Below are 144,179 nucleotides of genomic sequence, written 5' to 3'. Positions count from 1 at the left end.
CAGCCCCACGGTGCGGAGGTTCAGGGTTCAAGTCCAGCTGCCGCAGTCTCCCCGTGTGGAGTTTGCATGCTCTCCCCGTGCTTGCGTGGGTTTCCTCCAGGCACTCCGGTTTCCTCCCACATTCCAAAAACATGCAGGTCAGGTTGATTGGCCGGTCCAAATTGTCCCTAGGTGTTAATGAGCGAGTGGTTGCATGTCGTTGTGCTCCCTGGGACTGGCTGGCAACCAGTTTAGGGTATCCCCTGCCCACTGCCCAAAGATAGCTGGAATGAGCTCCAGCACTCCCGCGACCCTACTGAGAATAAACGATGCAGATAATGGATGGATGGATTTCCGGGTTTTTTTCTGCCGCCACTGTGAAAATGCCACAGTCTTATCCTATATACAATGGACGTCAAACGTGTATCCATCCACATATAGTGTAAGTCTACGCCACTGTAATAGCTTACCGGTAATGGGTCATTGCGATTTTCTCGGAAAACTGGCATGAAAAATCATGATTGGTGTCAATACATGATCCATTCTTCCATTAACCAAGCACAACTTCTTAATATACGGGACTCAGCAATGGAGCACTTTGGAAGCAATAACAAGCATGGTACTTTGTTGATTTAGGCGAGTGACATGAATGAAATCCTCCTTCATTTAATGTCAAAAGTTAAATGCAGAAACAACGTCAATTTGCATGATGGCGTCGCTCTTTTGTGCATGTATTTGAGGTTATTCGTTTATCTCTCTGCAAAATTCGACTTCTGATCCTCGACTGTTCACTGCATGTAAAGGCAGTCACTGATGATGTCATTCTAGCAATGGAGGCTGCATGAGTAGAAAAAAGGTGAAATGAAAATGGGTGCGTGATTAAACTGCCTGGTCACTCTCAAGTGAAAGGCCACAGCGCTCCACACGGACGTGGCCCTAATGAAAATATGACGCCAATGCATGATGAATGACATGCAGGGGCGCAAAGAGCTTTCATTGACTTCTGACACTTTTTGTAAGTAGGAGTTTGCAATCAAAAGATTCCTGTATTTGGGTAATGGATTTGTACCTGAAAAGCCATGATTTGGTGAAGCAGCATTTGGTTAATTCAGTCTATATTTTGTTTTTTATTTTACTGGCCAATCAACGATCGAGTAGTACTACAGTATGTGAAATATTAAAATTTCACATACAAAAACAACAAAAAATGTCTCTTGCTTTGCTATCACTCAGACAATTAACATGAGCGAACATTTTTCATGTTCCCGTTTCTATTTTAATTCTGATGGTGTAATAACAGTCCATAGTCTGTACAGCCCTTTGAGACTCCTTGTTATTAAGGGTGTCACAAATAAAATTGACTTGACTTGACATGAATGGATAAATAAAATAAAATATATTTACATGTAGGGCAGCACGGCGGCACAGTGGTTAGCGCTTGTGCGGCACAGTTCTAAGGTCTTGGCAACCTCCTGTGTGGGTTCAAATCCAGCTACCGGACTTCCTGTGCGGAGTTTGTATGTTCTCCCCGTGCTTGCGTGGGTTTCCTCGGGGCACTCCGGTTTCCTCCCACATTCCAAAGACATGCATTTCAGGTGGATTGGCCTGTCCAAATTGTCTCTAGGTGTGAATGAGCGAACGAGTTGTCTGTCCCTGTGTGCTCTGCGATTGGCTGGCAACCAGTTCAGGGTGTCCCCTGCCCACTGCCCGATGATTGCTGGGATGGGTTTGAGCACCCCCGCTACCCCACTGAGGATAAGCGGTGCAGCTAATGAGATGAGATGAGATATTTACATGTCTTAGATAAATACATTAGAATGGATACACACTGCTAAAACAAAACAAACACAAACTAAACTTTCTAATAATCAGTATAAAACAGGTCAATGCAAAAATAAGCCATTCCCCCGAAAGAGGACACTCAAAGTTATTTAAAAGAAATAAGTAAAAACTTAAATACAATAAGTTAATTACTGTTAATTTACCATGAAAAATAAAATCAAAATAAAAATCATACTCTACGAGCGGAAAATTGTTTCTTTTTTAGGTATCACTCTTTATTGAACTATATTTAAAAAACGATACATTAAACAGACAAATAAAAATGTTGAAAATTAAAAAAACATACATATTTTTTCCTTTTTCAAAAAGAAAATGTTAAATAAATGCTCAAGAGATTTACAGATAAATGTTTGAATAAAAATCTTAATCTAATCTAATCTAAGCAAAATTAAGGAGGATAATTGACTAAACAAAATATATTTAATTACTTTAGAAAATTGTTCTAACTGTGTTTAAAATACCTTCTTTATTTCCGCCACTTCTTCCCCGACAATCATGTCTTTTTTTTAGTGTAAAAATTGTTTAAATTGTAAAAAACTTGCTAGTATGTTCTAGAAATATTAAGTACATGTATCTGTCGGAAAAAAGTGCTGACTTAGCAAATAACTCAAAAAAATTAACAGTACTGTGTGTTTTTTTGTTTTTCCATAAACAGGTGTATGTCCATTCAAGTTAGGTCAAGTCAAGTCATGTTTATTTGTATAGCCCTTGATCACACCGAGTCTCAAAGTGCTGCACAGACCATTGATTATTGCAAACAACACTATTATGACACCATCCCCTGATCTAAAACCTAAATAAGGGCAAGGAAAAACTCAAAACTTCAACAGGAGGTAAATGAAGAAACCTTGAGAGAGGACCGCACATGAGGTTATCCCCCTTCCAGGATGACCAGGCTGCAAAAGATGTTGTAAGAACAAATAATACACAGAAATTGTCAACATGAAATATAGGTCATCCATAAACTACAGAATATAAGTGTGTTTTAAGCCTAGATTTTAACAGTTCCACTGAGGTTGCAGATCGAATTTCAGAGGGCAGAGCATTCCACAGCACCGAGGGCCCGAATGGAGAACTCTATCGAAGCTGGGGATTTCTTCTTGGCTCTTGGGATCACTAGTAGACCAGCATTTTTAGAGAGAAGGCTCCGGACCGGAACATAGTGGGGAATTAAATCTGAAAGATAGAGAATCATCTAGTGGTCAAATATGACTCAATGCACCTTCTAGGCCAGGCCGCAAACTGTCATACTGAGGGCGGCAATCAGTCCCCGGGTAGCGAGGTTGAGACCCTTGATTTAGCGCATCCTATTGGTAAAAAGAACTTAATTAGTTAAAAAAGACAATATTGATTTAAATGATAAGCAAAAAGGTTGAACTATCATATAAACGTGAATTTGTAAAAAAAACTCTTCGGTCAAAAAATTAATATTTATTTTACAAAACATGAGGCTTAGTCATTATTTCATTTGTAGCCTAGCCTATTATGCAAGCAATTATATTGATTCTTTTTTCGTCCAAATGCTTATTCAAAAGTCCAATCGGGTCTTAAGTGCCGTCTATTCAGTTTTCGGGTCCAGATGCCGAGACTTGGTATCAGTCATGCTCCCGCGAGCGTGGGAAGGGACTTGATAATGACGCTGATGAAGGAAGTTGCCGTTATTATGCGGCTAGACAGTCCAGCTGCACTCAGGTCCATTCACAAACAGGTTAGGAATGAGCCGAGGGGTCAAGGTCAGGGGTGCGATGGTGCATTCGGGGGTACTTCTAGCTAATGTGTGTTTGCATCCCCCCCAGCTGTCCGACCGTCTGCGAGCCGCCTCCGTGTTTGCCCGTTTTATAATCTGCTCTATTGCTTCGCTCCACGGGCAACTTGGCGCAAAACGAGATAACTGTGGGATCGGGGTGGTAGGCGGCTGTGATTTGGGGGTCCCCTCCGCCCCCTGGCTCGTCTTCAGGAGTCAGTCCTTCCCACCCCTATTGGTCAAATAACCCCCCCTTTGCAGCCCCATGGAGTGAAACCCAGTCAGACACTTTGACAGCACCCCCAACCCCCTCGGCGACGCACCCGCCTGTCTCAGTCTGCTGCCTCCTGTAATTTAACATGTCAGGTTTGGGTTCATCCTGATGTAGGTAGCGAGGCACCTTTGTAGTGAGTATTCCATACAAAATATCACTGGTTTTGTTTTTATTACAAAAATCTTGGGCACATTTTGACATTGAATACCTCTGAAACTATTAACTCGTTTGCTGCCATTGACGGCTCTTGACGTCTTTGGGATTGACTCATTCACTAACATTGACAGATATCCTTCGAAATGAAATGAAATGATCTGCATTTATATAGCGCTTTTCAAGTCAATGACTTCCCAAAGCGCTTCACATTGTGCTTCACATTTCCCAATAGCGGCCGTGATCTGTGCAGCCATGTAAGGCGCTAACCTGCTTATTGGGGGTATTGGGGATTCAGTGTCTTACCCAAGGACACTTCGGCATGTAACACGGACAAGCCGGGATTCGAACTGGGATCCCTTAATCCTAAAACGATCGCTCTACCTCCTGAGCTACTGCCGCCCCTGAATTTGATGATATGGTAAATTCAGAACGCTCACAATTAAAGGTTTTACATGGAATGTTCAAAGATCTTCAATGTGAGCCCCATTGGTCACACGACACACATGAAGCCGATCGTCAAATTCCATGCACCCCAGCTTTGCATTGTCAATGGTTGAAACAACTCCTGCTATTTGTGCCTTCACTTCATTCACATGTTTGGAAAAGAAAGCACATGGACCAATCTTTTCACAAATCCCAACTAAAACAAATCATATGGTGTGAGATCTGGGTGGCCAGGACATGAAATTGGGATCATTCTGCCAAGAACGTCCAATCCATCTGTCTGGCAGTGTTGTGTTCAGAAACAGTCTAACCCTGAGGTTCCAGTGTGGTGGTGACTAGTTCTGTTGGACAATGAAGTCACCAGACTTTTTATCACTCAATTTAACCATTAACCGGTTTTCAGCATGTCTAGGTACGTCTCACCATTGACTATTGCTCTTTCAAAGCACGGTCTGTAGACAGCTTTCTTGGACATAGCACAAAACACCGTCACCTTTGGAGAATCTCGCTAATGCTCAAGATATGCGGGTTCTCAGTACCCCATTAGAGAGTGTTATGCTTGTTAACTTTGCCATTGACGTGGTTAGTCGCCTCATTGCTAACTAGCTTGTTCAGTTGTGAAATCCGTCATATGCCATATTTTGTTGCTTGTAAGCATGGTTGGGTAGGGTTACTTTAACTTGATAACTTTCAATTACTTTTGGATTACTCCAATCCCAGATATGCTACTAAAAGACAAAATAAACTAAATATGAATAAAATTATGTGTCACGGAAGACCAGAACAGAGCAGGAGACCCCAGAGCGTTCGTACAATTCTTTATTTGGGGGAATTGTAAGGGTTAGCGGGAAACACGGTGACCGTCGAACGTCAGCAGCAACGTCGTGGCGTAGCGTGGGACGGAAGCAGGTCGAGTTTACCAGGAATGAAGAGAAGATCGTAGCGTCGGACGGAAGCAGGTAGGCAGGCAGACAGAATCAGGTAAACAAGGCACAGGTAATCGGGAGAGTCTTACGGGGTACAGAAGGACAGGATTAATCCTCCGACCCCCATGTCTCGGTGTAGAATGCTTAAATAGGGAACATAACCCAATCAGAAGGCACATTCCAGCGCGCCAGATGATTGCCCCAGGTGGCTCCACTTGGGTAATCATGACAGAACCCCCCCCTCAAGGGACGGCTCCAGAAGTCCCTCAGAAAAAATAAAAATAAAAATAAATTTAACCCAAGACACGTCACAGGGAAACACAGGCAGAATCAGACAGGACAGGCAGAATCAGAAGAGTCCAGACTCAGGGGGGGTCAGATTCAGAAGAGTCCAGACTCAGGGGGGGTCAGATTCAGAAGAGTCCAGACTCTGGGGAGCGGAAAGGGAACAGACAAGACAGGAGAGGAAAGACGGGACAAAATCAGTACAGGCAGATTCAGGGCAGGCATGGGAGTCGAGCAGGCAGACTCAGGGCAGGCATGGGAGTCGAGCAGGCAGACTCAGGGCAGGCATGGGAGTCGAGCAGGCAGACTCAGGGCAGGCATGGGAGTCGAGCAGGCAGGCATGGGAGTCGAACAGGCAGACTCAGGGCAGGCATGGGAGTCGAGCAGGCAGGCATGGGAGTCGAACAGGCAGGCATGGGAGTCGAACAGGCAGGCATGGGAGTCGAACAGGCAGGCTTGGGAGTCGAACAGGCAGGCTTGGGAGTCGAACAGGCAGGCTTGGGAGTCGAACAGGCAGGCTTGGGAGTCGAACAGGCAGGCTTGGGAGTCGAACAGGCAGGCTTGGGAGTCGAACAGGCAGGCTTGGGAGTCGAACAGGCAGGCATGGGAGTCGAACAGGCAGGCATGGGAGTCGAACAGGCAGGCATGGGAGTCGAACAGGCAGGCATGGGAGTCGAACAGGCAGGCATGGGAGTCGAACAGGCAGGCATGGGAGTCATTGCGCAGTCATACGGCCGGAGGTGCCTCAGCCAATTTCGCCATGTCGGAAAGGACTTGCCGAACTGCGCATTCTGAAGGGGAATTGCGCTGCTGATTCAGGCTTTGATAGTGGTCAGGGGGCAAATGTACGAACGCGGGGTCCATTCTGGTCGGAGGATTCTGTCACGGAAGACCAGAACAGAGCAGGAGACCCAAGAGCGTTCGTACAATTCTTTATTTGGGGGAATTGTAAGGGTTAGCGGGAAACACGGTGACCGTCGAACATCAGCAGCAACGTCGTGGCGTAGCGTGGGACGGAAGCAGGTCGAGTTTACCAGGAATGAAGAGAAGATCGTAGCGTCGGACGGAAGCAGGTAGGCAGGCAGACAGAATCAGGTAAACAAGGCACAGGTAATCGGGAGAGTCTTACGGGGTACAGAAGGACAGGATTAATCCTCCGACCCCCATGTCTCGGTGTAGAATGCTTAAATAGGGAACATAACCCAATCAGAAGGCACATTCCAGCGCGCCAGATGATTGCCCCAGGTGGCTCCACTTGGGTAATCATGACATTATGACTCACAAAACATGGTAAGCTTTCTCTCCTGGCTTTGATCTCTTTGATCTCCGGCAAAACTAACATAAAATGCGACAGAAACAAAATGAAAATAAATCCAAACAGCTTGCCAACATCATTTTTGCCGTTCCATGTATTCCGTTACTCCCCAAGCCTGCACAAAATTGAGTAGTTTTATTCATATTTAGTTTCTTTTGTCTTTTATTAGCATATTTGGTATTGGAGTAATCCAAAAGAAATTGAAAGTAATCAAGTTAAAGTAACCCTACCTAACCCTGCTTGTAAGGTGTCACGTGCAGTTGCCTTCTCAAAACACGCCAAACAGTTGTTTAAGAACATTCAAAGTCCTCACTGGCTCTTCGATTTATGGGGGCTTCGGTGGAAAGAGGTGTCCAATCACATCTACTGAAATTGAGGGGCATCCCGTTCTTATAGTTGAAGCTAAGCTGGGCTGGAGTAGGCCCCTTTTCAGCCCTGGAGTTTTACACTCAAAACTGGCTCACTGAGCTATTGAGGAGGAATTTGACTGACTGGAAGAGCAGCGAGATCTTATGATGCATTTTTATTGGGGAAAAATCAGGAATATGTTGATAAGTTAACAGAAACACTTTACCATTTCAATTCAAAGGAAAATTATATTAAGATTCTGATATAGATGAAAACCCACTTTTCTATGTAGAGTATTGGTCATTCGAAATCAAAATTGCATTTGCCTTCCCAACAGATTGTTAGGCTTTACACTAAACTCTTGTGAATTAGCTTCACTGCACACATTTTAAGTAGACTCCAAACTCCTAAGGAAAGCACTGGTTTCTGCAACTCTGCTGATGACAATGTCATTGTCTATAGACAAGAGAAATTCATTTTCAGTGTACATCAGCATGAAGACAGTGAGCCTCTTTTTCACACATTTTAAACCAGAGAAGATCCACCTCCATGCAACCTGAGTACAGCAAAGGTTCAACAGGAACTTATATCTCAGCCCAATGACATGGTAGGCCTCTGTGAGGAAGTTATATTGGGAGAGGACCTGCTTTTTTTTATTTTTTCCAAAAGCTTTTTTCTTGTCTTTTTTTTTCCATTTTGCCTCTTTCCTTTTTCTGCTTTTCTGTGCCTTTTCTCATTTACTTTATATCATTATAATTGTCTTATTTTCTTTTTAGCTTTATTAGTCCCCAAATAGTAATTTTGTAAATGTTCTGCATTTATATAGCGCTTTTCAAGTCAATGAAGACCTCCCAAAGCGCTTTACAATGTGCTTCACACCTATCCATTCAGACACACTCACACACCAATAGCAGCCATGCAAGGCAACTGCCTGCTTATCGGGGGCATTAGGGATTCAGTGTCTTGCCCATGGACACTTCGACCTATAATACAGAGGAGCCGGGAATTGAACCTTCGACCTTGTGATCCCAGATAGAAAAATTATCTGACGAGACTTTGGGGAGCTGAAACAGTCAGCTCTTTTTAGTGAGCCGAGCCGAAAAGGCCGCTTCTTGATAAAGAGACAGGTTTCCCATCATTGTGAGTTTATTTGAGTGTGAGGAGCTACACACTCAGAGACATTTAACTGCTAAAATCGCCAGACACGTAGCACAACACACCACCGGCGACACACCGCTGACAGGCAAAAAGTGCTAAAATAGTAAATGGTAAATGGTCTGCATTTATATAGCGCTTTTCAAGTCAATAAAGACCTCCCAAAGCGCTTTACAATGTGCTTCACACTTACCCATTCACACACACACTCACACACCAATAGCGGCCATGTAAGGCTCTGACCTGCTTCCTGGGGGCATTAGAGATTCAGTGTCTTGCCCAAGGACACGTCGACATATAACACGGAGGACCCGGGAATCGAACCCGCGAACTCTTGATATGAATGATAACAGTCCCTCTTTCAACGAGTTTCTTTTTTTCCTGGCTTTTTCGTCTCCACCTTGCACCTTTCTGCCCTCCATTGTACCTGCCGCGCTGTTCTGTGTTTTTACACGCACACACTTACTTCCTTCCTTTCTTCCTTTTTTCTTTCTTTCTTTCTGTCTTTCTTTTCTTTTTCTTTCCCTTCTTTCTTTCTTTCTTTCTTTTTTCTTTCTTTGTTTATTTTTTTCTATCTTTCCAAAGAAAATACAGGCAATGTGAAATTGGATGTCTTATCTATCTACCTTTGCTCTTTTCTCTCCCTCTCTCTCTCTGTATCTCTCTCTCTCTCTCTCTTTCTCTCTCCATCCGTCTGTCCATTCAACAGTCAGCCAGTCAGTCCTTCTGTCTGTCTGTCTCTCTGTCTCCTTTAACCACAAAATGAAAAGGAAAATATATTTAGTTTGAGATTAGGTTACCTGATTATAAATAATTTTAATTTAGCTTTTTATGTATCCCTCTCTCTCTCTCTCTCTCTCTCTGTTTCTAGCTTTCTGTACCTCAAGTACAACTTCCTTGCAAAGACCTCGGCCATGTGCCCCGTACAACTACAGTATATTCTTCTGTTTCCTGACTTGTTATTCCTCCAAACTGACATTTACCTTTATCACATCAAAACATCACGTTGTTGTTCCCCCCCCCCCCGTCCAAGTTGTTATTTTTCCCTTTGGAGTGTCGCACAGCGGTCATGCCCTTCATTTTCCACCTCCATATGTCTTTGTCTTTTTCACACAACGCCACACCTAAACGCTTTACCGGACGTGTTACGTTGCGGATGGGAAATGTCCGACTGCATCAGGTGCATTCCAACTCATTGTGGGATTCGGTGGGTGGGGCGACATCGGACACCGATTTTACCCGATTTTTGCATCTTCAGCAGATTATTAAAACCCTTCACAGTGCCTTGTACAGTAATCCCTCACTTTATGGTGGTTTACTCTTCGCGGTTTTATTACTTTGTAGATTTTCATCAAGCGCTGTGTTCTGCATTCTAATTGGCAAACTATTGCCACGCCCCTTCTCTGCCTGTGTCTGCCTTTATGTTGATAACGTCGTGGTCTAAGCTTTACACATCCGTAAAACAGCTTGATGGACCTACATTACAGATGCACAAATTGTTTTCTATTTCAATTTCCTCTAAAAGCCAATATGTCTACAAAATAAGTGACAAAATCACCAAAATGCAGAAGAAGATGCTTTCTATCGCCACGCTAAAGAAAGGTAAAAGTAGTTTACCACAGCGTCCACATGATGGCAACAAAACATCATCTGAAGTCAAGTGATTAGTTTTGAAACGTTCAGAATTAATCTTGAAGTATTTTTTTAAATACTACCCACCAACCAAAGTGGCAAAAATACAGTGATAATATATCGCCACACTAACGACATAAGTGCATATTTCACTTTTTGGGGCCAAATTGAGATTTTGGCCTGAATCAGGTTAGAATTAGAATTAATGTTGTCTTTATTGTCATTGATATCAATGTTTTAAGTGCTTAGAACCCCTGGCCTGATTTATTTTAATAATATTATAATGAAGAATAATGCTTGTAACAATAGTGCAATGAAAATAAGTGCAATAACATTTAGCAGTAGCAATTGGGAAAAAAAAAAAACAACGTAACATACAAAAACAAAGGAGTGGCTCCATAAGAAGCATATCATGGTTCTACCATGCCCCAGCCAGTCCCCAGAGCTGAACCCAATCGAAAATCTTTGGAGGGAGCGACACCCCAGAAACCTGTCTGATCTAGACAAGATCTGTGTGGAAGAGTGGACCAAGATCCCTCCTGCAGTGTGTGCAAATCTTGTGAAAAACTACAGGGAACGTTTGACCTACGTAATAGCAAACAAAGGCTACTGTACCAAATATTAACATTTGCTTTCTCAGGTGTTCAAATAGTGATTTGCAGCTGTATCACACAAACGAATTGTTAAAAAATCATGCATTGTGATTTGTGGATTTTTCTTTTTAGTTTATCACTCTCACAGTGGACGTGGGCCTATATATATATATATCTGTTCCTATAGAAATCGCCTAAGTCAATCAACCATACATATTTCATGTAACCAGTTAATCGTGCTATATAGTAACAATATTCTTGTTAAAGTTATAATCTGATAGTACAGAAGTTATTTGTTAAAAATAACTTTTTAAAGCAAGTACTTTTACTTGTTGTTTGGAATGTTTTTTTCACAGTACATTTTTGTTGGTCACATGATGGCGACATAATATCATTTGAAGTAAAATGGATGGTGTCCTTAATCCTTACAGTAGGGTATTCAAGGAGCCGGATTATATTTAAAATTATAATTTGACTGTACACAAAATATTTATATTAAAAAGAAAGGAATATAAAGTACAGTACTTTCATTCATTAAACAAATGCTTGCGTCCACAAATTGGGTCAGTTCTTTGGTTTCAATGTATAACAAAGTACTTCACAGTTCAAGGATCACTTAACAGCCAAAGTGGTTGTGGCACCACTTCCTGTGGTGTGTCTTGGGCAAGAACAGCCTGACGGCACCCATTCCCCTCCAGGCCGAATTGAGTATTTAATAAAAGTTTCTACTTAGAGGGACTTTTTGGGAACAAAACCCTTGCGAAAAACGAGGGAATACTGTACCTCGATATGACATCAGCCTGAATAGCTTTTTGAGACCCCCCATGGATCTTCAGTGTCTCCCTCCCTCATTGAAAGCACCCTACTAGACGCTTTCCACTCTGCATAAATTACAGGCGGCTAACCAGCCTCTCTTGACACCCTGACTCTCCTCCAATCCTTCTTGTTCAGCCTATTTCCTCTCCTGGCAATTTGGCACCGAAATCGTCATTTACATTCCCCGTTTCGTCCCGTTTCTCTCCTTTTGCAGACAGATATTGTTTACATCTGTCTCGCTAACCAGCGCCCAAGCCGCAGTAGACCTCACAGATGTCGTAATAATGCGGGGGGATTACGGGGTTTAACACTTGGGCTTATTTAGAGGATACCCACACTCCCCCGCCCCCCAACTCCCTCCTCTGGTAGTGTGCTCCTCCTGTGTTTGACCTCTTATTTATCTCTGAGTTTTTGGTCCAAAATCATCCTCCGAGTAGAACTTCTTTCATCGGTTTGCTTTGAGGCAGGGGTCTCAAACTCAATTGAGTTGGGGGCCAGCTGAAGCGAGAATCCGGGTGAGGTTGGACCAAAAACAGCACTGATAAAAACATTACACTGCAGTGTTTCATATTTGTCCACTAGATGTCAGTGTAATGTGTAGTGCAACCAAATATGGGTCCAACTACAGCGAGTGAAAGTGAGCAGGAAGCACATTTTTTCTCTTCATATTTTTACCCAGCATTTTTAAAGAAAGAAAAAAGAAGGGGAAAAGGGAATAAAAATAGGTATGAAAAAAAAGAAACAAGGAAAATGAGAATAAAATAAAAGAAGGGGAAAAGAAAGCCAAGAAGGAAAACGAAGAAAGAAAAAAGGAAAAGAAAAGAATCAAAGACAAAAAAGATAAAAACGGGAAAAAATGCAGTTTCTCTTGTTTTCTTTTTCTCTTCTATTTTTCATTTTTCTTTTCCTTTTTCTCTCAAGTTTTACATTTTTTGTTATTTCTTTTCTTCTTGACTTTTTTTTTCTTTTCCTTTTTTTTCTTTTCTTTTTCTCTTCATTTCAAAAGTTAAAAGGTAACTTTTTGGTAATTTTGATTCTCCATATTCCATCTCCTTCCGTTGGGCTTTTAGCACTCGTTTTCCATGTCGACACCATGATGGGACATTAAATAAAACACATTGTGCGTAATATTCAGTTTTTATGATCAGTGTCTTGAAATACAGGTTGAGTTTTCTGAAATTCTTCTTAAAATTAGCATATACAGTACTTTATACATGTACATACCCTTGTCCACCCCAACCACCTTTTTATAATTACAACCTAGTAATAACATAGTAATAACATAGTAACAACATAGTAACAACATAGTAACAACATAGTAACAACATAGTAACAACATAGTAACAACATAGTAACAACATAGTAACAACATAGTAACAACATAGTAACAACATAGTAACAACATAGTAACAACATAGTAACAACATAGTAATAACATAGTAATAACATAGTAATAACATAGTAATAACATAGTAATAACATAGTAATAACATAGTAATAACATAGTAATAACATAGTAATAACATAGTATTAACATAGTAATAACGTGACAATTCGGCAGCCCTTCTCATTTGTGATTAAAATAAAAAGGAAAGTGTAACTGAAAATGATCATTGATCAAACGCGTTCCTAGCATGTTTAGCGAAAGCATATTTAGCTTCGGCTTCTCCTCTAAATCACAACGAGTACGTCCTCAAAGACTCGGAATCGTACCGCCCAACGTGTGTGTGTTTATGTGGCAAGGGTTAGGGGGGGCGGCGTGGGATCAATGTATTTGTGTCTGGTACCCTAATCCCGAAGGTGATATTAGTCTGGGAGGGGGGCCGAGACGACGCCCCCTTCCTCGCGCTGGTGTGTGCGTGTTTGGATGCCGCGAGCGTTAGCGTTAGCCGCTAAAGCCAGACAGACTCCGTTTTGACCCCTGACCCTTCGTTGGGCGGGTCACGCGCACACATTGATGCCGACAGCTAATAGACATAAACACACACGCACACACTTACATGTGTCAAAGGTACCCCCCCTTCTGAACCCCCGCTTGTGTTTGTTTGTTGCATTCCTCTTTTGCTCATCATGAGCATCACCGATTTCAACTTGTTTTTTTTTTCCTCCGCAGATGCTGCTCGTTGCCATGACCACATCAAGCGGCAACCGAGGACGAAAACATGAATGTACAATATTGTCGGGGAACCCCAAAAATGCAATATTAATGTCATCATTTTTTCCATCAGATGATTTCAGATTTAGTTTGTGTGTATATTATATATATATATATATATATATATATATATATATACATATATATATATATATATATATATATATATATAATATTTTTTTTCTTTGTATCTATGTATTTCTTAAGCTTTTTTTCTTCTTCTTTCTTCTCTCTCTCCCTCTCTCTCTCTCTCTCTCTGTCTTTCTATTTTAATTTGTGTTTATATATATATATATATATATATATATATATATATACGGTATATTGTGTAAGACCATAATAAATTGAATGTTTTTATCATATAATATATTTATACTATTATTTCTGATTAAATTATGCATTGTCAATTTGTATTTAAAGGTTGATTACATAATAAATATGTATTTTAATATATTTTTGTTGTTATATTTTGTTTCATGTTTTTCATGAAATGGAAAGAAAATCAAGAAAAAATATTTCTACTTATGTTTGTATTGGATAAAGAAAATGTATTATTTTATAATTCTGTTATTGTTTTCTTCAGAAATGCAAAATGTTTTCATAATATTCGAAAAAACAACTGGAATATATATATATATATATATATATATATATACAGTCAATATATATTTAATATATAATATAATATCTCATCTCATCTCATTATCCGTACCGCTTATCCTCAGTAGGGTTGCGGGGGGGGGGCTGGAGCCCATCCCAGCAATCATCGGGCAGTGGGCAGGGGACACCCTGAACTGGTTGCCAGCCAATCGCAGGGCACACAGGGACAGACAACTCATTTGCTCATTCACACCTAGGGACAATTTGGACCGGCCAATTCACCTGAAATGCATGTCTTTGGAATGTGGGAGGAAACCGGAGTGCCCGGAGGAAACCCACGCAGGCACGGGGAGAACATACAAACTCCGCACAGAAAGTCTGGAGCTGGATTTGAACCCACGACAGGTTCCCATGACATGAACTGTGCCGCACAAGCGCTAACCACTGCGCCGCCGTGCTGCCTATAATATAATATATTAAATACCGTATTTTCCGCACTATAAGGCGCACCGGGTTATAGGACGCACCCCGAAAAAATAGTTTTTGGTCCTATTTTTGACATAGATAAGACGCACCGGATTGTAAGGCGCTACAATGAGAACGTGGACAAAACAGTCAGATAGTTCAGTCAAACTTATTACCCCCTGAACATTCCCAAAGCTTGCAAAGACGCAAATACGTGTCAAGAACACGTGCGGATGCGGTGTCCGTACGATGTCACTCAAATGCATCGTTCCATTATTCGGTTAAAGTCTTGGGATTCAAGAAATGCCAACCATTCTTTCGTATATATTTTCTTTTTCGCTCGCAACTTTATTGTGCATATGACGATAAACACTTGGAATTGAGTTTAATTTAAAAATAGACACTCAATTCCATCCGTTATCTGCACCGCTTATCACAGAAACATCGAGTTCGGTCTGAAACAAGATACAGAGACAATATAAAACCTGAAGTAACTCACCGAAGTCGTTGTGTTGATAATAATGTGCAGCCAATGTCCTCTTATATCCGTGAGGGTAGTAAATCCAGGAGAATAAAATATTTTCAAATACAGAATAGAAAAAAAATGCTTCCTCTATGCCGTCAGCCACGTGCCATAAACATTCATCTTTTTCGGCCAATTGCAGGCTTTGTGTCGCCGTTTAAGCCAATGGCTGCCTGTAAATGATAAAAAGGATCCGCCTCTTGACCTCCGAATAACTCTAACCAATAGTGATCGACTCAACTGATGATTGACACATCTTTTTCGGCCAATTGCAGGCTTTGTGTCGCCGTTCAAACCAATGGCAGCCTGTAAATGAGAAAAAGGATCCGCCCCTTGACCTCCGAATAACTTTAGCCAATAGCGATCGATTCAAATGATGATTGACACATTGGTTAGCCAATGAAACGCCGGTAAATAAATCCCAGCATACACCGCGTACTACTTGGTGTTCGGGGGAAAATCTAGTCGGCGGCTGCAAGTTAGTTGGAAAACTTAATGTTGATCCATAAATAAGGCGCACTGTGTTATAAGGCGCATGGTCAGCTTTTGAAAAAAATAAAGGCTTTTAGGTGCGCCTTATAGCGCGGAAAATACGGTATATTATATTTCATATATAATATAATATATTAAATATATTATATTTCATATATATTTATATATATATATATATATATATATATATATATATATATATATGGGGCAGCATGGCGGCGCAGTGGTTAGCGCTTGTGCGGCACAGTTCATGTCATGGGAACCTGTCGTGGGTTCAAATCCAGCTCCAGACTTCCTGTGCGGAGTTTGTATGTTCTCCCCGTGCTTGCGTGGGTTTCCTCCGGGCACTCCGGTTTCCTCCCACACTCCAAAAACATGCATTTCAGGTGAATTGGCCGGTCCAATTTGTCCCTAGGTGTGAATGAGCGAATGAGTTGTCTGTCCCTGTGTGCCCTGCGATTGGCTGGCAACCAGTTCAGGGTGTCCCCTGCCCACTGCCTGGAGATGGCTGGGATGGGCTCCAGCCCCCCCGCGACCCTAATGAGGATAAGCGGTACGGCTAATGAGATGAGATATATATATATATATATATATATATATATATATATATATATATAAAGTATTATTTTAGCAATAGATAAAAATGTATATTTTTATGTTCTTTATTTAATGCAATATTTTTAATTTTTTTACATCATATGACACATATGTAGTTTGTCATAAATGTCATAAAGTATATATTTCTGCAATAAAATCCAATTATTTTTATGTGTGTCTTTAATATTTTTTAACAATTACAGTAACGTGTGTCCAAAAGTAGTGTCGAAGAGCTAATCAGTCAATAAATACTTCTGGGATTTTCTATTTCAAAATCACGAAATTTACAATTTACATCATGACGATTCGTCAGTTTCCTTATGTTGAGGATTTTGAGTTTCACACAATGCTTTATTAAGGGATCGGGGAAGTCAGGGCGAGAGGAAAAAGACAGCGATCTGGTGCTCGCTGGCCAGTAGGAGCGGGAAGACCTCGTGAACGAAGCGTGGTCGGAGATTGGAAAAAGTCGGGCAGCCGGGACTGAAGAACGGAGCGTGGTCAGAGATCGGAACAAGTTGGGTTGCTGGAACGAGCAGGAAGTCAGGGATCGATACAGAAAATGGAATCAGGCAGGATCTGGGTAGCCGGGACAGGAGAACGGAGCTTTGATTTAGCTTTTCTTCTTCTTTTCTTTTCTATTTTTTATCTTATTTTTTTCTTTTTCCTTTTGTTTCTATTGTTTACAGCCCTTCGAGACTTATCGTGGTTAAGAGCTTTACAAATAAACATGACTTGACTTGACTAAGAAACATGGGATGTGTAGTCTAATTATTAATTGTAGTTTCAGCTCGCTTTTAAGGAAGTTCCATTTATATTTTTATCTTAATGCTAACTTTCAATAGCTTTGTCGACCTGACAAAGAAAATTATTCATGAATACATTTAACTGTACGGTTAGTATAGTACATGCCAGCTAGCTAGCAAGCTACCTTTTCAGCTAAGCAGATTTTTTTTTTACAGTACAAAGAGGTTTATTAAAATGGACCTAATCAAGAAAAAAAGTCCTTTCAAGTTACATACAGGCAAAAATACTTCTTACATTTGCAGCTAGGAATCATGGGACATGTAGTCCTTCTACAAACTGTGGTTTCCACTCTCTCTTCAAAAGAAAGTGCGCATTATTTGAGCATAAAATGTTGCTATATTGTGTCGTGCAACCGGAAATGAATGCTAAAGAGCACAAGGAAGAAAAAAAACTCCGGAGAATCAAGGGGACTGTGACTGGCAGGCAACCAGTTCAGGGTATCCCCTGCCCACTGCCTGATGATAACTGGGATGGGCTCCAGCACCCAAGCGATCCTACTGAGGATAAGCAGTGCAGATGGATGGATGGATGGATGGATAACAAAAAAGACAGTGATACTGGGAAGGAAAACAGAAGGTACGGTAAATGCTTACAAAAATTGTTCATGTATTGCATCTTATCCTGATGTTTTGTCTCGTAGTGCCGTTTTACATTATATTCCTTAATTACGGCCACATTAGCTCATAGGTTTACCGGCAATGTCAGCCTCCTATTAGTTTTGAAAGGCTCAGTTTTTAGAATCAACTTTTCTCTCGGCTATTGTGAGGGTTTACCATCCGTGCGATCCACAGCAACAGTCACCCTGCTTTTTTCCGTTTAGCCTTCCGTTACATCGTGATTGATCTAAGTTTGTCCCTGGCCGTAACATCTACACTCCCTGACACTTAAGACTCACTATTAATGCACTTGTCGGTCTTGTTTTTCAAATGGCCGACGTACTGATGGTCAGAAGATAGTTTTAAAAGTGGCTGCGCTCGTCAGGCTACAGCTAACTCGATTCATGCGGAAATTTTTCCGAGAAGTCTTGCAGCGGCAAGGCAGCTGAAGCGCTGCAGTATTGGATCTGTAGTTTGATAAGGATGATAAGACCTGCCGAGCCATTATAGTAGATGTATATAAAATTATTTCACGGGCTGGATAAAATTATATGCCGGGCTGGATGTGAGTTTAACATGTGTCTGAAATTCATGACAAAAAGTTACCGAACACCAGGGCAGACCACTCTGAAAAGTTGCCTGCCCAGCCATAAAGTTGCCTGCCCCATTTTCCACAACTTGAAACACAATAAAACGACTAATCGCAAAAAAATTAAAAAAAAACATTGTTGCTGAGTATCAAGGATTGATAATCAGAATATATAACAGAACAACTCTTTAAATTTAAGTTTATTATAAATCTTCTTATAACATTCATTGCATGTATATGTCTTACATCTGCTATCAGTATGTACCTGTATTTACTCATCTTCATTCATGCAATGTTTGCGTTGCGTCGTCTGCTACAAGCCACGTGAACTCCTCTTTCCACAATGCTTATAATGTACGTTTATGTTTTGTAGCATCATAAATTTTGTTAGCTTCTTTTGAATCTTTCTTCTGGGGCTGAGGTTTTTGCTTGATTCCTAACTACTTCTTAATTCTTCTTGTGTTCTCTGTGCATCTACTTTGGAAAATGATATGCAAATGCACGACCTCAGAACGCTCAGGAAAGTCCGGAAGCACAAAGTTCTTCGGTGCAGGTTTCTGATTGGCTGCCGAGTATGCAAATTGCCAAACTAACCGAAATTCCGAAATTTCCAAACCGAACGAAGATTTTGAAATCGGAATAAAGCACACGATTGATTTGAAAAAATGAAAACGAAAGTTTTTTTTTTTTTTTCTTGAAAAAGTTGTCGGCCACCCGGGCAGAGAAGTTGTGTAAGTCTTATGCCCTACGTAAATGATGCACGCGCCGGGCGTCCTGGCATACGTTATTTCAGGCACCATATCATATGAGAGACCTTCAAGTACCGTCCTCCTCTTGATCGGCACACACTTCGAAACCAGTCGGAGTGGGGCAGACCACTTTACTCGTGCAACCACAATAGAGTGTGTGTGTGTGTGTGTCTGTGCAATAGTAAGTGAAAGCAAGTAAGAGATGAGCCTATTCTGCGTGTCCAGTCACCAGTGCGGTATCGACCACAGCGGGCCACCCGGGGTGCTCCAGCCAGCCGTGAGATGGCCTCATATACATGCTCACTGGCCGTGCTGGATTCCCTCACACTCCTAGGAAAGTAACCCAATGACCCTCTTGAATACAAACGTACACCAAAAATACACACTCGGCAGCCATCAGGACGTTTTGGCTGTCCGGCGAGGCGAAGCCGAGGTCATCTGAGAGGTGGGAAAGCGTTTTAAATGGTGGGAATGATAGCGTAACACTTGTAGATGGAGTTACGGACCACGTCGACTTTTGTTTGTGTCCGATTTTTGTCAGGGGTTAGGGTTATGGGATGGGAAATCTTTTTTTTTTTTTTGTAACGATAAGAATATACAGTGGCTTGCAAAACTATTTGGCCCCCTTGAACTTTGTGACCTTTTGCCACATTTCCGACTTCAAACATCAAGATATAATTAATTTCTTGTGAAGCATCAACAATAACATACTTTATTGGATATTTTAAACTTTAAACGAAAAAGTGGGTGTGTAAAATTATTCAGTTCCTTACTTTCAGTGCAGCAAACTCTGTCCAGAAGTTCAATAATGATCTCTGAATGATTCAATATTGTTCTAAATGACTAATGATGATAAATGGAATCCACCTGTGTGTAATCAAGTCTCTGTATAAATGCACTGTGATAGTCTCAGTGGTCTGTTTAAAGTGCAGAGAGCATCATGAAGAACGAGGAGCACACCAGGCAGGTCCGAGATACTGTTGTGGAAAAGTTTAAAGCTGGATTAGGATACAAAAAGATTTCCCAAGCTTTAAACATCCCATGGAGCACTGTGCAAGCAATAATATTGAAACGGAAGGAGTATCAGACCACTGCAAATCTACCAAGATCGGGCCGTCGCCCTAAACTTTCAGCTCATACAAAGAGAAAACTGATCAGAGATGCAGCCAAGAGGCCCATGATCACTCTGGATGAACTGCAGAGGTCTACAGCCGAGGTGGGAGAATCTGTCCAATCAGTCGTAGACGGCACAAATCTGGCCTTTATGGAAGAGTGGCAAGAAGGAAGCCATTTCAAAAAGATATCCATCAAAGGTGTCATTTTAAGTTTGCCACAAGCCACCTGGGAGACACGCCAAACATGTGGAAGAAGATACTTTTTCGTTTTTTATTTGTTAAAAAGTTTAAAATATCCAATAAAGTGTTCCACTTCATGATTGTGTCCCACTTATTGTTGATGCTTCACAAGAAATTAAAGTTTTTTTTAAGGTCATAAAGTTCAAGGGGGAAAATAGTTTTGCAAGCCACTGTATATATTTTTGGGCTACAGGGTGGAAAAAGACCACCATATTTTGGAGAAGCGTGCTATTTTGAAGCAAGGTCCTTAATGTCACAGATCAGACGGACAAGGACCACAATTGCGTCACGTTAAAAAGTTTATTTGTCAGAGGGACCAAAACAGAACAGGAAACCCCAGAGCGTTCGTTACAGTTCTTTATTTAGGAAAACGTACAGGGCTAGCGGGAGATTGCGATGGCCGTCGGACGTCAGCAGCGGCGCCGGGAAAGTAGCTTCGGAACACGTAGCCAATCGGAGAGCGGAAGTCTAGCAGGTCAAGTTTACCGGGACTGGAGAGAAGATCGTAGCGTGGACGGAAGCAGGTCGGATCGGAGGCAGGCAGAATCAGGTAAACTGATCAAGACGGAACAAGTAATCAGGAGAGTCATACAGGGAACAAACGTAATCCTCAGACGAAGAGGTCTCGGTGTAGCGTGCTTAAAAAGGGAACATAAACCAATCAGAGGACGTCCACGTGATAGCTCCAGGTGACTCTAGTTAGCAATCACAATATTATTTAGGGAAGGGGGAAACGGGAGAGAGGGTCTTGGAGTGAAGAGAAATCTTGAAGTGGAGATTTGGGACGACCTTTAAGGAAGATGGCTTGAAAGATGGAACAAAGAACCAAATCACACATCCGCTTTTGTATTTGCTAATGTTTCAAAATATGTACCTTGACTCCGTGAATGGTTTGCAGTGCTTGGGGATCAGCGTCCTGGCCTCGTAGCTCGCTTTTGAAGCATACTCATTTGACTCGCGCTGTTCGTTTTTTTTTATTTCTCCCTTACCGAAAAAAATGCCAAGAAAGCGAAATCAACTGTTGCTGTAGGTTAAATTTCCTTTATCGGATCCACCAGCAGCATTCAGTCATTCAGACAGTCAGGTAGGTTATAAAACTACGATACAAAAAAACACGATTTACTTTCCTTTCCTTTCGAGTAGCAAATAAACAATAAAGCAATTAAATCATGTATATTTTAAAGCAACATTCACGATCCTAACTTCCCACAAACCAACTACAATACCCATAAATCACTGCATCGCGGACGGATGGTCATGTGACCGTGCTGAGTCTAAACATTTGTAAACTCAACTAGTTCAGCGAACACAAAGACAGCGATATTAAACAGCTCAAAACAACAAAAAACAACGCGTGCTCACAGTAATAATAACAAGAGTCAAACTTTTCACGACCAGAACGGAATCAGGACCAAAATGCGAAGCTTTAACCACAAGTTTATTTAATAGAAAGATGAAGGGCAGGGCCGCAATCCGGTGCTCGCTGGACGTGGGAAGGAAGTTGTCCTCGCAATCGGATCTAGCTCCAAATACGGAAGTGGATCTTCTATAGCAGGAGATGGGGGGTGTCAGGGATAGAAAAACAGATGGATAGCCGGGACAGGAGAGCAAAAACGTGGTCGGGATAAAAACATGTCGTAAGCCGGGACAGGAGAGCAGACATGGTCGAGATCAAAAACAGGTCGTAGCCAGAGACAAACGGGGAGATCAGGAACGGACAGGTGGAAAAACGGGTGAAAAAAAACGGGACAGGCGGGAGTCAGGGTCAAAATGCTTGCCTTGTAACAACAGAGGTTCGCTGACGGACTGACAACCGGAGAGTAACAGGACTGGGCTTAAAAAAGGACATGGAACCGATCAGGTAGCCCGCAGCGGCTGACGCCAAATGAGTAGGCACAGGTGATCTAAATCAGTAATCATGACACAACTGGACCAAAATGAAGGAGGACTTACTAACGCACGATAAAGTTTTAAGTTCTCTTGACTTGAGCTCCAATGTACATTAATGTGCGCGCTCCCGTTTTATATTCTCGAAGCGCAGTTGTTTCGTATTCCAGTGGAAAAAAAAGACTCCAGTTTCCACTTGTCCTGGAAGCGGCGACCCTCACATTCAACTTTCCTTGTTTTTGTTTACGGTTGTCATGTTATCTGGTGAAATTGTGTCATTTTTTTGAACAAATTTGTTTTACACATTACTGATAGGCTTAGTATGATTCATTTTATAACACAGGCCGTGGGCTGGTCAATATTAGATCATGGGCCGTATGTGACTCGCGGCTGGACTTTGGACAAGCCTGGTTTAGTCTAAACTTGACTCTAACGAGGACAAGCCCGACAAAAACCGAATGGATGATATTCTTTGGACGGAGTCGAAAACCTAGCAACCGACAGACTATTGTCCAACTGCAGGGTATAAAAAAGAACCGAGTATTCAAAGAACATGCCCAAGTAAAGCTAGCCCGATGGATCCCCCCTTCCGCTTCCCCTTCCTCTTCCCCTTTCCCCTAAACTTGGCCGCCCTCCGCAGAAGGTTCACAGGACCCCAAGCTATTCTCATGCAAAATACTCTGTGTCCTTCCATCTCCATTTTTTTTTTTATGGAAACACAAATACATGTTTATTAATGACCACCGCCGTGAATCTACTATCTTTGTCTGTTTGCCAGTCACGTTGTCATGGTAACCGCCTATAAATGGCAGTCGCCGTGTAAAAAAAGTCTACCTGATGAATACATGCCAACTTCCCGTAATCTTGTCGGTGAAAAAACAATTTTGCGAGGCACGTTCCCTCCGATTTCGGATCCTGTCTTTGCTTTCATGGTAAATTAGCCACGCTACTTCCTTGGTATCTTTTCTTGGTGGCGGAGCTTGTTGTTGCTGTTATTCTCATAGAAATTGTAAAAATTCCAATTTACCGATATTTGATCAGCAACATTATTTTCCTTATGATAGAAATTAATAGCAATATAATATTCCTGTAAATTTACAGTACAAGTGGTATCTGTACTTAATTAATATCACTATCTGGGAATCTTGTCAGTCGTCCTTGTCATGAGTTCGGATTTGACTCAGCTTTGCCCGCTCATTTGGCGGCACCCGCCGCGGGTTCTGATTGGCTCCCTGTCACTATTTTAACTCAGTCCCGTCAATCCCCTTTTGTCAGTCCGTCTGCGAACCTCAGTTAACACTAGGTAAGGCTTTTTCGACCCTGACTCCCATCTGTTTTTTGCTGCCGTCTGTCCCCCGGCTTCGACCCGTTTTTTATCCTGACCACGTCTACTCTCCCGTCCCGGCTTTCGATCTTTTTTTGTCCCTGACCACGTCTACTCTCCTTTCCTGGCTTACGACCCCGACCACGTTTTTGCTCTCCTGTCCCGGCAACTGACCCGTTTTCCGTTCCTGACACCGCCATCGCTCGCCACAGAAGATCTACTTTCGTGTTTGGATCTCAAACTGAGTACGAGAGCGACTTGCCTCCCGCGCCTAGTGAACGCCGGATCGTGGGCGCAGCCCTTCCTCTTTCCTTTAATAAAACTTATGAGAAACGTAACGCATTTGCTTCCTGTCTCCGTTCTGGTCTTGACAGTCCTACTGGTATCAGTGTAAGAAGATATTACCTTGTATTATAACCAAAGACAATACATACTTTGTATATCCTTGTTAAAACTGTTCACTCCTACCAAATTCTTATATCAAAATTACAAGTGGTATCAATACTCAATCCTACTGGTATCAGTGTAAAAAAAATATAACCTTGTATTATAACCAAAAACAATACATACTTTGCGTATCCTTGTTAGAACTGTTCACTCCTGACGAATTCTTGTATCGAAATTACACGTGTACTTAGATAGTATCACTATTGGTAAATCTTTGTGAGTACTCATACTGGTATCAGTGTAAAAAATATCATATTATAACAAAAAATAATACATACTTTGTGTATTCGTGTTAGGACCGTTCATTCCTGCCGAAATTACAAGTGGTATTAGTACTTAATTAGTATCTCTATTGGTGAATCTTTGTGAGTACTCCTACTGGTATCAGTGTAAAAAAATATTATATTGTAACGAAAAACAATACATACTTTGTGTATCCTTGTTAGAACTGTTCAATCCTGCCGAAATCTTGTATCGAAATTACAAGTGTACTTAAATAGTATCACTATTGGTGAATCTTTGTGAGTACTTGTACTGTTATGAGTGTAAGAAAATGTTATCTTATAACCAAAAACAATACATACTTTGAATGAATGAATGAATGAAAACTTTATTCAAACATTAAAATAAAAAAACAGAACAAAAACAATAAATCAACAACAAAATAATGTTACATAATATGTTCGAAAAGGGGTTTTAAGAAGCAAATGCTTATATCCCCTACCCCTTCATCTTCCCTATTAAATACACCGATGATACAACAACAATAGTAATAATATTAAGAATAACAGTTATGATATAGCAATAGCAACAATAACACAAAGTTAACTATAGTTCTAGATGCACTATTCCCAATCTCTCGTATCACTCATACCCCATTTTTTCTTCATCTCTGTGTTCTGCCAGTAATGTTTTTTTGTATTTAAATTTTGAATAGTTGGACATTGTTTGATCTTGTCTTGTAAATTGTTCCAAAGTTTGACTCCACACACAGACACACACATACGTTTCCTGGTGGTTCTCACCTTTGGGATTATGAATTTACTACAGCCGCTTAAGTTACAATTTCCCTCTTTCCGAAAGAATAATTTATAGATGTTTTCTGGCACTATGTTTTTGTTGACCTTAAATAGCAGTTGTGCAGTTATTTTTTATTATTAAATCATCCAATTTTAATAATTTGCACAGCAGAATAAAATATTAGTATGATCTCGATATCCTACCCTGTGTATGGTTCTAATTGCACGTTTTTGGATGATAAAAAGGGGCTGTAGTGAACTTTTGTAATTATTGCCCCAGATCTCTGCACAATATGTTAAGTATGGCAGAACTAGAGAACAAAATAATAAATACAATGCATTATAGTTTAAAATGAATTTGGCTTCATACTTTGTGTATTCTTTTTTCTAAGAATGTCTGCAATACGCACCGATAACGATATTAATTATCATTACCATGGCCACTTTTACTCAAAGTTATCAGATTAAAACAAACCCAACCTAAAAAATTACAAATATTACTTCATGTGTGTCGTAGCCACCAGATCACACTCAGTCATTGTAGTCACTCCTGGCAGAGGATAAAGAATATGAGCATTGTTTCACTCATTTTTTAGAAGAAGAATCTGTCATGCTGTTGCCATCCGGTTTCGGAGCCTCCAGCCTACGTAATAAACGTGATTAATGCGGCAGTGAAGGCGGCGGTGCTGATGTATTGGATGAGAGTGTAAATATTAAAGTATGAGCGCGTGCACGTGCCAAGCGACTCTGGACGGTGTCCAGTCGCAGTCACATTGATGGGCGACTCAGGACTGGAGCCACTCTGCACCAGACAGCTTCCATAAATTCAGCAGGCGTTCAAACACCTTGAGAGGCGTTTTATACAACATAAACTGTCCTGTAAAGGCCTTCCCTGTAAACAACCCTTTATAGTTGGAGAAGAAATATCAAATTAGAGGTTAAAAACCCTACTTTGAAAGCCTAACTCTGTTTTTTAATCCTACTTTAAAAATCCAGCCACTAATTTAGAACTCTTTGTATTGCAACTCTTAACTCAAATATATTTCAAAACCCTACCCAAAACACAAACCCTACTTCAAAACCTTCAACCGAAACATTACCTCTTGTTAAAAACTCATGTATAGAGTTGAAACCCTACCGTGAAAACTGAGTCCCTTCTTTAAAACCCAACTTTAAACTGAACTACCTTAAAACCGTAATCTTAAAATAAACCCCAAAATTCAGGACACTAACCCATATTTTAAACTCTAGCTGAAGTTTTTGAGTTGGAAATACTTAACTTTAGTTTAAAACCTGAATTGTAATTTAAAGACCCTCCCTTGCTCTTGTTTAAAAACCTGAATTTTGAAAACCAGATGTAATTTACAACCTTGATCAAGTTTAAACCCCCTTCATTATTAACAATACAATTTTAAACCTTATTCCTGGCCCCAGTTTGATATTTTAATAAAATCCTTAAATGTAAAACACTCATGTGAAACCTTTTAAACTCAAACTCTAGTTTAAAACCTTAAACCGAGACCCTAATTAAAAACCCTCCCATGGAAGTCTATTTTCAAACCCAATGTTAAATCCCTAAACATTTCTCAGAACATACATTAACTTCTTGGCCTTAATATAAAACCTAAACTGTAATTTAAAAACCCTACTTTGACACCTATCAAAACTTGATTTAAAATACTAACTTTTACTGGCTAGTTTAAAGCCTTCCTTTTAAAACACTAGTTTCAAAGTACAATTTAGAACCTTAACTAATTTCGAAACCCTACTTGTTACTCCTAACCCCAGGTTAATATGTTGCAAAAACACTTACCGCTAAAAACCCTATTTAAACTGTTTAAAGCATAACTTTGGTTAAAACGCAATTAATACAAAATAGAGTTAAATTAAAACCGACATAGTTTGAAGCCTTATTTAGAAACACTAGTTTCAAAGTACAATTTGAAACCTTAACTAGTTCGAAACCCTATTCTTCAACCTGACACCAGTTTGAAATGTTACTAAAACCCTTGCCTCTAAAAACCTTGTTGAAACTCTTTAAAGTGTAACTTTGGTTAAATCCCTACTTTTACCCAATACACTCAATTTAGATTACGGCATAGGTGAAAGCGTTATTTTGAATCACCCAGTTTCGAATTACAATTTGAAACCTTAACTAGTTCAAAACCCTATTTGTCAAGCCTGACCCCAGTTTGAAATGTTACTAAAATCCTCTTGAAATATTGTTGAAACTTTTTGGGTGTAACTTTGGTTAAAACCCTACTTATAGAAAATAGAGGTAAATTAAAACCAAACATAGTTTAAAGCCTAATTTAGAGACATTAGTTTCAAAGTACATTTTGAAACCTTAGATAGTTCGAAACCCTATTTGTCAATCCAGACCCCAGTTTGATATGTTACTAAAACCGTTACCCCTAAAAACCTTATTTAAACTCTTAACTCTGGTTAAAGCCCAACTCATACAGAATGGAGTACAACCTGGCATAGTTTAAAGACTCATTTGGAACACTAGTTTTAAAGTATAATTTGAAACCTTAACTAGTTCGAATTCCTGACCCCCCATTTTACAATTGTTTGTAAAATCCTTGCCTCTTAAACTCTCATTGAAACTGTTTAAACGCCAACTCAGATTAGAACCCTTAACCTGAGACTCAATTAAAATCCAACCTTGAAACATAACCGATTTACCCGTTTACTATTTATTTGAACCACTAATTCTACTTCAAAACCCAACTCCAAAACCGTAGCTGTAGATTAAAACCATCCCCTGTGTTAAAAACCCTACCCGGAAACCTGAAGTGACACATTCCGACAGTTCGACCTCTTACCCTTCACTCTAAAAACCGTGACTCAACATCCAAACTCAAAGCTCAACATATACGTGCTAAAGTGCTAAGGGGACGTTTTCTGGCTGTACTATCGCTTCGACCTGTTAATTTTACAAGATCTAGCCCATATGTCCACTTATCGCTTGGCAGCGTCGTTCTAAGCTATGGGGTCACTGCATTACCGAGCCACTTCCATTAGAGGGAGCAGGCACTCAATCAAAATGGCCACGACGCAAAGAATAAAAAGGTGAAGGAATCGAACCGGGTGTCTTTACTCGAGCTGTGCTAGTTTTCAAACTCATCAGGACGTGGGGAGCAAAAATTTTGTCTTTATAATATGAGTCCGAATGGTTGTGGGTCATAGAGCATCAACCGCATTGAGGCGCGAAAGCATTGCTTGGCCTAAGCGAGTGGAATATCTTTCTGGGAAAGACTGCTCACTCATCAAAACCAAAGGTTTTGAGACATACTTTTGACATTTTTCACATCAAAGGTAATATACCTGACTGACTGTGGAAGATGGCGTTGTTATTTAATGTCGTTATGGCCTGGGGAAGTGGAATATCTTTCTGGGAAAGCTACTGAGTCAGCAAAATAAAAAATGATGAGTCAGCTATGTTTGGGCAGTTTTTACATCTGTGGTAACCTACTTGACTGCCTGTAGAATATGCTGTTGATAGTGAATGCCGTTCTGGCCTGGAAGAGGGAATGTCATTTCTGGAGAAAACTGCTAAGTCAGCCAAGCCAAAAATACTTTTACCTTAAGAGTGACCCACCTGATTGCTTGTGAAAGATTGTGATCCTGGCCAAACCCGTTCTGGCCGGGAAGAGTTGAATGGATTTCTGGGAAAGCTACTGAGTCAGCAAAATAAAAAATGATGAGTCAGCTATTTTTGGGCAGTTTTTACATCCGTGGTAACCTAATGACTGCCTGTAAAATATGCTGTTGATAGTGAATGCCGTTCTGGCCTGGAAGAGGGAATGTCATTTCTGGAGAAAACTGCTAAGTCAGCCAAACCAAAAATACTTTTACCTTAAGAGTGACCCACCTGATTGCTTGTGAAAGATTGTGATCCTGGCCAAACCCGTTCTGGCCGGGAAGAGTTGAATGGATTTCTGGGAAAGCTACTGAGTCAGCAAAATAAAAAATGATGAGTCAGCTATTTTTGGGCAGTTTTTACATCCGTGGTAACCTACTTGACTGCCTGTAGAATATGCTGTTGATAGTGAATGCCGTTCTGGCCTGGAAGAGGGAATGTCATTTCTGGAGAAAACTGCTAAGTCAGCCAAACCAAAAATGCTTTTACCTCAAGAGTGACCCACCTGATTGCTTGTGAAAGATTGTGATCCTGGCCAAACCCGTTCTGGCCGGGAGGAGTTGAATGGATTTCTGGGAAAGCTGCTGTGTCAGCAAAACAAAAAATGTGAAGTCAGCTTTTTTGGCAGTTTTCACATTTGGGGTAACCTACTTGACTGTCTGAAAAAGATGGGGTTGATAGTCTGTGTTATGCTGGTTTGGGAGGGTGGAATGTTTTTTCTGGGGGGAAGATGCAGAGTCAGCAAAACCAAAAGAGATGAGTCAGCTTTTTTCACTTTTCACATCCAGGGTAATCTACTTGACTGCTTGTAAAAGATGATTTCCATATGAAATGCAGTTCTGGCTTTGGAGAGTGAAATGTCTAGGGAAAAATGCCAAGTCAACAAAATCAAAGGTTTTGAGTCATCTTTTTGGGGGCATTTTTCACATCTAGGGTAATATATCTGGCTAGCCGTTAAAGATGGTGTTTGTATTCAATGTCGTTCTGGCCCGGGAGAGTTGAATGTCTTTCTGGGAAAAAAATGCTGTGTCAACAGAACCATAAGTGCTGAGTCACCTATTTGGGCATTTTTCACATCTAGGGTAACATACCTGCCTGTGAAAAATGGTGGTCATATCTAAACTCCTTCCTTCTTTTTTGGGCACACACACACACAAACAGACAAAAGTACAAATTGATATTTATACTTTGGTTAGAAATGAAAACATTATATCCACCCTTGATTTGCTCAAAGGTGGTATTAATTCTGTCTGTGCAATAAAAAAATCCTTAATTAGTTTAGCAGAGTAGCTGGCTCGTCTTGGATTATTAAAATGTGTCACTGATGTGTTGTTACTTCCGCATAGGTTTTCCAGCATATTAGTTTTATTTTTTAACTATACCAGTATCTCTTTGATACGTTCATTATTCATTTAGTTGTTTAAGTGCACATATGTTCATTCACGTATTTGAATAAAGTATTTACATGCTGTATTCACAAGATGTTTAAATGTATCCTTTCATAGCAGTACTTTCCCAGCAATAGTCTTCCGATTAGTCAGCCCTTATCTTATCATACAACCTTCAAAATGCAGCTGATCTTGAAGAAGAGTTCCCTTCTTTGGCTGTTTAAATTTCATGTTGCATCTTGCCAATCCACACCCTTTTTCTATAAAAACTGTAGTCAGCCATTTTTCGATAACTTTTGTGGGAGAACACTCTCGTGATGAACCCGCCCACAGTATATTCTGTTTTATTTCATTTTGAAACTTTGGAATAAAAGTCCTCGACTGAACTGCTTATAATACTTGTGTCAATTACTCGATCCAAATCACAGAAGTTGAACACCTGGCGAGATACGGATTGTCTACGCCAACACTAGCTAGCTTGTATAACACGATACATATAATGAAAGTAAATTGACTCATTCTTATTCATTTTTATCTTGTCCACGGATTTTTTTTTCTTTTTGTGTGGACCGGTACCAATACGACCCACGGCCTGGTACAGGCACGCCCCCCGGTGATTACTGACCACTGCTATAACGATTTGGTAATGATCGGAAAGCCAAGCAGCTTGTCCGAGCAGCGTACATTCATAGCCAGACTGTCCAAATGCGAAGTGAACTATGACACTGTGTGCATCCTAATCACCTCCTGCCCTTCTTTTATTCTCTCGTTTTTCCCTCGTTTAGTGTAAAACCCCCATTGTCCACTTTGCGGGGGCGAAAGGCTCCAAAGTGAATTATTCATGCTACATTTGAATACATGCAAATGACGGGGAGCCCCTTTCATCTCCTTGGCAGCGGTCCAGGTTACCCATGGCAACCGCATCTCTGCATCCCTCCGCCTCCGTCTCCACCCTCGCTCAATCACTCGGCCTGTGACCACCATACAGCAAGCGCCCTGTGCAGTATTGGGCGGGTTACTGAAGAAAGGACGTAGTTATAGTTACTAGTTACTTTATCTAAAATTAATTCCCTTCCTTGCAGATTACTCACACCCAGTAGTAGCATGTTACCCTAAAACAGGGGTCTCCAACCCTTTTCAAGCTGAGAACAACTATTTGCTACTAATTAGCGTAAAGGGCAGCCAGTTTGATATGTATTTCTAATATAGCAGCTAAGCTAGACGGCTTGCCAAATAGCTAAAAGGAAGCTAGATAGCTAGCTAAAAGAGTAAAGAGCCATCTAAATAGCCAGGTAAAAAGCTTAAAAAAGGCCAGACAGCTAGCTAGAAATGAGGCCAAATTTATTCTTAAAACTGGCAAAAAGTAAAATGTTAGCTAGATAGCATGCAACAAAATGAAAAAGTGTAAACCTATTGTGCATGAGGTATATCAGCTTTCATTAAAAATGGATATTTTCAATACAAATTACAAGTTCAAACTAATGTCGGTAACTTTTAGCGAAAGAACAAAGTTCAGCCTGATGTCAAGAAACTATGGGACCAAGGTGCAAGCGAAAAACTGAAGTTGTGGTTTCCTGTTGACCTATACAACACCTAAATACGAACAAACTGAAACTTTGAGGAATTGGCTGATAACACAAAAATGTGCGAACGGTGGCAAGCAGGAAACTGTTCCGGTTTCCTGTTGACCTATACAACGCCTCAAAAAAGGTATAAAATATTGCTTCAAAATGTCATAGATTGTCTCAGGAATATATTCTGCCAATAAAAAATCTGTGTGAATTTCCCTACAGGGATGAATAAAGTATCTATCTATCTATCTATCTATCTATCCATCTATCTTTTCGAGAACCAGTTCATCTCTAGCCTCTTAATTTACCAATATTCTCCTCACCTGTAATTCAACAAACACGCGAAAGACGAGATAAGAATCCACGATCCTTCTTCAAAAGCTAGCTAAACAGCTTGCTGAATAGCTAAACATAAAGGTAGATAGCTAGCTACAAAGCTATCTCATTATCACATTATTTTCATGGTGCCAGAAACACTGATTTACATAGTGCATTCTGATACTGTATCTCTACTTTTTCACCTGTGCGTCAATGACCTCTCGCTTTAATATTTCTACATACGTAAAAGAGTATTTTGTTGAAAGGCTTTCAGTCTTCTGTTTCTGTCTTTCGCAACGTTATTGACGCAAAGGTGAAGACATGGAGAAACCCTTTAACTTATCAGAATGCACTATGCAAATCAGTGTTTCTGGCACAGTGATTAAAAATAGTGTGATAAAGCTCTAATGTTTTTTAGTACATCATCTGAACCGCTGGTGGTGTAGTGTTAAGTGTTGGCGCCCTCACCACTACAAGTTCGAATCCCGTTAGATACAATGTATTACAATTTCGGCCAGCTCAAATACGGAACTTTACCATAAAACCTTGTGTACTAACGCACACCTATAATTACTGTATGAATTTCCAATCGTAGACACCATATTCTTCGGTATTTAAGACGCACCGGGTTAAAGGCCCAATTTTAAATTTCTGTCTTATTTGTACAGTCCAGAAAATACGATAACTATCTCGCTACATTACATAGTGTATTGCAAAAATTATTTGCAATTAAAAAGACCAAAATGTAGCACTTTTTTACCGTAAATTCTATGCTCACGTTTTCTGCATTGATTTCCCGTTGGTGTTTGTTTCTATATAAGCCACGCCCCCATCCACATGCGCTGCCTACCATTCACTACTGGTGACATACAACCAAATACGCACATAAATACTTAACCCTTGATTTCAGTGTTTTATTTTATAGTTGTAAATGTGGCTTGGAGGTGAGTATATACATGAGGGAAAATATCTGTATGAGGTGAAATTTATGGTCCCCGTACCATAACTGTATTTTGTTGTACTTTTTAGGTACATACCATATAATCATGCTCACCCATCGGCAATGGCAGATTTTATTATTAACGCATTACAGTATTCGTTACCAATAAAAGCAATCGCGTTTCAGGAATATGTTTCTTTGGCTTAGATGTGAGCATATACTAGAGGGAGAATATCTTTACGATGTGAAATTTATAGTCCTGTACTCTGTGTTTTAGAAGGCCCCACCGTAACTGTATTTTGTCGTACTTTTTATGTACATACCGTATAAACGTGCCTATCCATTGGCAATGGCAGATTCAGGGTTGTATGTGACAATGTGAGTGATGCAGAATTATACAGCAGTCATAAAAACATCACAGTTTATTACTTGCATTTAATGAGTAACGCAGTAACTCTCTATGTTTTAACGACAGCAGAATTACTCAATTTTATCAATAACGCGTTACTCTATTCGTTACTGATAAAGCAATTGCGCTCCAGGAACATTCCTTTGGCTTAGATGTGAGTATATACTGTAGGTAGAATGTATGCATGAGGGGAAATTCACGTTCCCGTACTCTGTGTTTTTGAAGGCACAACCATAGCTGTATTTTGTTGTACTTTTTAAGTACATACTGTATAGACATGCCCATCCATTGGCAATGGCAGATTCAGGGTTTTATGTGATAATGTGAGTAAATACGGTAGGGAGAATATCTGAATATCATTATGGAGAAATGATGCGTCCAGGTAATCTGTGCTTGAAACGGTAGTACCATAACTGTATTTAGTTGTACTTTGGAGGTAGTAATAAAAATTCACCCTTTTCGTGTTGTATTCGGCAACTGCTTGCGGATTGAGTGTCGTGTAGTACGTTAAAGACAAGAAGGAACCGTAGTATATCACGATGGTTGAGTTACAAAATTGTATTTACGCTACTCGTTACTCCCAACACCGTCCCCGTGCTATTGTCTCGCTCGTCGCAACAGCGGATCCCTGTCGGTTGGCAGGACATCCAATAATTCACAGTCAAGGTCACAGGGATGAGGGATGGAGGACGGACGGATGCTGCTCGTCATCCATCCATCCTTGCCCACGATTGCTCAGCGTCCCTGGGAAATTAAAGTCATTAGGATTTTCATTTTAATGTTCTGGATGGATGGACTGATGGATGACTTCTTCGAAAGGAAGTTGAATGTTTGGGTTTAGTGGATGTGGGGTCAAGTTTAGGCCATTAGGTGATGAATATAGCCTAAAATCACCCAAAACACTAGTTATTTTGCTGCCACCTACAGGAGAAAAAGTCTCGTATTATTTTTAGTTATATATTTTATTGAATTGAATTGTCAAGTCATGTTTATTTGTGACGCCCTTAATCACAGGGAGTCTCAAAGGGCAGCACAGACTATTGCAAACTACAGACTATTATGACACCATCCCCTGATCTAAACCCAACATGATGGCAAGGAAAAACTCAAAAACCTCAACATGAGGTAAATGAATTGTCTCTGTCATTGACATTAAGGTGGTGAAACATCGTATGCAACGAGGTTAGAAATGACACTCGGTGTAGAACACGTAATAAGGACTTAAAGAGAAAAAGAAGACAAATTAGGATAAATAGGCAGAATATCCATGGAGTCGTCTTATTTAAGCAACTACAGGAGGTGAGTCCTCGCTTTACTACGGGGTTGTGCATTACAACGGGTTTGTGATTCGCATTTATACGTAGATAAGATCATGGACATCGAAAACAATTATATTCCAATGGAAAAACTTTTAAATAATACTACAATATTTTTATAAATATTAAAGTGCTTCACAAGGTGACGAGACAATTCTTCAAGTTACGACGTTTTTAGTGATTAAGACTCGTACATAGATGAGATCATTGGTATTAAAAAAATAATGATTATTTGCGTGGAAAACATGCTAATATCGCTTTAAATCAATACTAGAGTGCTTCATGAGTCCCTGCTTTATGATAGAGTCGATATTAAGATTTGTACGTAGAAGAGATCGTTGATGTAACAAATCATAACTATTTGCGTGGAAAATCTGAAAGTAATGCTATAAAAATGATTCATAACAAATATTTTGTATACATATATATCTGTATACATATATATTATACATATACAATACTAGGAATACATGGGTATTGGGGCAGCACTGCGGCGCAGTGGTTAGCGCATGTGTGGCACTGTTCCAAGCTACTGTGCGGAGTTTGTATGTTCTCCTCGTGCTTGCGTGGGTTTCCTCCGGGCACGCCGGTTTCCTCCCACATTCCAAAGACATGCATTTTCAGGTGGATTGGCCGGTCCAAATTGTCCCTAGGTGTGAATGAACAAGCACGTTATCTGTCCCTGTGTGCCCTGCGATCGGCTGGCAACCAGTTCAGGGTGTCCCCTGCCCACTGCCCGATGATTGCTGGGATGGGCTCCAGCACCCCCGCGACCCTACTGAGGATAAGCGGTCCAGATAATGAGATGAAATTAAGTATTGTGGCAACCGCTGTTTGTAACTTTTGTACTGTCGTAGTTTGAGCCGTCGTAAAACGAGGTTACCTTTACAGTATATCATATTTCTTAATACGTGTTACTACTACTGTGATTATTCAATACTAGTCAAATGGCTAAGCAATCTTTGTATTTTATTTATTATATGTTTTTAAATTATTGCGGTAACGTTCTCGCTTTACGGCGGGTTTGCGATTAGTATTTGTACGTAGATAATTCAGATGGAAAAAACGATATTTTTGCGTGGAAAACATGAAGTGCCTTATGGGGAGGTATTGTGGCACACGGCGTTCATAACTTTGGAGTCCAAAGTTTGGACTGTCGTAAAACGAGGTCCAAAGTTATGAACGCCTTGAAATCATGATTAATAATACGTGTAGCAATAGATTTGCGTTGTGGCGATTCAGTAATAGTAAAAAAGACATTCAGGATAACACAATCTTTATATTCTATTTTATATCCTTTTCAGACCGTGTACGGTACATTAATATTGACACAGGGCGCCCTCGAGTGGACAGATGAGGAACGACAACAACATCCCTAACGGGAGAACTGTACAATATAGAAATTAAATGAAATGTCATAGCCATCTTTATAATTCATCAATAGATTTCTATTTTTTTCTAATGATTGAATGTCGAGCCTCAATTTTCACATCTGAAACACAAATAACGTAAATAATGAGGCATTGGTGTTTTTTTTTTTTTTTTTTCTTCTAAAAAAATATTTCGCCCTAGCGCAAAGCACGATCTCAATCCCCGTGATTTGTACTGAAATCAAAATTAACCAAGGCAAAATTTTGTGATGATAAAATTGTGCAAACACCAAAAACACGTTAGTTGTCAGGACCGGCCCAAGCCTTCATGGGGCCCTAAGGAAAAACTTGATTTGGGGCCCCTTATTAATTGATCATTTGAATACCTACTCGAACTCCTTCCATGTTCTACTCCAGGGGTAGGCAACTATTTGGAGTCGGGGGCCGCATGTCACATGTTATAATTGATAAGTTTCATCCAATTGGTTTTGAAACAAATAGCAGAAATAATAGATTAGGTCCCTGTTTTAAGCGCTTCATTTGTTATTTAGTTTTAAAGTATTACTGTAGTACTGAAAGTCGGATTTTTATCGAAGTTCTGTCGTTTTTTTGTGGTGTTAGTGCAGTTTTATTTTTCTACTTTTGAAGTCATTTTCATGTAGTATTTCCACAGTAGTATAATTTAATATTTCTGTTGTACTTTTGTTGTATTTCAAAAGTCGATTTTTGTTGTAAATCTGTAGTCGATTCTTAGTATTTTTGTATTTTATGATGATAGTATTTTTGTACTATTACTGTAGTATTATTTTTTGAGTGTTTTTGTACTATTTCTATGGTATATTGCAGTATTTCCATATACGAATATTTGTTGTAAATCTGTAGTATTTCTGTAGAATTTTTGGAGTACAGTGTTAAGGCAGTTTTATTTTTGAAGTCATTTTTATGTAGTATTTACATAGTAGTATTTTTTTAGTATTTCTGTAGTACTTTTGTTGTATTTCGAAAGTAGATTTTTGTTGTAAATCTGTAGTCGATTCTTAGTATTTTTGTATTATTACAGTAGTTTTATGGTGATAGTATTTTTGTACTATTACTGTAGTATTATTTTTTTCGAATTTTTGTACTATTACCGTAGTATTATTTTTGGAGTGGTTTTGTACTATTTCTATGGTATATTGCAGTATTTCCATATACGAATATTTGTTGTAAATCTGTAGTATTTCTGTAGTATTTTTGTAGTAGAGTGTTAAAGTAGTTTTATTTTTTTCTACTATTTTTGAAGTCATTTTCATGTAGTATTTCCATAGTAGTATATTTTTTAGTATTTCTGTGGTAGTTTTGTTGTATTTCGAAAGTAGATTTTTGTTGTAAATCTGTAGTCAATTCTTAGTATTTTTGTATTATTACAGTAGTTTTATGATAGTATTTTTGTACGATTACTGTAGTATTATTTTTGGAATAATTTTGTACTATATCTATGGTATATTGCAGTATTTCCATATAAATCTATAGTATTTCTGTAGTATTTTTGTAGTCCAGTGTTACTGTAGTTTTATTTTTGTAGTATTTTTGTGATATTTCCATAAGAAAGTTTTTGTAGTATCGCTATAGGCGTAATTTGCAGTATTTCTTTTGGAAACCTCTTGTAGTAGTATTTTTGTAGTAATATTTCTTGAGTAGTTTTTTTTTATATCATTGTATTATGTATTGGTATTTTTTAGTATTTTAGTAGAAGTATAATTAATGTATTTTCAAAGCAGTATTTTTGTAGTGTTTCCATTTTGTATTTTTGTCATATTTCTTAGTATTTTTGTAATTTTACTGGATTTTTCTTTTTGTAGTATTTTTGGAAAAAATAATTCTGTAGTACCGGTAGTATTTTGTAATATAGAATTACTGTAGTAGTATTTTTGTAGTAATTCTGTACTATTTATTTTTTTTTTTCAGAATGAAAGCAAAATGATATACGAGGTTCCTGTTTTTAAGCACTATATTTCATATTTAGTTTTGTAGTTTTTGTTTTTGAGTATTTTTCTTGTATTTCTTTCTGTAGAAGTATATCTGATATATTTCCAAAGCAGTATTTTAGTAGTATTTTTGTAGTACTTTCATAGTGGTATTTTTGTCATATTTCTTTAGTATTTTTGTAATATTACTGGAGTTTTCTTTTTGTAGTATTGTTGGAGAGAATTATCATATAGTATTTTTTTGCAATGTAGTATTACTGTAGTAGCATTTTTGTAGTAATTCTATACTATTTTTTATTTTCAGAATGAAAGCAAAATAATTTATGAAGTCCCTGTTTTAAAGCACTATATTTGATGACAATGTTGGTACCAAAGAAGTGAACCACTCTTGGGGGCCCCCTAGCGGTTGCGGGGCACTAAGCAACCGCTTAGCTCGCTTATGCCTTGGTGTTATGCTGAGAAATGCATCCCTGCCGAGATTTGCATCCCCTCGCTACTATAACCACTTTTACCTCGTTTTATCTCACTTTTATATCACTTTTCGGGAATGAAATGGCGAACATATAACAAAAAACACTTCGTCTTGCATTTGTTGGGAATGTAATACAACTTAAACCATTCCGTCTTTGTATTTGTTGTGAATGTAATCGAGCGGTAATGCACACGCAGCACACCGTATATAAATCACTTTTGAGAACTGTTATGCACTCTACCGTAAAGCTTATTATGCTGAAATAAGTTTTATGGTAGAGTGCATAACAGTTTCAATACGAGCGATTTGAATAGAAAAAGGCAAAATAAACATGTTACCTGCTCAAAAGTGATTTGTATACGGTGTGCATTGCCGTTCGATTACTTTCACAACAAATACAAAGACGGAATGGTTTAAGTTGTATTACATTCCCAACAAATGCAAGACCAATTGGTTTTTGTTATATGTTCGCCATTACATTCCCGAAAAGTGATATAAAAGTGAGATAAAACGAGGTAAAAGTGGTTGTAGTAGCGAGGGGATGCAAATCTCGGCAGGGATGCATTTCTCGGCATAACACCGGCTCTGACTGTCGTGTTCTACAGAGGTGATGATTTCAAAAGTCATTTTTGGAGCTCCAACCGAAGCCCATCTGATGCGCTTTGAGGAGCAACGCGTGCGTCACGTCGAAAGTGGTGAAGCTGACGGCGACGGCGACGGGTCCCTTCAACCAGTTCATGCTCAGTCCTTTATAAAGTCCCCGTGCGATCCCCTCGTGGACCACAATGTGGCGCACGGTGGCCCACACGCCGTTGCAGGCGGCGCCCGTCACGCCCGCCGTCTGCATGCGCCGGCGCACGACGTCCAGCGGGTACGACGCCGATTGCCCGATCAGCCCGGCGCAAGCGCCGAAGGCCAGGCGTTCCAACGTGGAAGGCTGAGCGCGCTTTGTTTTTTCTAGGGGAGGGAAGAAAAAACGTTACCGGGGATGCTTAAACCAGCACATGCCAAGGCCCGTCTTAAGTTTGCATATGTCACATACAACACTCAATCTGCCCTTGCCGTTGGGCATGATTATACAGTATGTTCATAAAAAGTACATCAAAATACAGTTATGGTGGTGCCTTCGAAAACACAGAGTACGGGAACGTGAATTTCACCTCAGGCAGATATTCTCCCTACAGTGTATACTCACATCTAAGCCAAGGAACGTTCCTGGAGCGAAATTTGCTTTCTCCGTAACGAATATTATAACGCATTATTGATAAAATTGAGTAACTCTACTGTCGTTACAACATACAGTTACTGTGTTACTCATTAAATGCAAGTAATAAACTGTGATGTTTTTATGACTGCCGTATAATATTGCATCACTCACATTGTTACATACAACCTTCAATCTGCCATGGATAGGCATGCTTATACGGTACGTACATAAAAAGTTCAACAAAATACAGTTATCGTGGTGCCTTCAAAAACAGAGTACATGAATGTGAATTTCACCTCAGGCAGATATTCTCCCTACAGTATATACTCACATCTAAGCCAAAGGAACGTTCCTGAAGCGCAATTGCTTTCCCGGTAACGAATACTGTAACGCGTTATTGATGAAATTAATTATAATTAATAGGAACACAAAACATTCATGTTCTGCACATATCATAGTTAGGGCAGACAAGCGGGAGCTTGATGCTGGAGGCATTCAAGCAGCAGGTCCAAAGATATTTGTATGAGGGACGAAACACACCACAAAACAATATGTCAGTTCTCACCATGAGCACCCATGAGAATTATTATTATAATACTCTTATTATATGCATATGCAAATATATATATTCATTAGGTGTTTTTTACATAAAAATACACAAGAGATTCATGACATTTAACTGTTAAACACAATTATTGAGGAAGTTTGGGGGGGGTGGAATTACAGTAAATAAGCATATGCTTCTTCCTATTGCTTTTCGGACATATACGTTAACATGTTTTTTTGACTCGTTTTGTTTTTATCATACGGGCAGCACGGCAGCGCAGTGGTTAGCGCGTGTGCGGCACAGTTCTGAAGTCATGTGATCGAACCTTCCTGTGTGGAGTTTGCTTGTTCTCCCGTGCTTGCGTGGGTTTCCTCCGGGCACTCCGGTTTCCTCCCACATTCCAAAAACATGCATGTTAGGTTAATTGGCTGGTCCAAATTGTCCCTAGGTGCGAATGAGCGAGTGAGTTGTCTCTTGAGTGCACTGCGACTGGCTGGCAACCAGTTCACTGCCCGAAGATAGCTGGAATGGGCTCCAGCACCCCCGCGGTCCCTACTGAGGATAAGCGGTGCAGTTAATGGATGGATGGATGGATGGATGTTTTTATCATGTTCGAAATAAAGTTAATTCATTCATTCATTTTATTCTTTCACATGTGTCAAACTCTTAGCCCGCCACATCGTTTTATTGGGCTTGCAAGACGATGCTGAGAGAATCACAAGAGAAAAAAAGTCTACATTGGGTCACACAATGACTTGCAGTTTTAAATATGTCCAATTGTTGTTGTTTAAGCACTTCATTTGTCATTTAGTTTTGAATTATTACTGTAGTTTTTTAAAAAAAAATTTAGTTATTTTGAAGTTTGATTTTTATTGAAGTTCTGTAGTTTTTTGTAGCTTTAGTCTTGTACTATTTTTGTAGTAATTCTGAAGTAATTTATCAATCCAGGCGCCACTGGCAAAGCACTCACTGTAGGTTAATCAACCAGAGAACATTGAGGAAACCCCATCCCATTGTCTTTATTATTTATTTTGAAAAAACTATTTTGTTGTAAGATATGTTACATCAATTCGTTCATTTATCTTAATTTAGTAAACAAATAAATATTCCTAAAAGAAAGAAATGTAACTTTATTTTGTTCGTTTTACTGGATAAATGATTTCAAAATACAGTGGAACCTCGGTTTTCGAACGCCTCTCAGTTCGAACAAATCGGAGTCCGACCAAAAATTTTGAGAAATTCTTGCTTCGCTGTTCGGTCAAAAAATCGGAGTTCGAACGCCAGTAATGCGTGAGTGCGTACGCTAGGATGCGATACTGAGCGGCGTACGTGTGTAGATCGCTCTTTTCGTGACCAACTGTTATCGCGTGCGGACGTGCTTCAGTTTGCTTTCGCTTTTAATATAGGTGTACGGAGTGTTTTAGCCCTTAATTATGCCTCCGAAGAAAGTCAGTGCAAGCAGCAAAGTTGCTACAGGTGAAAAAAGAAAAGTAGTGCGTACAACTATTGCATTTAAGAAAGAAATGATAGCAAAATATGAAGGAGGTGTGTGAGTGTCTGATCTTGCTAGGGAATACCCCACCGTCCACCTGCGCCTTCTGCTGACCACCACAAAGGTAAGAAATCCTATTCATAATTCTTTTCTTTATCCTTTTTTTTATTTTTACACGTTCATGTTAGCGTAGTCTTTCGTACGGAAGAGTACGATAACGCGAACGTATGATTAGCCTGGGTTAGCATTGTATTTACGTTGAACATTCAGGTAAACATTCAGGGTGTTGGAACGGAGCCCCCTTTTCAATGAACCGCTCACCACTTATTGTGGAGACCCGGGTGCTAAATGACTTGTAAACGACCTGATTTTTTTATTTTTACACGTTCATGTTGGCGTAATCTTTCGTACGGAAGATTACGATAACGCAAACGTACGATTAGCCTGGGTTAGCTTTATGTTTACGTTGAACATTCAGGTAAACATTCAGAGTGTTGGAACGGAGCTGAACATTGAGGGTGTTGGAACAGAGCCCCCTTTCCAATGAACCGCTCACCACTTGTTGTGGAGACCCGGGTGCTAAATGACTTGTAAACGAACTGATTTTTTTTATTTTTACACGTTCATGTTAGCATAATCTTTCGTACCGAAGATTACGATAACGCGGACGTACGATTAGCCTGGGTTAGCTTTATGTTTCCGTTAAACATTCAAGGTAAACATTCAGGGTGTTGGAACGAATTAAAACGAATTACATTATTTTTAATGGGAAAAATGATTTCGGTGATGGAACAAATCGGTTTTCGAACAGGGTTCTGGAACGGATTATGGTCGAGAACAGAGGTTCCACTGTAAAGTCAAATAAATAAACTCATATTAAAAATAAGTCAAAGTTTTGTGTTATTTCTGCGTTTACCTGCGTGAAGTTTCTTGAGGGTCTCATAGGTGAAGAAAGTGATGCCGGCGTAGGGAATGACGCCCACAATGGTGGGGGTGAATCCTCTGTAGAGGGTCTTGACCCCTTCTTCTTGGGAAATGCGCACAAAAACGTGTATGATGTTGCTGTACCTGTCCCAGTAAAATCACATAGAAAGTCACACTAAATGCAAGATTTTAGACCCTTACAATGTTTTGAGAATGTCCTTTTTACTCTGAGTTTAGTTTTTATTCCGTGTATCAAAATATAACTACAATTGTTTGTTATCTTTTGGAGAATATTGCCAGAGTCCGGCCTAATCTTTCTCAGGAAAACATGGAGGTGATGGTGTATGCTTTTATCTCCTCTTGTTTTGTTTATTGTAATTCCTTACTCTCCGGTATCCCCAAAAGCCTGCCGCTTTTCATTCCATTTCTGCCCCTTCTCTCTTTCCTCAGAGTTTAGAAAAACAATACCTAAAATGAACAAATGATCCAGCATTTGATAGGAGAGACAATTTTGTATTATTACAGTAGTTGATTATAGAACTTTTGTAGTATTGATTGATTGATTGATTATTGCTCCAGCGAAGGTCGGGGGGTCCCGTCCCTGTGCGTTGAGCCGACCAGATGAACCAGGTTTTTCCAATGCTGGCGGTCTTGTGCCAGTTGTTCTGCATCCTCTACAGCAACTCCGTGTTGTTGGAGGTCGCCCGCAACGACGTCGAGCCATCGAGTGCGGGGTTTCCCTCGTGGTCGTCTCCAGCCTGCGGCCTTTGGGTCAAACTGGAGAATGGCTCGTGTCGGATGGTCTGGTGGTAGACGAAGGACATGGCCAAACCAGTGGGTGCGGCGTTGTGCGACCAAGGAAGATGCTCGGGGCTGGCACGTGCGGGCTCTGAGCTCTTTATTGGAGACTCGCTGGGCCCACCTGATGTTCTCGATAGTTCTGAGAGCCCTGCAATCAAAACCGTCGATTCTTGTGGCCAGGGTGTCGTTCAGGGGCCATGTTTCTGAGCCATAAAGCAGAATAGAGAGTACGGCGAGGTTGTAAATGCGGAGCTTTGTCCTGCGTGCGATGGTCTGGTGCCGCCAGAGTGGTTTCCAGAGAGACTGCGGAGCAGATGCTGCCAGGGCTCTTCTGCGGAGAATCTCTGGTTTTAGGTCCCCATTGTCTGTCACCATGGACCCCAGATACACAAAGCTCTTGACAGGCTCTACGATGTCGCTACCAATTTGGATGGGAGGTGGATCTGGTCCATCACCGACATACATGAACTTGGTTTTCGTCCAACTCACTTGGAGGCCAAGCCGCGCTGCCTCTTCGCTGTAAATGCCCAGAGCGTCTCTCAGCTGGCTGTAGGAAGTGCTGAGCATGATGGTGTCGTCAGCATACTCCAGGTCAGTCAGGTGGTAGTTGCCGAAAGACACTCCGGGGATGCGCTCACTAACCTTGAACATCAGATGGTCGATGATGCAATTAAAAAGGTCGGGAGCAGCCACACAGCCTTGGCGAACGCCGCTGGAGATAGTAAACCAGTCGGAGTCAATGCCGTTGATACGGACACAGCTCTCTGCGTTGCTGTAGAGCAGCTTGATCTTGGGTGGTGCTCCGAGAGCTTAGAGGATGTTCCACAGTGAAGAGTGGCAGACGGTGTCAAAGGCGGCCTTCAGATCAATGAATCCGATATATAGATGGCGATCTTTACGGAATTCACGGGTCTTCTCTATCAGCAAACGGACGGCAGAGATGTGGTCCGTTGTGGAGCGGTTGGGCATAAAGCCAGCCTGCTGGGGACGGCGGCAGCTTCTGATTGCTGGAAGGGCACGGCTGAGCAAGATCCTGGTAAAGACCTTGCCCGGGATGGAGAGTAAGGTTATACCTCTGTGGTTTCCACAGACAAGCCAGTCACCCTTGCATTTCCAGAAGGGCATGATGACTCCTCTGGTCCAGTCTGTGGGCAGCTGCTCCGATTCCCACACCTGGTTGAATAGGCAGGTTAGCCACTCCACCATGCCATCACCGCCGGCCTTGAGCATCTCGCCGGTAATGGCACAGATGCCGGGGGCTTTCTTGGTGTTCAGCTTCTTCAGAGCAGCTCTCACTTCCTCGGGTGTTACAGGGTCTGTGCAGCAGGTGTTGCTAGGAGGTGCTGTGTTTGCAGCCACTTGGAGGGTGGGATCAGCTGGGATGGTGCTGTGCTGCAAGAGGAGGCTAAAGTGCTCCTTCCAGCGCGTGAGGCAGTTGGCTTCTGTCATGATGAGGTTGCCGTCTGAGTCTTTTACCAGGGCTGTCTTTATGTGTGGGCCGCTACGGGCTTGGCGTAGTAGACTGAATACGCGGCTCATGTTGTTGTTGTTGGCCGCGGACTCAAGCTGTTGGGCTTCTGCCTGCCAAAACCTCTCCCTATCTTCAGCAATGGCCACATTGCGCAGGCGGTTCAGTCTCCGATACTCCGTGAGGTCGCCTCGGAGCCGGGCCTCACGCCGCTGGTCTATGATGTTTAGTGTCCTCTCTGATATCCAGGGCTTTCTCGGGGAGGATCGCGGGCGTCCGAGGACATTGTGAGCAGACTGGAGGACACTTTCCTTGAAGGCCGCCCAGTCTGTCAGCTTGTCAGGAGCCAGGGCATCGAGAGTGCGGCGGATGGAGCAACTGAAGTCTCTGGCGATGTTGGGGTCGCTGAGTCGGGAGGAGTCGGGGCGAGGCAGAGTCTTGTGCTGGTTGGCTCGGAGCTTTAGCTTGAGCTGGGCCACCAGCAGACGATGGTCTGTGTTGCCAAGCTGTGCTCCTCTGAACACCCGGCAGTTGGTTACGAACGACTTCCAGCATCGTAATATCAGGATGTGGTCCAATGCCTTCCTGGTTCTGCCATCTGGGCTGTACCACGTCCAGTGATGGATGCATTTCCGGGGAAACCAGGTGTCAGCAACACAAAGGTTGTTTTGGTGGCAGAGGAGGAGGAGGCGGTTGCCATTGTCGTTTGTTGTGCTGTCAACGAAGGTGGTGCCAACAGGTGAGCCGGGGGACCGATCATTGCTGGATAGAGTGGCGTTAGCATCAGTGAGGATGATGGTGACGTCGTGTGGTGGGGCTTGGTCGACAGCCTGGCGGAGTTGGTCAAAGAACGCGTCCTTCGCATCCTCATCAGCGACATCGGTGGGGGCGTAGGCGACGATCACTGTCATCTTGCCGTGATGGTGGAGGAAGCGAGCAGACAGTAGTCTGTTGCTTATTGGTGTCCAGCTGATGAAGGACCTCCGGAGGGCTTTTGGAATGGCAAAAGCCACACCGTAAAGGCCGGTCCGACTCTCGGGGCCACTCCAGATGTAGAAATGGTTGCCAGCTGTTGTTTCACCATTGCCTTGCCATCGTACTTCACAGAGCCCTGCCAGGGTGATGTTATAGCGACAGAGCTCTCGGGACAGCAGGGTGGCAGCTCCGGGGCGAAGGAGTGTCTGGACATTCCAGGTGGCGACACGGGTCCTACGACGAAGATCGATCCGTACTCGTTGGTCGGGGGCAGGCTGGGGTCCGTTACCATGTTGGTCAGTCCGGCTTCTTTCTCTGGTCAGTTTCATAACAAAGGGGGTTTCTCCTGGGTGAGTTGTTAGCCCTCCGCAGGATAGTCGGTTGGTGGGGCTGCCACCTCACAGCGTACCGACACGCTGGGGTCTTTGTTTGTCTGGAACCTACCCCGGAGACCGGCCCGCCATGGGTGACCCTACCAGGAGCAAGCTCCCGACGGTATCGCTCTCCAGGGTCACTGAAACACGCAAGCCCCCTCGCCGCATCAAGGCCAGACCCATCCGAGGGGGGTTTGTAGTATTACTGTAGTATTTATTTTTAGTATTTTTCTACTATCTCTATTGTATAATGCAGTATTTCCATAAAATAATGTTTGTGGTAAATCTGCAGTATTTCTGTAGTAATTTTTTAGTCCAGTGTTACTGTAGTTTTATTTTTGTAGTATTTTTGTGATATTTTCATAAGAGAATTTTTGTAGTATCACTATAGGCGTAATTTGCAGTATTTTTTGTAAACCCCTTGTAGTAGTATTTTTGTAGTAATATTTCTCTAGAAGTTTATAATATAGTATTATGTATTGGTGATTTTTTTAGTATTTCAGTAGAAATATAATTGATGTATTTCCATAGCAGTATTTTAGTAGTATTTTTGAAGAATTTTTGTGGTATTTTTGGACTAAATAATTTTGTAGTATCGCTATAGGCGTAATTTGCAGTACTTTTTTGTAAACTTCTTGTACTAGTATTTTTGTAGTAATATTTCTATAGTAGTTTTTTATATTATCGTATTAGGTATTTATAGTTTTTGTATTTTAGTAAAAGTATAATTAATGTATTTCCAAAGCAGTGTTTTAGTGGTATTTTTGTAGATTTTTGGTAGTATTTCCATGTAGTATTTTTGTCATATTTCTTTAGTATTTTTGTAATATTACTGGAGTTTTCTTTTTGTAGTATTTTTGGGGTAAATAGTTCTGTGGTAGTATTATGTAATACAGAATTACTGTAGTAGTGTTTTGTAGTAATTCTATACTATTTGTTTACTTTCAGAATGAGAGCAAAATAATATGTGAGGTCTTCGTTTTCAAGCACTATCTTTGATATTTAGTTCTGTATCTTTTGTGTAGTATTTTTGTTGTATTTCTGTAGAAGTATAATTGATGTATTCCGAAAAGCAGTATTTTCGTGGTATTTTTGTAGATTTTTGTATTACTTCCACAGTAGTATTTCTGTCATTTTTATCTAGTATTTTTGTAATAGTACTGTAGTTGTCTTTTTGTAGTATTTTTGGAGTAAAAAATTCTGAAGTAGTACTTTGTAATATAGAATTACTGTAGTAGTATTTTTGTAGTAATTCTGTACTATTTATTTTGATTTTCAGAATAAAAGCAAAATAATATATGAGGTCACTGTTTTTAAGCACTATATTTGATATTTAGTTTTGTAGTTTTTGTGTAATATTTTTGTTGTATTTCATCCAATTTCATCAATTTTAAGATTTTTCCCCCTTGTTTTGCTATATTATTTATTGTTTTTTTTTGATAAACCCCCAAAAAAAATCTTCCTTAAAATGAGAATATCTTATCCATCAGGGGCGCGGTGGTTAGTGCGTATGCGGCACAGTTCTGAGGTCATGAGATAGAACCTCCTGTGTGGAGTTTGCATGTTCTCCCCGTGCATGCAAGTCAGGTTAAGTGTAAATAAGCGAGTGAGTTGTCTAAGTGTGAATAAGCAAGTGAGTTGTCTGTCTCTATGTGTCCTGGGACTGTCTGGCAACCAGTTCAGAGTGTCCCCTGCAAACTGTCCGATGATAGCTGGGATGGGCTCCAGCACCCCTCAACCCTACTGAGGATAAGCGGTGCAGATAATGGATGGATGGATGGATCTTATCCATCACGATTTTGCCCATTTAAAAAAAAGATTTCTACCAAGTTCGGGATTTTGTTTTTGAAATAAGTAAAACAATCCAGCATTCGGTAGGTAAACCAATTTTGCTCATTTTAAGTATGTATTTCCTAATTTTAAGACATTTTTCTTGTTTCTCAAATAAAACAAAGAAAATTTTGCTGATTTTGAGGACTTTACCAAGTTAAGAAATAAATCTTAAAATGAGCAAATGTTTTATTATTTATTCTTTAAAATAAATATAATGCGATTTAAATCAGAATTCTTACATTTCTTTGGCTGTCACCGCCATGCGGGCCCGAACCATGTCCAGCGGGTACGTTAGCATAGCGGCGGTGGTCCCTGCTAAGGAGCCTGCTAGGAATCTCGGGAAAGGCGGAAGAGCTCTGAAACAGTCGAAAAAAATTAAAGATTACTGTCATTTCTCAACTATAAGGCGCACTGGATTATAAGGCGCACCTACCAAAAATAGTATTTTGTCGTATATTTCATTATATAAGGAACACAGAACTACAGTACCATCGTATATTTTCATGTAAATTCATTGCGCGTCATATACGCTCATCAGTCGAAAGAGTTCTGTGACCAAAACCGCAAAACATTGTGCGGTTAGAGTGCTGAAACCTAACCACTAGGCTAGAGAAACAAATGACATATGAAAAGGCATTACAATTTTCTTATTATCACATTATTTTTAGTCACAGTACCAGAACTCAATGTTGAAATGGAGAAAACAGAGTTGTCCTTAAAGATATACATAAACAAAAAAAGCATGTGGAGGCAAACAATTCGATGACGATTTGGGATTTGCGTTTGTTTATATTTTTTGGGACATCTTTCCATTTTTCTCCTTTTTAACATTAATTTCTGGCACCATTAGTAGAAATAGTGTGATCATGAGATAAATATGAATGCCTGTGTCCCGACGGATCACCACCTTATCGTGGTGGGGCACTTTGCGCGTCTCCATGACCCGTAGAGCTATGTCGGCGGGAGCCTCGTACTCCTGGTAGGGTTACCCAAACCGAACAGGTCGAAGGGTAGAGTCCAGACTAAGAGTGATCCCAAAAGCTGGTGGCGGCACGCTTTGAGGCGGTTTCCTATAGACCTGGATCCCATTAGCCGCCTGCAGTTGTAGAAAGATGCCGGTCGTCTAGGGTCTCCCTTGCCACTGGAGCCATCTTCTTTACAATCAAGATAGTGGCGTTGGGGAAAGCGCACCCCTTACGCCACTTTAAAAACCGTCATTGCGCAGGTATCCTCTTTCACCTGAGTCTCCGACCACAATCCAGGATCGGACTGTTCAAACATCAGCAGACTCACAAATAAAAGAAGATGGTCATCATCGAATCGATGGACAACCCCAACGATGAATGCCTTTTCGTATGTCATCTGTATCCCAAGTGGTCTAGTAGTTGGGTTTTAGAGCCGCGACCCGGGTTCGATTCCCGTTGCATGAAATGTTTTGCGATCTTGTTCAGCAATGTTGTTTGAATGATAGATTATTCCACAAATGTAGTAGTTCAGAGACCGCTCGCTACTTTGCGTTTCTGTTATTCCAGGTTCACTCCTTAGCGGATTCAGAAATGGAATCAATTTTGTCTTTATTGTCATTGATATTGTACCGTGCATTGTGTTCTGTTAGGCAGCACACCGCGGAGACTGATTCGGGAGGGTCCTCTGTGTTGGGTGGGAGTGACCATCTGTCTGAGCGACTGTGATAGGCTGGTGTATGTATCAGTCAAACGGTAGAACCAAGAATGCTAGCTTTGAGCGGCTAGTTACATTAAAAAGAAATTATTAATTAAATCCAACTCTGACAAAAGTAAGAGGAGCACAACGGAATTGTGATCACCAGCAGGTGCTTCGTTGATTATTATCGGGTTCCAGGAGCGACTCGAGCGGTGTCCGGGAGAAGGCAAGAGCGGTGTTGCTGGTCTGGACAACTGCTACCAGCTAGTCTTACAACTCTTCGAAGCCACCGCTGTGGTCCCTGTATATCGCCAACGCCAGGTCCATTAGCCATAAAACGGATGACCTGGATTACCAAATCGTGGGAAACATCTATATTTGGTAGAGTCTTATTTTAATCATTGTGGCGAGGAGACCCGATCTTAGTCCATAGCTAGCCGGCCACTCTCTAAATTGCTTTCTTACACTGAAAGGCGAAGCCCTCCAATTTTGTTTTACATTTGTATCATAAAGACAATTTATTTAACTGCAATTACACAATTTGTGTTATTATTTGTAGATGTCTATGTGTGTTATTTTGTCATATAATTTAAGTCGGTAATACTCGAGGCAAGTTTAACCCTTTGGCGGCTTTTGTAAAGGTGCGATGCAAATACCGTAAATTCCGGACTATAAGCCGCTACTTTTTTCCCCAAATGTTCAACTCTGCGGCTCATTCAGTGATGCGGCCAATTTATGTAATTTTTCTAACAGCCGCCAGCGGCGCTCGAGTACAAAAGGTACGATTTAGACCGGTGGAATATATGCGCCGAGGAAGACTGCAACAACATACCCTCATCATGCAAATTGCAAAAAGAAAGGCACATGACGCAGCTTTCAAGCTAAATGCAATCGAGCAGTCCGATAAAGAAGGAAACAGAGCTACTGCATGTAAATTTTCCTTTGCGAGCGTGTTGCTAGCGTGTTTTTGATTAAGGGAGCGTGGGACGACGTCTATATGACAATGTCTCTTTCCCCTACTGGGCAAGACGACTTTGAAGACGTCGTTATAAGGAGGAAGATGAGGACGGTGTACCGTGGTCATTACAAGTACGGTAAGTTTCCTTAACAGACCTGTTTTCTGTTTTGCGAGCGTGTTCCTAGTAGCGTTTTGCTACCGTTCACAGGCAAGGTTTGGGATGAAAGTTGTATTATTATAAAAGCTTTGAAAACTCTCTCGGTGTACCATCTTTCTTTGTAAATATGTGTGACCATGTATAATATGTATTTGCAACTGTATATTTTTGTAATGTATTTATTTTAGAAACTTATTCTGATATGTTTTGCACGAGCAAATGAGAAAGAAGGGGCGGGGCAAATGCGGGCTGACGGGAAGTGGTGTAAAGGTGAGACGTGTTTGTGGACGCGGCCGACAATAGTGGATCTATATTTTTCCCACCCTTACCTTTGGAAATATACACTATTTTCCTTGGATTACTTTCAACGGGCACCCGGACTGTGCAGGTCTGCATCACACTTTAAGTACCGGTATCATTTTCCGTTCCTTTTGCCGGCTGTGATTTTTGGACTGTGTCAGGTATGGGTTAATTATGTGTTTGTGTTGCATTTTTTCAATGTGGGCGCATGCGGCTAATATACAGGTGCCACACCCGAAATGTGGTGGGTGCGGCTTATAATCAGGTGCGCTCTATAGTCCGGAATTTACGGTACGTTGATTTTCACTTTTCGAAATCAAATTTATTTTTATAGCCGTTAATCACAAAATGTCTCAAAGGGCTACAATGACACCATTCCCTGATCTTAAGGAAAAACTGAAAAACTCAGCAAGAGGAAACTAAGAAACCTTGAGAAGGGGCCTCACAAGTGGCCTCACGGGTGGTTCTGGTCCTTATTAACCGCAAAAAACTAGTGATTTCCGTACCACCGTAAAACTTAGTGTAGTCATGTACACAAATGAAAACTGCATGCATTTACAATTTTATCCACCAGTGTTTTGCAGTACGTAAGACATACCGGGCGCACTTCACTTTCAATTTTTGCACCAGAAATTGGGGTTTTTGGGTGCGCCTTACAGTCCCGGAAATACAATAAATGTGATAAATGTCATTTTTGTTTGACTTACTTTCCCTGGAAACCGTAGTGGCCCCCCAGTACTCTTTTGTACTGTTCATGAGAGCAGAACTGGATGGCGGCATAGGGCATGACCCTCACCATGGTGGCCGAGTTGCCCCGCCACAGGCTGAGCAGCCCATCTTTTACGTACGAGCAGTAGATGACCCTGAACGCCTCCTGAATGCATTCAAAGACAGAAGAAAAACAAGATTTCTACTCGAGTTTTGTTGTCCTTAAATTTTGTAGGTTTTTTTTGTCCACAAAAATAACTATTTGCAATTTCTGAATTTTTTTATTTTATATATATATATTTTTTTTTAATACAAAAATCTAAAAAAGTTTTTTTTTTTAAATTATTTTAAAATTATAGTTGTGATCAGAATTTTTGTTATTAGTGCCATTATTTGTATTAATATTTTCATTATTAACAAAAATCAATATATATTTTTTGGTTAGAAATGTTTTGTTTTGTTTGATTTAACTTCAATCTAAAAATACTAAAAAATTGTGTGTATATTTTATTTATATTTCTATGCATTACTTCATTTAGTTCTACTTTTTAAGTATGAATGAATGAAAGTTAATTAGGATCAACACAAAAGTGCGCTAATCAATGTTTAAAAAAAGTTAGGGTTTTTTTTCTATATTTTTTTCCTCCCAAACAAATATTTTCCTTTTATTTTTTCAACAATTTTCTTGTAGCAGTTTTATATTTTTGTCTGTTTTGGGGGGGATTTGGTTGTTTTTATTTGAATTAATTTTACTAAAAAATTAAATACATAAATAAATACTAATAAAAAATACTGCGTTAATTGTTATTATATTTTTTTGTGTTTTTTTATTTTTTTTTAGTTAGAAAAAATATTTTGTTCTGGATCCTGCTTTTTCCTTTTTTGTTTTTTTTCATCCATACAAAACTCATACTTTTTGTTTGAACATTTTTGTCGAATTTAAAATGAGAATGATGTTTTATTTTTATTTTATTGTGAATTTTTTTTCTATATTTTTGGGAGGAAGGGGTCACAAAAGGACACTAGGGACAAGTGACAGGCTGGATGTGACCCACGGGCCGTAGTTTGCCTAGGTTAGCCACTAGAGGTCGTTACAGTACCAACATCGTCACTCCGCTCGTTGCAAGGCAATTGTATTATAAAATCATGGAATTACAGAATCAGATTTTTTCTTAAAGTACTCTAAAAGTTAATAAATAAATATGAAATTGACCATATTACATTGTCGAGGTATTTTTCAAAAAAAAAGTGAAACTCACCTTAGCCGAAAATCTGTTTGAGGACACTAAGGAATGGAAAAACAACAACATGATTAGAACAAGCGACTCTTTCACGTAGGCTAAATATCTACGGAGCGGATTAACCGTGAGTTAACAGTTACATCAGACTCTTAACCTTCTGTGCCGAGCACAGAACGTCCAATGAGTGACTTATGGTGTAAAATGTTTTGTTTTCCTCTGCTGACCTTGAAATATGATTTTGGTACGATCCAAGGGCGCGATGACGGTTTTGGCGACGGCTCCGGCAAATGCTCCGCAAAATAGGGAATCCAGTGCTGTCCAGGTGGATCTCAAGTCCTGTTTCAGAATATTTGGGTAGTCACTTTACCCGCCATTAATTATTTGAATGCTGCAAAAAGTCCCGTGTGTAGTAATACATAGTATTAAAGATGGTAGTACAAAATTATATTCCTGAGTCAAAGTATTATTTTTGTATTTCTTTACATTACTCTGGTTTCCTCACTCTGGTTTCCTCCCACATTCCAAAAACATGCAGTCCATGTTAATTGGCCGGTCCAAAAATTGTCCCTAGGTGTGAATGAGTGAGTGAGTTGTCTGTCTCTGTGTGCCCTGTGATTGGCTGGCTAACAGTTCAGGGCGTCCCCTGCCCACTGCCCGATAATAGGATAAGCGGTGCAGATAATGGATGGATGTCTTATATATATATATATATATATAAACTCAAGTTTATTGGTTGGGTTCGGCCAGGTTGAGTTGATCTGGATTTTTCAGGCCCGATCTTACCTTTACATGGACAGGACACAAATTTTTTTAACTAAACTTTTTAAGAACACTTCAAACTACACACCCCGCCTTTACTGTATTGTGTTCTGTTTTTCTGATCAATTCTATTGTTGTTATAACAATCAACAATTATAACAAATAATACAAAGTTATCCACAGGACGAGTTTACAAATTAACAAAATACTATTATAGCCTGATTTCTTAACTCCTCTTTGACATACTGTCACAATCATATCACCGAAAACGTTCCCAACGTGCTCGTTTCGTTAAAGTTTGATAACACTATCAGTCTTTTAGGTCAAGGCAATCTTCAAAGATTAGACCAAGACAAGAAGGATCTTTTAGCTTGTTAATCTTTACCGTTTTTATACCCAATGCATTCCGAAGGGATTCAGGCAAATATGCTATTACGGGAGTTTTGTTTATATGAATTTAGAAAATGATGCAATAAAACTGTTTATGTTGAAATATAGAGCTTGAAACTATCTTTAGTGCCTAGCACGTGCCATTTGGACAGCGGATCACACTCAACAGCCACCATTTAGTGATAAGAGTGTAGTCACGGGTGGAAAAAAATACAATTTCACAATGCTAAATAAGGCCAGAAACTAACTCTATTGTGGACAGTGGATGTTAATCTATGCTGCGTTCAAGGGATGTAAGAAATCGAGATTCTGACATCACTTTTGAGTGTTTTCGGGTGTTTTTTTTAAGTAACAGTGTATAATAATTCACGACTAGTGGTCATTGTAGCTTAAAGTTAGCTAAAACGTGTGCATTCGAAGACTGTGAAAGCCGGAAAGACACCACATAGCAAAATTCAGAATCTAACATCCATGTTTTCTTGCGTTAGCAAGGTTTAATATAAGCTAGGGTTGGGACATGAAAACTGATGTTAATTCCCATGAGTGACAACAAAAGCTGGATACACCCAAAGTGGATGAAAATAGCTGGAGTTGGTCAGAGCTGGTGTAAGTGGCTAACTTTAGCGGCTAGCAGAAGAAGGTAAGCCAGTAAAAGATTGCCAGATCAAACGAATACATTTCCCTGAATCACTGTAGTCAGCCACATTCGGTGACATGAGCTGATATGGAAGGCCTGTGACACTGAAGGACAAAGCAGGATCAGCTAAACATAACAATAGCGGCTTGCCATAATCTGGCTAGAGAAGGGAACTGGAGAAAAAAACCTTAAAGATCACAGAACTTATTTACATTTTCTTTCATGACCAGCTGTGAAGGACAAGTGACACTGAAAGACGAAGCAGGAGCAGTTAACAATACCTATAGCGGCCAGTGGTGGGGCAAAGCTTGCAGCCAAGTGGCTAACATGGTGGCTAGAGAAGGAAACAGTGGGAAAAATAGACCAAATGACCAAATGCGGGAGGTAAGTGACACTGATAGACAAAGCAGGAGCAGCTAACCATAACTATAGCGGCCAGTGGTGAGGCATCGCTTGCAGCCAAGTGGCTACCATGATAGGCTAGAAAAGGAAACAGTGGTAAACAAATGAGCAGATGCAACTGTATCTTCTGTTGGAGGAATCTGCCACACTAAATTGTGGAAATTTGGAGGCCTGCCTCACTGAGATAAAAGAGTGGATGTCACTCAATTTCTTTCGTCTTAACTCTGAAAAGACCGAAATTTTAGTTATTGGTCCATCTAAATGCCTTATGACTTATTCTCAAAAACTGCTGTGAATATTGACAAATGTCACATCACACAGAGTGACTCAGTAAAAAAGGTAGGTGTCATATTTGACCCCGATCTGTCCTTTCAAACACAGGTGAAGAAAATTACTAGAACCGCTTTCTTCCATCTTCGTAACGTTGCTAAAATTCGTCCTATACTGTCTCAGTCGGATGCGGAGATTATAATTCACGCGTTTGTTACCTCCCGTCTCGATTACTGTAATGCACTACTCTCCGGTCTCCCGAAGACCAGAATCAAGAGTCTTCAGCTGGTACAAAATGCCGCAGCGAGGCTTTTAACTAGGACAAAAAAGTGCGATCACATCACCTCGATTTTGGCTAACCTGCATTGGCTCCCTGTTGGCCTAAGATGTGATTTCAAGGTTCTCTTAGTATTGTACAAAATCATACATGGACTTGCTCCCTCATATCTTTCAGATCTGATTTCCCCCTATGTTCCGGTCGGAAGCCTTCGTTGTGAGAGCGCCGGTCTTCTGGTGATCCCAAGAGCCAAGAAGTGTTCCGCTGGTTCGAGAGCGTTCTCCATCCGGGCACCAGTGCTGTGGAATGCTCTTCCCCCTGAGATCCGATCTGCAACTTCAGTGGAAATGTTTAAATCTAAGCTGCTCGCTACAACGGATCAGGTGTAATCGACATTTCGTTCTGTGTACATTGTTACACAGAATGACAATACAAGGAAATTATTATTATTATTATTATTAAAACTCACTTCTACTCTATAGCATATGAATATGGAAAATATCTCTGTATTATTTGGGATTGCAACATCCTTTGTTGTCTGGTAATCCTGGAAGAGCGATACCACATACATGTGCGGTCCCTTCTCAAGGTTTCTTCATTTTCCTCATGTTGAAGTTTTTTGAGTTTTTCCTTTCCCTCATGTTGGTTTTGGAGCAGGGGATGGTGTAATAATAGTCTGAAAAATAGTCTGTGTAATAACCTGCGAAGCCCTTTGAGACTCTTTGTGATTAAGAGCTATACAAATAAAAATGACTTGACTTGACATGCCCAAATCACGGAACTCGGCTGTTTTCTTGCGTAGACAAATATGGGAGGTGCTGTAAGTGACACTGAAGGACGATTCAGGAGCAGCTAACAATAACTATAGCGGCCAGTGGTGGGGCATAGCTTGCAGCCAAGTGGCTAACATGAGTGACTGGAAAGGGAAACAATGGGGATAAAAATGACCAGATGCCTGAATCACAGAACTCAGCGATGTTCGCTTGCATGACCAAATGTGGGATGTAAGTGACACTGAAGGCCGAAGCAGGAGCAGCTAACAATAGCAAGCAGCTATAGCCTGCAGCCAAGTGGCTGGAGAAGGAAACTGAAAAAAAGAGTTGAAGGTGCCTGGATCACAGAACTCATCGACATTTGCCTGTGCTAAAAGTAAGCCTGGGACTAGCTACCATCGCAAAATGGTCATTTGGGCTTCCGTAGCAGTAAAATGGCAGCCAAAGGCGATCATTCATCTAAAGCTGTCTCAATTTGTGTAGTATAATTACAAATTTCTAAACATAGAAGTACTTTAAAAATATAGTACATGTGTTTGTGCTTATTTAAATCAATAGTCAAGTCAAGTCAAGTTTATTTGTATAACCCTTAAAAATAAAGTATTTATACACCCCTAGGGGTCGCTATATAATATACACCGGGCCTTTAAATAAAGAAATACACATTTACTCATTTTGTTTCGTAGTACATTCCTCTAAGGAGGTTGCCAGTGACATATGTTTAAATCCAGAGAATTCTAAATTCCCACTGACTTTGAATGCAGCGTTTGCCTCAGGTTAAAATCGTTTTTTTTTCCTTTTTTCAATTTCCAAATTGTCACTTTAATCAATTTTTTTTTACTTTATCCATTGTTTGTAAAACTTCTTAATAAATTGATTTTAATGTGTTAAATGAGGCCAAAGCTAAGCTAAGCCTCAATCTGTTTAAATAAAGTTGCCACGTATCAATGATTTGCTTTCTAATATGCTAATTAGCTAATATGCTAGGTATTTTTTCGTTTTGCTTGTGTTTACCCAGGTCAAAGCTAATCCAAGCCTCAAGCTATTTAAATAATGAGTTTCCATGTGTCAATAAAATGTTAGCTAATATCTAGCGAGTTACTGTGCAAGTATTTATTCTATTTACCAAGGTCAAAGCTAATCTAACCCTCAAGGTATTTAAAAAATGTGTCAATAATATGTTCGCTAATATGCTAGGTACCTAATTTGCTAAGCAATTGTTCTTATTCACCTTACTCACTATATTTATTCGTGTATAATGAACTTATTTTTCAAAAAGAACAAAATGTTTTGCGGCACTTCAACTTACGAACGATCGTCCGGAACGTATCTCATTCGTAAGTAGGGCAGCGTCTGTATCCTCGTTTGCAGTATGTTGTGACATTTTTACAAAAGAACTCTGCTTGCACCTTGTTTTGAAACCAATTTATATGGGCAGTGGGCAGGGGACACCCTAAACTGGTTGCCAGCCAATCGCAGGGCACACGGGGACAGACAACTCACTCGCTCATTCACACCTAGGGACAATTTGGACCGGCCAATTCACCTGAAATGCATATTTTTGGAATGTGGGAGGAAACCGGAGTGCCCGGAGGAAACCCACGCAAGCACGGGGAGAACATACAAACTCTGCACAGGAAGTCTGGAGCTGGATTTGAACCCACGCAGGAGGTTCCCAAGACATGAACTGTGCCGCACATGCACTAACCACTGTTCCGCCGTGCTGCCCTATATATATATATATATATATATATGTATATATATATTTTTTTTTTTAAGTTTTGTTTTTTTTTTTGCGATTATGGCTCTTTTGGGTAAAAAAGGATCCCAACCCATGCTAGATAATTGTTTATTTTATTTTCATTACTCAGCATTTTACTGTACATCAACAAAGACAATTCAAATGTTACTTCCAGGTTGCGCAATAATAGTTGTACTGTGTTGACTAACTCATCCCATATGTAGTGCCTCTAAGGGGAAAGGAAAAAAAGTGTCTTGAAATATAAGTTGGGCTCCGAAGCTGACCTACTTTTCTTCCAGCTGGGACCTTCCTTCTATTTACAGCCGCAAATGCCAGCAGAGGCACCACCATTTCCTAGAATGTACGCTAGTGGCAGGCCCACAAAAACAACATTAAGTACAGGGAACATACTGTACTATACCACGAGACATTTACAGGGTTTTTTCAGGGGGGGAACTATGTTCAACATGTATTTGTGGATTAAATGGGGTTGGTACAAATATAAAATTTTTAAATCAGGCATGTCTAAAGTCCGGCCGGGTGAATTTTTACTGGCCCGTGGCCTCTGTCGTAAAGTTAATATGTGGCATGCAAGTAGTGTTGACTGCAGTAGAAAATACAATTGTACAGAAAAAGAAACACCATTTGACCAGATGATGGCAGTAGCCCTTTGGCCCTTGGCTTTCTGTAAGTGGCTGTAAACCAAAAAGGAAAGTTGACTGTGATAATATAGTCTTCAAATGGAAATTGGAGTGTGTTCTTTTCACCGAAATCCGAAACAACTGCGTCTACTTAATTTGCCAAGAAACTGTGGCTTATTTCAAAGAATATCAAGAGGCACTGCCAGGCAAAATATGCTTTATACAAAAAGCTAACTGGAAACAAATGCTGTGAAAACGTGAAACATCTGGAAGCTGTTTACACGGCACAGTAGCGCTTTTTCATCAGACCCTGCGAGTCAAAGGAAAATTCTACAAAGGCGAGCTACGAGGTTGCGGCGCTGATCGCCAAGCAACCTTTCATGGAGGGCGAATTTATTCAAGACCGTTCAAAGAATGCCAGGCTCAATAGTCAGTCCTTTTAGCTTAGGAAATCTGGCCCAGGTTCTGAAGGGTTTGGACATCCCTGCTTTAAAGTATTTGTCATACTGATGGTAACAATAAGTCACGCCTCTAATTTGTTCTCTAATTCAGAGCTACCAATGACGGAAAATCCATCATTTATCTGCATTGCTTATCCTCAGTAGGGTCGCGGGGGTGCCGGAGCCCATCCCAGCTAACTTCGGGCAGTGGACACCCTGAACTGGTTGCCAGCCGGTCGCAGGGCACACAGGAACAGACAGTTCGCTCGCTCATCCACACTTAGGGCCAATTTGGACCGGCCGATTCACCTAATATAGATGTCTTTGGAATGTCGGAGGAAACCCACGCAAGCACGGGGAGAACATGCCAACTCCACACAGAAGTTTCGATCTCATGACCTCAGAACTGTGCCGAACACGCGCTAACCACTGCGCCGCCGTGCTGCCCTAACTGAAAATCATATTTGGATAGAGAGAAATTTGAGATTTGGAAAAAAAATTACTAGTATTTAAAAACACTGTTTTAAGGTTGAAAGTGTTTATTTGACAATGCTGTTGCATAAAAAACTTAAATATTGACTCCTTTACATAGCATTATTTGTTTTAAGATGCACCAATAAATGAACTATTTTGGCACGCTTTGTGTAGCCTTTGTATTTTAACTAAGAGCACAATCTAGAGGAGTAAAAATGAGCATTGCTTGATTGTTTTGTTTTTTTTTTCAAATGTGAATTTCGTAATTTGCCATTAACCCAGTGGTTGTCAAATAGTGGGGTCACTTGGTCTTCCAAGGGAGGATGTGACAAAAAATAATTGAGAAGCACTGTTTTGGCATGGTAAATTATGGTAGCTCTATAAAAAATGTATACACTTTTTAAATACAATAAATAATTACATATATTTCATCCATCCATCCATTATCTGCACCGCTTATCCTCAGTAGGGTCGCGGGGGTGCTGGAGCCCATCCCAGCTATCTTCGGGCAGTGGGCAGGGGACACCATGAACTGGTTGCCAGCCAATCGCAGGGCACACAGGGACAGACAACTCACTTGCTCATTCACACCTAGGGACAATTTGGACCGGCCAATTCACCTGAAATGCATGTTTTTGGAATGTGGAAGGAACCCGGAGTGCCCGGAGGAAACCCACGCAAGCACGGGGAGAACATACAAACTCCGTACAGGAATTCCGGTAGCTGGATTTGAACCCATGACCTCAGAACTGCACCGCCGTGCTGCCCGCATATATTTCAATATTAGTAAATAGTTTCTATTCAATAAATATTTAAAAAATATATAATTTCTAAAAAACAAAAAAGTAATTGACAACAAAAAAAACTGACGTAAAACCAACTCTTTTTTTGCTGAAATTGGTTGGTTTCTCAGGGAAATGTCTTGTTTTATTTTCCGCCGTATGGCTGCTTAGTGTTGTGTAAAATAAAAGCACATTTCTGGACCTAAAAGTATTCAAAATATGCAAATGTATGTGATATTTGATGCATTTTTACTTTGGTTATTTAAATCCATACTGATTTTTGCAGAGATATATTTTTTGTACCACTAGGAGGCGCTAAACATAAAACACTCTCCCTTTGAACCAGGGTTGCCAAACTCATTTTATCTCTGAGATTTTTCAGAGCCTGGCTTTGGCGACATCCAGTGGACATATTTAAAACTGCAAGTCAATGTTTTTCATTCATTTTCTCTTGTGCTTCTTTAAATATTAATTTGCGGTCCACATAAAAAGCCATGAGTTTGACTAACATGCTTTAAAGTGCTACTTATTCAAAGATATTCGTTTTTTATTATGAATTAAAATGTTTCCCGAACAACATCTGGGATACCTAACCAAAACAGAGTTGGTAACAACGCCGTTGTAAATGACGCTGTTACGTCACTGTGTTATTATTTTCAGTAACACGGTAGTCTAACGATTTATTTTTTTACGCCGTTACAACACCTTTACCGTTACGGACAGTTGAAAACTGTGAGTTACTAAAATAAATTGACACGAGGCGTTATGCTTTACTTTCATGTCACTCACAAGTAAACCATTAGGAGACACACCGCGCATGCTCAATAACAGTGGAGCATTGTGAGTAATGTAGTTCTTATGTGATTAAGGATATACAGTGGGACCTCGCTACTTCGCGGTTCCACGTTTGCGGGTTCAGAGCTTCGAGGGTCTAAGAAATAATAATAATAAAATAAAATAAAAAAAAAATTTAAATTATATATATATATATATATATATATATATATATATATATATATATATATATATATTTTTTTTTTTTTTTAAGCATTTTTGAAGGGGCGTCGCTACTTTGCGGATTTTCACTTTTCGTGTGTGGTTTTGGTCCCCATTAACCGCGATAACCAAGGGATTACTGTAACATTACATAGAACGAGGGATTGGATAGTCACTTAATATTGTCTTACTGTTGACTTTTATTGTGAAGAAAATACTTTAGGAGCAGTTTCCCATACCTACTTCACAAGTGTTTTAGGTTGTGGGAGTTTGATTTCATTATTTTACACTGCAGTGTTAAAATGCACTTTATATTGTGGAAATGTTTATTTTTGTTGTGGATAAAATACTTGAAGTACAGTACCATATGTCTACTAGAGCAGTTGTCTCGTAGTGTGGGAGTTAGATTTAATTTAGTTAACTCACTTTATATTGTTTAATGTTTATATTTCTTGCACTTCAAGAGTAGGGTGAATCTGTTACTGGTGAGGTGCAATACATAAGACAAGGTTCTATATGTCCGTTCTCTATTCTACTGACCCGCATACTTCTCAAAAAACGTCAAATTCCTTGACATACAAGAACTTTTTTTAAGTAACGGAAAAGGTAACTTTCCCTGATAACGAGTTACTTTAACTTTAGAGTAATTCAGGTACTAACTCAGTTACTTTTTAGAAGAAGTAGTACGTAACTGTAACTCATTATTATTTTTTAAAGTAAAGTGCCCAACACTAACCCAGCAAAGGAATGCAGTGCACAGTACACAAAAATGCAATTATAATCCCATGGATCAAACAAGTGTTACACAACACACAATTCCTAAATAAAACACCTTTGCTTGGCTTGCCGGAGGAAGGTTCAGAACCGAAGTTTGGGCCACTGGAAGGCTCCTTTGGTGCTCGTGCATTTGGTGGGCCATGGGGGCACTCACTAGTAGCGCTGACCCTCACGAGCAACCATGATTTGGAACAAATGGAATGGATCCCTGCAACAAAAGAAAATAAGAGTCAATTTGCAAGGTTTTCTTCCCCTTTATTATCTATCCCCCTTTTTAAGAATTGCCAGTGTGCGTGCACATCGAAAATAGGACGCAGAGTGTGACGTAAACAAGGGGACGTAATATGTACAAATATTTAATTAATATGAATGATAGTATGCCATTCTGGGTATAAATCTGATGTATCAAATTAAGAAAACCTATCAATCACGTCGAGATCAAAAACGCATTATTTACCTTAAGAAGCTTACGACGTTTTAAGTCAAAAATTCCTGCACGGACGCGTTGTTTTTCTTTCGGAACACGAGCAGCTTGAGTCCAAAATCCTCCTCGTGTCGTTTATACTCCGTATTTAAGGAACAAAAAGACAGGTGTCAAAGGTCTATTTTTGAGATGATTGACGCTAGGACATGAATCTGCGCAGAGATTCTGCTGCTGCCCACCAGATTATTTCGCTTTGACTGACACTGCATGCGTCCTTAAAAGTGGGACGACGCTGCACACTGTTTGGACTACAACGCCCACAAGGGAAGTGGGCCGGGAGTCAAGTCTCGCGATGTTTTCAGGGATCATGGGTTGCCAGTTTCTCCAGTTGACACTTAATTGTTCGATGTTTTTACGATTGAAATAGTACAAGAAAACAATTCAAAACGTATATTAGATGTCGGATTTTGATGTATTTAAGTTTTAATTGTTTTGATTTATTGTATTTAAATTTTGTTTTTTGCATTTTAATCATCTGTTCAATACGGATGTACATCCATCCATCCATTATCTGCACCGCTTATCCTCAGTAGGGTCGCTGGGACGGATGTGCAGTATTTAATTAATTATCTGTCTTCATTCATTCATTCATTCATTCTGATATAAAAAGGCTGAAAATTCAATTCAAATTAAATTTTCAATTGAATATTTACAGGAAATAGTCCGGATTACATTTTTTCATTTACATTTTGTGTGTGTTTAACCTTGGTAATTTTTTTACATATTTTATCTTTTTGATGTATTTTTGAGAAAAAACTTGGAAAAACACTTTAAGAAGGGCATAAAATGAAATATATGTGTAGTCATTTCGAGTGTTCGGAATTAAAATTCTATTCGGAAATGACAAAGTTATAACACCACAAAAACATGGACATTCCATGGACAAAATACCCCGAGTATAAATAAAGTTTTTTATCACCTCAAGGGTGAAAATACAAATGTTTTGTTTGTTGCAGACAGATATCTCCTTATTGAGACTTTTGAATGTAATTATTTAAAGAAGGTAGACACAGTTGTAGTTTTAAGACATTGTCAATTTAAAATGTATAGTCGAGAATGAGTTTAACTAAAAGCATTTAGTATTTGTCTAGACTTCAATTCAGTTATTGTGATTTTCTTTTTATCTGATGAGATGATCAATGATGTTGATTTTGTGTGTGTGTGTTTCTATGGTTGTTATTTTACTCATTATTAAAATACTTTCAATTAGTAGTGTTTTGAGGCTCATTTCAATAGCTGAGGAAACTTTGTATTTAAGCACGTTTATTATTATTATTATTATCATCTCCATCATCATCATCATCATCATTATCATTAATTTTATTATTATTATTATTATTATTATTATTGTTGTTGTTGTTATTGTTATTGTTATTGTTATTATTTTTAGTAGTAGTAGTAGTAGTAGTAGTAGTAGTAGTAGTAGTAGTGGTAGTAATAATAATAGTAGTAGTAGCAGTAGTAGTAGTAGTAGTAGTAGTAGTAGTAGTAGTAGTAGTAGTAGTAGTGGTAATAGTAGTATTAGTAGTAGTCGTAGTATTAGTAATGGTAATAGGTTGAAACAAAATGAGTTTCTGTTAAAAACAACAGTAGTGGTGGTAGTAGTAGTAGTAGTAGTAGTAGTAGAAGTAGTAGTAGGTAAATATGATTTCCACTTGGGTTCCGCTCCTTCGGAAAGTGTGAATGTATGCGTGCATGTGTGACTTATTCTAATTATTTTCATGTAGTAGTAGTAGTAATAGTGGTAGTGGTAGTAGTAGTAGTAGTAATGGTAGTGATAGTGGTGGTAGTAGTAGTAGTAGTAGTAGTAGTAGTAGTAGTAGTAGTAGTAGTGTTGGTAGTAGTAGTAGTAGTAGTTGTAGTAATAGTAGTAGTAATAGAAGTGTCAGTAGTAGTAGTAGTAGTAGTAATAGTAGTGTCTATGGTAGTAGTAGTAGTAGTTGTAGTAATAGTAGTAGTAATAGTAGTTTCGGTGGTGGTAGTAGTAGTAGTAGTAGTAGTAGTAGTAGTAATAGTAGTAGTAGTAGTAGTAGTAGTAGTAGTAGTAGTAGTAGTAGTAGTAGTAGTAGTAGTAGTTGTAGTATATTCAAAACGTATTTGAAAAAAAAAGACCACCAAGTATTTTTGATACCAGGTGTCAATATCAGAACTCATACAATCCTAATTTTTAAGGAATAGAAAATTGCCAGTCATTACATGCTGTGTTCATGAAAGACAATATGTTGGGTTTTAGAAATATTTTTTGAAAATTTTGAGTCTTTTTTTTTAAGTCAAGTCACGTCAAGTTTATTTATATAGCCCTTAATCATAAAGAGTCTCAAAGGGCTGCACAGATCACAGATTATTGCAAACCACAGACGATTATTACACCATCCCCTGATATAAAACCTACATGAGGGCAAGGAAAAACTCAAAAACCTCAACATGAGGAAAATGGAAAAAAAAAAACTTGAGAAGCGACTGCACATGAGGTAATCCCCCTTCCAGGATGACCAGGCTGCAATGGATGTTGCAATAACAAATAATAAACAGATATTGTCAACATAAAATACAGGTTATTCATATGCTATAGAAGAGAAGTGTGCTTTAAGCCTAGATTTAAACATTTCCACTGAATTTGCAGATGGAATCTCAGGGGGAGAAGCATTCCACAGCACCGGGGCCCGAATGGAGAACGCTCTCGAACCTGCGGATCTTTTCTTGGCTCTTGGGATCACTAGTAGACCAGCATTTTCAGAGCGAAGGCTTCAGACTTAGTATAGGGGGAAATTAAATTTGAAAGATATGAGGGAGCAAGTCCATGCATGATTGTGGTTACAATACTTAAAAAGAAGATTGTTGTTGGTGTCAATTCCATCTGTTGTCCCTATTTTATTTTCAATAACATCATCATATATTGCATTGCATATGCATTAACGCTGCCATTTCTTCCCACGTCTCTTGTCCTTTCCTTCTTTCTACATCTTGGTATTTTTTCTCACATGAACAAATCCATTTTTAAGAATCCCATCTGAGCTCCAGTGCCTGAGATCCTTCAACATCGAGTGCATGTCAGAAAATATTTTTGAAACTAAGCAGGGTTCTGGACACCAGCTGAAGTGTCTCCCAGAGAATCAAATTAATTCTTTAAAGTGTCTGTGATCAGCTGCACCACTCGATGGAATTTTAACAACGAAATGGTAAATATTATCCACAAATCGTATCGGTAAATGGCATCAGTATTGAGGACTATTCAAGATCTGGATATTGGTATCGATCCTTAAAAAAGGTATCAAACATGTTGGGCTTTGAGATATTTCTTTAAAAATATGTGTCAAATTTTATCAAGAGAAGTAATGGTATTGCTATCATTATTGATGACTATTCAAGATTTGGATATTGATATCGGTCTTTAAAAAAGGTGTCAAACATGTTTGGGCTTTTCAAGTATTTATTTTAAAATATACTGTACGTCATGTTTTATAACAAGACGGAGAATGTTATCTTGTAATGGTATTGGTTTATGGTATCAGTTTTGATGACTATCCAAGATTTGGATATTGGTATCGGTCTCTAAAATGGTATCAAGCATGTTGGGCTTTTTCGAGATATTTCTTTGAAAATCTGAGTCATACTTCGCGAAGAGAAGGGGATCTTTATTTTTCAATGGTATTGGTATATGGTATCAGTTTGGATGAATATTCAAGATTTGGATGTTATTATCGGTCTTCAAAAACAGGTATCAATCGTGTTGGGCTTTTCAAGATATTTCTTTAAAATCTGAGTAACGTTTTACAAAGAGAATGGGAGATTTTTATTTAGTAATGGAATTGGTATTACTATTAATGACTATTCAAAATTTGGATATTGGTATCGGTATCGAAATTGGTATGCAACATGTTCGGGGTTTTCTTTTTTTTTTTAAATGTACTGTAAAACCATTTTTTACAACAAGAAGGAAATGTTATTTTTTTAATGGTATTTATATATGGTATCATTATTGACAAATATTCAAAATTTGGATTTTGGTATCGATTTGGGGGAAGGCATTGAACATGCCTACTAATAAATAGCAAAGTTTTTTAAAGTTGTGTTTTTTCATAGTCTTTTAACACGAAGTGAATTCTGTACGTCCATCCGGGTAAAAAATGACCTATTTTGAACAGTGTCTTCATGAGTAAAATGTACATAATCAAAACTGGAAGATAATGGTAATGTAGCTAGTAACTCTCAACGTTTCAAACGCTTGTGGGCGGGGTTAATTTCATCTATACATATTTAAACAGATAAAATTGGAAAATATTGACTTACATTAAAATTGCAATAATTCATAAATAGTTTTTCCCGCATGTTTGTGAATGTTTAATTATAAAAAAAGAAAAGAAAAAGGGTGATGTGAGAAAAGATCCTAGGAGGCTTATATATGGTGACGCTGAATGACAGAAAAAATGTAAAAATATATACATAAATGACATGATTTAGGAGCTTAATATAAAGTAAAGTATAGGAAAGAAATAGTAGGAATTCAAGTCAAGTCAAATCACATTTATTTATATAGCCCTTAATCACAAAAATGTCTCAAAGGACTGCACAGGATTACAATTACAAAACTGTACAATTACCTGATCTTAAACCAGCATGTGGGCAAGGAACAACTCAAAAACCTCAGTGTGAGGAAAAAAGAGAAAACCTTGAGAAAGGACCTCACATGTGGTAATCCCCCTTCCAGGATTGACCAGGGTGAATCACAATTAGCATTACTGTACACAGAATAGTAAACACTAGGTAAGATGTTGAATGTCCGGAAAGAGCATGACAGCAACGACGCCCCCAGCCTGTAAACTAGTCCTGAAAGTCTATGACGGCCACGACGCAGCTTCCCATCTCTGCCAACTGGTAAATGCAGGGGTTGACATGCTTCAGGTTAGACGCTGGTCCGCTGACTCATCTCAAATCGTCCTTCTCCTTCGTATCAGCCAGGCAGGCAGTCGGAAAAAGACAGGACAATACAGAATATGAGGTGGGCATCAATCATAAGCTTTGGAATAGAAGTGTGTCTTAAGCCTCGATTTAAAAACCTCCGTTAAGGTTGCAGATCTTATCTCCGGAGGCAGGGCGTTCCATAACACCGGGCCCGGATGGAGAACGCTCTCGAGCCTGCAGACTTCTTGGCACTCGGAGTCACAAGTAGACCGGCATTTTCAGAGTGCAGACTCCGTGCAGGAACATAGGGGAAATCAAATCAGAGCGATAAGAGGGTGCAAGCCCATGCAAACATTTATATGTTAATAAGAGAACCTTAAAGTCACATCTTAAGTGGACTAGGAGCCAGTGCAAGTTGGCCAATACAGGAGTAATATGCTCAAACTTTTTGGTCTTAGTCAAAAGTCTAGCTGCCGCATTCTGAACCAGCTGCAAACTTTTAATGCTAGTCATCGGGGGACCAGAAAGCAATACATTACAGTAATCAAGCCGAGAAGTAATAAACGCATGAATTAAAACCTCTGCATCAGATTGGGACAGCATCGAACGAATCTTCGCAATATTACGGAGGTGATAGAAAGCTATTCTAGTAATATTTTTCACGTGTAACTGAAACGACAGATTTGGATCAAATATAACACCTAGATTTTTGACCGAGTCACTATGGGTGATATTACATTTGTCTAGGTTCAGTGTAGTGTTTGAAAACAACTGACGACAGTGAGCTGGACCAATAATCAACATTTCAGTTTTTTCTGGGTTAAGGCGTAAAAAATAAAGGGACATCCATCTTTGAATCTCAGTAAGGCAAGCCTCCAGATTTCTACAACTTAAATGTCCAGTTGTTGTCAGTGGCACATACAGTTGAGTGTCATCTGCATAGCAATGGAAACTAATATCATACTTGCGGATAATGTTACCAAGCGGGATCATATAAATACTAAAAAGAAGGGGGCCAAGTACAGAGCCTTGAGGAACACCACAGGGGACATTAGATTGTTTAAAGGTCAGATTGCCATAGTTAACACATTGCATCCTGTCTGAAAGGTAGGAACGAACCAGTAATATGTTGTGGTCGACAGTATCAAAAGCTGCGCTGAGATCCAGCAGCAGTAACATTGATGAGGCACCGGAATCTATTGCTAAAAGGAGATCATTGGTTACTTTAGCCAGGGCTGTCTCATTAGAGTAATTTGCCCTAAATGCTGACTGGGCAGTTTCAAAGAGGTTATTTTCTGACATGAAGTCATTTAGCTGCTGTGCAACGACCTTTTCAAGTAATTTTGCAAAAAATGGCAGATTTGACACTGGCCTATAATTACCTAGGCTTTCTGGGTCAAGGTTAGGTCGCTTAAGCGTGGGTTTAATGACAACAGACTTGAAGGCTACAGGAACAATACCCGAGGATAGGGATATATTAATAATATATAAAACTGATGGTCCTAAGATCCTAAATAGATCCTTCACCAGTGAAGCTGGAAACGGATCGAGCAGGCATGTAGTTTGTTTGGCCCTACTGACCATCTGTGCTAGATTATCAAGGGACAAATCATTGAAACTGGAGAATGTTTCTGAACAACCGCCGACACGGTCCTTACCTAACACCTCCACATCTTTGAGATAGGAGGAGGATACAGAGCGTTCTTTTAAATTTAATTCCTGATTAGTTTAATCTTTTTAGTCAAAAAAAATTCCATAATGTCGTTAGCAGAATAAGTACAACTATTTGGGTTAAGTTGTTGTCTGGTAAGTTTTGCCACTGTGTCTAACACAAATTTTGCATTATTCTTATGTTGAACAATTAGAAAAACGATGCTTTAGCTGAATTTCAACACATACGACTTGGTAACTCCGATGGAGGGGTTTCTAAGCCAATCTGGCAACCCAGCTTCCTGCCCCGGAGAGCTGTGAAAAACTTGTTGTTGTCAGGGAAAATGGCGTCAAACGTAGAAGCCCCGGAGCGCTGGTACCTCGCCCTGCTCGGCTTTGCGGAGCATTTCCGAACCTCCAGCCCACCCAAAATCCGTCTTTGCGTGCATTGTCTCCAGGCTGTGTTCCAATTCAAGCCGCCTCAGAGGATAGAGGCCCGCACGCATCTGCAGCTAGGCTCGGTCCTCTACCACCACACTAAGAACAGCGATCTGGCTCTCAGCCACCTAGAGAAGGCGGTGAGCGGGATGAGCTAGCTACGAAATCGCGGGGATGTGGCCACCGAGCGGGTGCTTGTAGGCCGCGGTTTGGGAAAACAGCGGAACACTTTTCGTTCAGCGATATAAATTTTCCAATTAATCTGATTTTTGTTTGTAATCGTGTCATCGTATTCCACCATATAATATCACGCTCGTCTTCCCTCGGTCGCTTTTATTCTTTTAGTTTAACTGCGAATTCACTGCTACTTATGCTCCCGAATAGTCCAATATCTACATACAATAACTCACATTAGGACTTCGAATAATATATTTATGTTTCCTTTCTTTTTCACAGTGGTACATCTCTCAGCAAGTTCCACAGTTCGAAGATGTCAAGTTTGAGGCTGCTAGTATTTTATCGGAACTCTTCTGCCAACAGGTGACCCACCCAGTGAAAACTAATCGAAAAAACGTCAAAAGTTGCCTTTTTTGTTTTAACAAAAATATTTGAATGAAGTTATTTTTATTTGCTCATACAACAAAATCAGACACTCTAGGGCAAGGGTCTCCAAACCTTTTCAAGCTTGGAGCTACTTTTTGTTACTAATCGGAGCAAAGGGCATATGAATTTCCATCCAAAACAAATTGTACTGTTATTACCATGTTGTTACTTTGTTATTACATGTTCATTTTTTGAATAATGTCCAATGGACCACAAAACGAGTTTTTTCCCCCTGGAATCCCTATTTTCAGAACAGGGCACCTAAGCTGTCCTTAATGGCCACCACATTGGAGACCCCCTGCTCTCGGACAAACATGATATAAAATACAGAATAGAGAGGCAAACATGTTTAATATAGTGCTTGTAGTCTGGCCTAAGTGGTAAGTGCACCTGCAAATCAGGGGAAAAAATAAAGGAAACATGAATATATGTTTTTCTATACATAGGTAAGTTTTTTTTAATTTATTTTCCACACAATTTTGTGTGATTGTTTACTGTGATGATGGCTCTGGGAAACATATTGTCTCTGAGTGTGTTAGTCTTTGTTTTAAAAGACCTGTAGTGTCTGCCAGAGAGTAGCGCGTCAAAAAAGTGGTGGCCAGTGTAAGAGGGGACTTTCATAATGTTGTTGGCTCTGCTGTGGTAGCGGGAGTAATGTGCTCCATACTGAGCAGCCGTTGTTTTTTTTTGGGCCTGTGTTGATGACTCTCTTATCTGCTGAATCATTGGTTGTTATTAAATCTATATTACGGTTTTGAGGATTTTTGCAGTTTTTGGGGGTGCACTTGGGTTGCATGTTTTTTTGTGATTATAAACCCTACTTTTCATTCACATCTATTTTTTTTCTTTTACAGAACCTGGTGGACTCAGCAAAACCTCTACTGCGCAAGGCCATTCAGATTTCTCAACAAACACCATATTGGCACTGCAGGTTGTTGTTCCAACTGGCGGTATGTATAACATTCAAATACTCGGTATATGTAATAAGGTGATAACCAGGGTTGGGTAGGGTTACTTTAACTGGATTACTTTCAATTACTTTTGGATTACTCCAATACCAAATATGCTAATAAAAAACAAAAGAAACTAAATATGAATAAAATTACAAAATTTTGTGCTGGCTTGGGGAGTAAAAGAACACATGGAACGGCAAAAATGATGTTGGCAAGCTGTTTGGATTTATTTTCATTTTGTTTCTGTCGCATTTTATGTTAGTTTTGCCGGAGATCAAAGAGATCAAAGCAGGAGAGAAAGCTTACCACGTGTTTTGAGTCATAATTTCATTCATATTTAATTTCTTTTGTCTTTTGTTAGCATATTTGGTATTGGAGTAATCCAAAAGTAATTGAAAGTAATCAAGTTAAAGTAACCCTACCCAACTCTGGTGATAACTGCTTCAGTGGCTACAACAAAATAAAAGTATGAAGGTAAACTAGCCAGGCACCAATGGAATACAAGCTCTCCTCTTAACAGTAATTCAGTTACTGTTAAAGTAACAGTGAGTAATATTCACAACTACGCGTCATCGTAGGGTGGTGGGATGGAGCTGAAGCGTGTGCATTTAAAGAAGAGACACTACTATTAGGATAAATTTTAACAAAATACGAGCTAGTTTACTCTCCGAACGGCTGAAAAGAGACAATAGCTGTAGTTGGTCAAAGCAGGTGAAAGTGGCTAGCAGGAGAAAATATCAAAAAGGCCAGTCAAAAATTGAACAGTGCTTGAAGCAAGAGCAGCTAGCAAAAACAATGCCGGCTTGAGGCCTTACTCTGCTTCAAGTGGCTAATATGAGTGGCAAGTGAAAGAAAAGGTGGAAAAAAATATTCCAAGATTTCTGAAACAAGGGCCTCGGCAACCACAACATGCAGGGCTTAGCTGTGTAAGTGGCCGTTCGTTGTTAAAAGCACCAACTAGATAAGGAGAAAGAAGATCTGACCGATATGAGGGAGCAAGTCCATGCATGATTTTGTATAATACTACCATAACCTTAAAATCACATCTTAAGCTAACAGGGAGCCAATGCGGGATAGCCAAAATCCGGGTAATGTGATCAAATTTTCTTGTCTTAGTTAAAAGCCTCGCCGCAGTATTTTGTACCAGCTGGAGGCTCCAAGATGAGATCCGCAAGTTCAAGAGCATTCTCCATTCGGGCCCGGTGTTGTGGAATGCTCTGCCACCTGAGATTGCAACCACAGTGGAACTGTTTAAATCTAGGCTTAAAACACACTTATATTCTAAAGCTTATGAATGACATATAAATCTGTGTGTTATTTGTTATTGCAACATGCTTTGCAGCCTGGTCATCCCAAAAGGGGGATTACCTCATTTGCAGTCCCTTCTCAAGGTTTCTTCATTTTCCTCATGTTGAGGTTTTTGAGTTTTTCCTTGCCCTCGTGTCGGTTTTAGATCAGGAGATGGTGTAATAATAGTCTTTGGTTTGCAATAATCTGTGTTCTGTACAGCACTTTGAGATTCCTTGTGATTAAGGGCATCACAAATAAACTTGACTTGACCTGACAACCGACCTTGGCAAAATAGCCATTCGGGCTTCCATAGTAGTTAGAGGCATCTCAAGTTGTGTTAAATAATAACATATTTTGAAATCTACATGTCTTAAAATAAATCCTGTTTACAAGATAGTACATGCGTTTTTGCATCTTATTTTAATGAATTATTATTTTTACTCCACTCTAGGTCGCTATGTAATACATACTGGGGCTTAAAATCCTCATCAACATACCAATTACATTTTGATAATTTAGCACAGTTTTGTCTCTTTTTACCTTGTGGATTTCCTCTTGCCCTTGCAATGTTTTAATGCAAAAAACAGTAAGGGTAAAAATCTGCTGACTTTAACACCTTCTTCCCCAGCAACTTCATACACTGGAGAAAGACTTGGTATCAGCGTGTGACCTACTGGGTGTCGGTGCCGAGTACGCCCGCGTGGTGGGCTCGGAATACACCAGGTACATGTCAACAAGCCCACACATTTTTCTTTATATTCTTAGTGCATTGCAAGGTTAACGAAGCATGCATTGAATCAAAGCCAGTTGTTTACAGTCTGAAGGTGTCTGCCTTTTCAATGGAACATGTTTTCATCTTTTCTGTATTGATTTTTGGTATACGTGTATTGGCACCGCCCCATTTAATTACGGCGACGTAAATATTGACTGAGTTGAGTGATTGTGAGAAACGCTGACAGGATGCTTTTGTCTCCTCAAGGGCGTTGTTTCTCCTCAGCAAAGGCATGGTAAGTCAAACTTTTATTTGCAAAGCGTCATCGTCTAAAAAGTAGGGCCACATTAAAAACGATGAACAAGAAATGTTATATTAAAACATTGTTTCATAGTAAAATATATTTAGTTGTTAGGTTTCTCTGCATTTTATTTTGCATGGTTTTATCCGGAATTTTTTTTTTATATTGTTTGCATTATTTTAATTTCATTAACCAATTTTTGTTTTGTTTTATCTATTTCGGGGTTTGATCTGGACCTTCCTGTTTTAAACTTTTATTATAGTTGTTTTTTTGTTTTTGTTTAATTTAATACATTTGCCTTTAATTTGGTTTTATTTTATGTATTTTTTTCTGGAAATGCATTTTTGATTGCAATTTTTTTGTATTTTATCGTGGAATTTTTAAAAATATAATTTAGTTTTGTTTATTTTGTTTTGATATTGGAAATTCCTTTTATTTTGACTTGTTTTTCTATTATTAATTCGAATTATTTTTTTGGGGCAGGATTCTTATTTGGGAATTCCTTTTCCAATTATTTTTTGTTTTACTTTTAGTACCGTAAATTCCGGATTATAGAGCGCACCTGATTATAAGCCGCACCCACCACATTTTAAGAGGATGACCGCTTTTGTACTTACACAAGGCGCACCTGTATATAAGCCGCATGTGCCCACATTAAAACATGTAACACAATCACAAATTTAACCCAAACCCGACTTTGAGTCCCGCGATTGTAACTGAATATAAAGTACACAGTCCAAAAACCACAGCTGACAAAATGATCGGAAAATGATACCGGTACTCAAGGTTTGATGCAGACCTGCAGAGTCCGGGTCCCGTTGAAAATAATCCAAGGAAAAAAAATGTATATTTCCAAAGGTATGGGTGGGAAAAATATATATCCACTATTGTCCGCTGCGTCCACAAACACGTCTCACCTTTACTCCACTTCCCGTCAGCCCCCGTTGTTTTCGCCCCTTCTTTTTGATTCGCCCGTGGAAAACATATCAGAATAAGTCTCTAAAATAAATACGTTACAAAAATATACAGTTGCAAATACATATTACACATGGTTACACATATTTACAAAGAGAGATGGTACACCAAGGGAGTTTTCAAAGCTTTAATAATAATATTATAACTTTCATCTTAAACCGTGCCTGTGAAGGGTAGCAAAACGCTACTAGCAACATGCTCGCAACACGGTAAACGGCTCTGTTAAAAAAACATACCGTACTTGTAGTAATCACGGTAAACCGTCCTCATCATCCTCCTTATAACTGACGTCATCAAAGTCGTCTTCCCCAGTATCGGAAAGAGACTATGTCATATAGACATCGTCCCACGCTCCCTTATTCAAAAACACGCTAGCAACACGCTTGCAAGGTAAAGTTTACGTGCAGTAGCTCTGTTTCCTTCTTTATCGGACTGCTCGATTGCATTTAGCTTGAAAGCTGCGTCATGTGCCTTTCTTTTTTGCAATTTGCATGGTGAGGATATTTCTATGCTAATTTAATTTGTGCACAAGCTAAGAAGTTGCAGTCTTCCTCGGCGCATATATTCAACCGGTCTAAATCTTACCATTTGTACTCGAGCGCCGCTGGCGGCTGTTAGTAAAATTACATAAATTGGCCGCATCACTGAATAAGCCGCAGGGTTGAACGTTTGGGAAAAAGTAGCGGCTTATAGTCCGGAATTTACGGTAATTATTTTATATAAATGTTTTTTGTTTCACTTATTTTTTTGGTTTGATTTTCAAATTCTTTTATTTTTCATTTCCATTTTTTACTTTTAAATACATTGAATTTGTTTGATTTTGGAGTTTAATTTGGATATTCTTTTACTTTTAATTAGCTTTTTTATTTTAATTTGATTTAAATAAATTGAACTTTGTTTGAATTTGGAGTTTTATATAGATATCCTTTTATTATCTAATTTATTTTAAGAGAAATAGTTTTATATGGCAGTTTTATTTGGGAATGCCTTTTTATTTTCGTTTTTCATTCTATATCTATGGAGCTTGACTTAAAAAAGTTTTATTTTCATTGCTTTACTCTTCACTTAAATTTTTTGTTAGTTAAATAAAGTTATTTGTCGTCATTTAAAGTTTTTTTGTCACAATTTTTTTGGCATTGAAAAATGATTTTTCTTAAAATGCACAAAATGTTGACATTTTATTTAAGTGAACTGTGATCTTTTCTGAGGATAAATTATAGCTTATATTGTAAATTTAAACAAAAAAAGAATAATAATTGGAGCCAAGAATTCATATTGGTGGTGTGTCTTGATTTAATTTTTTCCAAAGAAAAGAAAAATAGCATCTTGGCTCAAAAAAGGTTTTAAAAAACGGTCGTGACCTTTTCTTTCTCACTAGCTGCTTCTGATGGAAAGGAAACTGGGCGAAGTTCATCCCCTGCTCACACTATGTGGAACCATTGTGGAAAACTGGCAGGGAAATCCTATCCAGAAGGAATCCCTCAGGGTCTTTTTCCTGGTCCTGCAGGTCACACACTATCTGGATGCTGGACAGGTTCGGTTGGGACAGTGTCTCTCATATACTGTGTGGTCACATTTCAAAGTGTTACATTGTTGTCAAATCACATTTCTTGTTTCTCAGGTGAAGAGTGTAAAACCATGCTTGAAGCAACTGCAGCAGTGCATCCAGACTATCTCCACACTCCACGATGACGAGATTCTTCCCAGCAACCCCGCTGACCTCTTTCATTGGCTTCCTAAAGAGCACATGTGTGTCCTTGTCTATTTGGTAAGTGTTGCATGCTTTCTTGATTCTTGAATACAGACTTACACTACTGTTCAAACGTTTGCGGCCCCTTGTAAAATGACATTCTTAGACAAACACAAAAATTGAAAGATAAAATTATTTTTGTCAGATAAAAATAATTATTTCTAACCTTTTCAATGTCTCGACTACACTTTTTATTCAATTGATTAATAGAGGGTTCCCGCGGATCCCTAAAAAGTCTTAAAAGGCATTCAACTCATTATTCCAAAAATAAGCCCTTAATTGGCATTAAAATGTCTTAAATCCAATTTTAGAAAGTCGTAAAAATATGAACACTAACAAGATTTATATTTGTTAGAACTAAAAAGATTTAGTAAACGTAATTGTTGCAGAAGAGTTCTTAAGAATTGGTAGTTATCTTCCAGTTTTGATTAAGGATATAATAATAATAATAATAATAATTTACTTGTATTGTCATTCTTTGTAACAATGCACACAGAACGAAATGTCGATACACCTGACCCGTACAGTTAAACTGTAGCGAGCCGATGCATATATGATTACTGTAAACATCCATTTGATTTCTTGTTTTCCATGGCTAAAACTTTGTAGAGTGCTATGTTTTTCAGACGGAAGGTTTTCAACTGGACAAAAAAAATTCAATAAAAAAACATTTGTTCATAATTGCCTCTAATTCATGTGGTGTTTCTTTGTTTTGTTTCAATTTTGTGCTTTTTTTTGTCGGCTTAGTCTTAAATTTTATTTCAAAAGGCATTAAAAAGTCTTGACTTTAACTTGCCTTAAGTTGTAAGGAACCATGTAATAAAATGAGTGCCACTTCATGGAAAACACATTTTCTGGGTGACCCCAAACTTTTGAATGGTAGTGTATACGGTGTTGACTTAATGGATTGATGCTTTGTAGTTTCCATTTTTATTGGTTTGGGATTTAAAGTCTTTATTCATCGCTATAATGTATTTACATAAATGTTTTTTCACCAAAAATAAAATAATTGGTAAAATCTGAACTTTATCAGCTATCGCCAAGATCAGATAATTTTCTTCATTTTAAGTTATGATTTTATTTTATTTTATTTAAGTTAATAAATAAAAGGCAAAAAGGAAAAAAAACAACATTAAAATGGGAAAATGATTTAATGTATTAAAAAATATTGTTAAATTTAAAGAATATTTTTTTCTTATTTTGCTCGAGCACGAAATAAAGAAAAATATAGAGAACTATTCTTTAATATTACCAAAATGATCTGCTTTGGCAAAAATATACTAGAAAAACAAGTAAAAACATGGTAAAAATAGGACAAAGGCAAATAATTCCCAATTAAAGGGATACAAAATCAGAACAATTCTCAGCCGGCCAGAAGATCAGATGATTTAGAAAATTTTAATTATAACTGCAAAAACATGTTACAAAAACAGCACGTAGGGGGGGAAAAATACTACCCAAGAAAATATTATTAATTCGATGGCTACTATTATAATTTTGTAAAAAAAAGTAATAAGGAAAACAATAGAAAAAGAAAGAAAAAGAAATTCCAACCAGAATTACCTTTTTTGGCATATATATATATATATATATATATATATATATATATAAATTCGAATAATCCCTAAAAAAAATATGGTAAAAATTTAGCAAATGAGAAAAGTAATACATACCCCTTAACGTTTCAACGGACACCGTAACCAAAGTTGTGTCTTCACAAAGTCATCAGTCACTGAAATACGTCATGCCATCAATCATTGAAAAGCTTAAACTCTTGAGATTCAAGATATAATGACCATTTCAAAAAATATTAATCACAGAAACATTACGATCAGTCTGAAACAAGATACCCGAAAACTATAAAGCCAGCATAGCTTGCCTGCAACGTTTCCTGGAAGTCGGCTCATGATACGATTCCCCGCAAATATGGTGTGGTTATATTCATAAATGTCCATTGAATCCAACCATGAAAGATATTAACTCCAACACACAATAATGCAGACAGATTTTAAAAAATCCGCTTAAAAGCATTCCTGCAATGTTTGACGATGTTCGTTGTATCCATTTTTTTGTCTTCATTACTCCCCTTTAGAAATAAACAGATTTGTCAGATTATTTTCAATACATCCGTAAGCCTCTGACCTTTTGATTGACACCGCCCTTGGCCAATTGCAAGCTTTTTCTTTTAACGGTCCTTGGGCTGTGAAAACCTATAAAAAAACCTGTTTTGAAAAAATCGTCATGGCTAATTCGGCTTCAAAAATCTTAAGCTAATAGTCCAATTTAACACATTGGTTAGCCAATGAATTCCCAACCTAAATATGTACACATTTACGGTGTGAATTCAAATCTGAGCCTAAGGTAAGCGCAAAGCCAAACGTCATTTTCACGCGCCATTATTGCGGGCAAGTGTGCACAATCATTAATTCATGTCAAACATTTACAATACTTTGAAAATGTCTAAAAAATTGTCAGAGTAAAATACCCAGTTGCGAAGGTTTAAAAAAATAAAATAATAATAATAATAAATGTGACTTGACTTGTTGTAAACTGGTAATCACCAAATGGCCACTTTTGGAAACGCCTGATCCTACCCTTAGAAAAATGTGTGAAATGCAGTGTTTAATTTTTCATATTGCTATCAGATTTGACACGGTACTAAGTAACGCTTCGAGTTATTTTCTCACTGATTTCAAGCTAACATGCTACACTCTTTTGAAGGCATTTGTTTGCAAAAAACAAATTCAGGCCAGAATAAAAACCGTCTAATTTTGTGTGTTCCAACTCCGATTACTTAATGTTAGTCGTACTTGCAGTGATTATCTCAGTTGGGGCCAAAACTTCACAGTGTTACCTTTTAAAAGGGACCAAAACCATATTCTCTAAACGGTTAAAGAACAACATCCATTTTACTTTGCGTACGTCTTGGATTGGGATTTTAGGCAAATTTTAGAGGTCCTGTAAACGGTTAAATGAGCAAATTGATTTTATTCAACTCTACATTAGTTCTCTTATTGTGGTTGAAAAACATCTTTAAACAAGAAAAAATATCTCCTATTTGCTGTTTCACAAAATATTATACGTATTTTTTCCTCTTTTGATTTTTTTTTTTTTTTTTAAAGGAAAGAAAAATAATACTTAAAATAAGAGGACTTATTTTCCTGCTGTAAAACTGTACCAGAAAAATAGAACAAAATGGATTGAAATAACAAACATATCCCCCAAAATGACCAAAATATTATGTTATGGGAGAAATAAGGAAAATAATTCTCCAATTTATTTGAATAATCAAAATCCTAAATGTTTGAAATTATTCTTGTTTTTAATTCCCGACACCTGATGGACCTAATGCAATCACATTTTTTGCGACAGGTTACTGTGATGCACTCCATGCAAGCGGGTTACCTGGAGAAAGCACAGAAGTACACAGACAAGGCGCTAATGCAACTAGAAAAATTAAAAAGTAAAGAGTGTACCTTTTGATATTTTTATAAACAATTGCTTGGAGGGCCCCTCTTGACACTCTTCATTTCTGTTGATAGTGTTAGACTGCAGCCCCATCCTTTCTACCTTTCAAGTCATTCTACTGGAACACATTATCATGTGCAGGCTGGTCACAGGGCACAAGGCCACTGCTCTACAGGAGGTATCAATCATATATTTACATAATTATATTTTGGTTTATCATTGTAATATTAACACATTCCAATGCTTTGCTTATCAGATCTCACAGGTGTGTCAGCTTTGCCAACAATCCCCCAGGTTATTCACTAACCATGCTGCCCAGCTCCACACTTTATTAGTGAGTATAACATATTTAATTTTTTTTAATTATAGGAGACCCCAATTATAACAATCTGTTCTGAGGTAGGGGTTGAAAAATGAAATTACTGCATGGCGGGGGATAGAAACTTATAGTAATTAGCGTTCTTACCCCCTAGTACAATGACAACAGCACAATGACAAAATAGTATACAATAACTTAATTACACTTAAATATAATATACTGGACTGTCTCAGAAAATTAGAATATTGTGATAAAGTTCTTTATTATCTGTAATGCAATTAAAAAAACAAAAATGTCATACATTCTGGATTCATTACACATCAACTGAACTATTTCAAGCCTTTTATTATTTTAATATTGCTGAATTTGGCTTACAGCTTAAGAAAACTCAAAAATCCTATCTCAAAATATTAGAATATCATGAAAAAGTATACAAGTAGGCTATTCAACTAATAACCTGAATCATCTAATTAACTCGAAACACCTTGCGAGGGTTTCCTGAGCCTTAAAAACACTCAGCTTGGTTCAGTAAACTAAATCACTGCTGATCTGACTGCTGTCCAGAGGACCATCATTGATACCCTACATCAGGAGGGTAAGACACAAAAAGAAATTTCTCAAAGAGCAGGCTGTTCACAGAGTGCAGTTTCAAAGCATATCCACAAAAAGTCTGTTGGAAGGGAAAAGTGTGGCCGGAAACGCTGCACAACCAAGAGAGATGACCGCAGCCTTAACAAAATTGTGAAGAAGAGCCGCTTCCAGAATTTGAGGGAGCTTCAAAAGACAGTGGGCTGAAGCTGGAGTCCAGGTATCAAAAGCCACAGTTCACAGACGTGTCCGGGAAATGGGCTACAATAGCCGTATTCCCATGGTCAAGCCACTTCTGAACTCAAGACAACGGAAGAAGCGTCTGACTTGGGCTATGGAGAAGAAGCACTGGACAGTTGCAGAGTGGTCCAAAGTCCTCTTTTCAGACGAAAGCAAGTTTTGCATTTCATTTGGAAGTCAAGGCGCCAGAGTCTGGAGAAAGGCTGGAGAAGAGCAAAATCCAAGTTGCTTGAAATCCAGTGTGAAGTTCCCACAGTCAGCAATGGTTTGGGGAGCCATGTCAGCTGCTGGTGTTGGTCCACTGTGTTTCATCAAGTCCAGAGTAAATGCAACTGTGTACCAAGAGATTTTAGAGCACTACATGCTTCCATCTGCTGAAAAGCTCTATGGAGATGAGGATTTCATTTTCCAGCATGATCTGGCACCTGCCCACAGTGCCAAAACCACCAGTAACTGGTGCACTGACCATGGCATCACTGTCCTTGATTGGCCTGCTATTTCCCCTGACCTGAACCCCATCGAGAATTTGTGGGGTATAGTTAAGAAGAAGATGAAAGACACCAGACCTACAAATGCAAATGAGCTGAAGGCCGCTATCGAAGCATCCTGGGCATCAATAACACCTCAGCAATGCCACAGGCTGATTGCCTCCATGCCACGCCGGATTGATGCAGTAATCCGTGCAAAAGGATTCCCAACCAAGTACTGAGTGCATCAATGGATATTTTCAAATGTTTGATTTAGTTTTGCTGTTATAAAATTATTTTTTTTACTTGGTCTGAGGAAGTATTCTAATATTTTGAGATAGGATTTTTGAGTTTTCTTAAGCTGTAAGCCAAATTCAGCAATATTAAAATAATAAAAGGCTTGAAATAGTTCAGTTGATGTGTAATGAATCCAGAATGTATGACATTTGTTTGTACATGATTCAAATTGAATCGTTTCTCCGGCGCCGTCACGAATGGCAGCCACTCCAGCAGCTCCCGTGTTATTTTCGATTGTTCTCAGTTATTTTCGATTGTTCTCAGCTTAGGGATGCTGCTGGAAAAGTGAATTTCCCTTCGGGGATGAATAAAGTATCTATCTATCTATCTATCTATTTTTGTTTTTTTAATTGCATTACAGAAAATAAAGAACTTTATCACAATATTCTTATTTTCTGAGACAGTCCAGTATGTGTGTATGATTGAATAACTACGAACAAATATACGGTATTTGCAATGAAAAAAATTACCTTTGGTGTGATGTGACTTCAGCTAGTCCAGTGTAGTAGCGGGTGGATGCAGTTTGGGAAACCTCCCCTTTTGAGGATTGTCATGCCCTTAGAAGACTTATTTTAAGCAGACTAATTGCCTCCCTATTCTTAATAACTGTCTCAACTGTTGAATGATAACGATCCGTGTGCCTTCTTCGTAATTTTTTTAATGATCTCAAGCTTTATTTCAATTGTTGGCATCTTCCTGCTTATCCCTTTAGCATTACTGTAAATCTTGGGACCCATAGCTTTACAAATTGATGTTTGTTATGATTCTGAGAGAGAGATTGAGAGATCGAGATCGATCTAGAGCAATGTGGGGGGAATTTCATCCATTAGCATATCTGCATCTTCATGATGCCCTGACACCAATCAATAGTAGACAAGTGTCTTATAGGAAAATGGCCAATAACAGACCTTGGAGTCACATTAATTGAATTTTACATGTTATAGGGCTTGCAAAATATTTTTTGTTGATGTAATTCAGTGGTGAAAATGCTGTTAAAAGGGGTCTCAAAGAACATCTTATTCCACCTCATGACTGGGACACTGTATCCTATGGTCTACTGTATATCTACTTTCCTTTAGAAAATTTGTGTTATTAATTTTTTTTCCACATCTTCAGGGCCTCTACTGTATCTCAGTCAACTGCATGGATAATGCAGAGGCACAGTTTACAGCAGCTTTGCGGGTGAGTATGTCACCTTTTCCGCACTGCTTCTGGGCTGCTCGCGCTGACTGAAATCTGTGTTCTGTTTTTGCAGCTAACCACACATCAGGAGCTATGGACCTACATTGTGACCAATTTGGCCAGCGTTTACATTCGGGAAGGGAACAGACACCAAGAGGTCTGACTATGAGAGTATATTTAAAGTACTGAGCACTTGTTCTTATTTTGTGTCGTTTTGTGTAGTCTTTTATATATTTTTTTGAGTAAATGTCAAGTCATTTTTATTTGTATAGCCCTTAATTACATTAGGTCTCAAAGGGCTGTACAGACTAAAGATTATTATGCCATCTGATCTAAAACCTACATGAGGCCTAGGAAAAACTTAAAACCTCAGCATGAGGAAACTAAAAAACCAGCATGATCAGACTGCAATGGATGTTGCAAGGGTATCAACAAACAATACACACAACCTGTAATCTAGATCATTTATAAGCTATAGAATGTAAGTGTTTTAAGCCTAGATTTGAAAACCGTTCCACTGAGGTTGCATCTCAAATCTCAGAGAGTAGAGCATTCCTCAGCACCGGGGCTCGAATTAGAAGGCTCTCCAACCTGTGGATTTCCTCTTGGCTCTTGAGGTCACTAGTAGGCCAGCATTTTCAGAGAGAAGGCTCTGAACAGGAAAATCAAGGGAAATCAAATCTGAAAGATATGTGGGGCCAAGTCCATGCATAATTTTGTATAATACCAACAGATTCTTAAAATCACATCATAAACTGAGAGGTAGTCAACGCCGGTAAGCCAAAATTGGGGTAATGTGATCACACTGTCCTGTCTTAGTTAAAGGCCTTGCTGCATCATTTTGTACCAGATGCAGGCATTTGATGCTAGACTTTGGGAGACCAGAGTAGTAAATCGAAATGGGAGGTGACAAAAGCATAAAATAAAATCACAGCATAGGTCGAATTTTTGCAATGTTGCAGAAATGGCAAAAAGCTGTTCCAGTATTATTCTTAACGTGTAACGATTAAATTTGACACCTATATTTTTGACTGAGTCACTCTGGGTGATATTATATTTGTCAATGTTCAGAGCAGTGTTTGAGAACGGGTAACGACATTTAGTTGCACCAATAATTAAAATTTTAGTCTTCTCAGGGTTGAGGTGCAATAAGTTAAGTGACATCCATCTTCTTATCACAGCGACCCAGGCCTCCAAATTTCCACAATTAAATAAGACATATTCCCTCATTGAAAGATACTGTTGAGTGTCATCTTCATAGCAATGGAAACTGATATTATACAGTGGAACCTCGGTTCTCGACCATAATCCGTTCCAGAACCCTGTTTGAAAACCGATTTGTTCGATCACCGAAATCATTTTTCCCATTAAAAATAATGTAAATCGTTTTAATCCGTTCCAACACCCTGAATGTTTACCTTGAATGTTTAACGTAAACATAAAGCTAACCCAGGCTAATCGCACGTCTGCGTTATCGTAATCTTCCGTACGAAAGATTACGCTAACATGAACGTGTAAAAATAAAAAAATCAGGTCGTTTACAAGTCATTTAGCACCCGGGTCTCCACAACAAGTGGTGAGCGGTTCATTGGAGACGGGGCTCCGTTCCAACACCCTCAATGTTTGGCTCCGTTCCAACACCCTGAGAGTTTACCTGAATGTTTAACGTAAACATAAAGCTAACCCAGGCTAATCGTACGTTCGCGTTATCATAATCTTCCGTACGAAAGATTACGCTAACATGAACGTGTAAAAATAAAAAAAAGGATAAAGAAAATAATTATGAATAGGATTTCTTACCTTTGTGGTGGTCAGCAGAAGGCGCAGGTGGACGGTGGGGTATTCTCTAGCAAGATCAGACACTCCACCTCCTTCATATTTTGCTACTATTTATTTCTTAAATGCAATAGTTGTACGCACTACTTTTCTTTTTTCACCTGTAGCAACTTTGCTGCTTGCACTGACTTTCTTCGGCGGCATAATTAGGGGCTAAAACACTTGGTACGCCTATATTAAAAGCGAAAGCAAAACGAAGCACGTCTGCACGCGATAACAGTTGGTCAAGAAAAGAGCGATCTACACCCGTACGCCGCTCAGCATCGCACCCTAGCGTACCCACTCACGCATTACCGGCGTTCGAACTCCGATTTTTTTGACCGAACAGCGAAGCGAAGCAAGAATTTCTCGAAATTTTTGGTCGGACTCCGATTTTTTCGAACTGAGATGCGTTCGAAAACCGAGGTTCCACTGTACTTGCGAATAATGTCACCAAACGGAAGCATATAAATGCAGAAAAGAAGGGAACCAAGTACTGCGCCTTGTGGAATGCCACATGTAACAAAGAGCTTAGAGGTCATATTAACTTGCTTCATCCATCCATCCATCCATCCAACCATTATCTGCACCGCTTATCCTCAGTAGGGTCGCGGGGGTGCTGGAGCCCCTCCCAGCTATCTTCGGGCAGTGGGCAGGGGACACCCTGAACTGGTTGCCAGCCAGTCGCAGTGCACGCAGAGACAGACAACTCACTTGCTGAATCACACCTAGGGACAATTTGGACCATCCAATTAACCTGACATGCATGTTTTTGGAATGTGGGAGGAAACCGGAGTGCCCGGAGGAAACCCACGCAAGCACGGGGAGAACATGCAAACTCCACACAGGAGGTTCAATCTCATGACCTCAGAACTGTGCCAGATACGCGCTAACGACTGCGCCACCGTGCTGCAACTTGCTTCATAACAGCCCAAATTGAGACAATTTAGCAGTATGACCTTTTGTCCACTAGAGAGTGCTCTAAAAAATGATTTTAATCATCCATGGCAAACATTCTAACTGACCTTCTTTTTACCCTAGTTGTACAGCCTCCTGGAAAGAATAAACCCAGACCACAACTTCCCAGTCAGGTAGGATGACTCCGAATTTCTTTAAGAGGGATTAATATTCCATCCAAATATTATCAGATTGGTTGTATATACAATTGTTGTTGTTTTTTTTTGCTAACCATAATGCAGCTATCATAACATCTTTATCTCCTGGTCAGCTCACACTGCCTTCGCGCCGCTGCTTTCTACATCCGGGGACTGCTGTCCTTCTTCCAAGGCCGCTATAATGAAGCCAAGTAGGAGGATATATATTTTTCTTGCAAACTTCTGGTGACTCAACCCAATGATTCTTTACTCGTTTCAGGCGCTTCTTGAGAGAAACGCTGAAGATGTCTAATGCAGAGGATCTGAACCGACTGACTGCTTGCTCTCTGGTTCTACTGGGCCACATTTTCTATGTCCTGGGCAATCATAGGGTAAGAGGGAATTACTCATCTGAATGTTACCAGTTTTAAATGTTTTAACTATTCCAAGGTTTAATTGTGGCTAATGGTATGATTTTTTTCCCCTTTCAGGAAAGCAACAACATGGTAGTACCTGCCATGCAGTTGGCCAGCAAGATTCCTGACATGTCTGTGCAGCTTTGGTCCTCTGCGCTGTTGAAAGGTACCTATTTCATATTTTAAGCCCCATTGTGTATTATGTAGTAACTCCCGGTGGTGTAAAAATAATTCATCAAAATAAAACACTATTGATTCAATGGATAAGCAAAACATATTGGCTATGCCATTCACATGATTTTTTTAAGGACCCTTAGATTTAGAAATATGTAATCTTATTGGTACAAAACTTGAGATTCAAGATTCTAGATTGTCTTCATTTTCATTAACATAAAATACCAATACATTTTATTTGCAATCTTTGTGTACTGTGTTTATTAATTAGGTTCAAAATAGGATATAATGAAATGAAGACATGTTAGGCAGGATTTGTACTACTACGAAAACTCAAATCATCATTTTACGGAGGCAGCTTGTCCCGGTGGTGTTTATAGCACTCAATACCTACTTACCTTCCGCAGCTTAGCATGGTTGCTGAGTCCTGTAGTTCAGACATTTTCAAAAACCAAACCTTACCCCAGCTCCATCCACAGTTTCCTTCTCTAGACAGTTGTTTTTGCCACTTCGCTATGACTCGTTGCTAGGCGCTATGATTACTGTAACCGGCTCCATGTAAAGAAAGCCTGTTAGTGGCATTCTAAACTACAATGTTCTCTACTTGTAAATGCATACACACTTTCACTTAAATGTATGTGTTTTTGCCTTTAGAAGACATGGACATCGTATGAGCTGTAAAGGCAACCATACATTTGTACATGTTTTTACTTATAGATTTGAACAAGGCACTCGGGAACCCCATGGATGCTCACGAAGCCGCCCAAATGCACCAGAACTTCTCTCAGCAGTTGCTCCAGGATCACATAGCTGCTTGCAGCCTCCCTGAGCACAACCTTATCAGTGTACGTGAAATATTTGACATACCCGCTCGAAGCGTTGACAGCGACAACAAAAAATGTCAACAATCCAGACAACAACTGTTTTCACGGATGGTTCTACGATGCTAACGTGACTTAACTCTTTTTGTTTTGTTTTTTTCTAGTGGACTGACGGCCCACCCCCTGTCCAAATCCAAGCACAGAACGGTCCTACCACCAGCCTTGCAAGCCTGCTATGAGGAGGCCTGTTTGTATGTATGAGTGTGAGTGTATGTATGCGTGAGGAGGCTGGTACATTATTACGACAAATGTAGTCTAAAGATTTCGTATCACCATTTTTTTCTCTCGTCAAATGTTAGCAACTCTATCAATTTCCTCAGACAATGCGATCAGTTTTCATTTGTTGTAAAAACAATTACCATGAAGTTTGTCACCTGGAGCCATGAGGGCATGAAAGTTAGCTAGGTTATAGTCCCTTATTAATGTATTGCTTAACAAAAATAGCAGTATTATTATCAAAACTTTGCAAACCCTCAAGAGACTCAAAGGAAACCCAATGAGTCATAAATTGGCATATAAATGGTTAGTGTACACTATAGGGGGTTTTATTTACAAAAGCAATATCAAATGTTCTTTTCATACATATATTTAGTCAAACAATACAAACATTGCTCACCCCTACTTTAAAACATTGTGAGACCTCTTCTATATTTGTCACTTTTTATTTCTAATGAAGACCGTTAGACGAACAGGAAGGTAGTAAAGATGTAGAAAAAAAAGTAATTTATTCATATTTTTGTATCTGTTGTTAAATATTCTTCATTTTGTTGTCGTATGAACCGGTTTTCATTTGCATGGAAGTTACTGATGTTGGATTCTTTGTATATTGGTTTCCAACCTGGGTTTGCCAGTAAGATCTACTTGGTTGATATTTTTTGCACAAAATCCATAATAGAAACGCAAAAAGACCTCTTGTAAAATATTTTCACACAAAATAATCAACTGGGTGGAATATCCCTTTTTTTCTTTTTTTTTTTGCTGATAAAAGTTAGGATGTGATTTCTTATAAAAGATCAGTGTTCATTGTGTATGGATATGAGATCCATGCAGATTTGTTTGGTTCATTTTGTCATCTTAACCCTCATCCCAATAATATATTAATTTTTACAAATTGTGTTCTTTTTTTTAGTTAACCATTATCTCAAGATTTTTCTTTTTTTTCTACGTAGATATTTCTTTGTCACTATTTTGTCCTGATTAGTTGTACTCAGTTGTGTCCTTTCTCACTATTCACCAGACCTTTTATTTATGAATTGGTTTAGTAAAGTGTCACATATTTTAGCCCTATGTGTTAGGATTTCAACGCTTGCTATCTAAGACACTAGATTAAGGACACAGATTCAAATGTGAGTACTAGTTATTCTCTATTGATGAATTTGTTTTTATTGCTCATGATGTTTTCAATAATTTTTCCAATAAAAAAATATGAAACAACTTTTTATTGCTGAGTTGTTTAGCTGAAAAGTAGATGGAACAGAGACTCCAAAGTAGGAATTTTGAGCTTTGCAGTGTGTGTTAGTGTTGCATAATTGGTAAGATTGTTGAGATAAACAGCAGCTCAGGGGGTAGAGCTGAGGGCGCAGGTTCGATTCCCAGCTCCTCCGGGTTAAATGTCGAAGTGTCCTTGGGAAAGACACTTGCATGGCTAACGCCACTAGCAGTGTGTGGGTATGTGTGTGAATGGGTTAGTGAGAAGCACTTTGTAAAGCCTTTTGGTAGGTCTTCAGTGACTATAAAAGCGCTATATAAATGCAGACCATTTACCTCTGCGATTAGACCTCTTTCTCGCCTTATGACCTTTTCACTTTACGGTTTGGAATAAGATGATTTTTGACCCCTAGTTATGACATTTTCCTCACTATAAGACCTCAACAACAACATATTTAGTGTGCCTATGATGAATTACATCTCTAAAATGCCTGTTTGCTATTGGTCAACATCACATAAATGTCTGGTTTGTTTCACAGCATAATGAAAATACAATGCATTTTTCTTTATTCAGTTAAGAATCGTGTGTGCTTTATAGAGACTGCCAAACAATATTGTATTTTTTGGACTGTATTTGGTCCCAAGACTTGCTAAACGGAGAAGTGAAAATATGATAACCATGGAACAGAATGTTGTGATTATTAAAAACACTGCACATTGTTTTTTAATTATCAAGTTATTTAACAAACATTTATAATTTTTTGTATTGTTTTATATGATAGAATATTTTGTTTTGTGCACTATCGTCTATCTGTCCCAGAACTTTGAATAAGTAGGAGGAAAATTAGAAATTATGATACGTCGATTAATCAAAAAAATAATCGATTGATTATGAAATGAATCGTTAGTTGCAGCCCTACTTTTATCATTAACGATTTAATTTTAGATAACTGCCTGGAAGCGATTCTTTTAACAGAAAACTTGGGTTGGAACAGATGCCCCGTTAGTTTTCAAAGAGGCCTGCCGAACCAAATTTTAGCGTTTTAATTTCGCTTAGGGAGGAAAGGAGAAGAGGCGGGACTGCATCAAATTTGAAAACCTTCAAAACAAAAGAAGTCATTTTTAATGCTTTTAATGTTTAGCAGTCCCACCATTCTCTGTATAACTCTTTATAGACCTCCCCACACAACCACTTCTAGATCAAATTTTAATTGCTGGTGATTTTAATATACGTTTAGACAAAACCTTTCGAACTACGTATATTTTAAACCGCACGTCACATTGCCAACATACAACAGATGATGCACACTTGATCTCGTAGTTATGTATGGGAAGAGCGCGAGTGTGTCCTCCATTGTCAATCTGGCTGTGTCCGACCACTTGTGTGTCTTTTTTAACATCAGTGCTTCGATTCACCAGGTAGCCTCAGTGAGATCAGCGAGGAAACTATACCCAACTCCTGAAGTGGCTGAAAATGTTATCGAGTTTTTAAAGGTCACCTGCCGAGATCTTAACATCTATTGTTGATAATTTGATCAGGAATCTAAAATCAGCACTTGATCACGTAGCTCCACTAGTTATCAAAACAATAACTAGGAAATCTAAACCTTTTATGGAAAAACGGAATGAAAGAAGGTGGAGAAAAAATTATGATCCAGTACACAGGGAAACATTCTTTCAACAAATCAGAACCTACAACAAAACACTCAAAGAGGATAGAATAATGTCCTTCAAATCTTATTTTTGACAATAAAAATAACCCCAAATTATTTTTCTTGACCTTTGAATTTTTTACTTTTAACTAATGCTTCAGAAGTAAAATGACTAAAATTAGGTCCAGCGTTTTAGCCCCTCAGAATGGAAAATCTACAATTGCTGGACAAGTAATTTTGACCTGAAGAAACACAGGAAGGTTTTGCCTTGGATAAGGCAAGGACACTTGGTTGAGTTTTCTCCCAAGTCAACCCAACAACTTGCCTTCAAGATCCAATTGATACATCTCTATTAAAGTCATTTTATGGATTCTTTGGAGAATCATATTTTAAATATAGTCAATTGCTCTCTTCGGACAGCCGTTTTACCAGCCGCCTTTAAAACTGTGGTGGTGAGGCCCCATCTGAAGAAGAGCAATTTAGACTCGAGCATTTTTAATACCATCCAGTGTTCAACCTACCGTTTTTAAGCAAAGTCTGGTTTAAGGAATAACCACATCGCAGGGAATGTCCTTTTAAATTTGTCTAAATAATATTAGATATAATATGGATTTTAATAAACACAGTTCTGGTGCTACTGGATCTCAGTGCTGCCTTTGACACAGTAGATCGTGATGTTTTATTGAACATACTTAGAAACCTAGTGGGCATTTCTTGTACTGTTTTAAACCGTTTTTGTTTCCATCCCACAGACCGACATTTTTTAGTATGGATGCATGTTCTTCCACAACCCATGGAAGTTACATGTGGGGTTCCCCAAGGTTCAATTTTAGGCCCAGTACTTTTTAATCTGTACATGTTTCCCCCTGGGGATGTCATCAGGAGACATGCGTGTCAACTTCCATAGTTACGCTGATGACACCCAGCTCTACATTGCCGTGTCTCTTGATGACACAAGTCCCTTTTGAAATGCGTTTCGGATATCAAGTCATGGATGGCAGAGAACCTTCCACAGCTCAACCAGGACAAAACGGAGGTTTTACTCATTGGTCCTGAATGTCAGAGAAAAGGTTTTACCAAAACTACAAGTTTTTAGACCTTTAGATTGCATTAAAAATGTGGGCGTTATTTTCAACTAAAGTTGTTTATCATATAAAGAATATAGCCAGAATCTGCGCATTTATCTCTGAGACAAACACAGAGGTACTAATGCATGCTTTTATATATATTCTTGTTTAGATCACTGTAATGCCCTGCTCTCTGGTCTTATAAAGAGTATTGCTAGCTTGCAGTTCTTACAAAATTCAGCAGCGCAGGTGCTTACAGGGACCAGGATGACAGTACACCAGTTTAATAATCACTGCATTGGCTCACTGTGCGTTTCTGGATCAGTTTTAAGATGCTTTTCCTAGTTTTTGAATGTTTTAATGGTCTTGGGCCATCCTATCTGTCTGATATGCTTTTATTAGATTAGCCCTTGCGGTCCCTGAGGTCCTCTGGCAATGGCTTGTTGACTGTTCCTAGGGTGAAGACAAAAACCAGCATTCAGCCACTTTGGTACTCGCCTATGGAACAGTCTTCCGGCGGACATCAGGTCTGCAGGGACCCTTAGTATTTTCAAGAGAAGGCTCAAGACCTTTTTTTTTAAATATGACTTTTAATTGATCGTTTTTATTTAGTTTTTCCCTAAAAGACATTTTCAAAGTCTTAGTAATGAGTATGAATGTCGATTTAAGGGACAGTAATTCAAATGAGAAACAGTTCTGAAGACGTAGATGACATCAATATGGGTGTGACAATGGCGCTGCTTGGATACTGTATTTTTCAAATTTAAGTACCGGTAATTGTGTTTACTAATAATGCCCACTGGAGGTCGCACTGATGACAAATAAAGGACGATATGGAGTCAAATTAAAATTTGGATTGCAGGCACAATTCTGAATTTTATTGACTGCGATTAGGAGATTTGTGTTACCAACCTCTAAAAACATTTTCAAAGACATTATTAAAAAAATTCTAATCGACCCCTATATAATAAACGAACTGGCGCAAATGTATACGAGCATGTTTGATTTTTTTGAAGGGTTTTTTTATCGCTTCTAGGATATAATTGTATTTACTGTCATTGATAACAATGATTACAACAAGATTATACCTGATACTTCAAGATAAACATAAAATAAAAGACAAAAAAATAAAACTAAGATAAAAAAAGACTTAGGGTGGATGAATAATATTAACAATGTAGTGCTTGTAGATTGGCCTAAGTTGGAAGTACATAAGAAAATAGTGTCCTGACATTAATGGCAACATTGTGCAAAATTAAGAACACAATTTGAATACACATGTTTAACACTGGTTGAGTGTGTTTTACCCCGCGACCCTAATGAGGATAAGCGGTACGGCTGATGAGATGAGATGAGTGTGTTTCACTGGCTGAAAATCCAGAGACCATTACAGCGGTTCCTATCAGTATGTATAAACCTTGGATCCCTATCCTCACATGGTTAGTCTGTGCCTTGCCGTTATCTTATTTTAGTCCCATTAATATTTATTTGGATTTTAATGCATTTTAATCATTGTGTGTGTCTGTGTTAAGTGTTTCGGTTGTTGGGTGGGAATAAATGAGGATATTTATTTGTTTTATTGTAAAATGAACATTTTATAAAGCAACGGGGCGGCAGTAGCTCAGGAGGTAGAGCGCTCGTCTTGGGATCAAGGGATCCCAGTTCGAATCCCGGCTCATCCGTGTTACATGTCGAAGTGTCCTTGGGTAAGACACTGAACCCCTAAAACCCCCAATAAGCAGGTTAGCGCCTTACATGGCTGCAAGGCCGCTATTGGGAAATGTGGAGCACATTGTAAAGCGCTTTGGGAAGTCATTGACTTGAAAAGCGCTATATAAATGCAGATCATTTCATTTTCATTTCACTCTGAGTGGCAATTGCCTCAAAATTGATTTACTTAATAAAATTGACTTTGTTAGATCAGGATGGAATGGTGGGTCCTTGGGTCGAATGGCAGCAGGTCAAAGAGCATTTTAAGAACTGATAAATAACATTGTTGAGAAAAAAGACACACACGCGCTTTGTTTATGTTTAAAAGTCTAGAACCACACAGGAGCGCTTTTCCCACCAACAGAGCGTTCGGAAATCCAACATTTCCTAGTTGTCAGTGAACGCTGCATGACGTCGCCGGCGGTGGCACACATTAGCAACCGGAGTGGCAGCGGACAGAGGAGAAGGGGTTCCCCTGGATTTTCTATTTTTTTATTTTTTATTTTTCAACCCGGGAACAAAATACCAACCTCAAAACCTTCAGAACTACGGGGGAACTCAAGCGAGCACCCGCTAGACCCGGTAAGTCCTTTAAATCCGTGCCCGGGAAGAAGTTAAAGCACATTTTTGTTGACAATCGCATCGCGGCGACACGGGGAACTTTCTGCGACGATGCTAGCTAGTTAGCCTAGCATCATCCGGGGCAAGGTAACCGTTCGCGCACCTCAACGCAGTTCAACTCTCCGGGATATACACCCCTCCAAACTTCACCTGGCGAAACTTCATTAAGGATGCTCCAGTAGTAAGTTATGGCGTCCCGCATGGGTTACGAGGGTTTTGTGGCAAAAAAGTGGGAGATTTTTCGGGTTTAGTGTCCAAAGGACGCGCGTGCGTGTGAAGAATCAAATTAGCGACGGCGTCTGGGCAGGCAAGTGTCCAGAGAGTTAGCATGAGCCTCATTAGCAGGCTAACTTAGCTTAGCTCTTCATTGTCTGTCGTGTGTATCGCTATTCGGACACGAACCTCGAGTTAAATATTCCTTCAAAACCCGTTCTAGTTTCACTAGTTTTAGTTCCAACCCCCAGTATAGCGGTGTGTTATTTGTTAAGAAAAAATGTTGCTGTTAATGACTAGCTTGCGCTTAAGTAAGCCGCGGTGTTAGAAACCGAACAGAGGGGCAGGTTGTTGTTAGGAAGCCACGAGATGGCTTTTTTTTTTTTTAATAAAGTTGCCAACGCAAAAGTTGAACCCCAAAACGGCGTCTACTTCCTCTGCGTTGCCGTTAAACACGTATTTATTGGTGCCCTCAAATTGCTGTCACGTTCCCGTTAACCCACCGAGCTTCAAACTTTGTCATGTTAGCTCAAGCGTGAAAAGCCTTTTATGGAGGCGTAATGGTGGACGCCTGCCTCGGCCGTGTCGTCTCTTCGTTTTGAGGGGGTCCTCGGCGGATTAACTGCCTACCTAACCGCCGTTACATCATTGCTTTGAACGCTGTCCCTATAATGACTTACATTTACCTTGGTATTTGAATTTTGAAGTCAGGAGCAGTCAATACCCGACGTTGGTTCCCGGTTTACGACAGTTGTTGATAAGACGCATCACGTTAGTGGTAGGTCGAGACGGATTGTAGTCTAAACAGTGATTCTCAACCATGTACAATTGTGCAATATTTTTCAGTTGAGTACAGTAAACCCCCGGGATATGCAACTAATCAATTCTGAAGTGGGGGTTGCAAAGTTAAATTGCCGTATAGCGGGGGATAGAGATGCCTATGGTAACTAATTCATGCGTTTCGAACCCTTGGTATCCCAGATAAATCGTTACAATAAAACAAAAAAGTATTGTAACTTGTATTAAAAAAAAATAAAGTTATGACAGCAATTTGAGGGCACAAATAAAAAAAGTTTTGAACAGCAATGCAGAGAAAGTACAACCAGATTTTGGAATAGACTTTTGCCAGCGTTCAAAACAAGTGTAATGTTGGTTACGTGAGAATACTTATGTGTGATATACATGCATATGATTAGATAACATTATAAATACATGTCAAGTTGACCTCATACTTTTGTTTTCTCGTCCTTGAGGGAAAAGGACCATGGTTGTTGCACTGTGAATGCATTTCGAGCCATCATACAGGCCCTTGGACCTGATGTTTTGAGTTCTTCCTTGTCCTCGTGTAGGTTTCAGATCAGTGGATGGTGTAATTGAGGTGTGTGCACCCTTTGAGACTTTTCTGATTCAAGGCTATAAAATGCGTTGTTCAAGGTGACCTCAAGAAGTTGAAAGTTAAATGTTTTCTCTTTTAAGTTTGTGTGAACCATGCACAACGGAGTCCAAAGCGCTTTATTTTCTAATGCGCCTATCTGCTTTTATCTTTTTTAGCGGAGTTGTTTGGGTAGAACACATTAGGTAGGAGGAAAAGGGGTGGGTTGTTCTGGCAGTTTTTATATTATGTTTTCTATGGAGCATGAAAACGGTGTAAGAAAAGGCCTGCTTTAAGTAGAACCAAACCCCAAGAAAGATGATAAAAGAAGAGTTTATCAGAGCGCTTTCAAGAAACGCACATACTTTCACACGCATCATGAACAAGCTGACTGAGGCTGCAATGATAACACAAGTCAGTAGATGACGTCAGTGAGTAATAATGTTCCAAATTCCGTACAGCTCCTTTAACCCATTTAGTGCCAGACATTTCTCTCAAATGGGAAGTGCCAGACAATTTTTGCCATTTTGAATCATTTTTGAAGGCCTACAGAAAATTTGGCTCAGTACCATTACCAGGAATAGGATAAGTCGAAAGAAAGCTTGAACCCTCATCTTTCATGGGAAAAAAGGTATGTTTCAACATATTACCATTGTGTGGAAAACAACAGTTTCTTGAATATATTCGTTTTCAACAAAACCTTTGAGAAAAATGGCTTTTTATGAAAGGATGCATTTCGAGCAGAACTTTTACTTAGGTTTTTTTTTTTTAAATATATATTTTTAACACTTCGTATCTAAACATGCTTTCCATAAGCACAAGGGCACTTTGCTCGTAATATAAAATTAATTGCAAGAATACTGAACTTGTGCATGAATGGTGGATGAACATTGTGATAACCTTTCAGCCTGCGATGTTTATGGTGAAGTGATCGCATGATTAGGGTCCTCATGACAATCGCGTACGTGCATTAAACATCATCTCGCCTGATCCAAACAATTTCATAGGCACTTTGTTATCTTTTTTAGAAATACAAAAGTTTTCAATTGTTACACTGCAGTTAAATCTTCAATTTTTCTTACCTTACTGTGCATGCACGGCAAATAGGCTGCCGATAAACTGCCATATCGAGTCATGCAAGAAAAAAAAGACCTGATCAAAGCCATTCTTGCCAACTAGTGGTGATTTTTCATACTTACATCATTCACACAGCGTTGAAGCGGAGTGAACAGCTGTGCCAAAGCCTTTAGAACTGTTTAAGGAAAACAAAACAAAAAAAAAACCCTTATTTTAACATTTTGGTACTCGGAAAATGCTTCTGAAAACGGATTTCTAGATATGGCACCCAACGAGTTAAGGAAAAATGATATTTACCTTTGGTCTAACGTCACTTGAGCTGGTCAAGTGGTGTAATTGGTGGATGCAGAGGGGAAGGAGACTGATTAAAATTATTTTCAAACTTCTACTTGTGAGGATTGTCATGCCCATAAAAGACTTTTCAGCGTTAATAGCCTCCTTTTTAAAAAATATTGTCCTGATGAAATTTATGTTTAGTAACACACCTAACAGATAAAGTGCGAGTTGACACTTCCAACGCACCTTCTCTCCTAATCAAACAGTACAAACCAACTTAAATCAACTGCGCAAAAATGATAAATCCTAAGTCCTTTGTTGACAAGTGTCGTCAAAACTCAAGTTTTTTTCCCGATGGTTCTCATGTCTTTGATTCTCCATCTAGGACCCATAGGAACCCACAGCAAATAAAAAAAAATAGTGTTTCATCACCAAATGTTTACAAAGCATACAAGATTCTGAACTGAAAAAAGAGTAGGGCTTTAAGTTAAGCCAATTGCAAATCAGCAGGGAATGTTTTTATTTTGGATATTGTTTCTAAAGAATTACAAACATGACACATTGTCTTACATTTTCCTAGCACTAAAAATGTACAGGATAAATATTAAATGAGTAACTTATGTATGGAGCCCATTTTTGTTTCTATATAAAAATAAAGTTCTGTAATGCTTCATTTTTGGCAGGTTCACTTTATCATTTTTTTTCTTTGTCTGCTCTTGCTCTTTGATCACCTTCTATAAACCAACAAAAAATATTGGATCCGTCCATTTTCACCGAATTTGTTTGTTTTTTACCTTGGTTCAAACCATTTTATTAGCAGCATCCTTGACACACTGATGCTATCAACACTCTAGTTGTATATACACTACTTTCAAATGTATTACAACATTTCATGCTAATGGAGGAAAACTTGAGCTTCACTTCAAAGAGAAGAACTGACATGTTAAGGACTTGCCTACCAAGCTGCCTTAATTTTTAACAATTCAATGACAAGCAGGAAGTAAGGCGTTAAATGAGTGTGGCTTTAATCTTGGTGCAACTGCATATTCTTGCTTTTTTTTAATAATTAGGAAATTAATTCATTTATAAATTACCAATTTGAAGAGCAGCGAATACGGTCAGCTGAAAGAATTGAACTTACTAGTGCTAGCGGCGCGCAGTTTGAAAAGCGTTCATCTTAATAACTAAAACCCTAAACCATTTAAACAACACAAATATAACATCTTGCATACCTTTTTAGTCACTTCGGTTTCCATTCCTATTTATACAGATTTAACATAGTAACCTTTGTTATTTATCTGTTTGTCATTGGAAATTCTTTTGATGTCAATTTAATCGCTGCTATGCTTGATTGTTATGCTTAATTGTCTGTACTTCTGCTCCAATTTAAAGTGTCTGTTTTTGTTCACCTCTTAAATAGTTCTCTTCGATACCTTTTAGTGAGTATAAAAAATAGAAAACAAAGGACTGTGAGGTGAGTTAGGAATTAGGTCTAGTATGGTGATGGTCTTCAGGAATTGTGGGGGGATTTAGTTATGAGCAGAAAAATTATCATACTGCAACTCCTGACACTTCTTAGCCACAAAACAAAGCAAATGCTGCAGGATGTGTCAGTAGACATTTCTGGTTCATTGCCAGAGTGTGAAGGAAAAACCTGTAGTTTGGGTTTTGAAATTTACGTTTAGTAACACACCTAACAGATAAAGTGCGAGTTGACACATCCAACGCACCTTCTCTCCTAATCAAACAGCACAAACCAACTTAAATCGACTGCGCAAAAATGATAAATCCTAAGTCCTTTGTTGACAAGTGTCGTCAAAACTCGAGTTTAATCAATTCTGTCCTTGAGATCTGTGACTGCCAAGACAAAAGAAGGTCGTCTCCAACGCTGAGCAACTGTAGTATATCGTTATGGTTTTAATGCGTTTGCATTTTTCATGGTAACTGATTATGGAATTTGTCTTCTCCCTTACCAAAGACACACAGAGTAAATCCTTTAATGCTGTCTTAAATTAGGTCTAGCTGACAAGTTGCGTTGTTAAAATTGTCTTTGGTGTTGAGTGATATCTTATAAGCTTCAAGGCGTTGGATTTAGGAGGTTCCATTTCACATGTGCTGAGAACTTCATACCAACAGCTAGCGATCGGGGCATGTTGCGTTAAAATTTTTAATGGACTATGGATCTGCACGTGGTAGGGTCTTATTATGGAAATGACTCACAGTGAATGATGTGAGCAAGCAGTCATGAGTCAAGATGAATTGTAAATGTCCCTGAGAAATCAAACATTACACCTGAGGCTTTTTGAGCGAGTAAGCCAGAGTTTGTGCGAATCATTAGCTCTTAGCATTACGTTGTAAATATTGTTTTGCCTATTTACTGACAGTCTTTTGTCTTATTTTTCTGTTTAAAGTCTTTCTTTATGGGCTTTCCTTGGAGTGCCATGTCTAATCTCATTCAGTTTCACTACGTTATCTTTTACAACAGACAATTCAATCATTCATCTCCCATGGGTCCTTGGGGCATAAAATGAGGGAAATTTCACAGGCTCACAATCGGATTAGTCGAATACCTATACCTGACTAAGTGATCATAAAATGAAAGTACTAACCCTACCATTGGAACACTCTTAGTCAGAATAAGACCTGATTTGTGTTTCTGTGCGCTTTTAAATGGCTTTACATATTGGGCATATTGGCAATACTAAGTTTCCAATCAGATCTTGCAATTAAATGTACTTTGTGTCTTTTACCCCCCGAAATATTATATTATTTTGGAATGCAGTTGAACATAGATGTGTTTTTTAGAAAACGTCTTGTCATTGTGAAAAGCTGAACAGGAAAAACTTGTGCCGGCTTTTTCTATCAATTCAAACTAAGGTATTTTGATATCTTTGGTAAGCAGGTCATTTTAAAGCTGCGTTGCATCACATGATCACGATCAGTAACAGGATTGCCTTGAGGCAAGTCCTCAGTGTTTGGTTGACTGACCCATTTCTCATTTACCCAGTTCTTCATACAAACTCCTTGTGCAGTTTTCTTAAACACGTTTGGACTGCACTTTACTTGCTTCCTCAGCCATTGTCTTGAAGTGACTGTTCACAGTTTTGGTCAAGTTGTCTGTTTCACTTGTACGGGTTGTTTCACTTTTACAGTCTTTAGGATGAAGACAATTTTTTTGCCTTACACTGATCTGCATACTTTCAGTGGGTTTTTAGAAACATTTTCCGCCAGGGATTAACACATTAAATCAATCAGACAGATTTCATATCAGGGGATGGTGTAAAAGTAGTCTGTAGTTTGCAATAATCTGTGGTCTGTGCAGCCCTTTTAGACTCCTTGCGATAAAGGGCTATACTGTACAAATAAACATGACTTGACTTTATTATTTACCCTTTTTTTTGACATCTTTTATTTCGATACTTCCTCATTTGCTGTTAGCATATATATATATATATATATATATATATTTGTTGCCCTAGATAATATTTTTTGTTTTTCACAACCTGCATGACCAGTATTGCCTGAAACAGCCTCTCATCAGAAAGTCTTTGTTTCCCTGCAGGAGCATTACTGGAACAAATTTTTTTTCAATCAAGACAATTGAAATGGTTTAAATTATTCTTCAAGTTTCAGTTCACTGCACATTATGTCGGATGTAATACCAATGCCATTTTACTGAACCAGGGCAGTTTATACACTAAAAGATGGACCGTTTTTAGTAATATTAGCTATTGAGGTTTAGGGCCACACATGATTACAAAATTACAACATCTCTGTTTGGATATTATCATATTGAAGCATAATATGCATTTGTCATACCATGATAACTTTCTTCAAACTTAAAATTGGCAAAAATGTCAATGTGCTTTTTAGTAGCACTTGTTGCTTGTGACTGACTGCACTCAGGCTTTTCATTGTGTGTAATTCAAATCATGGTGTTTCACATTGTCTGGTTTGACGTATATTAGAGTAACTTTTAGTTTAAAAAAATTGTGTATATATAATTATTTTTGTTTTTGCGCCCTCTGGTCACTTCCTGCCTGCATCCATTCCTGAGAATTGTAATCTGATAGCAGTCTGCGTGTGTCCTGGTTCTTCAGTCGGGTTCAGGCTTCAGGTTTTATAGGATTATAGAAAAAGCAATTTGACTGTAACTTTAGATCACGGTGGCCGGCAGGCCTTTTAATGATGGGGAGTTATTGTTTTTCAGTCATTTAGGCGTCAATAAGATAGATTCTGTTAATTGTGAGAATCAATTGTGGTGCAGAAGTTTGTAATGACATATGTTTAGGTTTGTGCCTTCCCTAAAGAAGTTTGTTGGAAGAATGTTTGACCTTTTGAAACGGATGTACTTAGAAGTGGGTGATGGGAAACACTTTTTTTTCTCTGTGATCATTTGCGAACGGCACTCGGCATTCGTGATTTGTTATTGTATTCAGGCACACACATGCTAACACAGTCACTTGAGTTGTCCTCTGGCGCTGACTTGCTCACACACACACACACTAGAGAGCACACCCAGGCAGTCCGGCAGATTAAGGGTTAAAGGCTTCCATTTTGTTAGGTAACACCCTAATGGTCTGATCCGTCAGTGGCGTTAAAATGGCAGGAGCTTAACCCTTGACGTTCAGGAACGGAACCGGTAAAGAGGAACACACACGCATACTCGCATACACACACACCTTTCTCCCTTGTTGTTTTTGTGTGGGTGGAAAAGCCAGAGGGCGAGTGTGAGAGGACAAGAAAGCGTTTTACACTTTGGTACAGTTAGTCACGTCTCCACTCGCCACATGTGAACCCTCCAACCCCCAACATACACGCACAACATGGCACCACTTCAGTTTTGTCACCATCCCCCACTTGCAGCAAGTTTAATGCAGGTTTACTTGATCTTGCGTATGATGGGACACTATAGGTATTGCATTCATTTTCATGTTTCGCCTTAATCTGTCATTTTGCATGGAAGTAATCATGTCGAAAGCAACCTTTTCTGTACCATGGACCGGTTCAATGTCTTGACAATATTTTCGTGGCAGGGCCCAACAATAACATTAGTAATAATACCCATAATGATATTCACTAGACCAGGGGTCTCCAATGTGGTACCCTCAGGTATCGGTGTACCCCCTTGGACAGCTGAAGTGCCAACAGACTTGTTCTAAAAATAGCTCACCAGTGCTAGGTCATTGTGATTTTCTAGTAAAATTGTTTTTTGTAATTGATTTACTGAGTCTGTTTAACGCAATTCCAATACTTAAATAGGTAATAACAAATCAAAAAAAATTATAAACAGATAATAACTGTTTATTTTAGAAATATATACATCAAACTGGGTGCCCTTTGCGCTAATTAGTCAAGAAAAGTACAGTGGGACCTCGTTACTTCGCGGTTCGACGTTCGCGGCTTCAGAGCTTCGTGGTCTGCAATGGTTAATTATTATTATTTTTTTTTTATTTTTTTTTTGAAGGGGCGTCGCTACTTCGCAGACTTTCATGATCAGGTGTGTGATCGGGCTAACTGGGGGGAGCCCGCTCGTCCGACAACCCCAGTAGCGTGACGACAGGCGGCGGACGTGCGCGGGACCCCCGTAACTGGGGAATCCCCCTCGGCCGACGACCCTAGCACGGCGCGACGTTCTCGCTTCCCGGCGCGCGGTTTCGGTGCGGCTTCTGCTTTGGTCCCCATTAACCGCGATAACCGAGGTCCCACTGTATCTCACTTCTTAAAAAAGATTGGAGACCCTTGCACTAGACTACTAGGGATCTAGATGACACAGAAAAAGGTCTTCCATTATTATCTCATCAGAACACTTTTTTTTACTAACTGTACCACGTTGTACAACATTTTAGCAGAACTATTTCACGTGATGCTCCATTACAACGTGGCACTGTGAGTAAAAATTGTGTTATCTTAAGATAAGATCTAATGCATTTTCTTATATGAACTATATTCCCAGTGGTCTTGCAGTCGGGATAGATAAGGAATCAACACGCTCACCGCCACAGTCCGGGTTCGATTCCTGTTGCATTCAATGCTGGGTAAATACTGTCGGTGATATTTGTAGACTGCTCAATCATTGCTCAAATACATTATTATTCTACTCTAAAACCTCCTGTGCGTAACACACACTTCAGTTTTGTTCTGGGTAAAAAAAAAGGAATACTGTATAAGCAAAAAATAAGGCAACTTTGTTTTCTTTCTGTGCAGCCCAGTACTCAACGACCTGGTGCCGATCCACAGACTGGTGGTTGCTGACCACTGTCTAAATCACTTAGAATAAACTATGGAGCTTTATTTGTTGGATACTGTTTAAGATCATTATATAGCGTCTTGTATTTTATTGAAAAATACTGCATGGACTCGCTTGAGAGTACAAATGTGTATCACAAAGACGCCTGGTGCTCGCAGGGCCCAGGTTGTTTCCTAAGAACACTTGACTAGCCTGTTGACCAGGTCTAAAAATAGATCATCAGTGATGGGTTATTTTGATTTTCTATAAAATTTGATTTCTAACTGTGATAAGTCTTTGACAGGATCGGTGTCTTTAAGTCCGTGATAAATTCTCCACAATTTCTTTTTGAATTTAGCCTATGATTTATAAATGTAAATCCTTGAGTGCCCGTATATAAGGCGTATGATTTAGTGGTTGACTGAGCCTATTTGAAAAAACTACTAATAATTACAACCTGGTAGTAGTATAGTTATTTGTTAATAACATCAGTTATTTTACAAATGTATACCCAACTGGTTGCCCTTCGAACTAATCAGTAATTTTAAAAAAGATCTCTCGGTTTCAAAAGGTTTTGTGACACCTGGCCTAGCTAGCTGTTGAAAAATTGACAGTAATTATTAATTCATATTGTCACCATACCCCTTTTTAAATCAATTTTGTCCTTAACTTTTGTCGACAACTTGTAAAAGAAACCACTGACGTCTTGACGGAGTCCAGAATTCCATCTTTGCTATTTGCAGCTGAAATGTTCCGTTTGCTTCTTCATGTCATGATATGCAACCCTAATTTGAGCAGTTTACATTTCAGTGTGAAGTAGTTGGGGTGTAACTCAGGACCTTTAAAACAGAGATAGTGGTCTTCAATCAGCCACTGTTAAGCGGGGATGAGAGTCTGTCCCAAGAGGAGTCCAAGCATTTGGAGATAATTAGGGGGGCAGCAGCATGAAATGGCAGATTTAGATGTCGAATGGTGCAATGTCTGTTGTGTTTCACTTTTGAGTTGCTAAGAGGTGATGCTCTCGATTCATTGACCAAGCTTCCCCCCTGCCAAAATGATTTTATATCTACAGGCTGTCCAGAGTTTCTGTAGGGTAAGAAACCCAGAGAGGGAATCTGTGTAACTGCCTGCTCTTCCATGTTGAGAATAGTTAATTGAGGTGGGTTGGGCATCTGGTTCTTATTGATGTGAGTAGGGAATCCCAGGCTGCCCTTGCGACTCAAAGATGCGAGTAATGGATGGATGGTGTATTTTTTGCCCTACTTAATCTAAAATAATATGTCCTAAAGAGATGCTTACATTTTAATATAAAAAGGTAATAACATCAAGTCAAACATGATTTACTCCAGACCTATTATTGATTAACCTGCATGCCTCTAATTGAAGCATAACGACATGACTGGAAGGCCTCGGCTTCTTAAAATGGCCGTTAATGTGTAGGCTTACTGGGCCCAGTCTGGTCCCAGTGGGGGAATCGTTATGGGGCTGGAGATAAGAGGCTCATATAGGCTACCTGATGGAGGGTGCTTGAGCTGTTGCCATTGATCTTTTTTCCTTGGAGCGCTGGAAACAAAAACAGACCAACTCTTTAGCGGTAAACAGGGTCAGGAGATTTCTATTTTCTATTAAAAATAACACTTTTGCGGATATATTTCAAAATAACAGTCCCTAGTGATTACATTTGAATTATAGTTTCAAGATAAAGCTCGCGGTGTTAAGTGAAGAGTTCAAATCACACCACAAGTCACCAGAGCCCAAGAGACAAGACATGGAAAACTCGTGGGATTGAGCAGTGTCGTGATGCAACAATCACACCCAGTCGCACACATCCACTGAGTCACCCTCAAGCGCTCGTGTAGAACAATTTTGTTTACCAGACTTGTCGCTTAGCAGCGTCCAAGTGATAGACCAGAATGGCGTCCCCTTCTTCTGGTACCTATAGACCCATGATTGTGTTGAACTGCTCCTCAGCCATCATTCGTCCGTTATTTCAGCTTTGGAACGGTTTGATTTTCGATGCATATTTAGAATGCAAGTTACAGCTTTAGAGTTGAAGGCAGTTTTTAATACATACAGTAGACCATGGGATAAGATATGAATGCGCTCTGACGGTGGGGGTCGCAAAGTGAAACTGCTGTATGGCGGAGGTTGGAAACCTATGGTAATTAGCAAATTCCTTCCGAACTCCTGGCACCCCAGATAAAAACGTGAAAATTACAGAAAAGTATATAGAAAATACTACTTATATGTTATATATGTGTGTATGATTAAATAAAAATTAGACATTAATAAAGGCATCATGGGAAAGTATATTTAAAATGAAATTTTAAAACTTCCACTTGCGAGGATTTTCATGCCCTTAGATGTCTTTATTTTAGTCGTCTCGTCATTTTGAATAATGATCCGACGGTCTATTGGTTAAGGAAACTTAGTGCCTGTGTGCTTTCTACATATACCTTGATAATCGCAAGCTTCGTTTCTATGGTTATCATGTTTTTGCTACCCTCCAGCATTACAGCAAGCCTTGGGATCCCATGGTCAATAAATACAGTACAAAAATTACAGAATTGTATCAACAGTTTTTCAGACCTGTGTTGCAATTTTGATGAGATTTAGGATTTTTAAAAGATAAGTGCATTTCTGTTCTTGTTTTGTTTCCGGGAACAACTTATACTTAATGACATGTAAACTTTCCTCAAGATGGCGTTATTATCAACTGAGACTATACGATTCTAACAAAATAAAAATTCTAGATCTACAAATGAAAACAGAATTGCAGTTGAATAAATCGCCTTGTCATTATACAAGAGTACAACAAAATTAGAAGGCTTCTCCTTTCAGTGTAAGGAAGCGATTTAGAGGACAGATGGCTGGCTACACACTAGTGAGGGTTAATCCCGACTTCTTTAAGGTCTCAGTGTTGATAAAAATACAAGATTCACAAATTGAGCAATTTTCTCGAGTAGTAGGTCCAAGTCGTCCGTTTCATTGTCAGTACAAAAAAATACAGTATTGTATCGCTCACTCGCACAGTCTTTGCGAAGCACACAAAATTCTGACCAGTATGAAGGGATAGAAAGACATTGTGGGTAATATTTCAGCCAATAGTATATTGCCATTTTTTTAATGCCGTGACAAAAAACAATAGCTGACAGGCATCCTAGAGTCGTAAATCATCATAAGCACAAACACAGCAAAGTTTGAATTTGTATGTTTTTGTGTGTGCAAAATAATTTTTGAAGATGTACAGTGGGGAATAAGGAGGGTCGGAAAATACATTCCCGGGGGGGTCTATGATATTGGGGAAGAAATAATTTCTGACACAAAAGGTTTTTTGTATTGACATGGTCCCAGGCCGAAAATAACCGGCCTTTAACCACTTTGACTCCAGACTGGCGAGAATTTGGGAAGCCGGTGTGTCTGCATCAGCTGTCCCTTTTGGGATGGAGTTTGAAATGTGTTGCAGCGTTTCTGCTGTGTAATAGGTTATGTGAGAAATGGGTTTCATCATCTTACTGTACTGAAAGAGATTTGGGTCAGCATCTGGGGCATTGGCACTCGATGCCACTAGACTGCAGGGTGGACCCTTTTAAAGCCTGCATGTTTAAGATGAATGGAACATTTTTAACGCTCGAGGGGGTGGGGGATTAGGTCAGAACTGTTACTCATAGGAAGAGATCCGTTTGTCTATGTTGACATTTTCAACGCCCCGTAAACGTTTTTAGAGAACTGTTATTAAAAATGTGAGTCAGTCTTTTAAAAACGTCCTTAATAATTCTATTCTTAAAAAACAATGTTCAGGATTTCAAGGTAGCGTTGTTTGAGGTCTCCTTGAAAAAGTCAAAGTCAAACATTTTCTCTATCAAGTTGACAATGCTCAACTGAGTTCAAAGAAGCCTTGTGCTTTATTTTCTACTTTGCCTATCTACTTTTATCCTACATTTAGCAAAACAGTTCAGCGCAAACCATTAGATAGGAGGAATGGTGGTCGGGGGAGTACTGGAGAGTGACCTCATGCTCATCCCCATGTTTTTTTTTTTGTCTTTTCTATTTGTCAGGGATGTGATTTTTCGAAATTCTGACTTATTCACTTTCACTTTTTCACTTGCGTAGCAAACACATTAAAAATCCGACTGTCTCACTCTTACCTTTATTGCTCTGGCACACCCTGGCGGCCGTTAGAAAAATTGCATAAATTGGCCGTGTCGTTGCACAAGCTGCAGGGTCTGAACTGCATTTGAACTGACCCTGCAGTATTTACAAAAAAATCAGGTATGTGGGCAAATTATTTTGTTATTTAAATCTTCTAAGGATGTAACTTAAATGATTAATTTAAGCATGGTTTTGGACAAGTAAATTGCTTAAAACCCAGGAGCTTGCTTAAACCCCCCCACCGGGCTCCGTCCTGGACACCCCGGGGGGCATGCGACCCCCAAACCCCCAGCTAGGTTTCAGACTTTTTCTCCTTACGTCAATCACATCCCTGATTTGTTTAGTGTAGTATTAGAATGGTGAAAGTAAGAAAATGCACGCAAACATGAACCCAAACGCCAAGAAAGATGAGAAAAGAGCTTATTCAAATCTAAGAAATGCATGTACTTTCTTGTGCATCTTGAATGATTGAGCCTGCAGTAATTAAGCAAGCAAGGAGATGGCGGTAGCAAAAAAAAGTTCCAAAATCTGTGCATCTCCTTTTAAGTATCTGTTAAGGAGATTTGTCTGTTTTGCTGGACGTTTATCTGGTGAGGTTTGGAAAAATTAGTTCCAAGCCGAGGTTAGGGGTAGAAATCGTATTGATGATACATCTTCTGGTGATCCCAAGAGCAAAGAAGTGTTCTGCTGGTTCGAGAGCGTTCTCCATCCGGGCACCGGTGCTGTGGAATGCTCTTCCCCCTGATATCCAATCTGCAACCTCAGTGGAAATGTTTAAATCTAAGCTTAAAACTCACTTCTACTCTATAGCATATGAATAACCTACTCTTCTCGTCGGCTCCAGAGCAGGGGAATGTATAATAATATTCTGAAAAATAGTCTGTGTAATATAGTGTAATAATCTGTGAAGCCCTTTGAGACTCTTCGTGATTTAGGGCTATACAAATAAAAATGACTTGACATGATACAACAGAGTTTTTGTGAGTGTACAACTGGGTTGGTCCATGTATGCTTTGATGTCTTTTATGCTTTATGTGGAATTGAGGGAAGGAGGAGCTTTTCAAATCCCACTCAAAAATTAATGTAAAGTGGTTCAGGGTTAGCTTAGCATGTGTTTTGTTTATAAGCGCACTCGGATTTCTTTAGTAAGTTTTAATCGCATCTTCTCAGGTTGACAGCAACCATGTCAGAGGAGGCGGTGCGTCAAACGCGCAGCCAGAAGCGGGCCATGGAGAGGGATGGCACAGGGGACACTGAGTCCAAACGGGTCAAAATGGAGAAAGGGGAATCTGACGCAAGCCCTTCGGACTTGGACGGCGCCGAAACAGAGGGTGTTGTCCTCAAGGGCGAACCTACAGCCAAGCTGGCAGCAAGCATCCTGAAGACTGGTGAGGTGAAGGCCACCATCAAAGTGGAGGTGCAGACAGTGGACGAGCCCGTTGATATGAGCACGTCAAAAAGGTGAGGGGGGGACCGTCTTTCATGTTACGGTAGATTTTTCAGACCTTTATTGCAATTTCGATGCAATTTTCGATTTTTTTTTTAAAAGAAATGTGGATTTCTATGCTTGTTTTGTTTTGGGGAGAGCTTATTCATAGTTACCTGCAAACTTACCTCGACATAATAATCACCGACTAAGAGTATACAACTGTAACTAAATAACCACTATAGATCTACAAATTAAAACAGAATTGCAGTTGAATAAATGGTCTTTATTGTCATTATTTAAACGTACAACAAAATTGGAGGGCTTCTCAGTGTAAAAGAGCGGCTGCCTAGCTGGCACGTCGGTTTTCCACAAGAAGTAGCTTCAAGTAGTCCGTTTCATGGGTAATGTATCTGGCGTTGGTGACTAGCTGTTAGCTTTCCTTTCTGACATCACCTCACTCGATTCCTGGACACTTTAAAAATCCACGGAGCACCTGCTGGTGATAACCATTACTTTGCGCTCTTCTGACTTTCATTAGAGTTTGATTTAAGTGTTAAATTTATTTTTAATGCAACGAGTCGCTAATGCTACGAGCTGTCGCGTTTGTTTTGGTGGCCAGTTGTGCAAGGGCTGTTAGGCTAGTGTAATCTGTCAGTCAATCGCAGCTCACACACTGCATGCAAAGTTTGCCTCGCCCTTATTGGGTAGTGCCATTAAAACCTACTTCTTATTGGCCGGAGCTGGTAAATCCCGAAATGTGACAATTCTTGTTGTCCAAACACCCCATCACTCAATTAACAAACTGGAACTATGAACCCTTGAAAAAAATGCAGTGTTTTGCAGTTACACTATCGCGATATCAATTAGATATCGGTTAATCATGCAGCCCTACTGTCAACCTGCCTAAATGCCTCCCTAATTACTAATTGAAAATCCTCAATATTAAGCAATAACGAGCCTTGCAAACAAAAAGCGGGACCTATTTACTCACAAGACAGACTATTTAGAGTACAGCGCCACTATAGGCAATCTACAGTGATGTTGTCTGCTACTGGTGACCAAGATAATCCAGATTAAAGCCAAATGGGCAAAACAAGATTTTCTTCCCTGTATAAAAACTGTTAAACAGAGTACACAATTTTAAATGATCAAAAAATATGAGTTGACAGGTATGAGATCTTAGTGACTCCAAATTGCAACTTCCTATTTTGAAGACAGCATGTCTTGTCTTTGTCATCCTAAACTCTGAAAAAACGCAATGTTGGCTGACCAGAAAACGGGAGAAAGGTCCCTGTTCGAGACTAGGTGGAAACATATGTCGGCCTAAAGAGGGATGGGTGCCACCAGGCTGTACTTGCCCATGACATACCAGAGGAAATGGGACCCCTAAGACCCTTGTGGTCAAGAGATCCAACCAACTAACCAACCAGTCATTTGCATAATTAGGAGGAGGAACACTAATCATTATGTGCCTAATTGAGAAAAAAATCTGTTAGGGAATAAATGTGCTCGTTACACCAGCATCACTAGCTACGAGCACGATCCTGAAACGAACTAGGCTCGTATGAAAAGGTACCACTGTTTTTGGCCTAGTCTCATTTACCAACATAATCCAACAACAAGCGTTGGTGTTGCCCAAGTGAAAGTCCTCCCTAAAATCTTCATAATCTAAGGTGCAAAGAGCATACACGCATTTCCTGATCACGTCTATAATGTAGCAGGCCGCACATTGATCAGGCTTGCTTGTGGGGGAGAAGCTTGCCTATAAAGTTATTTTTAGTCCCTTTGCGTTCAAGCTCACTGCCTTGTGGTTGCACAGAGTCCGTCAGAGTTTCAGGTTCCTCTCTAACTCAGAATGTTGCCTGTCATTATGAAATGTGGGGAGGGGGGGGTCATATGCGACATTGGGGTTCGGCATCCATTTTCTCCCACGCCGGCACCTGGGCTTTGCGCCTTGCACAAAATGAAGACTATGTGTCACAAACTGGTTCTAACTGGCCGTTGCCATGGTTTCCACATTGGACGAGGGAGGGGCCTGGAGGAATGGTTGGGTGTGTCACATGACCCAGGCCGACCAGACGCCTGATGTCATATGATGGGAGCAGGTGAAGCTGACTCGGCTCAGTCGCTCACCTTTGAACCGGCCCACAGCAGATGTTCGATTAGTCAACAAACTATGACTGCAGTACCCATGAATGGATTAATGTTATGGGAAATTTGAAGTTTCAACCTATTTGTTTGGGGGGATTCACCATATTTTTTGCACTATTAAGCGCACCGGATAATAAAGTGTGTGGAAATAAAACTACAGTAAGGGCTTTGCTTGGACAAAAATAAAAATTGCATATGTGTGCATTTCTTGAACATTCAGAATATATTACCGATACCAATTGCATAACATTGGATGGAGCGGGAACAGTATCGTGTCTGATCCTATTCCACTAGACCAGTGTTTCTGAACTGGTGGGTCGGGAACCAAAAGCAGGTAGTAAATCTGTTTTCAATGGGCCTTTACTGTGGCAGAAAATAAAAATTAGCTGTTCGCCATATAAATGATTTTACAGTAGATGACTATAATTCCTTGTAAATGTGAGTTGACAAAAAGACCAATGAAGTTTGTTGACACATTTTGAGCATGGTCAAATGCAGATACAGCGAATAGAATATGAGATATGGATTTGATTTTGAATAATGCCACAGAAATGAAGCGTTTTGGATTTCATTAAAAATGCAGCTAATTGAGCATTAAAGAGAATATTAGTTTAATCAACCACCAATTTTGCGTGTTATCTCATGCATATTAAAGGACGACCATATACCCTAGGAATTCACTAGGGAGCCAAAGGGGCGCCAGCCTGCAAAAGTTTGGGAACACTTGCGCTAAATGAAAAAAAAGAAAGGCATTGCATTTTTATGATCCTACCCGCCGCTTTAAAAAATCCAACATAAGTCCCATGATGTATATTTTCAGTCTTGTGCACTTGTTTGGTATGGTGATGTACCTGGGGAAGAAACTGTCTGTTCGTCCTTGTTTTAAGGGACCTGTAGCACCTACCAGAGGGCAACAGGTCAACGAGGTGGTGGCCGGGATGAAAAGTCTATTGCGGTATCACAAGCTGGCAATGCCCTCCAGTCTGAGCAGAGAGTAGCCAATGATCTTCTTGTCTGTGTTGATCACTTTCTCTCTGGGTATTTTTTCTGCTTGGTCCTCTGCTCCCAGCACACCGTGACATCAGAATAGTCACACTCCAAATTTTACTTTGGCCAAAACCAAGATTTGTGAAACACTTAAAAACTAGCCTAGCCCCAATATGAAGGTTGCTAGGGAGTACTTGGATGATTCTGAAGAGAACTGTAAGAATGTCCGATGGTCAGATAAAAGCAATGTAGTTCTTTTGGCCTTTTGTCCTGTGTAAAAGCAGCTACTAGTGTGCCTGACACTGAAATGTTAGCGCCTTTCAGGAATGTACGCACATCTGGGCCCTCGGGGTGCAGGCAGGCCAACTCGGCAAGGCGCATACTTTTAATTTTACAAGTGACTGCGAGAGATCGACGTCTTTGAAAGAAACAATAGTTACTTGCTTTGATTGATTCTTCCAGTTGTGTTTGTATGAGGTACAGTTCATCCAGCTTCCTGTGATGCTGTGGGGGATTTTCGGGGTCGGCGGTTTCTCAGCCACACACGCAAGCGAAGACAAAAGTGTGCAACAAAGTGCAAAGCGAGCTAAAAAAGATTGAAAAAGTAGCATTGGGGGAGGGGTGCGCCAAGTAGCGACTGGTTGAGTGACTGAGTGAGAGCGTGTACACAATAGGTTGGCTCGTGGCCATGCATTCCCTTCCCCCCATCACTGTCACCCTCTCCAGCGTCTCCAACTTGTGACTTTGGCATACATGGGTGGGGAGAGCCAAGACACGAATTAGTTCTTGAGGTCCTGCGTGGTGAAACAAGCTCGAATGAGGCCTCAAGGTCCCGCGTGATGAACCAGGCCCGAGCTTCGGCATGTTCGGAGTTAGTTTTGCATCGTGAACGCAGTATTCCCTTAACTGCAGTCATCTTCAGGCAATATTGAAACTTTCTTGGTTAGAAATTGCAATTGAGAGACTTGACGTCATTGTAGCCGTGGGTGGACAAGACTAGCCTTTGTTATTCTCAAACTCCCTCTGCCTGCCGCCATTACTCTTTTTATTGATCTCCTGGTTCTTTTCCTCCTGAGAGCCTCAGAGCACATTGGGAGGGTGAGCAGAAATTTTGTATATAGCTCCTCCTAGTGGAAATTGGCCAAAACTACAAGGGGTTTCTGAGAATAGAGACCCGCAGAGTCCATCCAGTACAAGCTGATGGATCTGTTTGATTAAAAAAAAGAATTAAAAAATGTTTGATATGAAATCACAACTGTCCTTGGCCTCAATTACATTCTTTATTTAGCTGTGTATCGTTATGAGATGATAAAATTTGAATTGTTTTTATTGTCATTGATCACAACATTGTTCACATCGAGACTGGGTTGAGAGCAGCCGATGTCTTTCTGTGCTGTGTTGAGGACTGCAGTCTTCCAAGAAATATGTCTTAAAAGCTAAGCTTTAGATAGGATTCATTGAATTTATTTGTAAATGCTCCCTGCCTTTTCTCCAGTGAAATCAAGAGAGAGCGCCAGCCGCCATCCCCGGACGATGTGATTGTTTTGTCGGACAACGAGCCTTCAAGTCCCCTAATGAATGGTCACTGCTTCACCAAGACAGACACCGAAAAACTCATGGTGCGAACTCGGTCATCAAGGACTCAAAACTTGAAATATTTCTATGTATGATTCAGATTCAGATCTACTTTATTGTCATTCTAGTACACGTGTATACAGAACGAAATGTCGATACATCTGACCCGCACAGTTTCCTTGAATGTACAGATATAAATAAAATGTTGTATTGAGTTGGAGTATTGAGTACTAATGATATACTAAATAATTATGGCTATGTATAGTATTTTACAGTAGCGCAAATAGTGCAAGAGGAGCAGCTAACCAGATGTGCAAAATGGGCAGTCAGGTAAACAGTAACAATAACACTGTAACAATAACACTGTAAGTACAATAGTGCAGAGAAACAGATGTGCAAGGAGTGGCTAGCTATAAAGAACTGCCAGTAGTGCAAAAAGTCAAACCAACAGATGTACAGATTAGCAGCAGTTTAGATTTACTATGTGTTTGATTGACCATTTAACAGTCTAATGGCCAGGGGGACAAGACTATTGTGGAACCTGGTGGTCCTGCACCGCACACTGCAGTACCTCTTCCCAGAGGCTAGCAGAGTGAACAGTCCATGATGGGGGTGAGAGTGGTCCCTGATAATGTTCTTAGCTTGGGATAGGCAGCGCTTCTGGCCAATGTCCTGAATGGAGGGGAGAGAAGTCCCGATGATTTTCTCTGCTGTCCTCGTCACCCTATGTGTTGCCCTTTGCAGAAATGTTCTCCTGGGGAGCGAGAGCAAATCATTAAACAGCTCAAAGAAGAGCTTCGACTCCAAGAGGCCAAGCTGGTGCTGCTTAAGAAACTACGGCAAAGCCAGATTCAAAAGGAGAGCGCTGCCCAGAAGGTATTCTAAAAAAAAACTGAGTTTAAGTTCATGCTAGGCCAGCAGACTCATAATTTATGTCGTCTGCTGATCTATTTTGGTTTCTTAACAAAGCCTTTATGGCTCGTTTTTGTGAATCAGCTGACGGAAGCCTTGTGACTGACAGGACAGATCAAATCGTTGGGTGATTTTTACTATATAAGGAATTAATAGAGAGGGAGCGATAATCGGCTTGGCTGATAATCAGCGGAGTTATTTAACATATTGGCTTATAGTGTCCTCCAATCCATCTAAAATTTCATCCTTTAATCTCCGGTTAAGCATTCATTGGCACGTTATTTATCCAGAATACAATCGTAGTGTTTCCCATACCATATATAAACTGGAGTTTTTGTTCCCAGCCTGGGTTTAGTAAACTTGTGTTATTAAAAAATATAACAATGTTATGGATAAGCAAAGTTGCAGTTTTTTCTTTCAACATGTTACCTAGTGTTTACTATGCTTGTGTATAGTAATGCTAATTGTGATTCACCCTGGTCATCCTGGAAGAGGGATTACCACTTGTGAGGTCCTTTCTCAAGGTTTCTCTTTTTCCTCACGCTGAGATTTTAAGTTGTTCCTTGGCCGCATGTTGGTTTAAGATCAGGTAATTGTAATCCTGTGCAGTCCGTTGAGACATTTTTGTGATTAAGGGCTATATAAATAAATGTGACTTGACAGTGTGGGCTGCATTGGTGGTGTGTTCAAAGACCATGAGTACTCTTGTAGGTATGCAGACAAAAAGCTCTGATGACTATATTCTCTGACGACTATATGGTTGTTAAATAAGCATGTGGCTTTTCTGGTATTTAAATTAAGTGGGGATTTTTTTTACGACTCATATTTGAAGTTCGTATCAGCCCTGTGCAAATGATATCAGTCTATCACTAGACATTTATGATCAGAATGATGAGAATGCTGCAGAATTGTGACTTTGGATATTTCCTTCCCAAGGGGTCCGTGGCCACGCCTCCTCCCCTGGTGAGAGGCAGCCTCACCACAATTAAAGGACCTCTTCAGGTACGCCGCATCAATGAGCGATACTTTTTTGTGCATAGATGAACTGACTGGAAGGAAGTAGTCCCCGAAGAAATTCAGTGAGCTATGATGCTTAGTAGTAAAGCTTATCTGTCAGAATATACCTTATTTTTTCCAGGTAACCAATCGCAGTTCTGGCACGGTGATCCCCCCGCCTCTGGTACGGGGCGGCCAGCACATCCCGTCCAAACATGGCTCTCAAACCTCCATGCCCCCGCTGGTCAGAGGAGCCCAGGTAAGTCCTGAGATTCTCTGCTTTGAAATATGCAGACTAGACTCATTATTTTTTGCTCTTGTGTCCTTTTGTGTTTTGCCCGCAAGCAGCATGTTACGGTGACGGCCCAGCAGATCGCCAGTCTACGTCAGCAGCAACAGCAACATGGTGGCTCGGGCCCCCCGCCTCTCCTTTTGGCCCCGCGGACGTCCGTCCCCAACGTCCAAGTTCAGGGACAGAGGATCATTCAGCAGGGCCTCATTCGGGTGGCTAACGTGGCCAACAGTAATATATTGGTCAATATACCACAGGTGAGGTGACAGCCAATTCATGCGCACTTCAATTATCCAGAATACAATCGTAGTCTTAACTGTACCGTATATAAACGCTGGTGGGCCGCCAGCGTTTACTTGGTCCCAGCCTGGGTTTTCTAAACTTGTGTTATTGAAAAATACAATAATGTTTTAAATACATATACAGTGGAACCTCAGTTTTCGAACACCTCTCAGTTCGAACAAATCGGAGTCCGGCCCAAAATTTTGAGAAATTCTTGCTTCGCTGTTCGGTCAAAAAATCGGAGTTCGAACGCCGGTAATGCGTGAGTGCGTACGCTAGGGTGCGATGCTGAGCGGCGTATGGGTGTAGATCGATCTTTTCCTGACCAACTGTTATCGCGTGCGGACGTGCTTCGTTTTGCTTTTGCTTTTAATATAGGTGTACGAAGTGTTTTAGCCCCTAATTATGCCTCCGAAGAAAGTCAGTGCAAGCAGCAAAGTTGCTACAGGTGAAAAAAGAAAAGTATAATAGCAAAATATGAAGGAGGTGTGCGAGTGTCTGATCTTGCTAGGGAATACCCCACCGTCCACCTGCGCCTTCTGCTGACCACCACAAAGGTAAGAAATCCTATTCATAATTCTTTTCTTTATCCTTTTTTTTTATTTTAACACGTTCATGTTAGCGTAATCTTTCGTACGGAAGATTACGATAACGCGAACGTACGATTAGCCTGGGTTAGCTTTAGTTTATGTTAAACATTCAAGGTAAACATTCAGGGTGTTGGAACGGAGCCCAACATTCAGGGTGTTGGAACGGAGCCCCCTTTCCAATGAACCGCTCACCACTTGTTGTAGAGACCCGGGTGCTAAATGACTTGTAAACGACCTGATTTTTTTATTTTTACACATTCGTGTTAGTGTTATCTTTCGTACGGAAGATTACGATAACGCAAACATACGATTAGCCTGGGTTAGCTTTAGTTTACGTTAAACATTCGAGGTAACCATTCAGAGTGTTGGAACGGATTAAAACGATTTACATTATTTTTAATGGGAAAAATGATTTCGGTGATCGAACAAATCGGTTTTCGAACAGGGTTCTGGAGCGGATTATGGTCGAGAACCGAGGTTCCACTGTAAATGCAAAGTTAATCAAAATTTCTTTTATATCTCATCATACAAAAGTTCGCAACTGCCCTTGTTTGCTTGCTTGCACACTTTTTTGTCACTTGCTATTCTGCTATTGTTTCAGTTGATTTAAATGTTTTTGTCTTGCTGTTGCGCTCCTGTGTCTACTGGGGGGGGGTGTTAGGTGGTAGGGGAAGTTGAATAATCGCTTGAACTTGTGCTCCATATCTTTTAAATCTACAGAGAACTTGATACTATTAGTCAGGTATATAGAAATATTAAAGGTGTAACAAATAGTTTTTGCTTTTGACGGACGACATTGACTATTTGCATTTTAAATGGTGCCACAATCAACAACTTATTAAATTGTATTTCACCCCTAATCGATCATTTCAATGTGTTTATTTTAATGCACATTCGTGAACAATTGGTACGAGGTTTTTCCTGTATTTTCGGACTATAAAGTGCACCTAAAAACCCCAAATTCGCCAGGTACACCTTATATACAGTGGGACCTCGGTTATCGCGGTTAATGGGAACCAAAACCCTTTTTTTTTGTTTTTAAATTGTCCCCCCCAATTTTATTATTATTGTTTTTAAGACCTGGTTAATGGGGACCAAAACCACCCGCGAAAAGTGAAAATCTGCGAAGTAGCACCACCCCTTCAAAATGCTTAAAAATGTTGTTTTTCTTTTTTTTTTAAATTATTTTATTCTATTATTATTATTTTTTAGACCTGCGAAGCTCTGAACCCGCAAACGTGGAACCACGAAGTAGTGACGCCCCTTCAAAAATGCTTAAAAAAATGATATATACACCCCGCGACCCTACTGAGGATAAGCGGTGCAGCAGATGAGATGAGATATATATATATATATTTTTTTTTTTTTTTTAATTTTTATTTTATTTTATTTTATTTTATTTTCAATTATTATTATTTATTTTTTTAGGCCCGCAAAGCTCTGAACCCGCGAACGTGGAACCAAGAAGTAGCGACGCCCCTTCAAAAATGCTTTAAAAAAAAAAAAAATATATATATATATATATATATATTTTTTTTTTTTTTAAATTATTATTATTATTTAGGCCCGCAAACGTCGAAGCGCGAAGTAGCGAGGTCCCACTGTACTGCAAAATGCCGTGGATAAGATTATAAATTTACACGATAATTATAGGTGTGCATTTCTACACACGGTTTTACAGTATACTTCTGTATTTGTTCAATGATGGGAAATGGAACCCAGCTCGTGGCGGTGAGAGTGTTGACCACCACTTACCACTCGACTACTCTTGGTTCAGATAAAATGAGATAAACCGATAAAATGCCATTGGAGCTTATCTCATTATCACTATTTTTACTCACGGTGCCAAAAACACTGATCGTAAATGGCATTCTGATTGGTTTAACGGTTAGACAATGACGAAAAATAAGTATTTCAATAAAATACTATACAAGCTATTTCACGTACATATACATTAGAGGTCGACCAATTATCCGTCTGGCCCATTTTCAGCACCGATATTTGGGAATTTGATGGATATCTGTATCGGCATATTATTCATCCAATATAAAGGTCAAACCCAAGCAAAAGCCGAGCCGAGCTTTTCTGGTCCTCCCCTGCCGGCTGTCTCGGACGCTACCAACCGCACCTTCTGATTGGATAAGAGGCAAATTTCAACGTGCAGCAGCACACACAAGGAAGCAGACAACACCAGTGTCTCACTCCCCTTCACGTGAACGCGATCCCCGATGTTCCTATGCTTCTCAGCGCTGCTCTTCAGAAAGAACGAGTGTCGCGTTCGTAGTCTGTATAATGTGTTTATTAAGAAAAAATTGATTAACGTGTTTAAAACGAAAAAGCGATCGTTGTCAATGAGTTTATTAAGATATATTCCTGCGAACGTCAGCCACATTGGAGGCAACCCAATGTAGTTAGACGCTACAATATTTACAACCACGACTAGTTGTACACAAGTAGGCTATAGTAGTCTTAACGCATGTTTTTAGTGTGCTATTGTAGCCTTATTGTAAAGCATGTTTATGGTACGTAGATGTTCACCGATTACTGTACCAGAGAACCATTGTGAATGAGACCATGGTTTTATTGGATTTCCCCATGTAAACAAACGTTTGAGTTGAATTTTAAATCTTTTTGCAAAGTAAATCACTCTTCAAACACATGTGTAGTTTGGGGAATGACAGAGGAATACCAACATATTGGTCATGCTAGTTGTGTTCAAATTCCAACTTATTTACTCAAAAAGGTTTCAGTGCGCTATAAAAGTTTGATTTGAATTTATAATAAATATTCCTTTTGTCTTTTTGCATTATTAAAAAAATGTTCACTCAAATTGTAAGCTTTAACAGCAAATCAATATCTGGTCCATGTATCGGTCATCAACCTCCTCTTAATACTAATGTGTATCTGCCTTGAAAAACCCATATTGATTGATATATAATATATATATATATATATATATATTAAACCACAATTACACACACATGAAGAGGTGGAGAGACTGTTTAACCGTTTAGAATGCAGTACAGGATGCGCTATGCAAATTAGTGTTTCTCGCACCCTGAGTAAAAATAGTGTGATATGATAGGCTCCAATGCCTTTTTGTGTGTCATCTGTAACACTGGCACAGTATCGGCGCTCTCACTGCCGTGACCTGGGTTCGATTTCCGTTGCATACAATGTTAAGCGCTTTGGTCAGCGATGCTCATCGATTGATCCGTCATTGCACAAATATGGTAGTCTAAAGAGCCTTGCACATGAATACACACCTTTAGCTCTTAGTGAAGTGTATGAAAACGCAGTGCCATCAATTTGCCCTCGTTCCTTTTTTCCAAATTTACAATTTGAACTGGTGGAAAAATAAGCTATTCGGTTTCCTATAAATTCCTCATTCTGTTCTTCTCACTGTGTTTAGTCGTCTCCGACGGGCATCAAGGGTTCTTCGGGCTCTCCCAACTCTGCCATCAACGACTCCCCCGCCAGCCGCCAAGCCGCTGCCAAGTTGGCCCTACGCAAACAACTAGAAAAGACGTTGCTGGAGATCCCGCCACCAAAACCTCCTGCCCCTGAGTTCAACTTCCTGCCATCCGCTGCCAATAACGAGTTCATCTACCTGTTGGGGTTGGAGGAAGTGGTGCAAAAACTCTTGGACATGCTCGGCAGAGGTGGGATAACCTTATGTTCTGTTGATTTTTTTAGGTGTTTATGCAGTATTGCCAGCCATATTGCTGGTCCCCTGGAGTTGCACTATATATGGATGGATACTACTGTGTCATTTTTTTGCAGGGTCAGAAAATAATTTTGAAACGTATTGGATAAATCTACCAGAACAATAAGGCTTTTTAGAGAGTAGGTCAGAGTTTGCTGTGATTCTTTGTCTGTACTTAAAGTCTCACAGTGCTGTGGGCATACAAATATCTTTGATGAAGGAAACTGCGCATCTGCTGGGTAAATGGGGAAACATATTAATTGTGTTACTATATATATTTATACCAGGGTCTTTCAATCTTTTTCAAACCGAGAGCTGTTTTTTGTTACTAATTTGTGCAAAGGGCAGTTTTATATTCCATTCATCCATTTACTTCCCACTTCTCCCTAGGGTTGCATGGGGTGCTGGAGCTTATCCCATCCATCAGCCTAACCTAATGAGCACTTTAGCGGTGCACTTGGTAGTGCAGCGCCAAAATGAACGCTTCGGCCCCCAAGTTTGCATTTAGTTCAAGTGCAGCATAATGATACCGAATGAATTGCCACCGAAAAGAAAATAATTTGGTAGAAAATCAGAGTTTTTAAAGCTTGTAAGAGAGAGAAGTCCAGCCCGGCCTGACTTAATGATTGACATTTTAAAGTCGAACCTGGCCCAAGATCTTACCTCGCCCCAACCATTCTCTTTAAGATTCTCTAAGATTGAAAGATTGAATACGCTCTTCTTCTGAGCAATCAATATTATTAATTTGAGTCCAAATTTGGCTAATTTTTCTGTTTTTTATGCATACAGTCCTTTTTTTGTCGTCAGTATTAAACTAAACCATTACTCAACAACTTATGGAACCTTTTTTGTCCTTGGACACAAGTGTGATGTATTGAAGCTGCGCGTGCATTGTTGAAGCAGACTGGCAGAATTCATGTCAGTTTATCACAGCTCATTAATACAAAAAGATGGCAACAGCGTAAAATAGCACTAAGTGTATGCTAGCAGCAAGATAGCGACTTTATTTCAGTCATTAAACCAAATTTGTTTGAATAGGGCTGGAAAAATTGTCCTTGAAAGTGCTTAACTGTGCTTGAATTTGGTCATGAAAAAGGTGCACAAACCCTTGAGGGAATACTGTATTGACGAGTTGTCGTGCCCACAGGCAATTTAGGTCCCACGGCGGGCCTGTCCAGCCTCATCCCAAAAGAACCGTTCGCCTGCAGCCAATGCAAGACTGATTTCACCTGCCGATGGAGGAAAGAGAAGGCGGGCGGCGTGCTGTGCAACCAGTGCATGTCGTCCAATCAGAAGAAAGCCCTGAAGGCGGAGCACACCAGCCGGCTGAAGGCGGCCTTTGTCAAGGCTCTGCAGCAGGAACAGGAGATTGAACAACGCATCCTCCAGCAGGCTGCCACCTCTTCGGCCACGCCCGTCTCAAAAACCAGTTCGCCCTCGCTGGCCAAAAGCGAGGTACTGGTAGCTCACCAATACAAGCAGGTCCGGGCCGCCATGCCGCATAGGTCCGTGACGGGCCACCATTCCGCCATTAAGCAGGTGAGTGTTGATGCACGAGTGTCAGGGTTCGTACGTAGAGGTCGACTGGTTATTGGGCAGGTAGATTATAGGCACAGATATTTGGTAATTTGACGGATATTGGTATCTGCATTTTTTTGCCTTGTTCGACGAGCACATTTTGAAGTCTTATTCAGCCGAGACCGACTCGGTCTTTCTCCTACTCTTTCCCTCCCTACCACCTCTCTCCTGCTACCCACCCTGTGCTTTCCTATTATAAAAGCGACCGGGGGCAAAGCCACTTGAGCAGACGAGTGCGAGAGCTCAGCTAACTTGCCTGTGTCCGTGATAGAAAAGCATGTTTGCGACAGCGTAAAAAGTGTTGGTATCATGTTTTTGAGCGGTACATTCAGGTGGAGACTGATAAATTAGCTCTTATTATGACATTAATTAATCAATTAAGCATGTCTGTGATTGAGAGAGAGAGCAATAAAAACACTAAAAGAGAAGGCTGAGTGATGAGTCGTTCCCATTAGTCCGTCAATCTGGCTCTAAAACAGCAGTGCCCACATTTCGATTGGTCAGCTCGGTTGAAATTCAGTTGCACTTTTTATTTTAAGTTAAGTCGTGTTGGTTTCCGGGAGCTATTTTAAGTTTTTATGGACATTTTTAGGAGTTGCTGCTAAGCCTAATTTTTTTTCTTTCACTGTTCCTCTTTGGTTTAGGTGAAAGATTAGTTATGTTATGTTGTAATTCTAATTTATTTACCGTAAAATGTTTCAGAAATCTATTAAAGTTTTATATGAATATATATAAAAAATATTATTCTTCTCTTTTTGCATTGTTTTGCATTGTTTTACGCCAATTTTTAAAGCTTTTGCAGCACATTAATATTGGCTCCAAATATCGGTTATTGGCCTCCTTTTAATACTAATAATCGGCCCTGAAAAACCCGTATCATTAGATCCCTATTCATAAAAGTGCTTGAAATCCTTAAATGCTCAAATTGTATTTTTTATTTACAGGTTTAAAATGTCCATGAAATTTGGGTAAAGTGCCTGTAAGAGCTTGAATTTTTTGCCATGTTTCTTGGCAGTCTTACTCAAAAGACTACACATTAAATTAAGAACAATAAAACATGATGAAAATGACCCAAACAACAGGTCTGCTCTGGTGGCTTGGCTAAGCCATTGTTTTTCTTCTTCCCTCATGATTAACCGGAGCTGGCATCTGTTTGTTTGGTATTGTCGTGTTAAGAGACATTGCCCCCTACATGTCATGTACAAAAATATTATTTCTGTTTTGATTGGTGCTGCAGAAATTGGAAAATAAGCTTTGAAAGTCTTAAATAAGAGGGGTTGTACGAGTGCTTTAAATCCTTAAAAATGCTTAAGTTTTAAGGCTGTATTTCCAAGGTTTCAAAAGTGGTTGAATTTTAGCTGACGTGCTTGTAAATGCCAGAAATTGTTGCCATGTTTTTAGGTTCGATGTTGGTCTCAGGTTTGGGCTTCGAATAAAGGTTTTAATGTTCTGGTTCCAAAACAGGATGGGGTCTAGAGTTAGAATCCAAGGTTTAGGTTGTTTATTAGGGTTTAATTAGGCATCAAACAAGATTTTTATGGATTCTGGCTTAGGGTTGGGGCTAGGGTTACAGCTAGAGTTAGGTGTTAGTTTAAGGTTTGAGCTCCGTATTTGGGTTTTAAACCAAATGAGAGCTAGGGTTATTGTTTGAAACAGGGTTGGGGCTAGGTTTACAGCAAGGGTTAGGTGAAGGTTTAGGGTTAGGAATTTAAGTTTGAACTCCATATTAGGGTTCCAATTTAAATGTAGAGTTCCAAAATGGGTTTACAGCGAGGGTTACAGTTTGCAACAGGGTTATAGCTAGAGTTACAGCTATGTTTAGGTGTAGGGCTAAGGTTACGGGCTAGGGTTCGGGCTACAAGTTAGAGATTTAAACTAATGTTAGGGTTCAGAAATAATGTGAAGTGCTAGAGTTGGGCTTAAAACATAAGTTTAAGCTCCCGTTATTTTGTTCCACGCTGGATTTCTTTGTTTAGTGGTACTTGAGAAATTGGAAAATTAGCTCTCAAAGTCATTGAAAAGTGTTTAAATTTGGCCATGTAAAGGGTGTATGAACCCTGGAGCGTGTTGAGCTTGTCTCTGTCTCACTCAACTGTCACTTCCTTACAGCTGCAAAGTGCTGTGACGGCGGCAGCATTGAGCAGCAGGCCGACTAAGTTCGGCTCTGTGCGCCCGCTCCAGCAGGGAGTGAAGGTCAGTGCTGGTGGCAGCAGCAGTAACCAGGGAAACGTGACTGCTTGGAGGAAGGGCGGAGGCAATGCAGGTACGTCCCACACTTTTCTATGCTATGTTGTATGGAACAGGGGTACCATTCTGAGTAGTACTAGCCGCTAATGCTAGTGGTCATATCTGCGATGGTAACTGCTAATGATAATCATCAATATGTCCGATAGAACAGTGGCGCCCAATCTTCTCAGCCGCAGACCTTTTGTTTGATGTTTGATAATAGCGGTCATAACAACAAAATAACAATCATTTTGATAATGAGCCTAAATCCACTGTGTAGTAACTCAACCACTAAGGCTGTAGATGACATTTGAAAAGGCATTCGATTTTCACTTATTTTCCCACTATTCTTACGGTTCTGCGTTGAATACATAGGGCCTAATTAAAATCATGTACTGAAATGTGAACACAATACCCCAAAAAAATAAAATGCTTTAATAAAACCCTACTATAGTGCCAGAAACCCAATTTGGAAACCCTAGAAACTCTTTCAAATCCTGATATGAAGCCAAAACCCTAGCTGGAAACCCTAAAAACGCTTTGAAACCATACTATGGGACCGGAACCCTAATTTGAAATTCTAGCTTAAACCTTAGCAACACTTAAACCCTGTTTTCAAACCTTGATATTACGCCAAAACCCTAGTTAGAAACCCTGTTATGGGACCTAAAATCAAGTTCTAAACCCTAGCTGGATACCCGAGGAAGGGGTAAAAACCCTAGTGTGAAACCGTATCTGGAAACTGTTGAAACTCTTTGAAATCCTAATAAATAAAGCAAAAACCTCAGTTAGAAACCCTAAAAATGCTTTAAAACCCTGTTATGGGGCCTGAAATCAAGTTCTAAACCCTAGCTGGATACCCGAGGAAGGGATAAAAACCCTCGTGTGAAACCATAGCTGGAAACTGTAGAAAATCTTTGAAATTCTAATATATAGCAAAAACCTCAGTCGGAAACCCTTAAAATGCTGAAACCTTAGTTCCAAACCCTAACAGGAAACCTTAGGAATGCTTTAAAACTAAAGTTATGAATGTAACCACCGGTCTTTGAGTCCTAGAGGACCACCAGATGCGATGCTTTGCATGCGTGAAGAGAACGTTCAGTGCTTAAAGCACTGCCTCTGGTGGTCAGGAGGGACAAAAGAGAAACCTAATATGGGGCCGAAATCCTAAAACGGCCAATACCGATTTGTAGTATAATAGGAGGGTTGTAAAACCAATATTTGTAAAAGCTTACATATTGGCATAAGAATTTTTTAATTATTATGCAAAAAGTCTCAAAGAATATTTGTTATAAATTCCAATACCACTCTAATAGCGCTCTGAAATCTTTTACAGCAAAAAAAAAGTTTGATTTCAACACCATTAACATGACCAAGTGTGGTATTCCTTTGTTAGCTACTACAGCACACTATAAAGCCTACTTGTGTACAACTAGTCGTGGTCGTAAATATTATAGTCTTTAACTACATTGGGTCGCCTCCAGTGTTGCTGACGTTCGCAGGAATATATCTTAATAAACACATTATAAAGATAACGATCGCTTTTTTGTTTTAATCACGTTCAAACACTCCCGAGCCGCGCGACTGACGCGGCGTCACACAGCGCGACGCGAGAAAACGCGGCGGGCGTGATCGGGCTGCCCCCGTAATTGAGGGGAGCCCGCTCGTCTGACGACCCCAGTAGCGCAGCGCGACAACAGGCGGCCGTCCGCGCGCAGCGGGCGAACGTGCGCGGGAACTCCGTAACTGTGTCGTGCGTATCGCGAACGGCACCCACGGTAAAAACCTTGTCGTGAATTTGTCTCCGATTGTTCCGGGCGGACGTAAAATCGCCCAGCTGTACGACTCTTAGCGGTGGATCACTCGGCTCGTGCGTCGATGAAGAACGCAGCTAGCTGCGAGAACTAATGTGATTTGCAGCTGCGATTGGCTGGCAACCAGTTCAGTTGCCCACTGCCCGGAGATGACTGGGATGGGCTCCAGCCCCCCCGCGACCCTAATAAAGATAAGCAGTGCAGATAATGAGATGAGACGAGATTTTTATTTATTTATTTATTTATTTATTTGAAGGGGTGTCGCTACTTCTCAGATTTTCACTTTTAGCGGGTGGTTTTGTTCCCCATTAACCGGGTCTCTAAAAAAAGTTTTTTTTTTTTTTTTTTTTTTTTGAAGGTGCGCCGCTACGTCGCGGATTTTCACTTATCGCGGGTGGTTTTGGTCCCCATTAACCGCGATAACCGAGGTCTTACTGTATCGGTGCTGATAATCGTTCTATCGAAGGGAGAAAAAAACGTTTTAAAGCCCTATTATTAAACTGAAACTATAGTTCCAAACTCTGGATTTCAATTTTAAAATCACTTTAAAAACCTAATGTGAAATAAAAAAAAAAATCTAGGGAAGACTTAAAAACCTTACTATGAAGCCGAAACCCTAGATCATAATGCTTAAAAGCGCATTAAAACACGAATATAAACCCCAAATCTACCTTCAGGGTTTGTAAGGGTGCTTGAAATCCTTGCTTGTATTTTAATTTTTTGCATTCAAAGTAAGGAAAATTCTTGAATTTTAGGTGCTGTGCTTGAAACAGTTGCCATTGCTGTTTTGCTTGTCAGTCTGACTATAGACCACAGAATAAATTAAGATTTTTTTTTTTTCTAAATGCGTGAAAATCACACCACCACATTTGCTCTTGGTCATTATATCCAAGAGGACAGCTCCACGTAGGAATCAGTCTCTTTTGGTTCAGCTCACTAAGAAGACCTCGCTCTTTCGGCTCCCAGACGGCTCGTTGGATTTTATTAATTTTTTTAATGATATATATATAATCAATAATAAAACGTTATGCACCAAATTATTTAGTACTTAGCAATTCCACATTTTTTGCACGGGATCCTTAAAAACAAATGAAATATAAATTGAAATATACGCAGATCTATAAAAAATATGGTAAATTAAAAATAAATTTAGATTTTTACACACTGAACAAATTCAAAGTCGAACAACACCAAAAAATCCCTGAAATTGCTAAACAATAAAATAAGAATAAAAAATTACAATTCTATCTTAACCTTTTTAGAAACAGATCATCTGGAAAAACGCACAAAAAAATATGAATACGTAAAACAAATAGCAAAACGTCTCTGATATTGAAAGATTGAATGCACTCCGCTTCGGAGCAATCTCATTAAAATGAGTCTAAATTTGGCTTGTTTTTATGCTTTTGTACAAAAGTCAATTCCATTGAAGTTGGGAAAAAGTTTAAAATGTCAGTAAAATTAGAATAGAATGACTTGCAAACCTTTTCTAACCCATATTTAAATGAATACACCACAAAGACAAGATTATCCATGTTCAAACTCATAAACTTTATTTCCATAAGCAAATAATGATAAACTTAGAATTTTATAATTGCAACAAGTGCCAAAGTAGTTGGGAAAGGGGCTTCTTCACCATTGTGTTACATCACCTTTCCTTTTAATAACACTCAATAAACGTTTAGGAAGTGAGGAGACTAGTTGTTGAATCGTTGATAGTGGAATCCTTTCCCATTCTTGCTTTATGTACAGCTTCAGCTGTTCAACAGTCCGGGGTCTCCTTTGTCTTATTCTGCGCTTTATAATGCGCCACACATTTTCAATGGGAGACAGGTCAGGACTGCAGGCAGGCCAGTCAAGCACCCGCACCCTCTTACTACGAAGCCACGCTGTCGTGAGACGTGCAGTGTGTGGCTTGGCATTATCCTGCTGGAAGAAGCAAGGGCGCCCATGGTAAAGATTCTGTTTGGATGGCAACATACTTTGTTCCAAAACCTGAATGTACTTTTCTGCATTAATGGTGCCTTCACAGATGTGCAGGTTACCCATTCCTTGGCCACTCATGCACCCCCATACCATCACAGATGCTGGCTTTTGCACTTTGCGTGCATAACAGTCTGGGTGGTTCTGTTCTTCTTTGGACCGGAGGACACGACGTCCACAATTTCCAAACACTATTTGGAAAACTGACTCATCAGACCACAGAACACTTTTCCACTTTGTATCAGTCCATTTTAAATGGGCTCGGGCCCAGAGAACCCTGCGGCGTTTCTGGATGTTGTTGATGAATGGCTTACGCTTTGCAACATAAAGTTTTAACCCACACTTACGGATATAGCGTCGAACTGTATTGACTGACAGTGGTTTTCCAAAGTGTTCCTGAGCCCATGTGGTGATGTCCTTTACACATTGATGTCGGTTCTTAATGCAGTACCGCTTGAGGGCTCGGAGGTCACGGGCATTCAATAATGGTTTACGGCCATGCCGTTTACGCACAGTGATTTCTCCAGATTCCCTGAACCTTTTCACAATATTATGGACTGTAGATGATGATATCCCTAAATTCCTTGCAATTGTACTTTGAGGAATGTTGTTTTTAAACTGTTCAACAATTTGCTCACGCAGTTGTTCACAAAGAGGTGAACCTCGCCCCATCCTTGCATGTGAATGACTTAGCTTGTTCGGGTCTCCCTTTTTTATACCCAGTAACAACTCTCACCTGTTGCTAATTCATCTGTTCACCTGCAAATAGTTGGTTGATTTCCATTCATCCACTTTCTGAGTAGTTATTGACACCTGTCCCAACTATTTTGGCACGTGTTGCTGTCATCAAATTACAGAGTTGATGATTTTCTCCCAAAACAATAAAGTTTATGAGTGAAGACAATAAATATGTTGTCTTTGCTGTGCATTCATTGAAATATGGGTTGAAAAGAATTTGCAATTTACTTGGATCAATTTTTATTTGCAATTAACACACTTTCCCAACTTCATTGGAATTGAGTTTTGTACATACAGTACTTTCTTCTTTTTCTTACATATTGAACTCAATTATTACCCGACACCTATAGAGCCCTTTCCGTGTTTGTAAACAAGTGTAATGTAGCCAAGTGGCACATGCATTTTTCAAGCAGAATGGCAAAATTCATGTCAGTTTATAGCAGCCCATTGAAACATTAAGACAAGAATATCTCAAAATAGCACAATCTATGTGCTAGCAGCAAAATAGCGCCCTCCAGTCATCAAAATAACGCAATTTTGATTGCCGTTGGATTTCTTTCCTTGAAGGTACTGGAAAAATTGGCCTTGAAATGGCTTGTAAAGTGCTTGAATTTGCCAATGAAAAATGTGTACGAACCCTGAACCTTAATACAAAGCCGAAACTCTTGGAGTCGATTTAACCACCAGGGACAACAAATCTAAGGAAAAAACTGTAATGGACAACCCTTCTGTATATCAAAAATGACCAGGGTGCTTTTTTTTTTTAACCGCCCTAATGTCCCGGCAGGTGTGACCATGGCCTACGTGAACCCCAGCCTGTCGGCCCACAAGACGGCCTCCTCGGTCGAGCGCCAGCGGGAGTACCTACTGGATATGATCCCCTCCCGCTCCATCTCACAGGCGGCCAACACTTGGAAATAGGACCCCCCCCCCTTATTCTTCTGGCCCCGCCCCCTTCTCCTATCTACGATAGCCGTTACGCAGCCACCCGCCTAGAACTATTTCATCCTAATCCTTTCCACGAACAGGTTTTTTTTTTTCGGTGTCTTAAGTTGGAGCTGATCCTTCAATTTTTAGGCACACAAAATGTGTTCCATATATTTTCTTTCCAGGTGGTTTGGGTTCAAACTCCACTCCTTTGGCGGAGGAGTCGCCGGAGAATTCCTTGGTCTATGGATTAGACTGGGGAGAGAGGTTAAGATTAATATTATTATTATTGGACACGGTGTTCGGAAGTGACCCTCTTGTTACGGGGGATGGTTTTGATCTTTCGCCGGAGAAAGGACAATTAAAACACACACAGACTGCAAACGTGTGTCAGATTAGGACTTTTTTTCTTCTTTTTTTTCGAATATTGCGCTTCTATATCGCTTTGGAAGTGGGATTAAACGGGATTCTGTCCAAGGTGGTTCTACAGCTCCTGGTTTCCACGTTGCGGTTTTAAATAAGAGAATAAAAGATTTTGAAGACTGTTGTAAATGGACTGCAATGCTTTGAGGGGAAAAAACCCAAAGAACTAGTGGAGTGCACATGTAATCCCTTCTGCCAGAAGGTGTAGAGTTTATTAAAACTGGAGGGGGGGGTTGTCAGGAATGTCTTTCATTTTTTCCCTGCTTTTAGTCTTATAGTTTGTGGTGCATTGTTTTTCTTAGAAACGACCGTCTTTGGGTTTATTTATAGGATCCCACTTGTTAAAGGGACAGTGTGTAGTATTTGACTAGAATGGTGACTCGTGACATCATAGGGACACGTCTCTGCTTCTCAACGGTCTGACGGGTCTGTCACCAGTATTTACCCTTGGATGCATAAATGGGATTAAAAATGACACCATGGGTGGTTATTCCTCAAAATCTTTTAAATAAAAAAGTTGAAATATGACCATATTCCAAGTTTTCCTCTTAAAACATGTTTATGACCTGATGCTATCAATATTTTTATTTTTTCCCCCCACTAATTTTTGACCCCACTCATGGAAGTGTGTGTGTACTTATAGGTCATGCATCCAAGGGTTAAGTACTCACAAAAATAGCACAGAAAATGCACCTTTCTTTTAAAATCAAAATTGCAATACTGGTTTGAAAAATCGCAAGTAATTTGTTTCCCCAAGACTGTGCACCCAGAAATTTCAGTTTTTTAGGTGCGACTTATAGTCTGGAAAATACGGTACATATCAGGCTGCATGCTTGAGAGCCCTGACCCTAAGTGAAGCTCATGTTATGTAAAGCATTATTTTTTTTACTACGAGTATTTTCAAAATGTTTTGCTCAAATACCTTTTTTCATGTTTTTTTTACCACTAGGAGGCGCTAAGTAATACAAACTGTCCCTTGGAGAAGCTTTCAGAATGTAACAATGCAAATGGCAACCCCTATTTGGGGGTCCAGGGGTGTTGAATCTGGACTCAAGGACGTCCGGAAAAACATGCATTTTCAGTTTTTTGGAAGGTTAGGTTTTCCATGTGTGAGTGTTAATGTTGGGGTACGGCTATTTGCCTTGCGAGTGAGTGGAAAGTGGTCTGGGTTCTGGTCCGTATTAGCGACCCAAACACCAAGAAACATAAAAATAAACAAACTTGAATGTGTGAGGGCAGAGGGCATCCTAGGTTGTCTTGACAATCCCCAATTTCTGGATGCAAACTCAGAGTATGCCACTGAGTGGTTGAAACCGCTGCTGATTCCATCAGTCATTCCGTTTGGTTTTTGGGGCGACGTGGCAGAAAAACTGCATTCAAAACTGTTGAGTGAGGAGATATTTGTTTTTGAATTATTTTCCCTCAGCTCTATAAATAATAAAAACTAATTTTAACCGTGACTGATGTGTGGTTACTAAATGATTAAACAGTGGTTATGAAGTGCGTAAGATATTATGACCTTAAAACCCTAACATGAACCAAAACCCCAACTTCTAAAACCTAATGTGAACGCTTATCCCCCAGTTGAAAACCTAATAAGTACACAAACCCTGCTTCCAAAGCCTAATTTGAGTTTGAAACCCTAATGGACACAAAGCTTACTTTTAAACCATAATTTGAACCCTTACTTCATTTTTAAATCCCTACTAATAGATGCCAACCCTACTTTCAAGCCCTAAACTGAACCCTTAATTATTATTTGAAACCCTAAAATCAGACCCCCACCCTACTTTGAAACTTGTACTTAATTTTAGACCTTGATGTGAGACCCAAAGCATACCTTTACACCCTAATATGAAGACGGTCCTTAATTTAAGACCTTAAATGAGATCCAAATTCTCTTTTCAAACCCTTATTTTGATGTTTAATGGTCGGCGTTTATATAGTGCTCTTCACATCACTGGAGATCTCCCTAAGCGCTTCACAATGTACTTCACACTGCTTATCAGTGGCATGAGGGGTTCAGTGTCTTGTCCAAGGACACTTTGTACTTAACTCTGTGGAGCCGGTAATCAAATCGTGAATTTAATCTTCTATTCAGTTTAAAACCACCGGATACAATGCAAAATCTCTCAAACCCTAACTTGCAAGAACCTTACCTGAGCTTCTTCTCAAACCCTTTGCTCTAACCAAAACCCTTACCCTATTTTTTGTTCTGCTTTGACTGGGGATCACACCCATAAACCTGGGAGTGTAGTACAGGCAGGTGCACTAGATAGTCAAGTCAAGTCATTTTTATTTGTATAGCCCTAAATCACGAAGAGTCTCAAAGGGCTTCACAGATTATTACACTATATTACACCCACTATTTTTCAGCCGACGAGAAGAGTAGGTTATTCATATGCTATGGAGTAGAAGTGAGTTTTAAGTTTAGATTTAAACATTTCCACTGAGGTTGCAGATCGGATCTCAGGGGGAAGAGCATCCCACAGCACCAGTGCCCGGATGGAGAACGCTCTCGAACCAGCAGAACACTTCTTTGCTCTTGGGATCACCAGAAGACCGGCACTCTCAGATCGTAGGCTTCGGACCGGGACATAGGGGCAAATCAGATCTGAAAGATAAGAGGGAGCAAGTCCATGTATGATTTTGTATAATACTAAGAGAACCTTGAAATCACATCTAAGGCTAACTGGGAGCCAATGCAGGTTAGCCAAAATCAGTGTTATGTGGTCGTACTTTTTTGTCCTAGTTAAAAGCCTCGCTGCGGCATTTTGTACCAGCTGAAGAGACTTGATTCTAGACTTCGGGAGACCAGAGAGTAGTGCATTACAGTAATCCAGACGGGAGGTAACAAATGCATGAATTATAATTTCCGCATCCGACTGAGAGAGTATTGAACGGATTTTAGCAATGTTACGAAGATGGAAGAAAGCGGTTCTAGTAATTTTCTTTACATGCATTTCAAAGGATAGATCAGGGTCAAATATGACACCTAAATTTTTAAATGAGTCACTGTGTGATTTGACATTTGTCAATGTTCACAGCAGTTTTTGAGAATAAGTCACGGCAATTAGATGGACCAATGACGTAACATTTCGGTCTTTTCAGAGTTAAGACGCAAGAAATTGAGTGACATCCACTCTTTTATCTCAATGAGGCAGGCCTCCAAATTTCCACAGTTTAGTGTGGGAGATTCCTCCAACGGAAGATATAGTTGAGTGTCGTCTGCGTAGCAGTGGAAGCTGATATTGTACTTGCGAATAATATCACCTAATGGAAGCATGTAAATGCTGAAAAGAAGGGGGCCAAGCACTGAACCCTGCGGAACACCGCAGGTAACATTAAAGGGCTCAGATGTCATTTCACCATATTTAACACAGTGCGTCCTATCTGAGAGGTAGGATCTGAACCACGAGAGGACGGTTCCTGAGAGACCAATCCATTTTTCCAACCGTTCTAGTAGGAAATTGTGATGCACTGTGTCAAAAGCAGCACTAAGATCCAGCAGCAGCAAAAGTGATGAAGTGCCAGAATCCATTGCCAGTAGGAGATCATTTGTTACCTTGATCAGAGCTGTCTCAGTAGAGCAGTTAGCCCTGAATCCTCATTGCATGGATTCAAAAAGGTTATTCTCGGATATGAAATCATTCAGCTGCTGTGCCACTACTTTTTCAAGTACTTTAGAGAGGAAAGGTAGGTTTGACACAGGTCTATAATTAAGATTTCTGGATCAAGGTTGGGTTGTTTCAGTGTGGGTTTAATAACGGCGGACTTAAAAGCTGCTGGAACTACACCTGAGGAGAGTGATATGTTTATAATATTTAGAACTGAAGGTCCAAGGACGCCAAAAAGACTTTTAATAAGTGAACCTGGGAGCGGGTCGAACTGGCAAGTTGTCGGTTTGGCTGCATTCACCACCTGTTTGAGATCATCAAGTGACAGTTCACTAAAACTGGACAATTTCCCAGGGCAGCCACCCTGTCGTGCATCTGTAGATTTCAGCCCTTTAATATGTGTGGTATTAATAATTTCTTTAGCAATTGCATTGAATCTTCTTAGTAAAGAAGACCATTATGTCGTGGGCAGAATGAGTGGAGCTATCTGGGATAGTCTGTTGCCTTGTGAGCGATGCTACAGTGTCGAAAAGGACCTTGGGATTGTTCTTTTGAGACGCAATCACCTTCGAAAGGTCGGCCGATTTTGCAGAGGCAAGGGCCACTTTATACTTTAACAAGCTGTCACACCAGATTTGATGGAAAACCTCAAGCTTGGTAGAGCGCCATTTTCTTTCCAATTTCTTGCATTCTTGTTTAAGGGTTCTAGTTTCATCAGTAAACCAAGGCGTGCGTCTTTTAGGACGTGATTTTAGCTTTGTGGGCGCTATTGAATCCAGGACACTAGGCAGGGTGGTATTGAACTCATTCATGAGTGAGTCAATCGAGCCATTGTATGAAGGAAAGGACGCAACTGCTCCAGGAAGGAGTTCAAAGAGCTCAGAAACTGTGCCAGTGCTTATATTGCGTCCGCTAAATCCTTCATTTTTTTTAACACTACATTTAGCTAGCACCTCAAATGTAACTAAATCATGATCCGAGATAACGGTAGTACACGGTAAAACCCTAATGTTTGAGGTTAAAACTCCTCGAGTCAGAATCAAGTCTAGCGTGTTTCCATCTTTATGGGTTGTCAAATCAACCAGTTGATTAAAACCAAATGCATCAATTAGAGACCTAAACGCAATAGTAAGTGAACTGAGTGGGGAGTTCATATGAATGTTAAAGTCCCCCATAATTATAATTTTGTCTGCATAGGTTACTAGTTCAGACAAAAGTTCTGCAAATTCGTCTAAGAAAGTTGTGTATGGCCCAGGTGCGCGATAGATAGTTATTAAATAAATTGACAATAGAGAGGACCGCATCACAAGAGCCTCAAACGCCTTGTAATTATTAGAGGTACGAGGATTAAATTTGAGCGATTTTTCAGAAATGAGCGCGACACCGCCACCTTTTTTCAACGTGCGTGCTACATGGCTACTCGCGTAGTGAGGGGGTGAAGCATAATTTAGCGCTAAATACTCATCCGGGCGTAACCAAGTTTCACAAAGACCCATACAGTTAAGTTTATAATCACGAATAATGTTATCAACAAGTAAAGCTTTAGGAGCAAGCGATCTAATATTTAAAAGACCAAATTTTAGCTTTGCTGAATCATTTGACTTAGCTGAAGTCTTTGTAGTCTTTGTAGAGATCGTCAAAAGATGCCGCCGTTGGGGCCGTTCGTGAGCGCTGAGTGTAAAGCGTTGGTTGTCCGGCGAGGAATGAATGGTGGAATTAGTTACATCCTCGCGTCCTTCTTGCTCCTTAGACTTCGCACGCTTCACACATCTACCTGCACGGCAACCACGCTTCTGTTTTCTGTCTTTACGGCGCCGTTGTCGTCGTTTATTAGGAGGAATAGCTGTCCACAAGGATGCCGGATCTCTTTGAAGTTCGCTCGGTATATCATAGGCGGTATAAAAAGTGCCCGAAAAGTCGAAATTCAGACGCCCACCCAACCGAATAAGTTCGTCCCTACTGTAAGTATTTTTGGCCACACATGTGTCCAAAAGTGAAAGCAAAAAAGACAAGAGAATGGCAATAAATAGAAGATTAGCTGGAGAGCAACTAGCCGCAGCATCCATGCGCGCCGCCATGTTGAATGTGTATATGATAGATAGTTGGATAGATAGATACTTTATTTATCCCCATAGGTAAATTCACACTTCCAGCAGTATCCTTGTGTTGAAAATAAAATAATAATAAAAGATATAGAAAACAAAAATACCCAATATAACGTGTTGATATAGAGCAGGGGTGTCAAACTCATTTCAACTCGGGGGCCACAGGATAGAGCAAACATTCAGTCGGGGGCCGGACTAGTAGATTAAAGAGAAAGAAAAAGAGATAAAGAAATAAGAGAAAGAGGGAGGGAAAAGGAGAGAGGGTGGGACAAAGAAAGAAAAAGAGAGAGAGGAAGAGAGCGTGAGAAACAAAAGATAAAAAGTCGTGAGAGAGGGGGAAAAGAAAGGGAGAGGAAGAAAGAAATCCAAAGAGAAATAGAAAGACAGAAGGAGAGAAAAGAGAAAAGAAAGTGCGAAGGGTATGAAGAGTGAAAGAGAAAAGAGAGAAAATGAAAAAAGGAAGTTAGAGCAAAAGAGGTTAAAAGACAGAGGGAGAAAAGGACAAAGAGCATCAAAGGAAGAGAAAAAGAGACACAGAGAGTGAAAGAGACAGAGTGGGAGAAAAGGGGTGGAAAAGAGAGAGAGAGAGAGGGGGGGGGGCACACGATAGAACAAACATTCTGTCGGGGGCCGGACTAGTAGATTAAAGAGAAAGAGAGATAAAGAAATAAGAGAAAGAGGGAGGCAAAAGGAGAGAGGATGGGACAAAGAAAGAAAAAGAGAGAGAGGAAGAGAGTGTGAGAAACAAAAGATAAAATGTTGTGGGAGAGGGGTAAAAGAAAGAAGAGGAAGAAAGAAATCTAAAGAGAAATAGAAAGCAGAAGGAGAGAAAAGAGAAAAGAAAGCGCGAAGGGTATGAAGAGAGAAAGAGAGAAAAGGAAAAAAGGAAGTTAGAGCAAAAGAGGTTAAAAGACACAGAGAGTGAAAGAGACAGAGTGGGAGAAAAGGGGAGGAAAAGAGAGAGAGAGAGAGAGAGAGATAAATACGAGGACAGTGTCTTTGTTCGAGGCACCTGGCTTTGGCAACATCAAGTTGACATATTTCAACCTTCAGCTTGTTTTTCTCTTGCGCTTCTCTGAGCGTTGTCTCGCGGGCCAGATTCAATCCCTCAGCGGGCCTGATCCCGCCCACGGGCCGCCTGTTTGACACCTGTGATATAGAATATTTAAATAGTGCTACATAAAATACACACTGTAATAAAAATAACCAGCTCGGTGGCCTTGGGGGTAGGGCACCAGCTCCGAGACTGGGAGGTTGCTGGTTCAAGACTCGGCCGGGTCATACCTAAGACTTACAATGTTGGTACTTATTGCCTCCCTGCATGGCGCTCGGCATTTGGGGTTGGAATTGGGGGGTTTGGTCACCTAATGACTCCCAAAACATGAGTTGAGTGAGGGGGCTGGAAATCCCCTCCTCTGTATCAATCTCCCAGGGGATATGGCTCCGGTATATATATAATACCTGTATATATAAAAAAAATTGGGTAATATACATATGTGGGTGTGGGGTTTAATGTGGGCTTTTACTATCCCGGGTGGAGTTAAAGAGCCACTACCAGTGCTCAACGCCATAACCCTAGCTCCAACCAAGACCCGAACCTGAGCTCCACACAAAACGTGAAACTTAGAACCAACCAAAACCCGAATATTAGTTCTGCCTCGGCATGGGATTGAACCCACAACCCTGTGAAAGAAATCAAGGCATCTTACCAGTTAAGCAACCAAACTTCTCATTGTAGCTCCAATACTAACCCCCTACCCAGATGTCCCAACTCCAGGCCCCTCACTAGAAATTGAACTGGTTTGATTCGGGATCAAATCCAACACTCCGTGACAATCGGGTATCTTAGAAGTTGAGCTACCGGTAATATGGAATCCTCAATACCCTAACCCTTGCTCCAACAGAAAACCCCGAGTATAGCTCCAACAGAAGCACAAGACTCTGAGCAGGAGTCAGCAAGCTTACTGGTTGAACTACAAGCGATGGTGAACAAGCAAAAGCCTAACCCAACCCTTAACCCTAACCAAAACCCTGGCTTCAACACGAACCATGGCTCCAAAACCAAGTCCGCATCTATCAGGTAGATACAGCCTTGACTGGGCTCAAACTCGCAATCCTGTAGACCTATGTGCTATTCAGGTATCTTACAAACTGAACTACTGGCGATGTCCCAATAATGAACCCTAGTTCAGGTGAAAACCCTTACCCTAGCTCAAACCAAAACCCTAACTGTAAACCATAGTGACGCTTCAAAACCCTTAAATGCAGCCCAAACCCTTGATAAAAGTCTCATTTGGAAACCCTGAAAACTTTTGGAAACTGTAAGAGGAATCCCTAATACTATTTCGAAACCCTAAGAATGCTTTAAACCCCTACTATGTGGCCAAAACCCTCGTCAAACATCCTAGCTGGAAACCCTAAGAACACTTTCAAACTGTGGGGCCCGAGCCTTCGTCGGAAACCCTAGCTGAAAACCCAAAGAACACTATAAATCCCGATATCGAGCCTAAATTCTAATTTGAAACCCTAAGAATGCTAAAAAGCCTTCGAATTCTGCCGAAAATCTAGTTTGAAATCCGAGTTGGACATCATAAGAATGCCTTTGAACTCCATTTAAGCCCTCATTTGAAGACCTCCCCATGATTAAAAACCTTCATGTTAGAAGCAAACTTTACTTCTAAACAATGTTCCCTCTAAACTGCGCGCACCGCCTGCACATTCTCAGCGCACAAGAAAATCTAGCCAACGCAACGTTCCCTCTAAGCTCCGTGTGTGCGCAATTGCGCACTACCCAGAGCTTTTCAGCGCACAAGAAAATCTAGCCAGCTCACAAAAATCAGGGCTCGAAATTGCTAATTAAGAATTAAGTCAAAGTTACAGTGCATGAAGGTAAAAACTACACGGGTTTCCCTGACGCTGTGTTCGAAATGCGGTATTTTGATGGCAATGTCGAAGTAGAACGCAGTTAAGTAAAGTCAGTAGAGTTTTTTGAGAACCGGCTTCTTCTGCTCAGCTCATTAAAAAGAACCGGCTTTTTCGGGTCTCAAACGGCTCTTCAGGTTGTTTTTGCTTCTTTAATCCCTACACGACCAAATATTATGTAAAATTGTGCACAAAATGACTTAAAGGAAGGGGGGGGGGGGATAGAACAAAAAAGAAAAAGATACCAAAATGAAAAAGTAGTGAAAAGCTGAAAAAAAAGAAACGAAAAGAAAAAAGAAGGAAAAATTCAGAAAAAAAAGCCAGAAAAAAAGAAAAAAAGAAACAAAGGAAAAAAGTAACACATAGGAAAAAATAAACACAATGAGATTTTTTTAAAGGGATTAAAAAAATAAGAACAGGGAAAAAGTTTGTGTCGCATTCAAATAATTTCCAATTACACAAGTCAATCTTGTTGCCAACGTTGTGCTTCCACTAAAAATGTGATTAAATACAGTTGTGTATCGTGCAACCGACTAAATAAGCCCGCAAAAATGTTAGTACAAAAGATACCAGGAAAAAAAAAGAAATGGAAATGGCCTACAAACGTCATTTGTTGTGAAAACAAATGCCGTTTGTAGGCCATACAACCTTTGCAATAATACATTAGTCAAATTATTCAAAAGTGAAACATTTTTTTGAATTGCTGGAAACTCATCAAAATGTAACTTGATGTCAAGTTTTGTTTGATAATGATTTAGTTGCCACACTTGGGATTGCTGTTGCTCACTATTGTTTCAAGCGTTGCTCACTGACTTTGTGTGAACGCTCAGACCCGTGGAAAATTACAGGGAACATTGCTTCTAAACCCCAATTCATACCTACCCGCAGTTAAAAACCCTAATTCTTTAATATCATTTGCTGTATTGTTTGCCACAGCGACCTCTGGAGTGTCCCTTTGAATTGCAATTCGGTACCTGTAAAGTTCTACACCCGATGTGACATACGTATCGCCCGTGGGCCAGATTGGACCCGCCAAGGGTTTTAATCCAACCCGCAGGACAACGCTGAGAGAAGAACAAGATAAAAACAAGCTGCAGTGTTAGACATCTCAATTTAATGTCGCCAAAGCCAGGCGTGACTTGTAAAGCAACTCTGGGTGGAATTATTTTTCTCTCTCTGTTTTTTTTACTTTCTCATTCCATCTTGTTGTCTTTTCTCTCTTTATTTCTCTGTTTGTTCCTCTCGCTCTCCTTTTTCTTGCTCTCTTTCTCTTGGTCTCCATTTTCATATTTCTCTTTGTCTTTTTCATTATCTCTCTCACTTTTCTCTTTCTCTTCAACTATCTTTCTTTCCATCTCCTTTTCTCTCTTTCTCCCTCTCTCTCTATTCTCTCTTGAATCGGTCTCTCCTTTTCACTCTCTATTCTTTCTTGCTCCTTTTCTCTGTCTCTTTTTCTATTTATTTTTCTTTCAATTTTACTATATGTCTGTCTTTCAAACTTTATCCTTCTCCCTTTCCCACTTTTTCTTTGTCTCTCTTGCTTTCTTTCTTTTTTTCTCTCCCTCTTTCTTTCCCTTTATTTTACCGATCTGTTTCGCCTATCTTGTGGTCCCGGAGCTCAAATGTTTCGGACACCCGTGTTCTATACAAATACATGTTGATAGTTTCTACTGTATTTTCCACCTAGCTGCAATATCTTTTGTCGCCACTAGATAACAGACCAACCTAACTGTTGGTTGTTTCACGCAGTCTTGTCCCCGGAAATTCATTTGCTTTTTTCTTTACTGGCAGGGTTGGGTAGGGTTACTTTAACTTGATTACTTTCCAATATTTTTTGATTACTCCAATACCAAATATGCTAATAAAAGACAAAAGAAACTAAATATGAATAAACTGATGACTCACAACACGTGGTAAGCTTTCTCTCCTGGCTTTGATCTCCGGCAAAACTAACATAAAATGCGACAGAAACAAAATGAAAATAAATCCAAACAGCTTGCCAACATCATTTTTGCCGTTCCATGTATTCTGTTACTCCCCAAGCCTGCTTAAAATTTAGTAATTTTATCCCAACCCTGTTTACTGGTAATATCGTGAGGGTTAGATAAGAACATTTTCTAGTTATTTCTGACTTAGAAAAAGAAATCAAAAAGGCCATTATGGGAGATTCTTAATGATTTCCCAGACGATGACCTAAACAGTTTCATTAATATTCATAATTTTTCCCCTTCAATGATTCTGTCATGATCTTGTGTCCTTTTTTATGCTCGGCGTTTTAGGATTCCAACGGTTTGAGATGTTAGTTTGAGCCCGTGCCTTTGAGCAAGGCACTGTCCTCTTCTCGGCACCCAACAGTCAGCGCCACGTGGTTTATCAAATTCTACTCTATTCTAAAATATGTCTATATTTTCTGGTACTTAAAACATTTGCGCAAAAGGAAGTTTCACAATAAAAGAATATGCTTTAAAATTGATTTGTTTTTTTACATGACGGTGAGCAATTGAAAAGACCTATGTTATCTTTACCCCTCATGTATTACCGAGGTATCATATTCAATACTGTATCGACAGATACAATAAAATATTTTTTCCCCTCCTGGCCCTTTTGCAATATTTTGAAACAAAATATGGCTCACAACTTATGAAATTTGCCTACCTCTGCACCACGAGTTCGAACGCATAAGCTAATTAGCATAGGTTTCTCCCCCCCACTATACGGCATTTTTACAGTGTGATCCCCACCTCAAAACGAATTAAAGGTATTCCCAAATTCTTAAACATGCCAAATGTGAGGGAACAACACATAATTTTTGCATTTTATATATATATATATATATATATATATTCCTCATCGGTCCCCTTTCTATCCTTTCTACTTAGAATACACTATATATATATATATATATATATATATATATATATATATATATATATATATATATATATATATATATACTTCCTGTGCGGAGTTTGTATGTTCTCCCCGTGCTTGCGTGGGTTTCCTCCAGGCACTCCGGTTTCCTCCCACATTCCGAAAACATGCATTTCAGGTGAATTGGCCGGTCCAAATTGTACCTAGGTGTGAATCAGCGAGTGAGTTGTCTGTCCCCGTGTGCCCTGCGATTGGCTGGCAACCAGTTCAGGGTGTCCCCTGCCCACTGCCCGATGATTGCTGGGATGGGCTCCAGCACCCCCGCAACCCTACTGAGGATAAGCGGTGCAGCTAATGAGATGAGATGATATATATATATATATATATATATATATATATATATATATATTTCCAATTATTTAATACATTTTGAAGTCTTGTCTTTGTCATCAGAGCTGTGACATCATCAGAGGAAGACCAGCACCCTACCAAGCCAGTCGCCATATTGACAAGTAAGACTAACTAAAATTGCAAAACAATTGAATCACGTTCACGATACTGAGGGCACTAATTCTTCCCCCTAGACCACTAGTGGTACAGATGACATACAAAAAGGCATTAAAGCTTATCTCTTTTTTGCACTATTTTTACTCACAGTGCCAGGAACTCTAAAAGAGATTGTATAGTATTTTTGTTGAAATACTTTCTCCGTTCTGTTTCTGTTTTTCACAACGTTCCCATTACATACGCTGTAGTGCGATTTGGGTCAGCGATGTTTATTGAATATAGGTGAAAGTATCGGGCATCATGGCATCGCAGTGGTTAGCACGTGTGTGGCACAGTTCTGAGGTCATGAGATCGAACCTTCCTGTGTGGGGTTGGCATGTTCTCCCCGTTCTTTGTGTGGGTTTCCTCCGGGCACTCCAGTTTCGTCCAAAATTCCGAAAACATGCATGTTATGTTAATTGGCCGGTCCAAATTGTCCCTCAGTGTATTCTAAGTAGAAAGGATGGAAAGGGAACCGATGAGGAATTTAAAGTAGATAAAACATCAATTTTATTGGAGGACATGTGCCGGACATTTAAACTGGAAGACTGTTTCAAATCCATACATCCAGGACAGGAGGGCTTCACCTGGTTCAGTAGTGACAATGCCAGAGCCTCTCGAATAGACTACATATTTACAAGGGGTTTAACACTGAGTGATGCCAGATTAATTCCTGTCTTTTTTTCAGATCACTTGCTACTGTCCTGATGACACCTCCATGAAGAAAAAGCTTCTCGAGAGCCAGGACCTTAACTTGGCCTAAGGCTTTGATGCTAGATCCTTAGCTTGGCCTTTTGTGTACTTTCTATGAAGTCACTATCTTTGATTTTTGCATTTCGGAGATGGAATATGAGCTTGCTCTGTCCACTCCACGCATCGGCCCGGTATTGCAGTACCTCCGGGAACGGTGCATTCGCAATGATCGTAGCAAGGCTTTAGGGCTAGGACCTTAGCTTGGCCTTTTGGCTGAGAGTAAGTGTCCCGGCTCCTAGGCTTTGTAGCGTATTATGAACTGACCGATAACGGATAATGGATAATGAATAACGAAGTAAGATCAATAACCCTTAAAAACCCCAACCCCCCCCCCCTCTCATTTCCTTCAGGTATGACTGTTGGGAGGGGTCTGTGGAAGTTGAACTGCTCCCTGCTGGAGGATGAGGCCTTAGCTGCACAATACAGGGAGCGGTACAAGGACTGGCAGACCCTTCAAGACTCACATGATGAATGGGCACAATAGTGGGAGGTGACAAAGAAACGAACGCATATTTTTTTTTTAAATGTAGGGAAAACAAGAAACTTAAAGAGATGAAACGCACATCGGGACTACAAAGAAGACTCCAACGCTATTTTACCCTAACAGAAAAGGGGATGGACTTTAATGATGAAATCAGAGAGATCAAACAAGAATTAAACGCTTTGGCGGAAATAAGAGCAAAGGCATCATAATAAGAAGCAAAGAAAGAGAAATAGAAGTAGGGGAAAAATGTAGGCGCTATTTTTAAAAAAATATTTTGAGCAAAAGTGAGGGGCTTTTTAAACTCCAAAACGAAAACGGGCTAATAACAAAGGAAAGTAGTGAAGTAACCAAATTAGTCGAAGACTACTACAAAAATTTATATGAAAGGAAAGAAACACATGAGAATGAAATAGGGCAAGTATTAGATCATATCTCGAGATTAGTGCCTCAAGACCCCTTTTTAGCATTGGACTTTACCCAAGACCAACTGAATGATTGCATAAAGACTTTTAAAAAAGGCAAATCACCCGGGGAAGACGGGCTCAGCCTTGAATTTTGTCAGACTTTTTGGGATATTTTAGCACCGGATCTGAATACTGTTTTTAACCAATTTTCCAGTCGAGACAACATGCCAGACAGTTTCAGAATAGGGATAGTTACTCTATTGCACAAAAAAGGAGACAAAACTGACTTAAAAAACTGGCGACCCATAACGCTTCTAAACGTGGACTGTAAAATTTTCAGCAAGCTTTTAGCAACACGAATGTCTGTAGTCTTAGGAGACTTGGTTGATCCGGACCAAACCTGTGCCATCGTGGGAAGGAAGATCAGCGACAGTCTCATGCTGATTCGTGACACCATCTGTTATGCGAGAGACATAAACATGTGACTAGTGGTCCTAAAACTAGACTTTGAGAAAGCCTTTGAAAATGTGGTTTTCCCCAAAAATACATCAAGTGGGT

At 39.8% G+C, this 144,179-nt stretch overlaps 3 protein-coding genes, 1 long non-coding RNA gene and 2 pseudogenes across 9 annotated transcripts in view; 5 read left to right on the top strand and 1 right to left on the bottom strand.

The window, feature by feature from the left end:
* Nucleotides 1–13,818, top strand: part of LOC148354713 (uncharacterized) — a 71,004-nt gene extending 57,186 nt beyond the window's left edge. For 3 of the 4 annotated variants that reach the window (XR_015852243.1, XR_015852244.1, XR_015852241.1), the window contains one exon: nucleotides 13,623–13,818. This is a non-coding gene — a long non-coding RNA (uncharacterized LOC148354713). The remainder of the gene's footprint in view (nucleotides 1–13,622) is intronic. The other variant, XR_015852242.1, reaches the window with a different exon arrangement.
* Nucleotides 13,819–39,044: 25,226 nt separating this feature from the next.
* Nucleotides 39,045–63,224, bottom strand: LOC148354712 (mitochondrial coenzyme A transporter SLC25A42-like). The gene is made up of 8 exons (XM_088349460.1): nucleotides 62,972–63,224; nucleotides 62,570–62,722; nucleotides 53,380–53,491; nucleotides 53,174–53,199; nucleotides 51,914–52,080; nucleotides 48,369–48,485; nucleotides 42,671–42,822; nucleotides 39,045–39,465 (listed from the first exon to the last, which is right to left on the bottom strand). Exons 2-8 carry the CDS (start codon nucleotides 62,654–62,656, stop codon nucleotides 39,125–39,127), a joined length of 1,002 nt encoding a protein of 333 aa, XP_088205586.1. The 5' UTR covers nucleotides 62,657–62,722; nucleotides 62,972–63,224; the 3' UTR covers nucleotides 39,045–39,124.
* Nucleotides 63,225–69,854: 6,630 nt separating this feature from the next.
* On the top strand, nucleotides 69,855–89,566 carry mau2 (MAU2 sister chromatid cohesion factor). The gene is made up of 18 exons (XM_088348783.1): nucleotides 69,855–70,128; nucleotides 70,445–70,528; nucleotides 71,446–71,541; nucleotides 73,463–73,557; nucleotides 73,814–73,841; nucleotides 76,201–76,356; nucleotides 76,444–76,590; nucleotides 79,945–80,035; nucleotides 80,115–80,218; nucleotides 80,297–80,374; nucleotides 83,068–83,133; nucleotides 83,207–83,290; nucleotides 85,990–86,039; nucleotides 86,177–86,254; nucleotides 86,323–86,434; nucleotides 86,534–86,624; nucleotides 87,350–87,477; nucleotides 87,618–89,566. Exons 1-18 carry the CDS (start codon nucleotides 69,895–69,897, stop codon nucleotides 87,690–87,692), a joined length of 1,797 nt encoding a protein of 598 aa, XP_088204909.1. The 5' UTR covers nucleotides 69,855–69,894; the 3' UTR covers nucleotides 87,693–89,566.
* Nucleotides 89,567–93,734: 4,168 nt separating this feature from the next.
* Nucleotides 93,735–131,379, top strand: gatad2ab (GATA zinc finger domain containing 2Ab). 3 transcript variants are annotated; one of them, XM_088348779.1, is made up of 11 exons: nucleotides 93,735–93,952; nucleotides 108,481–108,771; nucleotides 113,373–113,496; nucleotides 114,197–114,328; nucleotides 115,301–115,366; nucleotides 115,503–115,619; nucleotides 115,709–115,909; nucleotides 119,937–120,186; nucleotides 121,378–121,769; nucleotides 123,918–124,071; nucleotides 129,357–131,379. In XM_088348779.1, exons 2-11 carry the CDS (start codon nucleotides 108,494–108,496, stop codon nucleotides 129,488–129,490), a joined length of 1,848 nt encoding a protein of 615 aa, XP_088204905.1. In that variant the 5' UTR covers nucleotides 93,735–93,952; nucleotides 108,481–108,493; the 3' UTR covers nucleotides 129,491–131,379. The 3 variants fall into 3 exon arrangements, with proteins under 3 accessions (XP_088204905.1, XP_088204906.1, XP_088204907.1); XM_088348780.1 differs by lacking the exon at nucleotides 93,735–93,952 and adding an exon at nucleotides 94,008–94,172; XM_088348781.1 differs by lacking the exon at nucleotides 93,735–93,952 and adding an exon at nucleotides 94,192–94,298.
* On the top strand, nucleotides 125,878–126,015 carry LOC148354710 (5.8S ribosomal RNA; annotated as a pseudogene).
* Nucleotides 131,380–142,729: 11,350 nt separating the features above from the next.
* LOC148354708 (U2 spliceosomal RNA) lies at nucleotides 142,730–142,898 on the top strand (annotated as a pseudogene).
* The last annotated feature ends 1,281 nt before the right edge of the window (nucleotides 142,899–144,179 follow it).

Source organism: Urocampus carinirostris, chromosome 12 (assembly GCF_059441175.1).
Source record: "Urocampus carinirostris isolate Australia breed hairy pipefish chromosome 12, RoL_Ucar_1.0, whole genome shotgun sequence".
NCBI lineage: Eukaryota > Metazoa > Chordata > Actinopteri > Syngnathiformes > Syngnathidae > Urocampus > Urocampus carinirostris.
The sequence above is the reverse complement of the archived record's forward strand: the minus strand, read 5'-3'. Positions and strand labels throughout refer to the sequence as shown.

What these genes read in the sequence shown, in the direction of transcription:
- LOC148354712 (XM_088349460.1), bottom strand. Translation starts at nt 62,656, where the DNA reads ATGGCCCACCAAATGCACGAGCACCAAAGGAGCCTTCCAGTGGCCCAA. An exon ending in CACTACGGTTTCCAGGGAAA is followed by an intron (nt 48,486 to 51,913) that starts GTAAGTCAAACA and finishes CGACTGTTTCAG; the next exon opens with AGCTCTTCCGCCTTTCCCGA. An exon ending in GCGGTGACAGCCAAAGAAAT is followed by an intron (nt 42,823 to 48,368) that starts GTAAGAATTCTG and finishes TTACTGGGACAG; the next exon opens with GTACAGCAACATCATACACG.
- mau2 (XM_088348783.1), top strand. Translation starts at nt 69,895, where the DNA reads ATGGCGTCAAACGTAGAAGCCCCGGAGCGCTGGTACCTCGCCCTGCTC. An exon ending in GTGGGCTCGGAATACACCAG is followed by an intron (nt 73,558 to 73,813) that starts GTACATGTCAAC and finishes TGTCTCCTCAAG; the next exon opens with GGCGTTGTTTCTCCTCAGCA. An exon ending in GCAACTAGAAAAATTAAAAA is followed by an intron (nt 80,036 to 80,114) that starts GTAAAGAGTGTA and finishes TTCTGTTGATAG; the next exon opens with TGTTAGACTGCAGCCCCATC.
- gatad2ab (XM_088348779.1), top strand. Translation starts at nt 108,494, where the DNA reads ATGTCAGAGGAGGCGGTGCGTCAAACGCGCAGCCAGAAGCGGGCCATG. An exon ending in CGCTGGTCAGAGGAGCCCAG is followed by an intron (nt 115,620 to 115,708) that starts GTAAGTCCTGAG and finishes GCCCGCAAGCAG; the next exon opens with CATGTTACGGTGACGGCCCA. An exon ending in GAAGGGCGGAGGCAATGCAG is followed by an intron (nt 124,072 to 129,356) that starts GTACGTCCCACA and finishes ATGTCCCGGCAG; the next exon opens with GTGTGACCATGGCCTACGTG.